Below are 144,179 nucleotides of genomic sequence, written 5' to 3'. Positions count from 1 at the left end.
TGTATTTAGAATTTAGCTCCTTTGCCTAATTCTTGATTAATCCAAATTTAGTTTTTTCAATATAATTTCTTTAGAAAGATCTTTGTTTCTTGATATGCTTATTTATCACCTATTTCAAATACTTTTCTCTATCTTCCCAGTATACTAACCTTTTCCACTATGTGTTTCCAGAATCACATTGCTAGATTACAACTTAAATTGGATTTGATTTGTTATAGGTTTTTTTTTTTTGGTCCCCTTTATTATTTCTCGGATATAGGAGGCATTTCTAATTCAACATCTATTTCTGTCAGCTTTTTAAAACAGCATTACTGGGCTTCCCTGGTGGCGCAGTGGTTGAGAGTCTGCCTGCCCATGCAGGGGACATGGGTTCGTGCCCCAGTCCGGGAGGATCCCGCATGCCGCGGAGCGGCTGGGCCCGTGAGCCATGGCCGCTGGGTATGCACGTCCGGAGCCTGTGCTCCGCACGGGAGAAGACACAACAGTGAGAGGCCCGCGTACCGCAAAAAAAAGAAAAACAGCATTACAATTCAGGATTGTTATTGTTGGTTTCCTTTTTAAAAGATATTTCCTGAAATTGCATAACAATATTATATTCCTCTGTCATTTCCTGAATATATGCAAATATAATGAAATCATAAATAGATCCATAGATCCTAGCAGACCTCTTATGACAAAAGCATTAAAGGGAGTTGAAAATGATATAATAAGGATTTGATCAGTTTCTCATTTTTGAGGAAAAGGAATATTACTAAACTTTGGTAAGCTTCAATTTTCCTCAGAGGGGTCAATAATACCTGGTCTGCCCACCTCACATGGCCATTATGAGGCTCAAAGGAGATTAAAATAGATGGAATTACTTTGGAAACTCAACTCCACATATAAATGTAAGATAACGCAGTGATTATTGTTATTATTTGCCACCCTCTTGTTATATGGCCCTAAGAACTGGGCCAGTGGAGCACATCAGTGTAGGAAGTGTCTGCCCCCACACAAATGAGAGCCCACTGTGAACTTCCTCCCTCCTTCCCTTAGTTTTTCTGACTGACAATCAGAGGCTTTACTTGAAGAAACCCTATATGCTCACTTTGGAGTGACTGAAGGCATTTAGATCTTTTTATTGCTAGGTGTTGTGTTTGCAGAGTTATTTACACCACCTAGCAACCTGGCCCAAGGCAAACAGTTCATGTTAGCTACACAGTGACTTGCTATACCTGTCATTACTCTGTTAATGTAACAGCAAACATTTGCTGTACCTAGATGGTGTTCCCCTCCTCCACTTAATTTCATTCTCTGGTTGTTTTATGGTCTCTAGAACTAATTTGTAAAATGACAGAATCTTCCAGTTGAAAGACATAGGAGAGGTCATTTGGTTCAATCCTCTGTACCAAAGCAGGAATATTATAATTTCTCTGATACATCTAGCATTTCCAGAGATGGGGAGAGCAAATCAGTTTTGAGATATCCTTTTCCATTGTTGGATTGTTCTGATTCCTTACATTCACAGAATACTTTTTCAGTTGCTAAAAGAGACCTTAGAGACCATTCTAGTCCAGTTCCTTCAATTTGCAGATGAGGAAATTGAGACCTAGAGAGGTTTGGTGACTTGCCCAAGGGCAAGCAGTTAATTTAGGACACAGCTGGGACTCCTGACTCCTGGTAGCTTCTTTCCAAATCATTAAACTGCAAAATTACTGAAGTCATAAATGCTGAGTAGTATTAAATGCTATTATGCAGTGTGTAAATGCTTTAGATGCAGCATATTTTAGCATAGCAAATGTTTGTGTTATACTATAGACAAACTTATTTTAGAGAAAATCTAAATCTTTCCTTTTAATTATGTATAAATATCTCCTTAAACTTTATAAGAAACTCCCTGCTTTAAACAGGACTTTTTTTTTTTTTTTGCTTTCCTTTTTAGAGGAGGGAAAAAGAAGTCATCAGTCTGGTTCTTCTATCTAAGTCATATGACCAAAAAGACACAAAAAACACATTTTTCTGCCTGACATGAGGGTTGTAGAGTGGACTGGAGCCAGGGGCTTTTTTATATTCCTGTCAGGCTTTGGTCCCAGGCCTGTCAGTGGCAATGTGGATGACACGGAGTAGAGCCTGCCCATATGCCAGGGGGACTTTGAAAGGTTGCCTGGCCTTTCCCTGCCTTCTGGAAGGACTGCACTTAAAGGGAATCTGCAACCTTTTTGTCCTGTGAAATTATACGCTGGAAGCTTTAGGATCACCCCTTGGCCTGTGTGTGGGGTGGGGGAAGGGTGGTAGTGAAGGGAAGGACTGAACACTGATTGGCTATGATGAGAGAGGCTGATAGATTCTGAGAGGGTTTTGAGGTACAATGCGCACACACTGGAGGGGAAGGAGCATTGGAAATGGTGTGGTGTAAAGCCCTGACAAGCAATGCTATCTGTTCCAAAAAATAACCAAGAGCCTTAGAAAGAGGACCAGCGGGGGGCTTCCCTGGTGGCACAGTGGTTAAGAATTCGCCTGCCAATGCAGGGGACACGGGTTCGAGCCCTGGTCCGGGAAGATCCCACATGCCGCAGAGCAACTAAGCCCGTGAACCACAACTACTGAGCCTGCCCTCTAGAGCCCACAAGTCACAACTACTGAGCCCACGCGCCACAACTCCTGAAGCCTGTGTGCCTAGAGCCCCATGCTCCACAACAAGAGAAGCCACCGCAACGAAGAGTAGCCCCCGCTCGCTGCAACTAGAGAAAGCCCTCTCGCAGCAACGAAGACCCAATGCAGCCAAAAATAAATTATTTGAAATAAATAAATTAAAATAAAATAAAAATTAGAGGACCTGGCAGCAGCTTTGGGCCTGTGATCCAATGGGCTAGCCTTAGTGTCTTTCCAGTTGTAGATTTAAAAATATTTCTTTAAGGCTTATCAGATGTATCAGTGAGAAAGATGCATATTCTTCCCAATTTTCAAACTTTTGGTCTCATATCCTTATAAAGATAGATGACCTGACTCTTGTTCCTCAAAAGCAGATTAATCTATTATTTATTATCTCATGGTACTTTGTACCCCTATTATAAGCATGTATCATGGCCTGCCTTCATTTGTGTTTGTGCCGTCTTCCCTACTGGACTTGAGTTCCGAAGGGAAGGGACCATTTTTTAAAAATTATGAAATATGTAAGGCATGCCAAAAAATAAAGAGGATGCCCTCTTTACACCTTCATATCCTCATATGGCTTCTAAGAAGCACAGTACAGCACCTAGCATGCACCTGGCACTCATGAAAGGTTTGTAGAATTGCAGTACTAACTTCCTTCTTACACTTGCACAATCGCCCTTTCTGCCTCTTGAAGATTATGCAGAATCAGAATCATTTTCCCCGGGGGCCTAAGTTCTGAGCGTCAATGCAAAATCTACTCTGATATTCATGAAAATAGTAGCTTTTCCAAAAGGCCTTAGAACAATGTTGCCCACATTAGACAGTCCTAATTTTTGATGATGATTAGAACTCAGAAGTAGTGTCCTATTCAGATGACTTAAAGTTTAAATAAAGGAATGAAACAATAAAGGTATAAATAGCTAATGGGAATATGGATTTGGCATTAAATGAAAGAAGTAGTGTGTTATCTGTGTTCAGTTACATCCTTTAGCCATCACCGATTTTTTTGAGGAGGGCTCAGAAGTGGCTCATGGAAGACACAGGGTTTTGAAGGAAGGAACATGCTTGGGTTGAGGGAAGGACAGGAGATTATTCATGTGTGGTGTGGGGGGAAGGTAAGGAGCTAGATTCAGGTAAGGTAGATTCAGGAGGAACATGAAAGAGACAAAGGACAATGATAAAATAACCCTTGAGAAAAGGCTAATACTCATCAACAAACTAAGGATAAAGTTTAGTCCATGAAATTTATAACTCTCCTGACCTGACTATAATAATTATATAACTTTTCCATCGTATTTGTCTCTCCGACAATATTTGTAGCCCTTTGACCCAGTTTCAGTTTAGCTACTTCCTTATTCCATTTCCAACTGCCTTGCCTGGTAGAGTTTGTGAAATATAAACCCTAGCTTGTTACCTCATCACTGCAGGTCCCTGGCTGGCACTTTTCTGCCTGATCAATGGTAGCATCTAGCCTGCCCTACTGGAGAACCCTCTTTCACTGTCACATCCAGCAGTCACTATATCCTGTCAATTCTGTCTTCTAGATACCTCTCAGATGCTTTCCATTCTCTCTGTAGTAGCTTTTTCCCATCCTCCATCCATCCGTCTTCCACCCTTAAACAGAATCATCTTTCAAATCTAATCATGTCACTTCCCTTCACTTCTCCATATTTCTCTGCCCATAGGGGAAAAAAAAATCTCTAATCTATTTTTTCCAGCCCTATTTTCTACATCTCTCATCACTTCCCACCAGCCCTGCTGACATTTTCCCCTCTCCGCAAATAGCAGCATGATTTCTTTCACACCTCCATGCCTTTGTGCATGCCTATTCCTCTGACTCATATACCCCTTCCTTATTCTTCCTGGACAGCAATTTTCCCTTCTTTGTACTTCAAAAATTTGTATCCATCTCCTTCAGAGAGCTTCTGATACTACATATTAATCATTTATTCGTATGTTTCTCCTCTGTTAGACTGTAAGCTTCTCCAGAGCCAGGATCACTGTCTAGTTCATCTTTGTATTGTCTTTACTGCTTAACACAGACGCAGCACCCTGAGTGATTAACAAAGTATTTGTTGATTCAGTGAATGAGCTGAGTAGAAAATATCTAAGTGACCACCTTCCTCACAGAAATGGGAGTTTTTAGGTGTAGGTTTGTGATTTTGCAAATCTAATGAGTGCCTTTCTCAGATCCTTGTTGCAAGAACTGATGTGAGAATGTCTGTAAAAGTCCTTGAATATCTTGGAAGATGTGACAGGTCTAAGCTTTAGGTGTTTAAGCAGCATACCAAAAAACCCAGTTGCTTTAGCACTTCTAGCTTGTATTCTCTTTCTAAGAATGATCTCAGGTGCCCTTTAAGGCTTAATGTAAGGCCTCAGAACGTATCCTAACTGTACATTTCTCTTTCGACTTGTAATTTTCTGATTATTTTTATAAACTTGACTTTCTGCACTGTTTTCCTTCTTATTAGGATTATTCCTGTCTTCTCTCTTCTTTTCACCTGCTTATACCATCTTTGAAATTGTTGTATTTGGAGTAAATAGTCCAAAGCAGCTAAGCCCTTAGTTTGCAGTAAGAGGCAGAAGACACTAATCAGCCGCCAGGGCGCCAGGTCTGGGGGCTGTGCAAGTTTATACAAGCACATGTGTGCACAATCTCATAGCTTCTTCTTGCTAGGTTAATGTCTCAGTTCTCATTCTGTGGTAAATAATGTCACCTTTTTCTTTTTGAAACATTTGTAAGTTCATTAAAAATAGATGAAGCAGCTCTGAACCTCTTGTTTGTTCTCTCTCACTTGAGGACATTTTTTGGCCAGAGCTTCTTGAATCCTAAATTCCCCTCTAATTGCCAGTATTTAAAGTGTAAGAATTTTCTCTATAATTTTCTTATTTCAGAAACTTGGTATGGCATTGGGGCTGGGGGTGTCTGAGAGGTGCTTTTGAAAATCTGACTGCGCTGTATCCTTCCGCTGTAGCCCTTGTCTGGCCTCGGAGCTGCCCTGTCCCTGAGTCCCTTGTCTAGATGTCTGCGCTGATAGACGGCTTCTCCTGGGGGAGCTTCATGGATCAGCCCTCTGCCCGTTACCGTGTAGCACGATTATAATTTATAGCCCCAGATGGTGACTCACAACCATCAGAAGAGGTATTAACTATTAAATTGCTTCCCTCTTTTTAAAATAGTTGATGCTATTTGCAGAGGGTTCTGTAAAAAAATAGTTATAAAAATATTGAGAAAAGTACAGTTTCATCAGAATGAGAAGAACATTATAATAAAAAAATAAACCACTGCACGGTCAGGTTTTTCTTTGTTTTTTTGGCCCACCTCCAGGTGGAAATGAGGTTTTGAGGCATAAATTCTGGTCATATTCCTGAATTTTCATAGGAAGATATCAGCTTTTTCTCCTTCTTGGTTGATTCCTAAAGCTTATGGGTCTACCCCTTACATGAAAACCCAGAATGTTTGCATTCCAGGTTCTTGCCAGAGAATAGAACCTGCAATTCTTGCTACTCAATTTTTTGGAAAGCTTGAGTGTGATCAATAATGATCAGGGAAAGATTTCCTGAAGGAGATGTAGTCCATCCCTTTCTGCATTAAATCAGAATTTCAGCTATTTCCTTGGAATCTCTTACTGTAAGTATTGCTTTTCTGGAATACTTGGGAAACTTACCTTGAATGGAGAGGTGCTCTAAAAACTGTCCAAGAAATGCTGCTGTATTTGCTATGAGGGTATTGTTGAGGCTGTTTTATCATTTTGTACGGATCAGTAGAAGAAAAGCCTCTTGGGCCTTAGTATTGTAAAAACTGCTCTTGGACAATTGGTATGGTTTTCTCTTACTTGAACAATTGTGTCTTTCTCCTTACTTTGATCTACAGAAAGCTCTGGTCCAAATTTGTGAACCATCTTTACAGTTGCTAGCATACAAATTATTTTTGCCTACTGTTTTTTTCCTTGGTGGTTTTTTCTTTTTTTTTTTACATTTTATTCTAATTTTCCCTTCACCTGTTTACCTATTGTACTGTGTGCATTTTTGTCAGTAGCCTCAAGTCCTTTTTAGAACAAAGTCCATGTGTCTGTTTTCTAATATGTATTTGTTTAAGTCAATTTAAGAAGTCAAGCTTACTATATTCAGTCTCAAATAATATTGTAATATATTATCACTTTTAATATCATCATAATGTTTTCACTTTTGAATTTTAGGATGTAGCTGTATATGTTTTTGAACTCTTACGATCTTTAACAGCTCCACAATGTGAACCATGGACAGCATTTATTAGACAGGATGTAGAGGCCAGATGACGCCTGGTAGTCTTACTGTGTAATTTAATCCTGGGTGCTGTGTTGTTTGGCTTCACTAGACTCCGAGTGTGCATATATAATTATGTGCGCATGTGTAAAAAGCCCAGCCCTGATAGGAAAGAGAGGGAGGAACATCATTAGCAAAGATTAGGTTTGTCTCTCCAGCTGGGCAATGTGCCTCTGAATTCCAAGGGCTTTCCCCAGTGTAAATTATTAGACTGACTCAGCTGCTGTTCAGCTCCCCTCTGGCTGAGCTGCATTTGCTAATGCTGTTAAGCTGTGGCTCAGGAGGCACAGTGTCCTGAGGTACTAAGTAGACCTTCTGCACAGAAAAAGAAAAACCTCCCTCCTTCTCATAGTCACAAGATGGGGGTATATGGTCTTCTCAAACCAAAGATAAAAAGACAAAAATGGAGAAAAAGGTAAACTGTATGCCGAACTTCAGCTACATATACAGGGTTTTGGAAATTATTAGTAGACTGAAATCATTCCAATCTAGCGAAAGCAAATAGGAGTAATCTAATCCAAAGAGTTTAATTCGAATCAGTTGAGAGCCTCTGACTTTAGATTTGCTGCTGTTCTAAAATTGGCGAAGTTTAAACAAATTAACCCCACTCAGACGGCACTGAACCAAATTCAGGTTAAGAGCCACAGGAGGGTCTTGTCTGAAGTTCTTCAATGATAATAGTACACTCATAATATGAAAACATGCACCTTTTTAATGTAGCACAAAGCACAAGGCTCAGCATAATATACATATCAACTGGTTGAGTAGAATTCACAGCTACAGTAAACGACCTGTTTCAATTTTTTCTATTGACAGCTAAGGCTATGTGTATTGTACGAATGCAATTCAAAAAAACATGGTGTCTTCTCTGATTTTATTGCCTAAGATAGCCAACTTATTGATTATAGATAAAGCTAATGGTCAGTTTATCCACTGAATGTCAGGGAGAATAAACGAAATGCGCGGATAATATAGGAGCTGTAATTAAGTTGTTGTTTCAAATCTTTTTTTGAGTCATTAACAGTTTTTTCTTACCAACCCTATTAACAAGTAGCAAAATTGTCTGACCCAAGTGATTATTTTCCCTCTCCTTCCTCTGTTTTTTCTTTGGGGCAAGTGTTAATATGCTGGGGAATAGGACTAAACTATAAAGAACAAGGAAATCAGATAGCAACAGGATCATCCACTGATGAATTTTCAGGACAGTAAGTGCCCAGCACCGTACCTAGGCACTCAACCACATCATCAGTATTAGCAGCATCAGTGACAGCTATACTTAAACTCTGCATAAATAGTAGCCTAAACAGTGCATCAGTTAAGATTAAATACTGAATGTGGTTGAGAACTTATTACCTTACCTCCTATTAGTGAAGACTTTATGAAGAAGGGAAATTTTCAACACAAGTGATTAAGAACAGAAAGCCTGAGTTTTCAGTGAGCAGAAGAACGGCATTATAAGATCAAGTGAAGGAGTTAGCACATCTCTAAGAAGGGCTTTCTTGTAGTCACCACTGCCAGGGAAGGTGGAGAGGAAAACACGTTGGTGGGGATGGGATAAATTCGGGGGTGGGGGGCTGTAAATTGGTGTCAAAAATTCACACTTGAATATGAGAGCTGTTATACACATATCAGGCTGTGGAAACTAACTGGATTATCATTAAAAGTTAGAGTTGGAAGTCAGGCCAGCTTCACAGGTGTGTAATGGGGGCACTTGCATAGGGCCCTGCTCTTGGTTTAATGCTCTGCTGTCTCTAGATTGAAATTCTTACTAGTTCTTGAACAGGGGGTCTTGCTTTTTCGTTTTGCTCTAGCCCTGAAAATTTTGTAGCCAGTTCTATTAGCATGTATAAAATTGTCAGAAGCCCTTAGATGATGATCTCAGTGCATCTCAGTACGTTGATTTCCTGTGACATGCCCCTTTTTGCTCAAAGGTCAGCACTTTTATTCCTTCCTGTCTACTATCAGATTTCTAGAAGTGGCTCTGAAAAATGTGTTTGTGCCAGAGTGACTTAAGGAAAACTCTGCCTCAATTTTATGCCCCCAAACAATGCTTTTAATATACACATTATTTAATGTGATAGCATGATTTCAAAAGCTATATATTTTCCTGATTTTAATTCCTGTGGTTTTTGCCTAGGAAGTTTTCTGATCATTACACAAGTAATGAGTAACGGTTTTTAAGAAGCCAAATTATTCTGATGAGAGAAAAAAGACTTGTTAGCCCAGCCTTCAAAATCTTTCATGATGTGACACCACTCTATAGTTATAGCTGTGCTGATCACGTGCCCTCCATGTACCTTTTGCTCCAACTATTCCAAACTGCTTGCTATTCCTGGAAAATGCCATTTATTTTCTTGCCTTCCATTCTTTTCTTTATGAAATTCTCTTTGATAAGAATGTATGCCTTCTTCCAAGTAGCACTTCTGCCTCCCCCATCCCTCACCCTTTTCCCACTGGTATGACTCTTACTCTTCCTTTAGGGTCCCACTTTGTTACATGAGTGTCTCTTCCTTATGAAGCTTTCCTCTGATAGTCTCAGTCAGAGTTAGTCATCGCACCCACTGCCGTGTCATGGCACATACAGCTCTTGAAGCCTTTCTTAATTCCGCCTTGCTTTCTAGTTACTTGTTTACTTGCCTATCTGACACAATAGGTTGTATATTCCTTGAGGGCAGGACTGTCTAAAACTGTCTTTATTCCATCATCCATGGCATGGTAACACATTGTCTGGCACATGCTCAGTGCATGTTTACTGAGTGAGTGTCTTAATCTGTACCAGCTGCTATAGCAAAATACTACAGACTGGGTACCTTTTAACAACAGAAATTCATTTCTCACAATTCTGGAGGCTGGAAGTCTGAGATCAGGTGTCAGCATTGTTGGATGAGGACCCTCTTCTGGGTGGCAGACTTCTCATTTTATTCTCACATGGTGGAAGGGGCTAGGGAGCTCTCTGGAGCCTCTTTTATAAGGGCACTAATCTCATTCATGAGGACTCCACCCTCATGACCTGAGTACCTTCCAGAGGCTCCACCTACTAATACCATAATGTTTGGGGGTTAGGATTTCAGCATATGAATTTTGGGGGGACATAGGCCATAGCAGTGAGTGAATTAGAAAGATAACTCAAGTTCCCTTACAGTATTTTCTTGTGTGTTGTTGCCCCAAAGCACTTAGTTGGGACTTCCCTGGTGGTTCAGTGGTTAAGTGCATTGGTGGTCCAGTGCAGGGGGCACAGGTTCGATCCCTGATCGGGGAAGATCCTGCATGCTGCATGGCGTGGCCAAAAAAAAAGCACTTGGTTCTAATTCCCTAAAGTGAAATAATCAGTTGATCTTATTAGAAATAGTTTCTACTTTAAGAAACATTTGTGGGAAGAGAGAAATAATAAAAATAGGGCTGTCATTGGGGATGAAGCCCCTTAGAATTGTATAATGTAGTGACCCTAGGTGAAAAAGTAGTGAGAGTCCAGTAGTGGAAAAGTTAAAAAGACTAGAGGGACCCAGAGTAGTTAGGAAAAATTACCTAAAACGTTTTGAAGTCAGAAAAACAGGAAGCCTAGGGTACCACTTGACTCTCAATTTAGCCATTCCTAGCCTACAATTTAGTTCTCAACTTTTCTTTTCGTAGCGCCTTCCCTTAATTAAATTATACTGCCGTGTCAAGAAAAGACTTGAAATAAAGCCAGTATAATGGCAGGCCTATTTAGGAGTACACTAAATACATTTTTTTAAGCCCAGGTAAAGCAGTGGTTGTATTTAATTCGATTGAAACATGTACAAAAGAATAAAGACAATCTCTTTGAGCTGATATAGAGTGATTTTAAGGATATATTCTTTTTTCATTTACTTTTTATTGAAGTATAGTTGATTTACAACATTGTGTTAGTTTCAGGTATACAGCAAAGTGATTCAAAAATATATATATATATGTTTCAAAATATATATATATTTTTCAGATTCTTTTCCATTATAGATTATTATAAAATACTGAGTATAGTCCCTGTGCTATAGAGTAAATCCTTATTGTTTATCTATTTCGTATATGTTGGTATGTATATGTTAATCCCATACTCCTAATTTTTCCTTCCTCCTCCCATAATACATTTTTATTCTACCACTTTGACTCTTAAACTAAATCCTAGCTATTGTGAAATTTGAATCTTTTCTCTTGATTCTGCCTAGTTGTAAGTAAGGAGAGAGATAAAAAGAAAATAAGTCAGAATCAGAACCTGAATCTACTGGGGTTAAAAAATAAGGGACTTCCCTGGTGGTGCAGTGCTTGAGAGTCCGCCTGCCGATGCAGGGGACACGGGTTCGTGCCCCGGTCCGGGAAGATCCCACATGCCGCGGAGTGGCTGGGCCCGTGGGCCATGGCTGCTGAGCCTGCGCGTCCGGAGCCTGTGCTCCGCAATGGGAGAGGCCACAACAGTGAGAGGCCCGTGTACCACAAAAAAAAATAATAATAAAAAATAATCAGACTCTTCTTTGAGTTTCTCTGTGACCACAGCCAATCATGTCTTTACTTTTGTCCCATGGGTAGGCTAATAGAATATATCATTAATCCCAAAACCTGAATTGTCCAAGGCATTGTAAATGGGTTAATTTCCAAGGTACTGGTATAATTGGTGGACCATCCTCACCCTCTTGTCATTTCAGTGATTATGAGAAGAAGGCCATTTAGTTGACTAGGTATAAGGACTCTGTGATTCCTCATAGGTAGTTAGTTATTTATTTGTTTTCATATTTTAAATTTTCATGCTCAATTTATTTCAGTCTATTGAGGTTGAATTGATGCCCCATTGCAAAATCCATTCTTCTAATGAAACTTCTTGTCTTTATGGGCTCTGTGGAAAAATTCTTCAAGTGAAAGTCATAAACTATACAGTGGAGTGGGATCATCCCAGAGGAGATGTGGGGTATATTCACACAAAATTTTTATCCAGTAAAATAAAGTTTAAAAATTAGTATAGAAAGCATGCCTAGAAAGGGAAGAAAATCACGAAAGGACGTTAGAAACCCTAAAGATTTAATCAGAAGGACACTTTGATTTGCCTCAGTAAGTGAGGGAAAGGATACAGGAGGTGATTATGTGTTTGTCTGTGAACCCTCAGGCTATAACTAACGTCTCCTTCCTTAACCATTTTCTGTCACCTCACCCTAGACCTTCACCTCAACCTTCAGTCAACACTGATTCTGGCGTAGGAAACTCCAGGAATGGCTTTTAGATTCTAAGGACAAGTAACCTTGACTGTGCTAAACTCTTGCTCATTTTATTCTGTAGACTCATGTTTATTAACTTACATTTAGAAACACCCAGAGGTACATCTATCACAAAGGATGTTAAAGGATTCTAAATATAAAATTAATTCTAATATACACATGAATGGAAATTTATAAATCTAAAGCAATGTGGTTGCATTTTAACAAAGCTTACCACAACTTACACAACTAACTGGACTTTGTCCGAGGCATCCTAGTAAAAGTGTCAGGAAAAGTATCAGTGTCCTTAGAACACCGATAGTTTCTAAGGAGCCTGTCAGAAGGCTATTGATGTATTCTGGTGATTCTGCCGTTGCTCAGGACAGCTTGGGGACTTTGCCTTCAGAATGCCTTTTGCAGATCTCAGTACTGGAATTAAAGGGAAGAAAAGCTCAAGTAGGTCCCCTCTCAACCCTTTCCCTGTTAACCACTTTTCTGTTTTCTGTATGGTTATGTCTTTTCTATAAATGTATTTCATATAAATGGACTCATAGAAAACTTTTTAGGAACACGTGATTGAAAATGTACACTTGTAATGAGTTCAAATTTTAATTTCTGAAGGGAGGCAGCTAAATATGTCTAAATTCTATCCTCTGTAATATTAATGTTTGTATTGAGGCACTACATACTGACTGTATACTCTCACAAATGGTTGATTATTCTGCATTTATTTTTCTTTCCATTAGAACTGTCTTGTACATTTTTTAACACTTAGGAAAAATATTTAATATTTATTGATATTTATCCTCATCAAGGATCCTTTAGTAGTTTTCAAATTTGAGCTATATATTTGGAGTAGAAATGGAAACTACACCAATGAATAATTAAATGATGGGTTTAGATTACTCTCTAGCACAAAGTCAAATTCACATTCCAAAATAGTGACAGGAGACAGGTGAAAAATGATTGATTTTTGCCAGTGTCAAACTTCTATTCTTGGTAAAGCTCAAAATGTCCTATCATACATTTTCTAGAATATCATCTTGATTGAATCATTACTTTAAAAAATTAAAACTGCTGTGCTTCTGTGAGCAAAAACAATATTAAGGAGAAATGTAAAAGTCTAAAGCAATAGGATCTTTCACTAATATGGTTTTAATTACTTCTCTATTAAAATTGGATATTGGATCCAGAGTCTAGAGTTCCTTGTTCCCCCTGGAGTCTTTATCCTGGTTATCTGTACAGTTTTCTCTGAGAAGTGACAAGAGCTGTTGGTGATTTGGTAGAAACTTCTGGTCCTGTTCAGCCTTCCCTCCATTAGCCCTCCCCTAGTTTTTCTGCCTTTCACCTACACTAGTCCTATGATTAGGAACTTTAAGGAATGGTAATTATGAGAAAAATAGCAATCCAATTTCAGTTTTAAAATTCTCCACAAATGACTGTTGAAACTACTTAGGTATTTGAAAATGAATCCTTTGGCTCTTCTAATGATTTTAGACAACTGACTATGGTCCCTTGGAAAATCCTTTTTAAAAATCTCTGCTTTAATTTGATCCTGATGAACCATCATTAGAATGAACTGTACTTAAATCACCTTATTCACAGGCATTACTAGAATTTGGTAACAAACCTGTTATTTTAAAGGAGCTAATGGAGTTCTATGCATTTATCAAATTCCCATGTACAAAGGGAAGCAGTAATCTTTATTAATTCTCACAGCAAACAAATCTGTTAATATGAATGAGTCTTATGGAGAACTGCTGTCCAACTGAACCTTTTGTGATGATGGAAATGTTCTATTTTGTATTAGCCAGTATGGTTGCCATTACTCACATGTGGCTACTAAGCACTTGAAATGGACTACTGCACCTGAGAAACTGAATTTTTATTTCATTTAATTTTTAATTAATTTTAGGTTAAGTATCCTCATATGCCTAGAAGCTACCATATTGGACAGTGCAAGTATGGGGGTTTAATATTAAAACAGAATGGAGTAAACCCTGTAGAAAGTGGGCATATTTTAGAATTTTCCACTTGTCTTTATTTGTTGCTAGGAATTTTTACCTTTTATCCTAAATATAGAACTTAACCTAGAGGTAAGATGTGAGTCTAGTCCATATTTTTCTTAGACCTTTCTTTTTTTTTTTTAACTTTTGATGATTAGCATTTATTATTATTATATGTATTTTTATTTTTTTACATCTTTATTGGAGTATAATTGCTTTACAATGGTGTGTTAGTTTCTGCTTTATAACAAAGTGAATCAGTTATACATATACATACGTTCCCATATCTCTTCCCTCTTGCGTCTCCCTCCCTCCCACCCTCCCTATCCCACCCCTCTAGGTGGTCACAAAGCACCGAGCTGATCTCCCTGTGCTATGTGGCTGCTTCCCACTAGCTATCTGTTTTACGTTTGGTAGTGTATATATGTCCATACCACTCTCTCACTTTGTCACAGCTTACCCTTCCCCCTCCCCATATCCTCAAGTCCATTCTCTAGTAGGTCTGTGTCTTTATTCCTGTCTTACCCCTAGGTTCTTCATGACATTTTTTTTTCTTAAATTCCATATATATGTGTTAGCATACGGTATTTGTCTTTCTCTTTCTGACTTACTTCACTCTGTATGACAGACTCTAGGTCCATCCACCTCATTACAAATAGCTCAATATCATTTCTTTTTATGGCTGAGTAATATTCCATTGTATATATGTGCCACATCTTCTTTATCCATTCATCTGATGATGGACACTTAGGTTGTTTCCATCTCCTAGCTATTGTAAATAGAGCTGCAATGAACATTTTGGTACATGACTGTTTTTGAATTATGGTTTTCTCAGGGTATATGCCCAGTAGTGGGATTGCTGGATCATATGGTAGTTCTATTTGTAGTTTTTTAAGGAACCTCCATACTGTTCTCCATAGTGGCTGTACCAATTCACATTTCCACCAGCAGTGCAAGAGTGTTCCCTTTTCTCCACACCCTCTCCAGCATTTATTGTTTCTAGATTTCTTGATGATGGCCATTCTGACTGGTGTGAGATGATATCTCATTGTAGTTTTGATTTGCATTTCTCTAATGATTAATGATGTTGAGCATTCTTTCATGTGTTTGTTGGCAATTGTATATCTTCTTTGGAGAAATGTCTATTTAGGTCTTCTGCCCATTTTTGGATTGGGTTGTTTGTTTTTTTGTTATTGAGCTGCATGAGCTGCTTGTAAATTTTGGAGATTAATCCTTTTTCAGTTGCTTCATTTGCAAATATTTTCTCCCATTCTGAGGGTTGTCTCTTGGTCTTGTTTATGGTTTCCTTTGCTGTGCGACCTTCCTTAATTAAATAGAAGCCCATTATAATATTGACAGTAGGACGTTGTGACTAACATCATGGGCTTGGACTCAACTCGGGCTCAGGCTCTGGAATTGGAGTGGAACTGGGTTCAACCCCTGCCTTTACCACTTAGTAGCTGTTGGTGAGTTATTTAAACACTCTATACCCCAACTGCTTTGACAACTATAGGAGTAATTGTAGTACTTTTCTCAAAGGGTTTTTGTGAGGATTAAAGTTAATATAGGGAAAGTGTTTTGAGCAGTGTTTGGCAATAATCTCAGCAAATTTTAGCTATTGTTATTAATGTATTATTTATCAGATTGCTCTGCGTGTGTGTGTGTATGTATGTGTGTGTGTGTGTGTGTGTGTGTGTGTGTGTGAAGTTCTCTCATCCAAAAAGTAAACTGCATCATCTTACACAGGTCCTGTACTAGGTGCTGAGGCTAGGTAGGGAGGAAAAGAAGAGGGACAAGGTACAGAGATAAATAATACTTGGATTCTACCCCTAGCAAATTTACAAACTAATTCGGATGAGTTGTTTCTCTTTAAAAATAGAAATTATCACCCACTCACTGCTCCCTCCAATTCTAACAATCTCTGTTTCTATCATTCCTAAGCAAGACCTGAAAAAGCAATGCAAAGATGGCAGAAGGACCCTTGACAACTTCTTGCCTGCCGGGAACAAACAGGACTTGCCCAGGAACAGTTTGTAGGATCTGCAGCTTTGTGGGAAATTCCACATATATCATTGGAAGTCTGTTACTGATGCTTTTCAGTAACTCTATTATACTAAGCTGGCAATGAATTATTTCATTTTCATGTTATATAGTATAAAACAAGTGTGTAATGTGTTATATTCATAGCTCTACTTCAGTTATATTTCACTGTCCAACTAAACAGTCCAAACACTAACAGTAAATTTAATGGGAAAAGAGAACTTTCATAATATAACTTCAAAATATAAAATCAAAAAGATTTTCCTTCCACTCTCACCTGCTTAGAGCCCTGAGCAGTAGCTCCTGACAACAATTCTTACTAAACCATACAGTATCCATCATTTCCCTATGGCTGCCATATATTTTAATAGTGACAGCATCAGGATACTACTGCATAGCTTGAAAAGCACTTTCATGTACTTTACCTCATTTAATACTCACATAAACCACACGAGGAAGCCCATTTTTTCAGAACCCCTGTGTAGCAAGCTGCCTCCACTCTAAGTATTTAATCACAATGTGGATATCATTTAGTTTTCATTGATGAGATGCTTTTTTTGGAACATAGTACATGGTAGTAAGACTCGTAGATGACCTGAATATAATAAATAGTATTTTATATATTTAGAGGGGAAAATATTCCCCATACTTCAGCCCAGGCAGAAAGAACAGATTGTCCAGTGGTACCCAACTGCTATAGAGCCCATAACTGACACCGAAGTTCAAGTTTTCCCACCAAACTGAAAGATCCAGAAGCCAGAGGGAGACCTCTTACTAGCAGGGGCTTAGCTCTGCTCATTGCATTTCCAGGTTTGGCCATTATGTCTCTGCCTTTAGCAGGAGGATCTGCACTGGTCTGGTGCTTAGAATCAGATCCATTTTCAGTCCTTCTCAGAGTACTCTGTTCTGTGCCTCTGAAGGCTGCATTAATGGACTTCCTTGCCTTCTTGTTTTCTATTGGGTTCAACCAATGTGAAGCACCTGCAGGGTCTCAGAGAGCCAGAGGAGCGTGAGGTTGGGGTTCAATATTAATTCCCCTGGCTCCCTCCCTATCAGGTCATTAAACTTTGGTTGCATCCCTCTCCCAAAGCCACAGCTCTTGTTGGATGACTTTCTTCTATAGTTATGCTTTCCAGGTTCTGGCAATAATTTTTTCCCCTACTCAGTTAACAGCCTTTTGAATGTTACTAGCTTTGGGGAATGGCACCATCCCTGTTGCTTTTCCTGCCCCCACCTTTGTAAGTAGTCTCATAAATTCTTGTCATTTGCCCCATTTGAGTGTGGCATCTCTTTCTTGCCAGGGTCTGGGCTAATACAGGGTCCTGCACCAACTTCAGTGTTAGTGCCTGCTTCTGCTGCTCGCTCATCATACAGACTTCAAAAAACCTTAATTCAGAAAAATGATTATTACAGCCTAAAAAAGCTTCCTTCAGTTCAACCCCTAGTACATTTGGAATATGAATTAACCTCTAATTAGATTCTGCTTATTTTTTTCTTTAGAATCATGCCCAGTCTACAAAGGAAGATATATATGACATAATAAACAAATGTTAACATTAATATTTATTAATATGTTGCTATCACGATGTTATTGAGTATCTTTTTATTCTCAACATCAAGTTAATTACTCGTGCTACTTGTACTCTCTCCTAGTTAGGGGTTTATTAATCTCTCAACATCTATAATTCTTCAAATTACATCCAAAAAAACCTTTTTTTTGCAAACTAGACAAAGCATGGCGACTTATGAGAGTGGGTCAAAGTGGTCTTAGGACCTGGGGTCAATGAATAGTGGTGTCAAATCCCTCAGGCTGGGGCCATTGCTTATTTCTGGGCTAAGCTGCTCTGCTTAACTCCTTGGAAATAAATGGTCTTTTCATTATAAAATGAAAATAGCCATCCTCTGGGACAACTTTAAGTTTCCCTTTTTCTATGGTTATATCCCTGGAATGAGCAAGGACAAAACTGTTGGAAAATATATGTACTCATTTGATCTTACTCCTTTAACAATATGGATATTATTATTAATAAAGAATACACTCTTATTTTAGAATGTTTATTAATTTAAAGTATAAATAGCAAAACCTTGTTAAGTGCTTACTTTGTACCAGGTTATATGTTAAGCACTCTGCAAGTATTATCTTATTTAGTCCTCATTACAACCCTATGAGGTAGATACACTTATTATCCAAGTTTTTGACTGCAAAAACTGAGACACAAAAAGATAAGGAACTTCCCCATGGACAGGATCAGTATTCAAACCAGAGAGTTTGAATTTAGAGCACACATTTTACTACAATGTTCAATTTATCACTTAAGGACTATTTTTTATGATTTTTCTAAGCTTGTGGGAAGTTGCTATTGTACAAAGTTCTCTAGGCCTAGAGCCACAACAAACTTTTTAGACTTTGCCCTAAGGATGAGGTCTTCATAAAGAAAGTGAAGGCAAGCTGCCTGAAAAATATAATGTTTCTAGGAAGGTGGGTGAGACAAGAGTAGAATTAAGCAGTTCCTGAAAGACAGAATGTCTTCATGTGTACATAACGTGATGTAGAAACATGTCGATCTCTAGGCAAGAAAATTCCATACTCTCCTTTGGGAACACAGTTCTGCAGTGGTTCTCCTGTGTTCTAATTGCTCTTCTGTTAAAACATAAGCAGTCTTTTCCCAGAGATATTTTCTTGAATCAATAAAATTATCTCCTAATTTAATATAGCAATGTTAAAACCATGGGAATTACATACTTTTTTCTCCCAAATATTAGAACTACATAGTATTAATATTCTCCCAAGTATTATAGCTACATAGAGCCTTCCCTTTTTCTTTCAATTTAATTGAAACCTGGAATGTAAAAATAACTGCTGTAATTAAAGACAAAGGAAATTAAATATGAAAAAGAAGTTGCATACGTTTGGGATTTTCCTCTCTTGTTTTCCATCTTCCTTTTGCCCTTTTGACCCAGTATCTCTGTTTATTGATTCTTTTTGCTTTCATTTATAATTTCAAATGAACGTTACAAGCTAAATGTGCCTCAATTCCTATGTATATTGATCTATCTCTCTCTTATCCCACTTTTGTCATTTTCCCACTTTCTTTAAGAAAACTCACTTGTCTTCTTTTTGCCCTTCCTTTCATGCCCCTTGATCTCACATATATATTGAGCATATTGACATATATCTTTTCATTCTAGTTTTTCTAGTTAAAGATTTGGATAGCTAACAAGTCTTGAGGATTTGCTGTGTGCTAGATAAGTGCATTATATATGCATTATCTCATATAATCACCTAATCTCTTCTATGAGTTGGATTCTGTTGTTATCACCACTTATAGATAACGAAATTGAGGCTTAGAGAGAAAGATCAAGTTAATGATTAGTATTTGAATCCAGGTCTATCTTCGTCCAGTGGTTCCCCTCTTAGCCCCTCACAGTGTTGCTCTCTATATGATGAAGTGCATAGAAGGTTCTGAATTGGTTGATTGGGAAACAATATGAAAGTGTGCATTATAGCCCAAATTGTAAAACATAATTTAAATTTTAAATAGTAATTTTAAATAATTTCAATGGTCATTTCAACTGTTCTCCTGAACTATTTATCTTAAGGAGAGTCATAGATTTCCCAAAAAAAGAGGGGAAAGGCACAAAATAACAGGAAAGGAAAAGAAGAAAAGGGACTAGCTTTTATTGAGTGCTTACTGTATACTTGGTGCTGTTATCAGGGACCAGCTCAAGTTCACAGTTCTATCTATATATTCTATAATCCTCCTTTATTTTTTTAATTAGTTTCTGCTTTATAACAAAGTGAATCAGTCATACATATACATCTGTTCCCACATCCCTTCCCTCTTGCGTCTCCCTCCCTCCCACCCTCCCTATCCCACCCCTCCAGCCGGTCACAAAGCACTGAGCTGATCTCCCTGTGCTATGCGGCTGCTTCCCACTATCTATCTACCTTACGTTTGGTAGTGTATATATGTCCATGCCTCTCTTTCGCTTTGTCACAGCTTACCCTTCCCGCTCCCCATATCCTCAAGTCCATTCTCAAGTAGGTCTGTGTCTTTATTCCTGTTTTACCCCCAGGTTCTTCATGACATTTTTTTTTCTTAAATTCCATATATATGTGTCAGCATACAGTATTTGTCTTTCTCTTTCTGACTTACTTCACTCTGTATGACAGACTCTAGGTCCATCCACCTCACTACAAATAGCTCAATTTCGTTTCTTTTTATGGCTGAGTAATATTCCATTGTATATATGTGCCACATCTTCTTTATCCATTCATCTGTTGATGGACACTTAGGTTGCTTCCATGTCCTGGCTATTGTAAATAGAGCTGCAGTGAACGTTTGGGTACATGACTGTTTTTGAATTATGGTTTTCTCAGGGTATATGCCCAGTAGTGGGATTGCTGGGTCATACAGTAGTCCTATTTGTAGTTTTTTAAGGAACCTCCATACTGTTCTCCATAGTGGCTGTATCAATTTACATTCCCACCAGCAGTACAAGAGTGTTCCCTTTTCTCCACATCCTCTCCAGCATTTATTGTTTCTAGATTTTTTGATGATGGCCATTCTGACTGGTGTGAGATGATATCTCATTGTAGTTTTGATTTGCATTTCTCTGATGATTAATGATGTTGAGCATTCTTTCATGTGTTTGTTGGCAATCTGTATATCTTCTTTGGAGAAATGTCTATTTAGGTCTTCTGCCCATTTTTGGATTGGGTTGTTTGTTTTTTTGTTATTGAGCTGCATGAGCTGCTTGTAAATTTTGGAGATTAATCCTTTGTCAGTTGCTTTAAAACCTACATTATAAAGTTATTTTAACTTTAGTCATAGTTGTATTTATAGGTAGTAATATTCATTAAGTAATCTGTCAACATGGAGGTTGCCTGGTTGTAATTTTTATTTTTTGCTGGCTCCAGCATACTTTAATATTATGAAACGTTCATAATCTTAACCAAAAATATAGATACATGGTAGACACTGAATCAATATTTCTGAATGCATGATTATTGGATGAAATGTTATAAAGAAGATGGGACAAGGTAGGTCGGTGGATTTGGTTGATGTGAGGTTATTATTGTCCTTTCAAATAGGGATTTCAGTAGAGGGTTCACAGTTAGGAGAGCAAGTTAGGGGTAAAGGCGCAATTGTAGGCCACTATTCTGATCTGATTAATTTTGCAATTCCATTAGAAAAAGCAATCTAATTTTTTTTTAAATTTCAAATCAAGATCTCCGTGATAGACCTCTATCCTAGAAAGATCATTTTTTATGTGATTACTATGAAAAAGTAAATTAATCCCAGTTTTAAAATGGGAATGATGCCCTAACAGCAGAAATCTCACTTGTGCTCTAAATACTGCTATGTGAATTTTAGAGAAATAACCAGAAAGTTAGGATAGCAGCATTGTGTTCATTTTAAGGCAAGAAAATGCCGAGTAATGATAAGACAGCTTTGGAAGAGGTGAGCATCAATCAAGAAATCTCAGCAATAAGGCTTACTTTCAAGTTTTATTCAATTTTAGTCATACTGAAAACTTTGTGAGGCAAAATTTTCCAAAATCTTTGATTTATTCATATTTATGATGTAAAACTCAAAATCTGATCTATTATAGAATTATCCTCTATTAGCAACTTGGGGAAATTGAATTATATAATAAAAACACAAGAACTCAAGGGCCATTTGGCCACATGACCTCTTCCACTCGTCTTTTTCTGTGCCGAACCCATCTTGGCATGAAGCCAAGGTAATTTCCAGAAATTGGCAGTGTGCTGGCAAATGCACATCTGCTGCTGTCTCCAGCCCTTGCCTACTAATTTTTCACAAACCACTTCCTCCTTTTGAGGGCAAGGGAAGTGTTCCCAAAGGGCAGAGACGGAAGCACTACCTTGTGCTCCTGGCAGATTCAGGAGCCCTTGTAAGGGAAGCAGCAGCATCACCTCACCTGCAGCCTTGCCCATAGAGCTTCCTACTGATAAGGGTGACACGCCAACCTTGCCCTTTAGCCCCTCTGCTCTTCCTTATCTTTTTCCATTTGACTCTCAGTGTTTAAAATTCTTGCCTCGTTTCCTTTCTATCCCCTTCTAATGAATTCTAGCTTTGACTTCTCATGAATTAAAATATCCAAACAGTCAGTTCCCAAAAGGGTACCTGAACCAAATCTGGACAGAGAGGGAGGAACTGAGAGGACAAAGACAGAGGCAGAGATGGTGGGGCTGCTTGTGTTCCCTTAGGTTCCACCTACCAGCTCCTTCACTGTGCAGTGGCAGTGCGTGGGTGTACGTACAAACACAGGTAAAATTTAGATATTTTTATCCTCCTACACTTACATGTAGAGTCAGCTCTGATCATGTTTGAATATAGCCATGGTGATGATTTCTTTCCCTTTGTTCTTGTGCTTCTCCATTTCTCTGCATTTGTTGGTTGTGATTGGTCTTGATATTCTTGGTGAGCAGAGGAAAGCCTCTCTGACTACATATCTTTATGCACACCTTGAGGTTTCCATCACCTCTGCCCGCTCTCAGAGCCACTGAATCACCAATAGCTGAGTGCCCTTCACTCCTCTGTTAACAGGTGCAGGGCCACCCCTCTAAATGGGTGCTTGTGCTTCTTTGGGTGTAGTTTTAGTGCACCTAGAATAGCACGGTGAATTATTATCGTTTTTGTCATCAGTGGTCATGCTATCATGGCTATTTGTTTCTGTTTGTCTGAATAAACAACCAGACTAGAGGAGGATCATAGGTTGAAGAAAGAGGACTCATTCTGTCTCTGACACTAATTAGTCGTATTGAGCGAGTCAGCAATCTCTCTGGGATTTGATTCTCATATGTAAAACAGGTGGGTTGGACTATATTCCTTGAAGGTCCTGTTATTCCTTGATGTCTTAAATATCAAACTGAATGTGATGACCATGCTGAAGTTCTCTTCTTTAGACTCATTCCCAGTGCCTGTGTGAACAGGTCTACTTCATGTATACCATTAACCTCTTAGAAATGTGAAGAGATGGGAGTTCCCTGGTGGTCTAGTGGTTAGGATTCCGTGCTTTCACTTTCATGGCCCGGGTTCAACCCCTGGCTAGGGGACTGAGATCTGAGGCGTGGCCAAAAAAAAAAAAAAAAGAAAGAAAAAAGAAATGGGAAGAGATTACAAAACAAACACATGTTTTTCTCACTTTTTGTATATGAGCTCATTTCAATATGAGGTCATCAGGGAGAAGAAACTCAGAATAAAAATGGACAAAATGCAGATTTACCAGGAATTAATATAAAATCCTGTAGTTGGGTTCAAAGAACAAATTGCACAAATAGGTGTTTGGCTGACATTCACATATACATTTGGGTATTTGCATTATCAAGTCTGATGTGAGCCAACAGCATAATATATGCCCTGTGCTGTAAAGGATCCCAACGGCAAAGACAGACTGGAAGCAACTTGGCTAAGGCAGTGGCCAAGTCTGAATATATGAAGTCAGCAGTCTTGAAAGAGATCAGGCAGAGCAAGGTCAGAGAGGCCAAAGGCAAGAGACAGCTCAAGGTTGTGGCAGGAGGTCAGCAAGAAAGCAAAATGAGGGGATCAGTAACGTCAGAGCTTAGAGATGAGTAAAAAGGAAGGAAGTGGAGAGGATTGGGGTGGGGAATGGCGGTCAACTCAGCAAACAGCTGTTGCTGTAGCGAAGGGTTCCAGCTTTTCTTTTTCTTTCTTTCTTTCTTTTCCCCAACATTAGAGTCCCAGGCAGCTTCCCAGCCCCTAAATTTCTCCATGCCCTAGAATTTAAGTCCCTCTGAACCTAACCTCAAGCAGTTAAAGTTTTCTGATTTGTTTAAAGGGAAGAATTATCTGCATTATTTCATGAGCTTTCAGAGCCCTTATGTGAAGGAGCTACCTTTTTTGCACACTACTCTCCAACCTTAGCTGGCTCTTTCGTTATTTCCAGGTGATCAGCCCTCCCACACATGCCCTCATCGTTTTTTCCCTGCCTCTGCTAATGCTCTTGTTCTTTCCTGACTTTCTTTCCTCTGTCAGTTTCAAACACATCTTCCTTGCAAAGGTTCGCCTCAAGTCCAGTCAGCCCAGTCTACCTTCTCCTGCCCCATCTTGTTCCCCTTCTCCCACAGCCTGTAGAACAGAATATGGCTCGTATGTCATGGGGGTGGGAGTGGGCAGGAGGTAATTCCCTCGGTGTAATTATTAACTCTTTAAGTAGTGTATAAGCTTTGAAAAGAAGAAACTATGTCTTACAGAGACCACATGGTATAGGAGAGAGTTTGGAATTAGGAAAAAAAAAATGGTATTCAGTCCTGGCTCTGTGACCTTTGGCATATACCTCTCTCTAGGCCTCCGTGTCCTTCTGGGAAAAACAGGGATAGCCATTCCATGCTCTGGCTTCCTTAAACAGGCAGTCAGGTGTTTAGGTCAAGGTCACAGGAAAAGTACTCTAAGAAAGTGAAGGGTTATCATAAGAGGTGCCTTGTCATAAAAAAAAGGCAAGGGAATTTGAGAATCTGAATTCTGAGTTAGATTTTAATTCCTGCTCTACCGCTTACTCAATATGTTGCCTTAGAAGTTTCTTACTTCTCTCAAATGAAAATGACACTCTCACAAAGATTATGGTGTTGGTGCTGGTTTATATGCCACTTTCTAAGAGCCAGCTGTCAAATATTTAGTAACTTTGCAAGCAGGTTGTTAAGCTGTTGTTATTAGCTTAAAATCTGCCTTGGTGGGAGTATTTATACCAGGGAAATTGGCAAACACTACAAATCGGATTGTTGGTTTTTTTATTCTGGAGAGTAATCACATCGCTGATTATGTAAACAGGGCTCTGTAAATTGTAAAGCCCTTTGTCTTCCTTACCATTAAAAGTAGTAATGGTAATAGTAATGTCCTGTACCCATAGAACCTAGCCTAGTGCGTGGTTCTAGCATTTATTTAATAAAAACATTTTTAATTTAACTTGGTACTGCTCCTAGCATGCATTTAATAAAAATGTTTTTAATTTAACTTGGGTTCACCTTTGTATTATTTTGATACTTCTATCCCTGAGCTAAAGAAGCTCCCATGTATAACTCTCTTTAAATTCCCCTCTATAAAGTGTCTTTTTATTTTTATTGTTTTTCCTTTTTGACCACACCACGCGGCATATAGGATCTTAGTTCCCTGACTAGGGGTGGAACCGGTTCCCCCTGCAGTGGAAGCTCACAGTCTTAACCACTGGACCGCCAGGGAAGTCCCTAAAGTGTCTTTAAAATCAGATAGGGCTTCCCTGGTGGCGCAGTGGCTGAGAGTCTGCCTGCCAATGCATGGGACACGGGTTCGTGCCCCGGTCCAGGAAGATCCCACATGCCGCGGAGCGGCTGGGCCCGTGAGCCATGGCCACTGAGCCTGCACGTCCGGAGCCTGTGCTCCGCAACGGGAGAGGCCACAACAGTGAGAGGCCCGCGTACCACAAAAAGAAAAAAAATAAATAAAAAAATAAATAAAATCAGATAACATAAATAAAAATCTGGTTCAGTGCATGAAACACACAGTAGGCGTTAAACTGTCTGCATTTATGAGCTAATTATCTTCTTTCTAAAACTTCATCTCTTCTGATATTTCATATCTCAGTTAATGACATTGTCCATCTATCCATTATCCCAAGTAAGTTATCTGAAAGTATTCCTCTCCTGTCCTTTTCCTCACCCACCCCCATGTTTTATCAATCACCAGATCTTACCAGTTTTACCTCTTAAACCTGTCCCCTCCTCTTCATTGCCATTGCTACTGCCTTGGTTCGGGTCCTCATCATTTCTTACTTGGTCTCTTCCTCCTAACTGATATCTTGACCTTCAGTCATTCTCCTTCAATCCAACCTCTACTGCTATGGGTATGATTTTAAATTACAAATCTGACCAAATCACTCCCTTGCTTAAAATTCCTTGATGACTCTCTGTTGTCTTGAGGATAAAATCTAAAAGCTTTAGCTTGCCATACAGGTCCACCGTATTCTGACCTTGGCCCACCTTTTACAAGAGTTATCTCCTGCTGCTCCCCATTACTACCTGGAACGCCTAGTCTCACTTCCCTAGCAATCCCTGGTCTCAGTAATGAAGATGAGAAATTAATAACATAAGAATGGTCTATTTTTATTTGTAACCCCCAATATAGGATACTGTGGCTCCCCATCACCTTCAGAATAAAATCCAAATCTCTTAGCCTAGCATACTTACAATCTAGCCCCTGACTCTCTCCAATTCTTATCTTTCTCTGTATATATACATATAACCTACATTCCAGCCACTAAGATATCTCATCTGTTCCATATTTTCATCCCTTCATGCCCTCGTTCACACTTTCTCCAAACCTGTAGTACCCTCTTCCTCTTCTTTCACTCACTCCTTTCCTGCCTGCCTGGTGAATTTCTACACTTCCTTCAAAACAGATCAATAGTTACCACCTTTGGGCAGCTATCCCTGAAACTATCCCCCCTCTTCTGTGCTCCCAGAGCACTTGGTTAAGCAGTGTACAGTCAATCTTTGTTGGTCTGTCTTTTGCCCCTTCTGCGAGATCATCTTTATCCCCTGGCCTCTAGCACATCCTTGATGCTTAATACAAAGTGAAAGAAGGAAGGACTATTATATAGGGATTTGCAAAGAAAGTAAATTTCTGATAAGAGACATACATTGAATAAGTTTAAGATTGATTTTGCATGATCTGGTGAATCTAGAACAATTCCATGTCTTTATTTTCAGGGGGTAGGTGGCTCTGAGAAATTGGTGCTAATGGACAGATCAGAAGCAAATAATAAGTTTAAAGAGCTGCAGTTTGGTCACATTGCTCCAGATTTGGTGCAGTACAGTAAAACAAAATTTACATCTTAGGAATTTATCTGTCACATACACAAGACATTTATCTACATGCCTTAATGAATGCCTTAGAAAGTAAAGAAAGGTGCCAGTGGACAAGACACTAAAGCAAACAGAAGATATCAGCAGTGACTTATAATAACACAGAATGTAGTTTCTAACAAAAATATATTTATACCTTTGGGAAGGGAAACAACTTTTTTCTGATTATAAAAATAATATATATGTCTTAGTCTGTTCAGGCTGCTATAACAAAAATACCACAGACTAGATGGCTCAGACAACAAACATTTTTACTTCTGACAGTTTTTTGGAGGCTGAGCTGAGATATCCAAGATCAAAGCACTCACAGATTTGATAATCTGGTGAGGGCCTGCTTCCTGGTTCATAGACAGCCATCTTCTCACTGTGTCCTCATATGGAAGAAGAGGGAAGGGAGTTCTCCGGGGTCTTTTTTATAAGGCACTAATCCCATTCATGAAGGCTCCACCATCATGACCTAATCACATCCCAAAGGCCCCCACCTCCAAACAGCATCACAAATGAGTTTCAACATGTAAATTTTGGGGGGACACAACCATTCAGTCTATAGAAACATATTAATGCAAAATGCTTAGAATATCTCGAAAAACACAACAACATAAATCCCTCCCAAATCTAACCACCTAGAATTAACTGTTGTTAATTCTTTGGATGTATCCTTCCAGTCGTTTTTTCTTGTATATGTGTTTGTGTATCCTTTTAAATAATAAAAAATTTAAATGGCTTACACTGTATATATTTTTCTAACCTACTTTTTATATTAATATGTCATGAACATTTTCTCATGTTAGTAAATACTCTTCTACAACATGATTTTTAACTGCTGCACAGTATTCCTTCATGGGGATGAACACCACTGTTTAATCAATCCCCCTTGTTTCAATGTTTTTATTATTATAAATGGAAGTGTAGTGGTGTGGATGACTAAAGAAAGGGTGATCTCACGACCTCCTCCTGTTTTCCCCAGGTTCTGAAGCCCCCTCTTACATCAGAACTCTTTTCTAATGATCCTCTGAGTGTCATCTCAGGACCCTGGGCACACTCATGGCACGATGGCCAACCCTCAGGAGCACCTGAGCTGCTCCTCTTCCCCACACTTGCCTTTGAGTGAAAACAAAACCTTCAATGGACTACAAGATGACATTGCACCTATGCGAAGCCACCCTTCACCCAAGCTTCTTAAGGACCAGCAGGAAAAGGGGGTGGTGCAAACAGAGCTAACTGAGGGCATGAACAGCCCCATCACCACAACAGTGTTGACAAGCGTAAGTGAGGATTCCAGGGACCAGTTTGAGAACAGCGTTCTTCAGCTAAGGGAACAAGATGAATCAGAGATGGCCATGTCTCACGGGAACAGCAACACTGTGGATGGAGAGGGCACGAGTGGAACTGAAGACATCAAGATTCAGTTCAGCAGGTCGGGCAGCGGCAGTGGTGGGTTTCTTGAAGGACTATTTGGATGCTTAAGGCCTGTATGGAATATCATTGGGAAGGCATATTCCACTGATTACAAATTGCAGCAACAAGGTAAGCTAGAGTACGGACCTGGAAGATATTTCCTGTGTAAACACACTACCACCATTAACTGGATAACCTTTGATAAATTAAAGACCTAGTGCCAGAAGAATACCCCATATCAATTTCCTATAGACCTTCTGAATGGAATAGATTGACATATGGTTGGTCTTTTTTGGTCAAAGCCCACCTTTTGTGGTTGTACAGTCCAGTGGTGTCCAGAGTAGAGTACATATAAGACAATCCATGACGTTGTGAGGAAGAAGATGTTAGAGCTTCTGTTACTTTTATCTCATCATTTTAAATTTCTATATTCATGCATGTTTTCATATATATTTGGTATTTTAATAAAGTTTTACAGGTATATAATTTATAAATAAGTCACATAATGAGTGCATATTCAAAAATTTTATTGACAGTTCTTACAGTCAAAAAGTCTGATGGTCACTGGACTAATTCAAAACCAGACAGAAGCCACATGGTACTTCCCCTGAAGATTGCAGGCCTGCCTTAGGTAGTAGTAAAAAGGAATTTTTTTATCTTACAGTCAGGCACAGAAAGCTCACATTTTGAGGAAAGAACAAAATATCTAACCATTCTTGAGAAACATTATTATTTCGAGACCCCACAGATTTTTTTTTTTTTTTTTGTGGTATGCGGGCCTCTCACTGTTGTGGCCTCTCCCGTTGCGGAGCACAGGCTCCGGACACGCAGGCCCAGCAGCCATGGCTCATGGGCCCAGCCGCTCCGTGGCACGTGGGACCCTCCCGGACCGGGGCACAAACCTGCGTCCCCTGCATCGGCCGGCGGACTCCCAACCACTGCGCCACCAGGGAAGCCCCTCCCACAGCTTTTTAAAAAGTAAAATTTTAACTCCCATCATTGTGTAGTATGTATATTCATATACTCCAACTCAAGCCTTATGCTTTTGAAGTAAAGAGAACACATGGCACTAGTGTCCTTTATAACTTCATTTATATTGTTGAAACAATTTTTTCCTGAGAACAAAAGTAATATATATAGAAATTTTGGAACATACAAGTAAGTTCCCCCCCAAAAATTAAAATAATCTATGATCCCCAATCTCGTGACAATAACCACCATTAGTGTTTTTGGTATATATTATGTTAGTCTATACATGTGTGTATGTGTGCTTAAAAAAAGTCATGCTGGGCCTCCCTGGTGGCGCAGTGGTTGAGAGTCCGCCTGCCGATGCAGGGGATACGGGTTCGTGCCCCGGTCTGGGAGGATCCCATATGCCGCGGAGCGGCTGGGCCCGTGAGCCATGGCTGCTGAGCCTGCGCATCCGGAGCCTGTGCTCCGCAACGGGAGAGGCCACAACAGTGAGAGGCCCGCGTACCACAAAAAAAAAAAAAAAAAAAAAAAAAAAAAAAAAAAAAAAAAAAGTCATGCTGTTCTGTAATACTTTTTTACTTTATACTGTGAACATTTCCTGTATCATGAAATATACTTTTTCAGCATCATTTTTAATGGCTGCATAATATTAAATTGTATTAACATACACAGTTTAAGTAATTGTAATTAAGTAATCCTCTGTTTTTTTCCTTGTGATGAGGACTCTTAGGGTTTACTGTCTTAACAACTTTCATGCATTAACATAAACAGTGTTCATTATATTTATCAAGTTGTACACCACATCCCTAGTACTTACTTATCTTACAACTGGAAATTTGTACCTTCTGACTGCCTTCACCCAATTCCCCCTCCCCCGCTCGCCACCTCTGGTAACCACAAATCTGATCTCTTTTCTTGTGAGTTTGTTTTTGAAGTATAATTGACCTACAACACTATATTAGTTCCTGGTACACAACATAGTGATTTGACATTTCTGTACATTTCAAAATGATCACCATGATTAGTCACTGTCTGTCACCATACAAAGATGTTACATAATTATTGACTATATTCCCCACACTGTATATTTCATACCCTTGACTCATTTATTTTGTACTAAAAGTTTGTACCTCTTAATCTCCCTCACCTATTTCTCCCCTCCCCCCCTCCTTCCCTCTGATAACCACCTGTTTGTTCCCTGTATCTATGACTCTGTTTCTGTTTTATTGTGTTTGTCCATTTGTTTTGTTTTTTAGATTACACATTTAAGTGAAATCATATAGTATTTGTCTTTCTCCATCTGACTTATTTCACTTAGCTTAGTGTCCTCTAGGTCTGTCCATGCTGTCACAAATGGCAAGATTTCATTCTTTTTTATGGCTAATATTCCATTGCGTGTGTGTGTGTGTGTGTGTGTGTGTGTGTGTGTACACCACACCTTTTTTGTCCATTCAGCTACCGACGGGTACTTAGATTGCTTCCATATCTTGGCTATTATAAATAATGCTGCAGTTAATGTAAGTGTGCAGATATCTTTTCCAAAGAGTGGTTTTTTTTAAAAATTTTTTATTTTTTATACAATTTTTAAAGATTGCTTTCCATTTACAGTTATTACAGAATATTGGTCATATTCCCCATGTTGTACATTACATCCTTGAGCCTATCTTACACCGAATAGTTTGTACCTCCCACTCTCCCACCCCTCCCTCTCTCCCCACTGGTAACCACTGGTTTGTTCTCTATATCTGTGAGTCTGCTTTTTTGTTATATTCACTAGTTTGTTGTATTTTTTAAATTCCACATATAAGTGATATTCTACAGTATTTGTCTTTCTCTAACTTATTCACTAGCATAATGCCCTCCATATCCATCCATTTGCTGCAGATGGCAAAATTTCGTTCTTTTTTATGGCTGAGTAGTATTCCGTTTTGTGTGTGTGTGTGTGTGTGTGTGTGTATCCAATCTTGTCCACTCATCTGTTGATGGACACTTAGGTTGTTTCCATATCTTGGCAATTGTAAATAATGCTGCTATGAACATTGGGGTGCATGTATCTTTTCAAATTAGTGTTTTTGGTTTTTTCTGATATATACACAGGAGTGGAATTGCTCAGTCATATGGTAGTTCTATTTTTAGTTTTTTGAGACACCTCCATACTGTTTTCCACAGTGGCTGCACCAGTTTACATTCCCACTAACAGTGAACAAGGGTTCCCTTTTTTTCACATCCTCGCCAACATTTGTTGTGTTCTTTTTGATGATAGCCATTCTTTCTGACAGGTGTGAAGTGATATGTCATTGTGGCTTTGATTTTCATTTCCCTGTTAATTACTGATGTTGAGCATCTTTTCATATGCCTGTTGGCCATTTTCTTTTCCTCTTTGGAAAATGTCTGTTCAGTTCTTCTCCCCATTTTTATATCTGGTTGTTTGTTTTTTTGATGTTGTGTTGTATGAGCTATTTATATATGTTGGATATTAATCCCTTATCAGTCATATTATTTGCAAATATTTTCTCCCATTCAGTGGGTTATCTTTTTGTCTTGTCAGTGGTTTCCTTTGCTGTGTGAAAGCTTTTAAGTTTAATTAGGTCCCACTTGTTTATTTTTGTTTTCATTTCCTTTCCTTTAGGAGACAGATCAAAAAGAAATATTGCTGCAGTTTATGTCAAAGAGTGTTCTGCATATTTTCCTTTAGGAGTTTCATAGTATCTGGTCTTACATTTAGGTCTCTAAAGACTGTTTTTGTTTTCTTTAGATAAATACCCGGGAGTGGAGTTTCTGAGTCATATGGTAGTTCTATATATAGGTCTATTTTTAGTTTTTTGAGGTATCTCCATACTGTTTTCCACAGTGGCTGCACCAATTTGCATTCCCATCAACAGTACCCAAGGGTTCCCGTTTCCCTACATCCTGGCCAACACTTGTTATTTGTTGTTTTTTTGATAATAGCCATTCTAGCAGGTGTGAAGTGATATCTCACTGTGGTTTTCATTTGCATTTTCCTAATAATTAGTGATATTGAGCATCTTTTCATGTGCCTGATAGCCATTTGTATGTCTTCCTTGGATAAATGTCTATTCAGATCCTCTACCCATTTTTTAATCAGGTTGTTTGTTTGATGTTGAGCTATATGAGTTATTTGTATATTTTGGATATTAACCCTTTATCAGATATAGCATTTATAGATATCATCTCCCATTCAGTAAGCTGCCTTTTCATTTCATTGATAGTTTCCTTCACTGTGCAAAAGCTTTTTAGTTTGATGTAGTCCCATTTGTTTATTTTTGCTTTTGATGCCCTTGCCTGTGGAGACATATCCAAAAAATATTGCTAAGACTGATGTCAAAGACCATACTGCCTATTTTTTCTTCCAGAAGTTTTATGGTTTCAGGTCTTACATTTAAGTCTTTAATCCATTTTGAATTTATTTTTGTATATGGTGTAGTCCAGTTTGATTCTTTTGCATGTAGCTGTCCAGTTTTCCCAACACCATTTATTGAAGAGGCTGTCTTTTCCCCATTGTATATTCTTGCCTCCTTTGTCATAGATTAATTGCCCATGTAATTATGGGTTCATTTCTGGGCTCACTATTCTGTTCCATTGATCTATGTGCCAGTACCATACTGCTTTGATTACTGTAGCTTTGCAGTATAGTTTGAAATGAGGGAGCATGATACCGCCAGCTTTGTTCTTCTTTCTCAAGATAGTTTTGGCTCTTTGGGGTATTTTGTGTTTCCATACAAATTTTAGAATTATTTGTTCTACTTCTATGAAGAATGCCATGGGTATTTTGACAGGGATTGCATTGAATTCCTAGATTGCCTTGGGTAGTATGGTCATTTTAACAGTATTATTTCTTCCAATCCATGAACACGGTATATCTTTCCATCTGTTTGTGTTGTCTTCAGTTTCTTTCATCAGTGTCTTATAGTCTTCGGAGTACAGGTCCTTTACCTCCTTAGATTTATTCCTACTATTTTATTCATTTTGATGCAATTGTAAATGGGATTATTTTCTTAATTTCCTTTTCTGATTGTTAGTTGTTAGTGTATAGAAATTAACATATTTCTGTATATTGATTTTGTATCCTGCAACTTTACCAAATTCATTGATAACTTCTAGTGCAATCTTCTATTGCTTAACAATTTGTTTACTATTTTCAGTGATTATAAGCCACACTGCAGTGAACATGTGTCCGTTCCTTAATTTTCGCACATATCTTGATTACTCCTTAGGATAAATTACTAGAAGAGGTATGCTGGGTTCAAAGGATTTTTTGCTTTAAAGCTTTTGATACATATCTTTGCAGCCTTATGTAAATGATCAGTTGTTATGAGTTCTTTCATCAAGAAATTTTGTAAAGGAATAATATGGACCAGAAATGATATTCTGTTTTATTTATTTTATAACTGAATATTGGATTCTGTGACCCTCCCTTAAAAATGTATTCATATATTTTAGTCAAGACTGTTGACAGCTTTTCCACAACTACCAGTTGACATTAGTCACCATTAGCCATTTTTTCCAAGCATTCAATTTTTTCTTTTTCTGAAATACTTTTTCTTTTTTTGATATTTTATTTTAAGGTATTATTTTATTTTATTTTCATTTTATTTTTTAACACGATTTTTAAAGGTTATACTCCATTTACAGTTATTACAAAATGTTAGCTATCTTCCCCGTGTTGTACAATACATCCTTGTGGCCTATCTTACAGCCAGTAGTTTCTACCTCCCACTCCCCCACCCCCATATTGCCCCTTCCCCCTCTCCCCACTAGTAACCACTAGTTTATTCTCCTTATCAGTGAGTCTGCTTCTTTTTTTTTTAATATTCACTAGTTTGTTGTATTTTTTAGATTCCACATATAAGTGACATCATACAGTATTTGTCTTTCTCCATCTGACTTATTTCACTTAGCATAATGCCCTCCAAGTCCATCCATATTGCTGCAGATGGCAAAATTTCATTCTCTTTTATGGCTGAGTAGTATTCCAGTGTGTGTGTGTGTGTGTGTGTGTGTGTGTGTGTGTGTGTAGATATATATATACCACATTGTCTTTCTCCACTCATCTATTGATATGAAATACTTTCTTATAGAAATGCAAATCAGAACTACAATGAGGTACCACCTCACACCGGTCAGAATGGCTGTCATCAAAAAGTCTACCAATTACAAATGTTGGGAAGGGTGTGGAGAAAAGGGAAGCCTCCTGCACTGTTGGTGTAACCACTGTGGAAAACAATATGGAGGTTCCTCAAAAAACTAAAAATAGAATTACCATATGACCCAGCAATCCTATTCCTGGGCATATATGCAGACAAAACTATAATTCAAAAAGATACATGCACCCCTATGTTCATAGCGGTACTATTCACAGTAGCCAAGACATGGAAACAACCTAAGTGTCCACTGACAGAAGAATGGATAAAGAAGATGTGGTACATATATGATGGAATACTACTCAGCCATAAAACAGAATGAGATAATGCCATTTGCAGCAACATGGATACAACTAGAAATTATCATACTAAGTGAAGTAAGTCAAAATGAGAAAGACAAATACCATATGATATCACCTTTATGTGGAACCTAAACTATGGCACAAATGAGTCTATTTATGAGACAAAAACAGACTCACAGACATAGAGTACAGACTTGTGGTTGCCAAGGGAGAGGGGGTGTGGGGGAGGGATAGACTAGGAGTTAGGGGTTAGTAGATGCAAACTATGACATATAGAATGGATAAACAGTACTGTCCTACTATATAGCATGGGGAATTATATTCAATATCCTGGGATAAACCATAATGGAAAAGAATATGAAAAAGATTGTATATATATATGTATAACTAAATCACTTTGCTGTACAGCAGAAATCAACACAACATTGTAAATCAGCTATACTTCAATTTTTAAAAAATTGACTCTGAAATACTTTCTCTTAAACCAATACCAGACTCCCCATCTATACCCCTTCTCCATAAGTATATTGGGATTTACCTGTAAATCGGTCCACTCCAGGTATACTTTCCAGGATTTGTCAACCACAGCATTCTTTCTCAATCCCTAGGTTTTGTCTGTCTGTTTTCTCTCCATACCCTGCACATTCTACCTTCTTTTTCCCTCTATGATCTTAAGGTTTCAGGGAAATTAAAGAGTTGTTCCTTGTCACACAGCAGTTGGGGACTCCTATGTTAAACAGTTTTATTATTTTAAAAATTGGGAATAAAGACAAATCCAAAGAGGAAAATAAAAATCACTTGTCATTCCATAACCACCCAGCCTTAATTTATTATTTTTTAGAAGTTCCTTCTTCTCTGCTTAGACACAAAACCTACTAATATCTGCTTATGTGATACACTCATTTGGTTTTGGGGGTCTTAACTTGTCCAGTCTAATAATTATTTTGGTGGCAATTTGGAGGTCTCAGGATCCAAACTCAGAGGTTCAGACTCATAAAGAAGACTAACAGACACATCCTATGTCTGTTAAAAGAAGTCTTTAAAATTCTTTATTGTTCTGTAACCTTGTATTTAATTTGTGTTCCGATTGATTATGTGACCTTCAGAAAGGCTTATTTCAGGAACAAATAAGACACATCCTTGGTCAGTTTAAGCTTACAAGGGTAGGCAGCTGCCCAGCTCTTCAGCAAATGACAGGATATCCTACCGTGAGCAGGTGTTGCCGTGGGCTGTAGAAGAGATTCACTAGCCTGAAACTAAGTGTAGTTTTTTTCTTGTCAGCTCTGGGATCATGGAGCTAATCTTTAATCCTGGATTACAGTCAACCAAAGGATAGTACATATAACAGATGTGTCCCTGCATTTGGTATTATGAGGAAATTTCACTTGATTAAAATTTTTTAATGACATCTTCATCTCCCATTTAGTATGTTGGTAGTGAAGCGTAAGTAAGGTAATATGTGAAATCTTTTATTGCCAACTAGTTCCCAGTCTCAAAGCAAGTATTGTCATAGATTTGTCTGAATAAACAAAGGAGAACTTATGTGTTAAAGTGAGTGGGCATGTGGCTTTTTCTCAGTCCTAGGGATCATGGTGGATATTGGAATTAAGATAGTAGTCATAGTGATGAATCAGAGAGAAGATAAAAGCTGGGGAAGAGTACCAATGGGACAGCTGTAAAAGCAGCAGAAAGTCTGGGACTAACCCTGGAGGGAGCACAGCCAGTTTCCATCATTATAAGGTTTGTTATCTTGCTCCTCAGTGATCTAGGCCCCCAATTTGTATATCCTTATTGCTAACGTTCTTTTTGCTGCCATTTTCTTGTTCCTTGACTCCCTACTAGATATCGATCAGGACATTGGAAATGGACAGAGAGGACTAAATCACATGAATCAATTTTACTTCTGGTAGTCAGTTCTAGTAAAAAAAAAATTGATGGAAAGGTGGTTGAAGTATTACTTTACACTCTGTGTTCTTGAATTACCAATTCCGGCCCCTTTATTTTTCCATGGACAATTAAGATTTGGTTGAACATAGATGAATTAACACAGGTGTGAGCTACTGTTGGTCAAGGAAATTTTTGTTATTTATTATAATATCAACCTTTGGTATTTGAGTGCCAAATATATTTATAATTTGTATTTTATTTATTTTTAATTGAAGTATAGTTGATTTACAATATTATATTAATTTCAGGTGTACAACGTAGTGATTCAACATTTTTATAGATTATACTCCATTTAAAGTTATTATAGGGACTTCCCTGGCGGTCCAGTGGTTAAGACTTTGTCTTCCAATGCAGGGGGTGCAGGTTCAATCCCTGGTCGGAGAACTAAGATCCCACATGCCTCGCGGCCAAAAAAGCAAAGTATAAAACAGAAGCAATATTGTAACAAATTCCATAAAGACTTCAAAAATGGTCCACATCAAAAAAACATCTTTAAAAAAAGCAGAATAAAAAAATGTTATTATATAATATTGGCTACATTCCTTGTGCCGTACAATATATCCTTGTAGCTTATTTATTTTATACATAGTAGTTTGTGCCTCTTAATCCCCTACCCCTATCTTGTCCCTCCATCCTATCATTTGTATTTTAATACTTCATTTATTTCTCATTTTATAAAAATACTAAATAATAGGAATTATTTATAAAATATACAGTAAATTACAATATAAACATTATAAAATGATGTAAAAAGAAAGGATTATTTAACAAATTGTTTTTTGAATCACTAAATAGCACTACAAAAAAAGTTAATTTGCATCAGTTCTCATACCATACAACAAAATAAACTTCAGATGTAAAGGTTAAACTTTTAAAAAATCAACTGTAGATCACTCTTAGAAGATAGATTAGGCAGTAGAAGAAATTGCAAAGGAAATGACAAGCAACTATAAAAATATTTCGTTCAAAACATAGTAAAATTAAAAGAAAAATGCTTTTGTAAAAAGCCTCTTCGTATGTACCAAAGAAATAGAAAGCTCCTTTGAGCTTATGAGAACTGCAAGACCCTAATAAATAAATGGACAAGGGATAAATTTGATAATTCATACAAAGAAGATGTATTAAACAAATGTGGAGAAAATATCCTATATCACTGGCAATTAAAGTAGTGCGAACTTATAAAACACTATTTTATACCTAATTAAATTAGCACCAAAAAATAATCGGCAACATTCATTGCTGGCAAAGTTGTAGTAAAAGACACTTGCTCATACTTTGCTACTGTCAGCAAAAACTAGAAAAATCCTTTTGGATAGCAACTTGGAATGTATACCAAGAACCAGGAAACTATACTCTTTAATCTCAGGATTGAACATGAGGAAGTAATATAAAGAAAGAAAAAAGTATCAAATTTAACTTAGCAAACAAAAATGTGGAAACACAAGTACATAAAAAGGTAAGAGGGTACAGTAAGTAACTATTAAGCTTATAATAAAAACTGTAAATACATGGGGAATACATAATATGAAAAAAGTAGAAAAAATTATACATCACATACAACTCTGACATAGCTGTATACATATAAACAAAGACTAAAAGAGAAGATGCAAACTGAATATGTGCTGGGATTTCAGATAAAATATGTGCTTTTCTGCTTTTTCTAGTATTTTCTAATGTTTTCTAGTACTTAACAGTAAATAAAGATTGCGTAAATAGGAAAAAAAGACGGCTAAAGACTGTCTAATTTTAGTAATTATGTATTAAAAATTGGACTTTTATAGAGTTATTTGGAGAAATATTGCCCAGTTATGTTCTTGCTCAGAATCCAGTGCTGGTACTTTATTCAGCCCCCAGAATGGTCAAAATGACACTGTGTTTAATTCTTCACTGGACCCCTAATGAGTAAAACTAAGTGTGCCATCAATACCTGTGTCCTATGTGTGCCACATGAATAAGCCTATAGGGATGAAAGTCATTAGATGCTGTAAAGATACTAAAAGCAGTCGTCTGTAACTTACTGTTTCCACCCAAATTTGTTTCTTTGGTGATTTCATATTTGTGAGCTATTTGTATTGTAGAGAGATTTGTTTTTGTATAGCATCTATTCAATTTCAGTAGAGCAGAAACCTTTAATACTGCTCATACCAGAAGAATGGGACAAGTGCCCATGCTATTAATCACCCTCACTATAATTTTTTCTGCTCTATGTATTTATATTTTGAAGGTCATGTTTTAACCTTTGTAATGAGAAACCACATTTTATTAAGCATCTACGGAATTTCTTTTCTGTTAAAGAAAATTAGAAAAGAGGGAAATGTAGTTCCCTTCTACTCTTTCTGCTCTTGCTTCATTGACTTAGTAGTGAGTTGATTTGCTTTCAAGACCAGAATATCTTCAAAGCTGATTCAACACTACTTTGTTCAGTGTTCTGCAAACAGTGGCCTTTAAGTGATTGGTGATCTGACAAGAATCTCTCATAACCTTTAGCATTGTCATCATCTTCTCCTCACTCCATGGGGCTCTTAGCTCTTTGATGTTCATTTCTGACCAGTGCAGTGATAATGCACTGGCAAAAAGGATAATCAATGGATTATAGTCGTCTTTTTAAGTTGCATGAGATTAAAGCACATATTGATTGAATTTTTGATCTATTTTAAATAACATTTTATTCATTTTAAATGTAATATAGGCTGAAACTAATACAATATTGTAAATCAACTATACTTCAATTAAAAATAAAAATAAAAGTAATATAGGTTTATGATTTAAAATTTTTAATACAGAAAAGGATAAATGACATAACATGAATCATCAATAATGCCACCATTTAGAAATGACCCCTATCACATTTTTGGTGCAAAAAGAAATTAAACTTTAAGAAAAACAGAAACTTGAAAATACTGCATCTATATGAGTAAACATATCATGACTAATGACCCTCTCTCCCAAATACTTCATGAGAGATAATGTGGTATAATAGAGAAAACACTGTCCCTGGACTCAAGCCATTTCTGGAGTCCTGGGCCCTGTTTTGCCACTTACCAATTATGTGACCTTGATTAAGTTACTTAAGGCATGGTTACCCTATGGCTTAGTTTTCTCATTTTTAAATAACCATAATAAGGCCAGACTTATAGGATTGTTGTAAGGATTAAACACGTGACAGATCTAAAGCACTATGCTAGTGTCTGGCATATAGTAAGTGCTAAATAAAAGGTAAATACTAATTTAATTATTATACATCATTAGATCTTTAGGAGAGTATCACTGAAAATTCATTCAGCAAGTATTAATTGAGAACCTGAACTAGAAATTCAAAGAGGAATAAAGCAACACATAATGGGTGATGGGGCAGGGATGGTGATGTAGAGACAGATAGGTGAACTGACTGAACATGCAAGCTTCAAGTGAGGAGGTGGGGCTGTGGGAGTGTCAGGATGTGTTTTGTTCAGAGATGATTATATTGGAGGAGATCTCTGATCTGCTGAATTTCACTGGTTAAAAATTGATACAAACTAATACATGTGAATATCTTATCTATGGTATCAAGACCCATAGAAAGGTTATATCTTTTGGAGAGTTACCGGGTGAGAGACAAAAGATAGAGGTCATTTTGGGTGATGGTGAAGTTGGTCCCTTCAGAGTGGCCTTGTAGAATGGCCCCTGAGCATTCTACAAGGGGCCACTGAGATCTCTTTAAGCTTGTTTCTCACTTGTGTGCCTAGATACTTGGGAAGTGCCATTTGAGGAGATCTCAGAGCTGCAGTGGCTGGGTAGTGGAGCCCAGGGAGCTGTCTTCTTGGGCAAGTTCCGAGCGGAGGAGGTGGCCATCAAGAAAGTAAGAGAGCAGAATGAGACGGATATCAAGCATTTGAGGAAGTTGAAGCACCCTAACATCATCGCTTTCAAGTAGGTCAAGGCTTTTTTTTTTTTTAAAGAAATAGAGAGATTTTCTTTCCCCCAGTATATACATTTAAGTTCCTGCTTTGAAAGACATGTTAAGAACACTCTACAGACTTAGCACTGTGCTAGGTGCTTTGGGAGGGTACCAAAGAACTATTATATTAGAATCATGTCTTTAAGGATTTTATAGTCTTTAATAGTTGTTTTTGCCAGAGCACATATTTCTTGGAAGGGATGTACGTGGGACAGAGAGGGAGAAGGTGGATTCCTGCCAAGCAGTCAGATCTGCTGAATCAATGTCATTATCAGTAGGATAACAGAGGCTACTTCAAGATAACCTGAACATCCTAAAATTCAGTTAAGAAAACAAAGCTAACATCTGAAGTGATCAGAGAACAATTAGTTCCTTGTAAATAGAGATGTATTTTCTTACTAGTTTCTATTAGTGTCCGTTCTTAAATATTAACTTGTAATAACAGGTACCTTCAGAGTATTTCTCCCTGCCTCAGGTTTTGCCAGATCCATTTTCAAGGAATGCCAAACACTCAGCTTTCTAAATCTAATAATAGTAGAATTAGTGATGATAGTAAGTTAAATGCTATATTTATTTCACAAAGTGGTTGTTTTCAAGAGTATGTGAACGTATCTTTCTAGTTTAGTCCCTTATTTTCATAATATTAACAGGGATCCCTAGCAAAATGGAAAGATTCAGAGGTAAATTTGTAGAAGGCACCAAACTTGGCAGTGCTGAGCTCTGAATATGTATAATCTCTTCTCCCTGTACTTTTCCCTTGAGTTCCTTCTCTTACCAGCCTTGAAATTTTGCCCTAGGCTTGAACAAATGAATAATGAGTGGCTTAAGAGGAAGAAAGGTGAAGAACAGGAAAGAAAGCCTTTAGGAAGGAGGAAAGATTAGAAATTAGAGATTCTTGGTATATTTTTATATAATATATATTGAATTTGTATATATTTCAATTCTGGAAAATAGTATGACCAATAAGCCTATAGCTAAAAGTAGAATAAATTATAAATTCCCTTTTCCTAACCTAGGAGGGACTTCCTCCAGCCCCCAAGAGGAATCCTTTCCTCAATAAAACTCTCATTATAAAGCTAAACATGTCATGCAGTAATTTCTAATTGGAAATATATCCCCAAAGTAAGGAATAGAAATCATGGGTACAAGTTTTGTAGAATGGGTTTAAATGTGTATTGAGGTTGAGTTTTGATTCCCAAACAAGACCCCTTACGGAAAGGGAAAGAAGTGTGAAAAGAAGAGAAGCATTCAACTGGGATACTAAATGAAGTCCTTGGATTCATTTCCTTGTGGAAGGAACATCCCTGCAGAGGACATGGGAGAGAACTTCAGTTACTGTAGTGATTCTATTATTGGTTGCCCTAGGAGGGCCAGGAGGATGTGAAACTAAAACAAAATGCTATCGAGACCAATTATAATCCTTCCCAAGATGATAAATTTCTCAAGACAATAGGAGGATTATTTTTAAGCAGACAAGTCTGTCAGAGGCTCACTTCTTTCATTCATTTTACTTCACTGAGAGGATCATCATTACAGTATGGTTACCCTCGTAAATGGAAGGAAGAGCCTTTTATTTAACTAAACTTTAAGCTTAAATCACTGGTATGCTAGGTTTGAGACGCTGAATGTTCTATAGATGAGCATGGCTTATTGGCCTCCCGAAGTGAACTAGGCTATGAATCTCAGGTAAGAGGGCTTTCTAGCAGGATGTTGTGGGTTACTGAAGGTAGAAATGTGTCCTCAGAGAATGAGTGCAAGAAGCTTGATTTTTCCTTCCTTTCTTTTGTTTCTTCCTTCTTCCTCTGAGTCTTTTCCCTGCTTTACCCTCTGACCCTCTTACCTGCATATACAGTTTTCAGCATTATGGATAAGTATTGCTCTGTTGGTGTCCAACTCTTTAGGCTGAAGATGCTTGAATTGTCTTTACCTCTACATGGAAGACAATAGTGAGACTGTGTCCCTGGCCCATTACACCATGCTCTTGAGGCATTGTGCAGTGTTATGTTTGCAGCCATCTGTGCCATGTGTTGCTTGGCCAATGAATCATTCAGAACCGTCTGGAAGATATGAAGGCATGATTAGATTTTAGTACATCTCTCGGGATACTGATTGCTGTGCTTTCAGCTTCTTTTGAAGTTAGTAAGAACCATGTACAGAAGGGAAGTGCAAGAAAGGAATACTATATTCTCTTTTTCTTCCAATTTTTAAGCAATCTTTTAAGAAAACCCAACCTGCCTGTTCCTAATGAAATTGAGTGCCAAAGGAAAGAAAAGGTAGCAATTAGAAATGATTATAGAGCTGTTATTTATAGCTACTAAGAAGCCTTGTCATAGTACAGGACTGATGGAATGATTGCTTCTCATTTGTCAGTCAAGAAAGATGAAAAGTGTATAACATATCGCTGTTAGGCCCTTTATGTGTCAATGTTTGTTTGACAAGTTAAAACATACTTGAGTAAGATGCTGAGTAGTTTCAAACAAATATTTGTTTTGATATTCTTAAGCACATTACATTATTTCTGCCCTTATTCATTATTTCTCTGTAGTAAAAATTAAATTGTCTGTTGCTGTATACTTGTGCTCCACTGAGGTTTCCTGAAAGTCAAGTAACAGAAACTTAAAAAAATTTTTTCTTTAAAAATCAAGATGAGAATTCTGGGGAGCTTAGAAAATGATAGGAGAGTAATAGAAATAGCTTTGTGGCATTTGACAGGCACATCAAGGCAGGGAAAATAAAAACTAATTATACTTATTCATAATCTGCCATTGTTATAAGACTTTCACATGATCACAAGTCACAACCTCTAAATTCTTTCAGCACTTACGGCAGCCTAAGAGATAGGACATAAATTGGTAGCTAGCTGAGGACTTTAGCTGGGAGTCTTGTAGGTAGAATAACGATATTCTTTTGGAGGAAGTCATACCTATCATTAAGAAATAAGACACAGAGAATTGCTCATGGTAATTTTTCTTCTCTTTTCTGATTCTCAAACAAAACTGTGAAGTAGAGCTAATATGATTTTCCCACTTTTATAGGATAACAGTATTAATATAGGAATCCCCAGTATGCTTGTCTATACAAACTTTTAAAAGCTGGAAGGGAGGCAGTGTAGCGTAGTTAAGTGGAAAGAGCATGGGCTTTGAAGTAGACAGACTGGATTCGAATCCCAGCTCTGTCATGTATTAGTTGTATGATCCTAGGACAAGTCAGTTTTCCTCGCTGAGCTTTACCTGTAGAAATGGAAAAGATAATATCTATCATACAATGGTTTGGGGCAGATTAAATAAGACAATTAACTAACATGTAAACATGCCTGACAAATAGAGGATGTTCTTTCGTGTTAGTATCCTTCCTCCTACCCCTTGCCTCTGTACTTGTTTGTTCAAAGGCCTTATCAGCAAAGAACGTTCAGGTGAAGTTAAAAAATATTTGTCAAGGACTTGCTGTGAACTTCTAAGCTATGTGGTAGAAAGAAAAGAACTTGAAGACCTTTTCCTTTAAGGAACCGATAATCTGTACAGGGAGAGAAAAATTGCATATAAAAAACAAATATGTAGCATAGGAAATTAGAGAAGAGACAGATTTTTTTTTTAGACTGGAATAATCAGGAAAGGCTTCATAGAAGATGTAGGAATTGATGAAAATAGAGGCTGCATAGGTGTATAATACATTGTGTAACATTATTTTTGTTCTAAACAGAAATGTTTTTCAGCTACTCTATAACATAGAAAATTGATTCTTTTGGTCCTCAGTCTAGTTATCTTAAGTTTGAGTAATTTGAAATTCAACAAATAGTTAAAATAGCAATATTTTATTTGAATTCTCTCTGTACACTGTATATAAAAGTTTCCATTTAATTTTTAAAGGAAGATATTTAAATTATTCTTAACAATCTAAAATATCCAACCTACACAAGTCTCAGAGAAAGGTGCTCTTTGTCCTAGAATGGAATGGTCCCACAGGAAAAGCACCAATATAACATAGCATATGGATATCTAAAGTGAACAAAACAAACTAAAATTGTCTATGTGCATAACAAAGAAACATGTAGACTAGAGGGATTTAAATGGTAATTTAAGGATCAGGAAAGATTATATGCATTTTTAAAATAATTTGGACAGAGAACTGGTCTTAATTATTAAATTTATTAAATATTCTTAAAATATAAATATGTATACATAAATGTTTATATGTATGTGTGTACTCATGTACATGTCTGTGTTTTCTTGAAAGGGGTGTTTGTACTCAGGCCCCATGTTACTGTATCATCATGGAATACTGTGCCCATGGACAACTTTATGAGGTTTTGCGAGCTGGCAGGAAGATCACACCTCGATTGCTAGTAGATTGGTCCACAGGAATTGCAAGTGGAATGAATTATTTACACCTCCATAAAATTATTCATCGTGATCTCAAATCACCTAAGTGAGTTCTGGAGCTAATTTTTCAGCCATTTTGTTTTATTGTTTTGAAATATGGAATTTTATCAACCATAGTTGAAGCTTTTGGACATCATATTTTCAGTTCAGTTTAAATTAGCACAGTGGATAACTCTACTTGCATGTTTGGGGGATTATTGTTAACCTACTTACCTATATGGCAGATATGTCCAGGCACCGACAGTAGTTTTCCCTTTTTGTTGCCTTTTAATTGTACAACTATGAAACAAAATATATTAACTAAAGTATTCACTTTCCATCATCTCAGATAATTAATGCCAGACTTTCCCACTGGAAGGCTTGACTTATTGTTTTCCTAGTGTGTTCCCCCCAAAAAAACCAATTTTAAAAAAACTGAGTTTCAGAAATATATACAACAGGATAAAAGTGGATAAGAAACAGAGGCAAAGAGAAAATAAAAACGTTAACTAAAGCTTGTTCACAAAATGTATGCCATAAGATTCTGTACAGTTGTTACAGGTGGCTTATGAATTTGGCTTTGAGCTTCCTAGAGTCTAAGCAAAGAAGGAAACGAGTAGTAATGAGGCTCACAGTGCCCACTAAATAATATAAATTGGTTATTTAAGAGAAGCAGAGCTGTTTCTAGTAACCTGTTTTCAAAGTGATTCTTCAGCTACCAATAACCACTTCAAGAGGAATGTTTATTCAGTTCCCCAAAATGCATGAAGGAAGAAAAGGAATTGATTAAATAGTATATTTCAGTGTAGCTCCTATTTTTAAACATTATTTTCATTATTTCCCACCACATTTTTGTTTAGAGAAGCAGAGAAGAATTAATCTTTTTCCAAAAACATATTTGCATAGTGCTTTCATGGTTTACAACATTTAAAAATATCCATGATCACATCTGCTTTGATCTTAGCAAAAATGTATGGAATAGATGTAACAAATATCATTTTATAAAGAAAATCTAGAACTCAGAGCCCAAAGTCATGGAGCTAGGACTTGAACCCAGAACTTAGACCACAGACCACTGCATTCTCCCTCATGATGTGAAGATGAGGGATTCACAATTAATCCTGCCTCTTCTCCATGGAAGATACAAATCTGTCCTTGATTATCAACTTCAAAGCAGCTCTTATTTATCACCATAGTTCTCAACAATGTTTATTATAGTAGTTAGCTCGCTGAACAACCTTCTCCTTGCTTTACTTGCAAATAAACTTTATTATGGTGTTCATTCCTTCTGGTCACATTTTTCACACAATCTGTTGCTTTTGTCATCCACTGCATACACGTGAAGTACACAAAATACTTGCCGAAGACCTCTTTGAATGGCCTCCTTCTTAACCACCTTGTTCTCCTTAAGAATTAATTTTAGGAAATTCCCTGGCAGTCCAGTGGCTGCCCAGGTTCAATCCCTGGTCAGGGAGCTAAGATCCTGCAAGCCAGGCAGAGTGGCCAAAAAAAAAAAAAAAAATTAATTTTAGAGGAAGAATGCAGGAAATTTTAGGATATGTAAATCACATGCTACTCTCTTTAACTCTTGTCATTTAAAAATTAGAGCAGGCACTTCCTTGGTGGTCCAGTGGTAAAGAATCCGCCTTACAATGCAAGGGATGCGGGTTCGATCCCTGGTCAGGGAACTAAGATCCCACACGCCACAGGGCAACTAAGCCCACGTGCCACAACTACTGAGCTCATGCACCTCAGCTAGAGAGCCTGCATGCCGCAAACTAGAGACCACATGCCCTGGAGCCTGCGCGGCACAGCTAGAGAGAGAAAACCCAGACTCCACAACTAGAGAGAAGCCCACACGCCGCAACGAAAGATCCCACATGCCTCAATGAAGATCCAAGTGCTGCAACTAAGACCTGATGCAGTCTAAAATAAATAAATAAAATAAATAATAAAATAAATCTTTTTAAAAAATAAAATAAAAAATAAAAATTAGAGCAATAAGTTTGTTATCCAGTAAGTCTTTCCCTCTGCTATCAGTACCATCCCGAACCTCCAGCAGCCTTGGCCTCTTTGGGTTCCAAGCTGACACTGAGAAGACAAAGGTCAATCTGCTGTAAAGAGAGATTTCATTACCTACATTAAATCTTTAGGCTGTTTGACCCCAACTTTGTCTCAGAAGACTTCACAAAAGTCCCAATGTTGTATCTTTTCTAGTCTATTCCCTCTTGTCATACTAACAGGTCCCATAATGAGCAGAACAAAAGAGACAAAAGAGGAAGCTTCTAGTGTTTTTCTTACTAGGAGCTTATCAACTTTTTTTATTTTCAGTGTATATGATACCATCAATTCTCCAGTTATCTCAGATATCCCATGATATTTTAATCCTTACGCATTTTCACCAAGACTAACATGATTAAATAAAAATTCCTAAATTATGTAAATTTTATATGTCACGTACAAAACCAGCGTTAAGATATGGATGAAGGTATTCTAAAGCAATCATAAGCAATGAACTGTTTGGTAGAGAGCCATCTGACATTGGCAGGGAGGGGGACAAATGTCAAGTTCCTGGTTCACATAGAGGAGGAAGGAGATAGATTGAGAAGTTTTCTGTTTTCTAGCCGCCTCGATTCTGATACTATTTGAGTATTAAGACTTCTTGTTAAAATTAAGTCTCTATATCATTAAGCCTCTGAAACCCTAACTCATTAACATTCTAAAGTTCTAAACAGGTTATTTCAAGTGAACTCAGTCTAGTGTGTGTGGATGCTAATTCTCTGGATTTGACTGGTACTAGATTTCATTCACTTTAAGGCTAGCAAAAGAAGTTTGCCCCAAGTCACAACCCAGATCACTACTGTAACAAGTATAACATGACTTGTGTGGAATCTACCTAGGCTTAAATTTATTCCTGCTTTTCCTTATCAACATTAATGGAATCCCAGCATACTTATTAGCCTTTTATAATAATGAATCCCTTGTGTCATGGTCCCATGCATGACTTTAGTTGGCCATCATTTAAACAGTGTTTTAAAAGAAGTGTTTTTCCTGTTGAGTTGTCTGAGACCAGCAAGGATGAAAACCAATGTTTATTGAGATGGGTGCTTTACATATATTACCTCATTTAGTTCAAATGAAAATTCTATGAGACCATTATTACAGACCCATAATCCCTCATCCAAAGCTCTTGGAGTCAGATGATTTCAGAAATGTAACATAGGGCATTATCTTACACCCCCAGCGAAGTCTGGGGCCACATCCTATGATCAGCCACATTCATAAATCTGCAGCAAAACCTTTGACAGTCGCACAAAGTGGGATAAACTGAGTTTGCTTTATATATATGAAAAAATATTTATAAAGAATTTTTGGAGATTTTTGAATTGTGGATAAGATACTGTGACTTGAATTGTCTCCATCTTACAGATGAGAAAACTGGCTTAGAAGAATTAAGTAATTGGCAAAGGTCACACAGTTAGCAGTGGTGGAGGCAGGATAAAACCAGATGTAGAAAGCCCACTATGCTATGCTACCTCACAAGTATGAATGATGCTGTTTGTGGTGTGTAGCTAATGCCCCAGTAGTACTGGAACTCGAGAGCTGAATTCTGCAAGGTAGGAGGCAGCAAATAAAATCTTCAGTTGCCAGTTAGTCGTGATTTTCATTAATACTAACGATTTGGATATTTTCTTTATTTCTTTTTAAAGTGTTTTAGTGACTCACACAGATGCAGTAAAAATTTCAGATTTTGGTACATCTAAGGAACTTAGTGATAAAAGTACCAAGATGTCCTTCGCTGGCACAGTAGCATGGATGGCGCCAGAGGTGATACGGAATGAACCTGTCTCTGAAAAAGTCGATATATGGTGAGTGGTGCCATCTGTGCCAACCAGAAACCCTGTTCCCACTTTCACCCTGTTAGCGCTTTCCTCTTTCAACACGTCTACTTTCCCAAAATATTCTTTAGTATTACTCACTTCTGGTTGATTTCAGTCTCATATAATCTGAGGTACTACCCAGCATGATCCTCACACCTGGTAAGAAGGATTGGGGGAGAAGGAATTAGGATGAATATCCATTCAGTAAGTCATCAGTTTGGGGGACTCCCAGAGAATATGCTGAACTTTCTGGAAAACTAAAAGTTCACTTCATATAGCCATTTAGTATAAAAGTCTTTCTGAAATATACTACATAATTTTCACCTTCTTGAATAAAATATGTTAAACAAAGTTTACCTATTCTTGGTGACTCAGACCATCATTGAGTATATCAGTGATGTACTTTGCTGTGATACAGTTATATGATTTAGACCTATTTGAGGTGTATGGGGCTGTTTGCCCTTTTATTAAACAGCCCTGATGGGCTATGCTTTTTTGGAGGGGGAGTTAATCTTCATTAACTTTTCCTCTGAGGTTACAAATCTCTGCTATTAACAGTATATCTCCCTTGGGACTTCCCTGGAGGTCCAGTGGTTAAGACTCCACACTTCCACTATGGGGGTCACGGGTTCAATCCCTGGTCAGGGAACTAAGATCCTCCATGCTGCGTGGCCTGGCAGAAAAAAAACAAAAACAAACAAACAAAAAAACTGGTATATTTCCCTATAGTTGCTTTTCTTCCATTCTTAAAATTGGCTACTAGTAACTTTTAGACTTAAAACCAACAAAATAGCATATGTTAAAATTGCATGTAATTTTAGAGTAAATAAGATAAAATAGAAATGTGGGATCATTTGTAATTTGGGTAATTATTACCAAAGTGTCCTCATTAGGGATTATACCAATTTATGTTCCCAAAAGAAATGTGTAAGAGTGTTTTTTCAGTCTCAGCAATAAAATGTGTTAAGCTTTGGGATTTTTTTGCCAACCATATAGGTAAAAAAACAGTGTCTTAGCTGCAGTTTTAATTTGCATTCCTCTTCTAATATTATAAATAAGGTTGTACATTTTTTCATATATTTGTGAACCATTTGTAATTTCTTATTTGTGAACTACTCTAATCCTTTACTAAGCTTTCTGATCTTTTAGTCTTATCAATTTACAGGAGTATTTTATATATTAAGGAGATTATCCTTTTGTGTATATAAATTATAGGTACTTTTCACTTTTGTTGTTTTTCTTATGGTGGAGGGATTTTTCCACATCAAGATTTTCTTTTAAGCAGTTTGATTTATCAATCTCTCCTGTTATGGCTTCTGGATTTCTTAATTAGAAAAAACTTCAACATTCTAAGATTCTTTTTTTTTAATTTCCATGTGTTCTTTGATGATTTTTATGATTTCATTTCTCACATTTAAATCTTTGATACATTTAGAATTTACCTTGATGTAAGATGAAGTGTAAATTTAATTTTTTCCCCAATTCTCCCAACAGCATTTATTGAATAATCAATATTTTCCCCACTGGTGTGAGATGTCACTTCTCTCATATACTCAATTCCTATATGTTTTGGGTCTATTTCTAGATTTCTATTCCATTCCAATATTCTGGCTGACTATTCATCACCAGTGTTAATTATTGAAGCCTTATAGTATGTCTTAATATCTGATAGTGTTGGTTACCCCCTCATTAATTTTCTTTTTCAGAGTTTTCCTGGCTGTTTCTATTTTTCCTATAGCAATATTAGAATTTTAAAACTGGGTGTATATTCGATTGAAAATTAATAAATGAATAACTAAAATACAAGTCAGTCTTTCTGAAATGTCTTTTATACTTGTTCCCGGTACTACTGTAGGTCTTTTGGAGTGGTGCTTTGGGAGCTGCTGACAGGAGAGATCCCGTACAAAGATGTAGACTCTTCAGCCATTATTTGGGGTGTTGGAAGCAATAGCCTACACCTTCCAGTTCCTTCCACTTGCCCTGATGGATTCAAAATCCTTATGAAGCAGACATGGTAAGAAATATGTTTCTCCCAATATTCTCTTTTACCTTCTTCCTCAAAACCATATTTAAAACTCTCTAAACTATATTTAAAACTGCAAGGAAGTCTCTAACATGTATTTGGAGTGAATAACCTTACTTTGTGTAAAGTCTAGGAGACTTGGAATTTGAGAACTTTGGATTCAAATACTTGCTCTGCCCTTTTTTATCTGTGTAATTTTGGGTATGTCATCCAAGTATCAGTTTTCTCATCTGTAAAATGGGGGTAACACCTACTCATAGAGTTGTTGTGTTATGATTAATTAAAAATTATAAATAAAGAATTTGGTGTGATATCTTAAAATAATAGGCCTTAGTAAATGATAGCTATCATTACTTTACCAGTCCTAAGGGATAATTATTATAAAACAGATCCTAGAGATTTCCAGTTCATCATTAGAGGTATCTCATAATTACATTTTCCTTTTGCTCTTCAGTACATCAAAACTGCCTGAGACATAACCACACATGGAGTCAAAAATATTTTTTATAAAGAGTAAAATCTTTATCCTCCTGGACACAACTTCTCAAATGCACAAGTTTTTTTTTTTTTTTTTTTTTTTAACTTTTAGGCAGAGTAAACCTCGCAATCGACCTTCTTTTCGGCAGACACTCATGCATTTAGACATCGCATCTGCGGATGTACTTGCCACCCCACAAGAAACTTACTTCAAGTCTCAGGTAAGTCTGGAAACTGTTCCAGGTGCTGCTAAACAGACAGGAAACTCTCAGTGAGAAGGAGTAAGGGTATTCTGATTCTGATAGCAATTATATAACTCTATTCATTGTGAAACAATAATGATGATACCTCACACATATGACATTTTTGGAGTTTTTTAAGCCCTTAACATATATTATTCTCTTATTTGAAGATAGCATGTATTAAAATATCATCTTCCTAGTGGGTTCTGGTGAAGTTGTTGGAGAGAAAAGAGGAAAAGAGGATATGAAAACTGTATGTACATACATTTGAATTAGAATTACTGCTGACCTTCATAAAAATATTGCTTTCCTTAAAGTTAGATAAGCTAAAGTACAGAGGAGGAAAGTTAAATCCCAGAGAGAGCCCATTGATTCAATTAGGCTTTTCACTAACTTTAAGTGTGTCACTTAGTAGCACCAAATAAAATATAATTTAATGTATCTGTTAGCCTTTACTGCATTACTGTCCCAAAACTTATGGCTTAAAACAATAAGCTGTTGTTTAGCTCATGATTCTGTGGGTTTGTAATCTATGCTGGGCGGTTCTTCATTTGGCTTTGACTTGGGCTCACTCACGTGTCTGCAGTCAGTTGCCAGGTTGACTGGGAGGCTGGCTGGTTCCAGATGGTCTCATTCACAAGTCCGGCGATTAGCTGGCTATTAGCTAGAACACCTCTGTTCTCCTCCACGTGGCTTCTTATCCTTCAGCAGGCTAACTTGGACTTGTTCACATGGTCTTCTCAGGGTACCAAATGCAGCAAGAGAGCAAGCCCCAGCACACACGTGACTCTCCAGCCTGTGTGTGCATTGTGGCTGCTAATGTCTCATTGGCCAGTGCAAGTCATGGGCTAACCCAGATTGAGAAATAGATTTCACCTCTTGACAAGAGAATCTGCCATCACATGTTGTAAGGCATGGGTGCATTACTGATAAATTTGTGACCATTAAATAAAAATGCTGTAAATGGCATAAGGATCAGTGGTCTAACCACTGTCAATATGGATAGGGAGTTGTGAGGAATCAGTATACATGAGGTCCTTACTTACCCCTACCACACCCAGGCAATAGCAAAAGGAGTAAAATGGGATGAAACTATGGCTTTTGAAATAATTGTGATGATCTTAAATTATAGCTTTATGCTTATAGAATTTTAAATATAGTATTACCTAATTTCTTCTCATACAGAAGAAATTTCTTCTCACTTTCCAAAATGAATTTTTGCAAGATGAATTCCATCTCTGCATTGACTTCCAGTATGATTTCAAAGATTCACTCTCAGAGAATTTCTTCTCAGAGAAGAAATATTATTAACAATTAGTGTCTCAGTCTACTTCTAATAGCCCTCAACTCCAATGGGTGATGAGTTTACCTACCAGGAAAGTATGCATTGAAAGCAAACTGGACTGGGAGGGGCATCATCCCTGGGAGTTAAACAAGTCCTCCAATATGCTTTATTACCTGGCCCAACCAGAGGCTTGGAGTACTTGCTTCTCTGGTGTCTGATAAACAGAGAGATATTCCGCCCATTAGATATTGGGGAATATCTTAATTAAGGAACAAGGTTTTTTCAGTTTCTAAGGAATAATAAATCAGAGACCTTTCCTCTATTGCCTGAAGTTCTAACACGCTATGACCCACAAACTTAGCTCTCCCCACACTGTGTCTTTGAATAGTCTGGCTTGCCCCTATAGTTTTTTAGTGTTTCTGGGGGATTCTTATGTAAGTAAAGTGTTTGATTTTAGAGAAAATAAGAGGATAACTTCATGACATTTCCTATGTTCTTTGATATGCATTCAGGTAAATTCCCTTTGAACTATTAAAACTATTGCCTATCTATACAAATACATGTAGGTATTGGTTGCTGGATTAGAAATCTTTCATATATTTTCTTTTGTTAAGAAGAAGACTTAAGTCCTCTTGTGAAATGAAAGAGAATAATAGTGAGTACTCTCTAGGAAATTTTTCAGACTTTAAGATATGGTTACAATCACAGCGTTGCTTCCTTTACAAGAAAACTATACGTACCACAATTTTGAAAAGCAATTTTTGGTGAGAATACTAAGCCACAAGCCATTGAGAGTATAACTGTACATACTTGGAAGACATCAAATTCTAAACAGATTCTACTTGTGTGCTCCCAGAATATCACTTCTGAAGCCAGTGCCACACTTTCTGAATACCCACCATATATATAAAACACTGTGTAGTACAATTAAGTTCCCACAGTTGGTATCCTTACTTGTGTAAATTCACTTTTATTAATCTATGCAGCATTAAGATTAAACTCAGAGAAGGTTCTCTGAGAGCAAGAGTATGAAAAGGAGAGGAAGGGGAGGAGAAGGAATGGAAGGGAAAAACAGTGCATTGGACATCTTTTAATATTCATAAATTCTACCACATTTTTCTCCCAGCATAAAATTTTACCTCTCCTTAAATAGTTCAAAATACCCTTGCTAGTTCCTAGAATCTTTCGGGCATTTACAAGCTGATTTGTTTCTGGGTCTGAAATTCAGACTATCTCTGGCTAATGATAATAAAGTATTGGGTTGTCCAAAAAGTTCGTTTGGGTTTTTCTCGAATGAAAACCCATCTTACGGAAAAACCCGAATGAAATTTTTGGCCAACCCAATATTTATGGACTAATGAGGGAGGTACTGGGAAAAGTAACAGATTTTGAGCCTAAACCCCTGTCCTGTGACCTTGGATAAGTCACTAAATTTCCCTAAACCTCAGCTTACTCATCTAAACAATGAGGATAGCCATATCTTCCCTTCCTTGTGGAGTTTTGGTGAGGATCAAATAAGATAATAAACATGAAAGTGCATTATAAACTGTAAAGAACTGTTTTATTGTTAAGATATTATTATTCACCTCCCACAAAGCTATAAATATTAAGCCTCCTTGGAGGTGTTACATTCTGGATACTTTTTCTTTCTTTTTTTAAGACCCATTTATCCTTGTTTTTATTATTAGAAATGGGAAAATGGTTATTTACTGGTTGCTAATTATAAAGAAGATGGGTTTCTATTTGAGGAATGGTATTTAATATATGTGAGAAGCAATGGTCTTTGAGTCTGGGGACCTGGATTCTGGTCACCATTACACCATTAATGTGGATGAGTAATTGGATGCCACTGGGCCTCTATTTTCCCACATATAAAATAGATGTAGCAGTGTCTGCCATATATCTCAGACATGTTATAAAAATCTAATAACTAAAGTCCTTGGTATTTGCTGCTACTATAAAAAGGAAAAAGTTACATAGGAAGCTAGAAATAAAATTACCTAGGACATCTCAAACTCTAATTGGGAATTTAAGATTGAAGGTTTTTTTAAGTCACGTTATTCTGTATAATCTACCAACATAAAATACATCCTTTTTTACTTGTAGAGTTTGATGTGTTTTGGCAAATATATACACCACAAACAAGACACAGAACATTTTCATCATTCCAATTTTCTCCACGTCCTTTTCTATCCAGTCCCTTCCTCCCAGCCCCAGTCCTTGCTAAAAAGATATCTGTCTTCTATTCCTATGGTTTTGTATTTTCCAGAATGTCATATAAATGGAATAATATGTAGGCTTTTGTGCCTGTCTTCGTTCACTTAGCATAATGCATTTGAGATTTGTCTATGTGGTGGTACATATCAATAGTTCATTCCTTTTATTGCTGAGTATATGCCACTGTAGAGATTCTGGGTACTTTTTCTGATGAACTCCTGAGATGGATAAGATGGCAGCTAGGGAGCTCCATCCACAATTAAATTCCTATTTAAATTAAATTCCTATTTAATTCCATAATTAAATAGGAATTAATTGTGTTTTGACTTTATCCTCCCCCAGTGGGCAAGAACTAGTTTTTTAGCACATAGTTTTGCTTTTTGATAGCACTTTTATACCTGCAGCCTCGCCTCCTGCCTGCTGACAAAACCCTTTCCTCATCAGTCATCCATCAATGGTTATTAGCTGCTGGTCTCCACCTTCCCCCAGAACTGTCAGTCAAGAGTGCTGACAAGAGCCCAGCTGACTCCTTCCTGAGAGAAAATGCTTCATCTGTTACTCATCAACAGCACATGTATAAGGAAGCAGCATATATAGAACAGATGAACAAAGCAACCAATTTCAGTACAATATTAGATTCTGCCAAAGCTATTGCTTCATTCCTAGACAATAACCCATTTCTCCAAGTAGGCAATTATTGCTCCTGGTATTCAATTACATTTGGTATGAGTCTTTAGAAAATATTTTAGCCTGGTCCCAGATCCCAGCTGCTAGGTACGTCACGTGCCCTGCTTCTGAGCTCTTCCACAACCCTCTGTCTTTGCACCATTCTAGTTTCCTTTTGAGTGCTACCACCCAGAAATTCAGGGGCTGGGAGTTGCAGAGACAGATAGCTCATTATAGGGACAGACTCTTCTACATTAAGAGTAATTTCGGGCTTCCCTGGTGGCGCAGGGCTTCCCTGGTGGCGCAGTGGTTGAGAGTCCGCCTGCCAATGCAGGGGACACGGGTTCGTGCCCCGGTCCAGGAAGATCCCACATGCCGTGGAGTGGCTGGGCCCGTGAGCCATGGCCGCTGAGCCTGCGCATCGGGAGCCTGTGCTCCACAACGGGAGAGGCCACAACAGTGAGAGGATCGCATACCGCAAAAAAAAAAAAAAAAAAAAAAAGAGTAATTTCATCGGGGGCTTCCCTGGTGGCGCAGTGGTTGAGAATCTGCCTGCCAATGCAGGGAACATGGGTTCAAGCCCTGGTCTGGGAAGATCCCACATGCCGCGGAGCAACTAGGCCCATGAGCCACAACTACTGAGCCTGAGTGTCTGGAGCCTGTGCTCCGCAACAAGAGAGGCCACGATAGTGAGAGGCCCACACACCGCGATGAAGAGTGGCCCCCACTCGCCGCAGCTAGAGAAAGCCCTCGCACAGAAACGAAGACCCAACACAGCCAAAAATAAAAATAAATTAAATAAATTTTTAAAAAAATAGTTAATTTCATCATGAGCAAGTAGGCGCTTAGGCACAAGCTGGCCACTTATGTGGGGAGACAGTAAAGAGGACTCGTGCCAATCAAGATTTGGACTTGACAACCTCTAAGACCTTTCTGACTCAGAATCTATGTTTTCCCACTACTTAGCCTGTCAACATCCTGCTTCTCTATTCCTCAAGCTAGGCTGGAGCTGGCTCAACTTCTTTTTTTACTTTGTAAAAATTGTGGTAAAATATATATAAAATTTGCCATTTTAACCATTTTTAAATATACAGTTCAGTGGCATAAATTACATTCACAATGTTATAAAACTGTCACCATTATCTATTTTCAAAAATTTCTCACTACCTCATTAAGCAATAACTTCCCATTCTGTCTTCCCCACAGACCCTGGTAATCTCTGTTCTACTTTCTATCTCTATGAATTTGCCTATTCTAGATAGTTCATGGAAGTAGAATCATACAATAGTTGTCTTTTTGTGTCAGGTTGGTTTCATTTAGCATGTTTTCAAGGTTTATCTATGTTGTAGCATATGTCACAACTTCATTCCTTTTTATGACTGAATAATATTCTACTTATGGATATACCCTATTTTATTTATCCATTGATATATTAATTCAGCTTCATTTTGACACTTATATTATGAGAGAGAAGAGAAGCAAGGTTTGGGTACAAGAGCTTCAGTCTACTGATTGAATAACTGAAAGACTGGAGAAGACAAAAACCTTCTAGATGTTACAGCCTTTCCCAGGCCTTATCTGGGATATAAAGAGGATTCCATTCATGACAAGAACCCAACTGTCACTGTATTTTTCCCTTACCTGCTTACACAGGACTTAAGTACCTTGTGAAGCACTCCGTACTCCCTCCCTCCACCCTACATGCAGTTTGGGGGAATCCCCAGTAACGAGTCAGGGGGATCTCAAACAGCCTCATATTAATGTCTGCCCTACTTTCCAGTGACTCTGGCTGGAACAGCACTCTTCCACCAAGCATCTGCTGGGTATTACTTTATTGGTTAGTACTGTTTTCTGCTGAAAGGCTGCAGTCCCCAGCTGGCATCCAGTGGATGCTGCCTTATCCTTAAGGCACTGCCATCACCCACCAGTAGCTGCTATTTTTTGCAGTTACTGAAGCTCTGGACTTCTCCATATTCCAAAGTTGCACATTGTTCTGTTTATGCAATGAATTGTTCCTTTCCCTGTTGAGTTACATTTTGTTAAAGGTCACAGAATAGTGCTGATTATGGCCCAAATTTTTACAGGTATTAGTGGAACAAATGGGAAATGCCTCTCCACTCCTATGTTGATGGCTTTGTTATAGGTCAAGATCACACAGGATTCCTTCTTCCCTTATGTTTTCTTTCAGAGTCTCCTTAATCTCTGTGCAAATTGGCTTCACCTCCCATGCCCACCTCCATTTCTTAGTTATGCCCAGAAATGTCTAAATTGCACATTAAGTGCAAATTGGAACATTAAGTGCAAATTGGAACTCCTATTACATAAAGATTCTCCTATTACATTCTCCTATTACATAAAGATTCTAAGTATAGTGATGGAACTCCAAAATTACCATCTACCTGTAACACAGGTAGATGTGTTACAGGGAAATCTTCTTTTGGGAAATCTACTTTCTTAATAAGTTTCAATCTTGAGAAGGTTTTCTTTAATTTTCACATTCCCATAAGCTAGATGTCAGGAGGTTTATTTCCTCTAGAATTTAAAAAAATCCGATCTGTGATATCTGATTCCTCACTGCCAGAGGGAGGTATTCCTTTTCCTGGTCCCTTCTTTAAGTGTTGGAGTAGAATCTACTGACAAAAGAGGATCCTTTAAGGCCCACATATGGCCCTCTCCCTTATCCTTCTTAGGTCCAACAACTCTTGATTTTCATCTTTGGCCTCTTAAAGCTCAAATGCTCTTCCTACTTCATGACTTTGATCTGATGGCTGAGAGAACAGCATTACCTGGGGCTCAGCCAAACCTGCATTTACTGCTTAGATACAGTCAAAGACTGTTACCAAACAATGGACAGTGTGTTCTAGATCTCAGCTCTTTGATGACGTTGTCTGTCAGGTTTGATGCCCGAAAGTCAACTGACTAACAGAAATATCTCCCCAATGGTCAGTCAACATATATATATGTGAAGATCTAATGTATTATAAACAGAGAAGTAGGATGACCACTTTCTAAATAATTGCAATATAATTTCCTCTATAAAAATAAACGAAGGACTTCCCTGGCGGTCCAGTGGTTGAGACTTTGCCTTCCAGTGCAGGGGATGTGGGTTTGATCCCTGGTTGGGGAGTAAGATCCCACATGCCTCGTGGCCAAAAAAACAAAATGTAAAACAGAAGCAATATTGTAGCAAATTCAATCAAGACTTTTTTTAAAAATGAGAAACAGCAAATTTGGGGAGAAATTTCTGTAACTTCACAACTACTTAAGCATAACTTCTTCCATGATCTAGAGAGGTCATTTTTAACATGAATCTAAAAGTAATAGAATAGCTCTAGAAGAAGATGATACAATTAGAAACATTTGGTTACATATCTAGCCTTCACTAGAAATTATTTTAGATAATCTCATTAGCTTCTTGGGATAGTAGTGTGTACATAATTTGAGGAAGTGTCTCCTTTAGCTGCTTTTCCAGAAATGGTCTGTAGACGATATTCCTGCAGAGATGTTCCTACCTCCTAAAATTTAGATAAAATTGGTCTGAAATTCCATGCCCTATGGAAAGTCCAATGTCCTTTTTAATACTTCTGTGAATTCCTGGGAGATTTCTAATTTCATGGACACTTTGACTCTGTTTGCTTGGGCCCCCATTCCTGCCATCTTTTGGTTGTTCCTTTATCTTTTTCCTGTCTTTGACCTAAGCATGAAGTTCAGCACCTTTCCTTGATTTAAAAAAACAAAACAAAACAAATAAAAACACTCATCCAAAGTCAAGGTGAATGTCAGAGGCTTTACTAAAGGTTTAGGAAATTGGAAGAGGCTTACATTTTGAAGAACTTAAATCACACATTAGATATCCAACCCTCTCCTAAAATTTTTGTCAGACTACTAAAATGTTTGGCCATGCTCTTTCTCCTCCTCCCCCTTCTCTCTTTTCGTTCCCCCACCTCCAAATTCTCATATAATTCCCCATATTTTTATCCCCATCTCCTGCTGTTCATGCCCCTTGGATCTTATATTCCAAATATTTTCTTAAGATATTTTCATAGACAAAGACTACGAGGAATTCTGGGCCAAATGTAAAGATGATCATATTGTCACTGACACATGCTTGTAGCATATGGTTATCAGAGCTGTTCTTTCTAGCCAGGCTCTCTCAGCCACCATCCTGACTTAAAATTGAGCTCTTTTGTTCCAGAGATGATGGCTAGCGTGCCAGCTGTGATGTTTCTTATGGCTAGTACTGAAAGAAAATTAGAAAAGACAGCACTGAGTACTGGACTAAATACAGAAAATGGGGTGAGGAGTGGGGTGGGGTGTGCAGATACACTAGCATGAGATATTTTGCTATCAAATAACATTTATTGAACATCTATTCTATAAGGCTCTTTAGTAGAAGCATACAGGGGGCAAAATCTTGTACATGATCCTATGGTTATATCAGGGATTAAAACTCCTGGACTATTAACAAAATCTAATTTGTCCTTGCCTAGGCTGAATGGAGAGAAGAAGTAAAAAAACACTTTGAGAAGATCAAAAGTGAAGGAACTTGTATCCACCGATTAGATGAAGAACTGATTCGAAGGCGCAGAGAAGAGCTCAGGTCAGCTGATGTCTCCTACTTCACCTCTTCTCATTCCCAGGTCTTCAGATGTTAGCAGGAACCCTTGTTGTAAATCATTTCATTTTCTACACACCTTGCACTTCTGCTGGTTATTGTTATTCTCTTTAAAAGTTGGTCCTCCTTTATATCACTTTTTTATCGTCTCCCCCCCCACCTCTGTTATCCTCCTTTATTATATCTCTGCAACAAAGATTCCTGGAGCAATGCTATTTGTTTATTCAGCCGCTGTCCTAGGTAACATGAAAGGTCAGAAGTTTATAAGATGTAGTCCCTGGCCTCAAGATGCTTTTAATCGGGCTTCCCTGGTGGCGCAGTGGTTGAGGGTCCGCCTGCCAATGCAGGGGATGCGGGTTCGTGCCCCGGTCCGGGAAGATCCTACATGCCGCGGAGCAGCTGGGCCTGTGAGCCATGGCTGCTGAGCCTGCGTGTCCGGAGCCTGTGCTCCGCAACGGGAGAGGCCACAACAGTGAGAGGCCCGCGTACTGGGAAAAAAAAAAAAAAATGCTTATAGTCTATCAAGGGATAGAACACATGTTCTCAGATAACCACTAGATTAGACAGGATCTGTAGTGTAGATAAGTATAAATGAGTGATGAGTGATCGTGCTTTAACTGCATATTTCCCTTAACATATATTATACTGTATTCTTATTAAGATATTGCCAATACTGCATAGACAAAGGCTGTAAATTATACATAAATTGCATTCAGTTTTATCTGTAGCCCTCATGGCTATCCTATATGGCTGGATATGACCCTTAACAATCAACTAAGTGGAAAACTTGCATTTCCCATCTCCCGCTCACTCTTGTCTGAGTCTTTGCATCGGACAAGGGAGTCTTAAATTTGGAGGGCCATTGGGCAAATGCTTTTGGGATAAACCATCCTGTTCTTGTTTCATTAGAGCTGACCTTAGCTCTCCCTCACATTCATCAGCTTCACTGCTTCCGTGTTTTCTTTGATAGGCATGCTTTGGATATTCGTGAGCACTATGAGAGAAAACTTGAGCGGGCTAATAATTTATACATGGAGTTGAGTGCCATCATGCTGCAGCTAGAAATGCGGGAGAAGGAGCTAATCAAGTATGTATCCAGACCACTGTGTCCTGACTGATTTGGGTCTATCCACTGGCTAAAATGTACTACTCTTCCAGGTTGCTGCTACTCAGAACTGGCAGCTATTTTATTTGTCCACCCAGCATTCCTTAGGGCATGTGCCGGGCACAGGTCCCCGCCCCGGTGAGGCTTACAGCTGAGTGGAGTTGCCACAGAGCTGGTTCTAGGGGACTATGCGCTTGACAAGCCTTTGCAGCTTCAACCTGCCGAATGGCTCAGGAAAGGGGTCCTCATTTCAAGAAGAGCTTGGTGTGGATGCATGGGAGCTTACTGCCCCCTGGGGAAGTAAGGCAGCTGCTGCAAGTGGTTCAGGGTATTCCTGAGAATGGTGAGAAACCCTGGGGTCCTGACTAAAACAGCAGCTGCTGAAAATAAGTAGGACTTCAGCCACTGCTTTGTGTCTCATGAGGCATGTTGGGGACAGGAAGGTTGGCCTCCAAGTCCTTCTGCGACCTGAAGAAAAAAATGAAGTCAGGTTAGTTTGAATTATTATTTTTTTTTCCTTTTTAACCTGAAGAGCCTCCTTGCTATTCTTCAGATAGCCTTTATCTGTTAAGTGTGGCCAGAATCTCTGGGTGGAGTTAACCTGTGAAAACATTCTGCCCATCTTTTCTGTCTGCGGTGACTGAGATGTAGCTTTTTCTGTCATTCTTCAGGCGTGAGCAAGCAGTGGAGAAGAAGTATCCTGGGACCTACAAACGACATCCTGTCCATCCAATAATCCACCCTAATGCCATGGAGAAACTCATGAAGAGGAAAGGTGTGCCTCACAGACCTGGGATGCAGGCCAAGCGGTGAGCACCTGTACTGACCTGATATTCAGATGAATGGGGAAACATGCCCCTAAAATACATGATCAGATAATGGTGGGTGTGGCCACACGGTACCACGTCGTCAGCGCACTTGCCTCTGGATATGGCCTAGGCAGGTGGGAGAGAGTGTGTCATGGACTCCAGGAATCTAGTTTTTACTGTCTGAGGCATTGATTTTTATTACCTTAGCATGGAATAGTGAAAAGAGAAATGAACTGGGGGCCAAACAGACCTGGATTCAAATCCTGGCTCTGCCTATTAGAAGCTGTGTGATTTGGATCATGTCACTTGACCACTCTCAACCCCATGAGTAAAACGGTGTAACTATAGTACGTGAGATTTCTTTTTCTTTTTTTGACCCCTGGTGCACAGAATTGAGTTCACCATAATTCTTGATTTATGCAACATTGGTCCATGCATGTCCCACTTTTATTTATTCATTTAGTTAGTTCTTTTTAATAATGTAATAAGCGCCTGTAAATCCACCACCAAAAACAAAAGCAGGCACTTTGATAATTATCTGTGTCTAACTATATAGCTCCCCTCATCCCACTCCTGTGTGGAACTTTCGTGAGGTTTAAATAAGACAACGTGTGAAATCACCTAGGAAATCATAGTTGCTCAAAAAAAAATGGGTTTTTTAATTGCTTTAAAAGATGCCCTTTCCCCTAATTATAACACATTTTCCTTATATTAGTTTAATTTTAGAATGCTCTTCCAGTCAGTTTTTATTACCAGACTCTGCTAGAGCCTCATTCCTCCCAAGGAATGGAGAGTTGACCCTATCCTAAATTAAAGCAAAAGAAGGAAATATCCCTTAACCTGGGTTGTAGACCCAGCAGTGAGACTTGAGCTAAATGCAGTAAGAATAAAGACAGTGAGAAAATGCAAACCAAGCGTGTGTTTTAAGGCTTTCAGAACAGTGACCATTCCAGCACAGCATGACTAACGTAAATCTAAACTACTGAGGGATAACTACATGGATTAATTCCAGTTTTGCTTTTACTTACCATGCCTGACCATCTTCTGGTCAAGCTCTGAGAAGTTGTTTTCAGTTGGCACCTGGCAAAACCTTCCAGGAATCCCAGCACCTCTCTTCTTTTAGTGTACAAACGAGAATATGGAGAAGATTGGAATGGAGGAAGAACTATTGCTTGGTGTCCAAAAACTTGGCTTCAAGTTGTGAGTTTTGCCATTTACTAGCTTTGTGAGAGACACAAGCCAGCTAACCTCTCTGATCCCTCAGTGCCCTCATCTGTAAAATGGATATTGTAATGGCAGGAAACTTGTGTTTTATATATTGTAAATTGCTTTGTCAACTGTGAAGTGCTGTCTCAGCGTTATTCTTTGATTTTTGCACGGCCAGGTTCAATAAACACAGCCTTTACTTGACTTAGTGGCACTTTCACCATAGCTTTCTTTTAGATCCCGCCATAGCCAGTACTGTGTAAGTATTGATAGATGCCCTAACTGGGCCTTGGAGGGCTCTCTTTCCTCAATAAAAAGCCCCAGGACCTCCTCGATCCAGATGCCTTCTGTTCCACAAGTTGGCCAGCTGACCACAAAGCTGTGAATCCGAGACAGGAAGATGCTGACAGCAGCACAGTACCCTACCCGCCTCATCATAAACCAATTATACCTGGAACTTCTGTGCTAAGACAAGCCTTTAACTGAACTTCTCCTGAAAGAGAAGAAAAACCCATCTCCTATTGCCTGATGCCTACTGATTTCCTGTGAGGCTCTTCAAAATGTAGTCCTTAGTTCAGCATCATCTGAGAGCGTGGCTGCTAAATGCAGGCTCTTAGGCCCCATCCCAGACCCATGCAGTCATTTCAACAAGCTCCCAAGTGATTTGTACGCACCTTCAAGCTGTATTCTGTCTGTCCAACAAGCCAGACTGTCAAGTAGGAGAGACTTCTTGTCTGGATTCTAATAATACTGAGCTGTGAGACCAGGAGGCACTTTGGCTGGAGTTTGGGTTCTTCACCACATAGGATGAAGGCATCTGTGGTTTCCTTACAAGGTCTGGGACCCCCTAGGGCCTGAACAGAGGTGTCTCTGAGGCCACTGCGGGGGTAAAGAGGACAAGGAGGGGGAGCCCCACGGGGAGGGGCTTCTGCTCTCCCTCCTCTCATCAGCTGTTCTACTATATCTGGGTTTGGGTTTTTTAAGATATAATTGACATATAACATTATATTAATTTCAGGTGTACAGCATAATGATTCAACATATGTGTATATTACAGAATGATCACCACAATAAGTTTGGTTAACATCTATCACCGCACATAGTTACAAATTTTTTTTCCTTGTGACGAGAACTTTTAAGATGTACTCTCTTAGCAAATTTCAAATATACAATACAGTATTATTAACTGTAGTTACCATGCTGTACATTACATCCCATGACTTATTTATATCATAATTGGAAGTTTGTACCTTTGACCTCCTTCACGTGTATCGCCCACCCCCTATTCCCACCCCCACCTCTGGCAGCCACTAATCTGTTCTCTTACTGTATCTATTTTATGTATTGGGTTTCTCATAATACATTTGAGTAAAGGATTCTGTTTTTTTTTTTTTAAAAAAAAAAAAAAAGAGTTTGGGCCCTCCAGCTCTGAAATCTCCAGCTGATTTGTGTCTGTCTGGTCCAAAAGAAGGGTGGGGCTACTCTTTGGGGGGAAGGAGGTAGCGATACTACCTGGCATCCTAGAGTCTCTGCCCTGAATCAGTTCTTCAGTTCAGAAATCATTTATTGGTTGCCTGTGTGCCTTGGTGTTGGTGTGTGTAAGGTTTACCTGCAGGCTCTGGGTTCCTCCTGCACGTGAGCCACGTGACTAGCCCAGTGGGCTGAGAGAGGCCCTCCTCCCTTTAGGAACACGGTAGAATACCAGGGTCGTTCCACATGAGCCCTTCTCTTACTGGCTCTACGCAGCCTCCTGGGCTCTCTGTTAATTCCCCCTCCTCTACTGCCACCCCCTTCGGCCCCTTCCTGAAACATTTACTGAGTACCTATTGTGAGCAAGACTCCTTGCTAGTGTCCTCCACATGCAAAGGTGGATATGACTTAGTAGCAGCCCTCAAAGGGACCATGTCTAGACGAAACTCCCTGAATTTAGCCTCTTGTCTAATTAACTGAGGTTTCCTTCTCTGGTCCCCGACCTCTGTCCTTTGTGATCCCTTGTGGGATCCATCACCAGACAGATTTCTGATTGTAAGCAAACACCCATGCCTGTGCCTTGGCATATTGGCACCAAGCTGAGAGCTGATACTATGAGGAAGAGGTCAAGAAGCCTGTAGGGTAAAATTAGAATTTAAAGGAGATTGAGTACTCAGCTAGTGAAGTACAGAATAAAATCCAGAAGGAATAAAGGGAATCCTCTGTAAGTGGACATCAGGTTGTTTCTAGCTTTCTGCTATTTTAAACAATGCTTTAACATAACATCTTCCAACGTACATCTTTGTGCACATCCGTTATCTCCACTGGATAAATCCCTGTGTATGTAACTGCTGATTCAAAGATTTTGTGTATTTTAAGGCCTGGGATACATTTCCCCAAACTTGAATGTGTCTTCATGTGTTTAAAACCAAACCTGTTCTTTTCTACCAGGCCAGATCTGTTGAGATCTGAAGGTATCCCCAGTGTGGAAGTGGCTCCCACTGCATCCCCTTTGTCCGGAAGTCCTAAAATGTCCACCTCCAGCAGCAAGAGCCGATATCGGAGCAAACCACGCCACCGCCGCGGGAGTAGCCGAGGCAGCCATAGTGACTTTGCGGCGATCTTAAAAAGCCAGCCAGCCCGGGAAAATTCACCCCATCCCACTTACCTGCACCAGGCTCAATCCGAATACCCTTCTCCGCATCATCATAGTCCTCTGCAGCAGCAACACCAGCAACCTCCTCCTGCCACGTCTCAGAGTCACCGTCCCAGACTCGATATGCACGGACAGGACGTTGCAACCTGCGCCAACAACCTGAGGTATTTTGGCCCCGCGGCGGCCCTGCGGAGCCCACTCAGCAGCCATGCTCAAAGACAGATGCCTGGCTCCAGCCCTGACCTCATCTCCACGGCCGTGGCAGCAGATTGCTGGAAAAGTTCTGAGCCCGACAAGGGCCAGGCTGGCCCCTGGGGCTGTTGTCAGGCTGACCCCTATGACCCCTGCCTCCAGCGCAGGCCAGAACAGCATGGGTCCTTAGACGTCCCGTCTGCCGAGCCCATGGGGAGGAACCCCAACCTTTTCAAGCCACCAGCACACAATCCCCTCTCGGAAAATGCCCAAGGTTCTGAGAAAATGGAAGAAAAGGAATTCAGCGGCTGTGGGTCTGCATCATCCCTCAACACCTCTCATCACATCACCCCCCCAGCGCTACCTCGAAAAACAAGGCCCCTTCAGAAGGTAAGGTGTGATGACAGCCACGGTGTGTGTCACTGCCTTCAAGGAATGTCAGAGCCTGTCATATTCTATGCAGTATAAAACATACATAAAAAATATGCATTTTGTAAAAGGATGAGATAACAAAAGCATAAATAACAGTTTATTTACTTTTAATACTTTCCACACTGCTTAAGTGATGGACTAAGGAATACACTTTGGAAACTCCTGAATCAGGGGACTGATTCAAATGTAGATAATTTATCAATAGAAAAATAGCCATATGTTAGCAACATGTCATCAAAATAGTTTGGAATCTGCTACTCTAGCCCAGTCCTAAGGGATGTAGCAAGAAGGAAGGCTCCCGTTCTAAAACATGTTTGGGAAACAGTATTCTCTGTCCCCTCTTGGAGCTTCCTAAGCTCACATTAACAAATCCTAGGCTTTGAGAAATCATGCAATAACCTTGTTTAATCCAGCACTTCCCTCACCTATTTGACCATATTGCCTTTTTAAAATAACATCTATTAATCCCCCATGGAACTAGCTTTCTTCACAGTATCGCCTTAATTAATAACCGTCATGATCCAGCCGGTTCTCAGTCACTGAAACCTGTTCCTCTCCTCCTCGCCCACTGGCTGCCTGTGGTTTATTAGCTGGGAGGCGGGCTACCTCTCCTACCTTGTGGGTAAGAGCCCAAACTTGGGAGTCAGACCTGAGTTCAAAGCCAGGCTCTTCCACTTATTACCTTTATGAACATCGGTTTCTAATCTATGAAATGGGGCTAATAGTGGACTCTGTCTCATTGGTCGATGTGAAGATTAAATGAGTTAATACATATAAAGCATTTAGAACAGGACCTGGCACGTAGCAACCTTCCAAAAATGTGAGCTCATCTCGCTAATGTGTTAAAAATAACACTATGTATGAAAAGTATTTAGCACAGAGAAAACACCCACTCAATTTTAACTATTGTTTCATATCATCATCGTTCATCAGAAGTTCAGTTGAAGGAATGAAAATGTCTAAAATGTAAATGAGTATGTTTTGGTCAACTAGACATTTACTAGAAAAGAAGTTGAAGCTGAAGGCCACTGTCTCAGAACTATATTTCTTCCTCCACATACAGTGCTGCTATTGACTGAGGTTTCCCAGAAATAAATTGTGTTTCAGGTAGTGCAGTGGATTTGGCCTAAGTCAGTCTCTGCTCCTCTGACCCCTAAAGCCAATAACATAATTTTTTGGTAAAAACTTTATTGAGATACAATTCACATACCACACAGTTCTCCCATTTAAAGTGTATAACTGAATTCTTTCTCTCAAGTTGTGCAGCCATCACCACAACTAATTTTAGAATATTTCCATCACCCCAAAAAGAAACCCTGCACCCTTTAGCAATCACCCCATTCCCCTGTCCCCTCCCAAGTAACATGTATCTCTGAACCATCCTGATGCCATTTTGAGGCATCTGTGGGTCTGCAGGCCACAGAACACACCTCTTCTACTTTTGGCCTCACTAAAACCACACTCCCACAGAGCAGCTCAACTTCTCTCTGCTGAGATACACTCCCACGGGTCTTCTAGGGGGAAGTGCTCATCCCCACAGTCAAGATAACTCCATCCCTGTCTTTCCTACTCAAAAAAGCACATCAGAATACAAATGGGTAAAAGTGATGGACTGTCAGAACTGACTTTAAAGGTAAGTTATCCTCAATTTTTGGTACAGTTATTTGGACCCACTTACCCGCCTCACAAGGGATTGTAGTAATCCCATGCATTAATGACAGTTGATCTGAAGTGGGGCTGTTCCTATGCCCTGGAAGGGAAATGGAATCTTCCCTCACAGGGAAGATCATGTTCTCAGATGGGACACTTACCCACCCTTCCAGATCAACCACAGAGCCCCAGCAATGATGAGGCCTCAGATGTCCCAACCAGAGTTCTCTTATCTGTGCCCACATGCTGACTCAGTCGTGTGCTAAGCACCTACCTTGTATGCAGTGTTGTATTAATGGTGGAGGAGGAATACAGTACAACGAGATGGGGTCTGACCCTAAATAATGTATGTCTTAGTAGTAGAGATGATGTAAGCATGATAAGTATAATCTTAGTGAAAAGGTGATTGGTACATAAAAGGGGAAAAAAAGTAGTTGTTGGGCTTTGAAGAACTGAAAGATCACCTCTTATTGGAGTCTCTGTATCAGAACCTAGAACCACAAGTGACAATGGTTACAAGAGACCACCCCAAAATCCAAGACCTCTTCTCCGGTTTCCTCTCTTCAAGTTCAGGGCCTTTCATCATGGACACCCAGGGAAAGTTGCTAAATGAATAAAGAGATATATGTTTAAAAATGACAGCAAGCTACCACTCAATGCCTTTGATGAAAATTAAATCTTTTACAGGGACTGTGTGCGTGCGTGTGTGTGTGTGTGTGTGTAAGAGAGAGAGAGAAAGAGAAATAAGACTCTTCCCTCCTTGTTCTCCTCAGAGTGGAGATGACTCCTCTGAAGAGGAAGAAGGGGAAGTAGATAGTGAAGTTGAATTTCCACGAAGACAGAGGTAAAACCAATAAACAAATGTGATTGCCTTCAGTGTAATCAGGGAAAATCCTGAGTTTGCCCTCCGGTTCGATCACAGGCCGCTTTCTAACAGCCAGCTTATAGGGAAGTTGGAACCTACCATTGCCCATTTTGGCAGCTGGCTATGCAGAGCAGATTCTAGTTTACCCAAATTCACTAGATAGGAACTGCAAGATGGGGAAAGTAAATATGGATTCAAGGTTATAATTGACAATATAGTGGGCAGTTTATGAGAGATGGCTGTGCTGTTTTATGGGTAATTTTACTGATTTCTAGTGTACCTCCCTATATTAGTCTGCTCAGGCTGCCATAACAAAATACCACAGACTGGGTGGCTTAAACAATGGAAATTTACCTCTCCCACTTCTGGAGGCTGGGAAGTCCAAGTCCAAGGTTCCTGGTGAGAACTCTCTTCCTGGCTTACAGACAGCAGCCTTCTTGCTGTGTCCTCACATGGTGGGGGAGAGAGAGAGAGATCTTCATCTTATAAGGCCACAGTCCTGTCAGATTAGGGCCCCACCCATATGACCTCATTTAACCTTAATTACCTCTTAAAGACCCTCTCTCCAGATTCAGTCACGTTGTAGGTAAGGCTTCAACATATGAATTTTGGGAGGTTGCAATTAAATCCACAGCACTCTCCATGCCTTGGATTTTATACCTCAAATTAAGTATAATAAAATGAGTCGAGTCCTCCTTCAACCCATCCTTAGAAATAGCTTCCTGCCTAGCCAGCAATAATAACTTTGCTTATAGGACTAAAGAAGGACCACACCCCTCATTTCTAGAATTAAGAGCTGCCCTTTTGTAGAAGTATGGAAGGTAGTTTTCCTCCCAGGAGGCCTTTTCTGCTACTAGGCATCTGTTTTTGAAGAGGAAGCCATTAAGAATCCCCCAGGAAGGTTTGTGTACCTACCCAGAACCAGGAATTTCCTAAAACCAAGGGACTTCTAGTACTTTGGTAAATTGTACTCTGGGTCCCTATGCTGTACACAAAATTGAAATCTGTTCTCATCCCCTGAGCTATTCCTACCACATTGCCATTGCTGTCTTGTTTCCTTGGACGCTGTGTTTTCTCCTATGCAGGGACATTGAGCCCGAATAAAATGTCTTTTCATCCTCTGACCTCATTCTACAGGCATCACAATTATGTTACTTCCAGCTTTTGTTCCTATGACCACCATTAATTCAGCCCACCTAATGGCTTCCCACCTTTCTTTCTTGCTATGATGCAAAATTTTGGTTTTACCTCACGGTTTTGCTTTTAATATTATAACATTCTTCTCTCTGTCTCCCTTCTGCATTACCAGACTTTCTTTCTTTCTCTCTTTCTCTCTTCGTTGGATCTTCATTGCTGCACGTGGGCTTTCTCTAGTTGCGGTGCGCAGGCTTCTCATTGCAGTGGCTTGTTGCGGAACACAGGCTCTAGGCGCGCAGGCTCAGTAGTTGTGGTGCATGGGCTTAGTTGCTCCGCGGCATGTGGGATCTTCCCGGACCAGGGCTCAAACCTGTGTCCCCTGCATTGGCAGGTGGATTCTCAACCACTGCACCACCAGGGAAGCCCCTGGATTACCAGCCTTGAGAAGGTGTGAATCCTACTTTAACTTCCGTTTCCCACATGGGCTTCCTCCATCTGGCCTCTTTTCATGTGTCCTTGATGCCACCCCTGCCCCCAGCCCATCACCTGGCCTGCCCATCAACCAAACTCAGATCATATGCCATCAAAATCCCTTTGTACTAAGAAATACAGAAAGATCAGACAATGACAGAGGGAAAGGGCAGTCTTCTTTTTTCTTATTTGTTTTGTTTGTTAAATCAGCGTAAGCTAACAGTATTCTTATTTACTAGGCTTCTTGCAAACAATGGAAAAGAAATGAGGAACTTTTGTAAATCCCCTCCCCCCACCCCAGGAGCTTTGCCTCATCAGAGCTAAACCCAGATGTTACCTGGAATGAGCCAGCAACTGGCTGGGCAGTGCCCACAGCCACAGAGTGAATGTTCCTTCCAAGCACATTTCTGTTGGGGGTCAGCCTTCCGGGCCACTCTGCCCCATGAGAAATGCCCCACCATGCCCAGGCAGGTAGAGATGGACATGGCGGCACGTGAGCAGACCTGGCCCGAGCCCAGCTCTGCTGTGTGGCCTTGAACAAGTCACTTCCCTTCTCTGCCTCCAGTTTTCTGCTCTGGGAGAGGAGTCAGACCAGAGACTCTCCAAAGTCTCTTTCACCCTTGAGAACCTAGGTGGTTGATTCTCTGTGTATAAGAAGCATACTCTCAATGTGAACATTTCCATACCACACAGGTGTACACAGTGTCATTAGACCAGCTGATTTTCTCAAAGACCAGCGGTAGCCATCAGTTTTGGAGCGTTGTGTGGAGCCACATAAACATATAAAACAAACAAAGCTCAGATTTCTCTCTCTGTTGCTTTAAACAGTTTCTACCTTTTGGGATTTGACTCTCCCTCAGGGGCAGGAAAAAAAACTAGATCACCTCCCACCAAGGCTGTGACTGACAGACAAGGAAAGGAAAGTAAGGACTTCCCTGGCGATCCAGTGGTTAAGATTCCACGCTTCCACTGCAGGGGGCGTGGGTTCGATCCCTGGTCAGGGAACTAAGATCCCGGGGCATGCCAAAAAAAAAAAAAGGAAAGTAGCCGTTCCCGGGACTAAGTTCCTCTGGTTCTTTGTGGTTCTAGGCCCCATCGCTGTATCAGCAGCTGCCAGTCGTATTCAACCTTTAGCTCTGAGAATTTCTCTGTGTCTGACGGAGAGGAAGGAAATACCAGTGACCACTCAAACAGCCCTGAGGAGTTAGTGGATAAACTTGAAGACCGCCTGGCAGAGAAGCTAGATGACCTGCTGTCCCAGACGCCAGAGATCCCCATTGAGATATCCTCGCATTCAGACGGGCTGTCTGACAAGGAGTGTGCTGTGCGCCGTGTGAAGACGCAGATGTCTCTGGGCAAGCTGTGTACGGAGGACCGTGGCTATGAGGTGGGGGCTTCTCCTCCCTTCTCCTCTCATCACTCTTCCCTTCCTGGAGCTCTTTGGGTTAGAATATGCTCAAGTCCCTAGGGCCTTTACAATCATCGTCTAGTATATAAGATAAAACAACTGCCTCCATGAAGTCAGTAGAAGTACAGAGATAACAGAGCCCCCCAAAATGGGGGCAGTTCTTCCAAAGGAAGCACAAACACGGAACTGCTGAGGAACCCTTCATTCCAAGATTTCACTCAAGCATCACTTCCGACCCCATCTCCCAACCTGGTTAAGGGTGTGAGCCTCCCTCCTCTGTGTCCCCACCAGCCCCTACATGCTATCAGAGCACATGTAACACTTTAGTTCACAGACTGTACTGTCTTCTGAGAGGCACAATAGCATAGTGGTTGGAAGTGTAGACCCTGAAATCTGACTGCCTAGATGCAAATCTCAGCCTTTCCACTAACTCACTGTGTGACGTTGGGTAAGCCACTTAACCTCGCTGTAGGTCAATTCCCTTATCTGTAAAATGGGTATGATAACAGCCTCTATTTCATAGGGTTGTTGTGAGGATTGAGTGGATTAATAGATGTTAAAGCACTTACAGCAGTGCCTGGAATGTAGTAAACAATATATGTAGGGCTTTGGGGGCACTGTTATCACTGTCCTCACCTTCGTCATAATTGCCATCATCATCTTTATATGTCTTCTTTCTCTGTAAACCCCATAAGGACAGGACCTGATCTCCTTTATCTTAGCGAGCAACCCAGCACAGCGCCTGTCACATGAGAGGTGCTCAAAATACGTTTACTGAGTGACTGCAGAAAGGAATTAAGGTCTTATGTTGTCTTGACTTTGCAGAATCCTATGCAGTTTGAAGAATCGGACTGTGACTCTTCAGATGGGGAGCGTTCTGATGCCACAGTTAGGACCAATAAACACTACAGCTCTGCTACTTGGTAATGAAAGAATACCTACCCTGAAGATCTCATGACTATACTGGCATTTCACATCCATCCCACCCCCAGACTCTTCCCACTCTCTCCCTGCTTTTTTGTCTGGGAAGAGAGCTGCCCCATCTTTCTCACCCCTAGACATGAGCTGCAATAACAGGAACATGAGACTTCACAAATCTCTGGAAAAAAATATCCAAATGAAATTAAGTCTCACTGAACATTTCAATCAAGAATGGCAGGGATCTATTTTATTGAATATTCTAGCTACTGTAACACTGATATTTATTTTTGTTTGACATTTTAACACTTTGTACTGTAAAGAGTGAACTATATATGATAGAGAGAAAGACAATAATTTCTTGCAAAAAAAAAGAGAGAGAGAGAGAAAGAAAGGAGGAAAGAACAGAAGTGGAATTCAGGAGCAACATCCTTGGGAATCTGTGGAGCCAGGAGGTATTACTGCTGCTTGAACAGGGGACCAGTTCCTCTGGCCATAAGTGACTGAAGAAGAGCCAGAGCAAGACATACTGAACATTTTAGAAAACAAAAACAGCAAAAGAAAAGCAATTCCAGGTAATCTGTGAACAGACCACATTAAATTCACCCAGCTTGTCCAGATGGGTGATGGAAAGACCTAGACAATTTTGGAGACCAGAGACTTGCACCCAAGGCCTTTGAGGGCATGTGCTTCCTCTAGGAGGAAAAAGAAAACTGCGCGTGTCAAAGCTGATCTCATTTTTAAAATGCTGAGCAGCGTTGGTAGTGAGACTTACAGACAGTGTCCAACCTTGTCCTTGAAAAATTTTCTGCTTTTTATGCTGTCAATGTCACTACCTTGGCAAATGCATTACCTTGACCAATGTGTTGATTTTTCAGACTCAAGTGCCAGTTTCCTGCGGCCTATTTCCTTTCCACCTGTTGGCCGCTTCTTTTAGGGAAAAAGGGGGCAGGGGAGGGAGAGCCTGAGGAGGAGAGAAGGAGAAGACAAAAAGAGAATGTCCAACAGTGTTGGAAAAGCAAATGTGGAATTTGTAAAAGGACGTTCTCAGAATGTCTCAGTTCAACTACGTGCAGAAGATGGGATCACCCCGCCCTGGAACCAGGTTGCTTGTCTACTAGAGTTTTATTGATTTAAACAGAACAGTCCTTGAAGACAGCTAGGAGGTGTGTCAGTCTTCCCGACATCCAATCCCAAACCATCCCCCATGTTTTTATTTGTTAACTCATTCTATCCCAGAAGCTGTAGTGACTGGCTACCACTATCAGAAGAAAGGCAAAATAAGCAACTTGCAAAGGGCAACCCCTCCCCTATCACGATAGCATTTTTGTTAAATGCTACTTGTAACATGTATTTGGATCAGTGTAGTTTTGAATAATTGGATTTGGAAATTCGTAGAAAGAACAACTGATGCAAAGCAGAGATTGGAAAAATATTGTCCAAGGCATGAGGTCCTTCCTGTCTCTAGGGTCATGGGCTCTGAGAAACATCCCAAGGTACCTCATGGTGCCTTGGCTTTAAGGAAATTTTTATCTAGAATTTTATATAAAAACAGATGTTGGCCTAGTTCCTGTCTCTGTCTCCAAAATCCGTTAATGCCAAACAACCTCGAAGCTCAAGACCTGGAGAGTGTGGCTAGACGCTCTGATATTGCATCGGACTGGACTTCAGGAAGGACTGACATACACAGGTATTAAACCATTTCCAGTGCAAATGAAAACATCACCCTCCTCTGGGTGTCACTGATTGCATCGGCCAAAAAGGAAAAGCAGGAGGGAATATAGAGCAGTTCCTTTTGCTTGTTTTGATCCCTCCATTTGTTTACACTTTATGTTGAGACATTGATTTAAAATTTAGTGTCTGTAATTTGTAGCTCTTAGGTAGGCTGAAGGAAAATATTTAACTTATACAGAGAGCAGTATTGTTTCATTAAATTATTCCATTTTGTATAAATTCTGTAGCTGGACTACATGAAAGATCTTAAGTTATGGTATTATTATCATTGTTATTTTATTTTATAATTATCTTTCTCATTTTCTGTCGATCAGAAAGTGTGGTTTATGGTGTAGCACAATGATTGTGTTTATTGCTAACCATGAATTATGATGGATTTTTATGAAGGAATGAAAATGGAACTGCCATTTGGGAGCTCCCTGGTATTTGTCTTAGCTGTATTCCCTCATTTTCTGTGTACAACAACAATCATCTGAGGATGCGTGTACCACCCTGAGGTCCAGTGGATACGTTGTGATTTTGACTTGATCGCAAAAGCTCCTAGGTGGGCATCAGGTGACTGAATGGTGGACAAAGAGTTCAAAAGCTGTACATTTTCTCGAGTTTCTTAAGAAATAAAATCATGGGACTACATTAGAAGCACAAACAGAATTATTTAATGCCCTGAGAGGAACAGGCCTACAGGGAATCTGCATGGGGCCTGTGGGGTAGATAGTTTCAAGAACTGGCAGCATAGTTTGTAATCTCCTTCCTAATAAATCCCATAAAACCGACATTTTTCTCCTAGTTGGGAGACTATAAAAAGGAAATAAAGAGATGGCATGACGAAAAAATGCCTGTGATGTCATCTCATAGCAAGACAAGAGAAGTTCTAGAATGAGGCTTAGTCTCTTAGTCACAGAGCTGGAAAAGTACCTTGAAAGCCCATATTTTTCATCCTCTGACTTCAGACCACACCATACTGTGAATCTCTCTGGTTCATTACTTCTGAGAACAGAGAGGCTACAACTCTGTGTCCTCTTTATTTATTTATTTTTTTTGATGTGGACCATTTATAAAGCCTTTATTGAATTTGTTACAATATTGCTTCTGTTCTATGTCTTGGTTTTTTGGCCACGAAGTATGTGGGATCTTAGGTCCCCAACCAGGGATCAAACCCGCATCCCCTGCATTGGAAGGTGAAGTCTTAACCACTGGACCGCCAGGGAAGTCCCTCTGTGTCCTCTTTCTGTCCAACATAAAACACTGACCCTTCAGCGTGTCCAGGTCTTGCCCACCTGTCGTGGCCAAAGAGGAACATGAAGCTTAACGTGTCTTAACCCTTTCAGTGATGGTCTTCCTGGAAAACCCACCCCAATACCTCATAATTTTGATAACTTTTTCGAATTCCCATCTTGACTGTCTGTCATGGTAATGCCATATACCTGTCTGGATTGACTGTTATGAGCAAGTTAGCATAGCAGACAGTATTGAATCTTCAAGTCATTCACTCTATTGTCAAGAGTTGAATAGGGCTTCCCTGGTGGTGCAGTGCTTGAGAGTCCGCCTGCCAATGCAGGGGACACAGGTTTGAGCCCTGGTCAGGGAAGATCCCACATGTCATGGAGCAACTAAGCCCGTGCGCCACAACTACTGAGCCTGCGCTCTACAGCCCGCGAGCCACAACTACTGAGCCCATAAGCCACAACTACTGAAGCCTGCACGCCTAGAGCCTGAGCTCCACAACAAGAGAAGCCACCGCAATGAGAAGCCCGCACACCACAACGAAGAGTAGTCCCCGCTCGCCGCAACTAGAGAAAGCCCGCACGCAGCAACAAAGACCCAACGCAGCCAAAAATAAATAAATAAATTTATTTAAAAAAAATAGTTGAATAAAGTTCCACATTGAACATTTTACTTATTTTTTAGTAGAAGTGACTAGAGGCTTCAGAGAACAGTGTCTTTAGGTTAAAAGAGAAATGCCTTCTGTATCCCAGGCTACCCTTCACTGCCTGCCTTGAAATAACCAGCACAATTTTGAATTAGTGTGTGTTTCTTTGAGAACAACTCCACAGTCATGTGAAGAGTAGAATGAAGAGCTCGGGGAATTTAAGAGCTAATTCTTCAGTCTGACAACTGGGTGGCAGTGCTTTAAGGAACTCACAGGACTATGATTTCAAGCTTCATTGTTGATCAAAAGTTTAACCCCCTTGAAGTGAATTCCACATTCATTTAGCATCTGGCTTTGACTGACTGCAAGATAATGAGTTTTTATTTGTTTTGCAGATGGGCATTTGGTTCTGATTCCTATCTATTTCTAGATCATGTCCTCTGAATAACAATTCCTCTTAAAATTGCTTGGCAGAGGGACTGAGAAGCCTGCATTCTCCTTTGAAGTTATAATAGACCTTACCACCACTAAAGTTTGGACCTGTTGGCGAGATTGTGGGGAGCACCTACCTAGGGAGGTGAAGGTGTTAACTGTGTTGTATGATGGTTTGGTATGACCAACTTGAAGTTCACATATTTTAAAACTTTAGTATCAACAAATCCATCCTTCTAGAATTAAGGATATTTTAGTAGGATTTAATAAGTACACTGGACTTCCACTTCAGGGCCTCATTGTACTACATTTTCCTCTTACCCTAAGTAATAATAGATTTGATGGTTTGGGGTTTTCCTGGTACAAACCCAATTTTAAACGCCCTCTCCCACTGTGGAGCATTGACGTTTTTCCAGTGTGAATGCATTCTTATCGATCAAAAGATTTACCCTTTTTTTCCATGCCCTTTTGTCTCAATCTGCCCCCCTTCCTTCAAATGTTTCTACTTGAACTTCCTGTGACTGAATTCTACAAATTCCAAGAAATTCCTACCCTGCTCTGCAGTATAGTGCGCTATGTTGTATTTTGTTTTTCTACCAAGCCAGAAACCAAAATACCACCTCATACCACCATCTACCATCTCCACCCTCGATACCCAAGACCATGTTATTTATTGACCACCATATTCTTTCCTACTGAGCCTGGACATGGCCTCAGAATCTCTCACAACACAGCATTTGGAGCCATAATTAGCACTTGATTGGAATTGGTGTGCAAGGGGAGATCTGTTTGCTGTCCCAGCTCTAACCTCATAATTAATTTCCTAAGGTGGTTTGAGATCTTGAGTTAGCCCTGATGGGAGAATGACAGGATATACCAGTGTACTCCTTATAGACCCCACCCTACGGCTATCAGGGGGCAGCACCAATGACAGGAAGAAGGCCACGTGCCTCCACCCACTGCCCTTTTGGAGTATGATTCCAATTGTATATTGAATTCCAAAATGTCTCCTCATTTACATCATCTCATTGTTAAATGAGCATGTTCCTCCACCACCTTCTATAAACAGAAAGTTAATACAAGTCCCAGTTACTTGCTTCTTCCTTAGACTCTATGAGACTGATGTACCAAAACAACGTGACATTCTTTTCAAGACTTTGACTTGTACTGTCAGTATGAATTTAGTGCCTTTCTAGGCAGCAAGAGTTTTCTTCATTGCTGATTTCATAGAATAAATGTCCTAATATACTCACATCGCCAATGTTAGCAGCCTCACAGACTAGCACATAAGAATCACATTAGTCTGCTTGTTTGCATGTTACAGCCAATACTGCAAGCACCTATTCAAACTGGAATGAACTAGACTGCCAAGTGGAGGACCCCTGTGGAGCCTGGAACACTTCTCAGGGACAGGTGGCAGAAGAGGGGAGCTCTGAAATCACTGTTCTGAGAAATAGGGTAACCCCAAAAGGGTTAGGTTAAGGCTTTTGTTAACTGTCACGTAACCAGAGCATGCTGGCAGGATTTCACACAGAGCCAAGCCCCCAAGCAGATGGTAAGGCCACTGTAAGAAAACTTCCGGCCAAATCCCAGGCCTACTCTCTAGAGCCACTTCACAGCACTCAGGGGCACACTGGCTCCTGGCCCCAGGCTGCTGCCCAGTGACCAGACATACAGGGTCCTCCCATGGTTGCAGGCCAGAGGGAACCCCACCAGAAGGTGCAGGCTAATAGGAAGATGTCCCTTATTGACCGCATCGCCTGGGTAGCTCACTACCTCGAGCGACCACTTCTCAGAGTCTGGAAGTGGGACGACCCACTTTGATTCTTGATTGCAATAATTTGACTTACTTTCAATTTGGAGCAAATTGACTTTTTTTGTAGTCAAGTCTCAGAATGATCTCCCTCATCTGTGTCCTCTGAGGTCTCCGGTACTGTTCCCCTGCTCCCTGTGTGGGTTCTGATGCCGGCTCCCTCTTTGTATTGAACAATTGTACAGCGATGGGAACAAGAGCGACTATCAAAGCAAACAAATGCATGGAATTAAACAAAAAGTGTACTTCACTGTTTTCTGTCCTGTCTTTTCCTTATAGGTACTGTTTGTGTCCTGAGAGCTGCCTTCACAAGTCTCAGTATTTGTCAGAACTTACGGGAAAGGAAGATTTTACATGACTGGGTTTCCCGCAGCCAGGAAAAATAGGTGATGGGAAAAGCTGGTTTCTGGGGCTCTTTCGTCAGACACATCCACAGAAGGAAGAGATGACCATGATTTTCTTTTGTTATCGTCTCTTCGTGATTATTCTGTCATATCCTAGACAGGCACTCTTCTTCCCTATGACTTTCCTGCTGCCCATCTTACAGCTACTTCTGTGGTATTAGTACCCTACTATAAAGTATGCATACGAGGGAAAAGGCAAAAATGAAAATCTGGCTTCCAGTGTATACAACTGGTAAGAGTAGAAAGCTAAGACACCACTTTGGATTGTCTGATTTTCAGCCAATCCCGATTCCCACTGGCAATGGGAATTGAAAGTTAGCAACATGTAGAAACACACACCACACAGAATATTTATATCCATTTATTTGGGAAATTGCTTTGCCTGTAAACTCACAACTGATAAGGCACATTGTTGCAAAATCACGGGCGAGATGGGAGAGAGACAAATCCAAGGATCTGGATAAAGGGCAAAGGGCCATACTTTCAATAGTGTAGAGAGCTTCCTTGTGTCTCCCCTTCCCTCCTCCTACTTCAGAATACAAAGAGCCACGGATTCCCAAGTCCAGTTGGCATTCTCCTCACTCCCACTCTTGTTATCAAGCTTCTTTTAAAGCAACACATCCTTAAAAATGAAGTCCTTGTTGTGTTTTTTGGATTATACCATGTCCAAAAAACACTGCTTGGAAATTCATTCTCTGTACTAAACAGAAGTATTCCCAAGAATTCATGTAGAACAATTGGTCTACATTAAAGCCTTGGCAAGATTCTTGGCCAAGCCAAATCAAAAACCCAGCAGATGGTGCCCAGGGACAACAGTTCTGATAAGAACTCCTGTAGGGTACAGGATCCCAGAGCTGGTCATTTTAGGTGCCAAGGCCCTTCTGTCCTTGGAAGCATGAACAGGTCTGTGCCAATTCAATACTGCAGCCATAGGAAGCCATGACAGCCACAGATCATTAAAATACAACACAACAAATTAATCCAAAACCAAATTTTCCCCTTAATTCACCTGAATTAAAAGATAAAATAGGGGCTTCCCCGGTGGCACAGTGGTTGAGAGTCCGCCTGCCGATGCAGGGGATACAGGTTCGTGCCCCGGTCCGGGAAGATCCCACATGCCGCAGAGTGGCTGGGCCCGTGAGCCATGGCCGCTGAGCCTGCGCGTCTGGAGCCTGTGCTCCACAACGGGAGAGGCCACAACAGTGAGAGGCCCGCGTACTGCAAAAAAATAAATAAATAAAAGATAAAATAGAATTATCCCTCAGTTATTCTCAGGAAATGACAAAATGAAAAAAAGCATTCAGAGGTATACTGGATGATATTGGAGTGTACTAAATCCATTGTCCCAGCAAGACAGAGGAGGGATTCCCACACAGAACAGACAGACTAGAAAATGTACTGACAGTCATTTGGTTCAAGTGATTCAAGGGTTCTGCCCATCCAGATGGGTAAGAACTTCTCCAGAATATATTCGTAACATACAGTTTGCTCCATTGATATTCAATAGTCTGTTTGCAATCAGCTGAATTGTCAGGACATGCAACCAAGAGGAGATGTGACATATGTGGTAACATCAGTGCATCTGAACACAAAGAGCAGCACAGCAATCACTGTGCTTTTGAGCTGTACATGGAAATTCTATACAGTTTGTCAGCTTGTTTCCTCTGATTTATGGAAGAGGTAGGTCATCAGCAAAACAGTGCAGAAGGATCACTCTTCAGGAGACTAACAAGATGAAGAGTGGTGTCAGTGATGTGGGTTCACATGTCATTATCTACACTAATCATGTCCACAAGGGACGTAAAAGGATAACACCTGTCACAACAGCTGATCACTGTGCAGAAGAGGCGCCCTGGACAAGGGCAATCAGCATCCTCTCCCGAAGCAGCTCAGGGCTTGGCCTGAGTTCCTTGTTATTCAGTAAAATATAAATAGGATTTGCTAGGAGGCCATCCGTTTTGCAGAGTGTCCTGCTAAATCAGGGCTGGTTTGAGAACCTGATATAATTCACCTTCTAGAGCACAGAGTGTCCTTCAGGACAAGACAGTGCACACAGAAGAATAGCGTCCAAATCACCTGTTGAGAATAATTTAAAAACAATGAGGGGCTTCAGAGGACCACGCCCATTACACAAATAAACAGTAGAGTCCAGGGATGCGGCAACCAAAGGATCCATATCAGGTGTCCTTTCTACTATTTAGATGATGAGCGTTGCTTGTTTCATTCAAATGTAGGTCCTTCTGACTAAATTTTTTAATGAGGGTTCCAGGAACTAAGGCCACCAGGGCAATGGCCAACAGCTTAAAGGCAGTTTCCCAGGAGAAAAGAGTATCCAGAGAAGTCAGGGTTGACAGGATGGAGCCCGTCTGCACACAGATGAAATTATATGGGATCAAACCTTGAAGGAGAAAAGGGAAAGAGCCTGTTACTGGGGAGCAGGAAAATGAAGAACAACAGTCCTTCAGAAATGTCACCAGGAATTCACAACAGTGACTCCAGTTTTGTACTGTTTTTGCCCAATTCCTGGCCTCTAAACATATTACCTCTTTCCCTTCTTTTCCACTCTTTCACCTCCTTTCCTCACTTCCCACATACATTTGTCTCATTCAGCAAAAGGACTTGAGATGGTTCACAAAATATATATACTACAGTAAGATTAGACATTTTTTTAAATAGGAAAAAACAAAATGAATGAAGAATAAAACAAAATGAGAGAAGAATAAACAAAGTACAGTTAGTACTTAAGCAAAAATGCATAAAGTTCACTCATTTGCTAGAGGTGTCCCCAAATTTGGTTCTGAGCGCCCAACAGCCAAAGTAAAGAGAAGCACCAGCATAATGAGATTTACAGTATGCCTGTGATAAAAACAGGTTTCTTAGAAGCAGTAGTACTATTCATGTTCTGTACTGTCTGTAAGAGGTCATCAAATCCACTGGATCCCACAAAGTCTGACTGGTAGCTAGAGAGGCTGGTTGTATAACAAACCCCTGGTGAAGTTGTTAAAAACACATCCTCAGGTAACACCCCAAGGATTCTGGTTACCTGGGTGTGGGGTAGAACCCAGGAACCTGCATTCTAACAGCCTCTCCTGACCCCCGCTCCCAAGATTCTGATTGGTTTGGGACCCCCTGATGATCCACTCCTCTAGTAGATGATACCTCAAGATCATAGACTCATGAAGGTCACACAGCTTTTCAGAAGGGTAACTAGAATCTCGGTCTCCGGAGTCTTTCCAAGCCTCGTGCCACCTGGGTGATTACAGGCTGCTAACAGAGGTGCTGAGGCATGCTGTCTAAAAGCCTGTCTGACAGAATTAGCTGTGGTAGATTCTGCTTCAATTTAAGATCTCAACTTCTCTCAGGAATTCCCTATTAATAGCAGCTGCTCAACCACAGATTTGTCATGTTTGACCTAGAGCTCTGAGTAGCCTTCCCTTCCATGTTCTAAAGAAGGGTTAAGAGAGGCGATCCTTGCCTTAGGCTTAGAGAGCGTGGTTTGCTTTCAGTGTGGAGAAAGTAATAGTCAGTGATTTTACAGGCTGTTAGCAATTTTACCATTCAGATGGAAGTGGTTCAAAGCTCATACTTAGAGAAACACTGCTCTAGTCCTAGCCCCTCATTTAGCTAAGTGGCCCATGAGGGTAAGGAGCTTGTTGAAGGTCATACAATTGTCAAAAGGCAAGAAGGAACCGCACTAGTACCAGCTCTTGCTAAGGCAGATCTTAATCAAAACAGGGGCCAAAGCCAAACAGGAAGCCCCTTGCTCTGACCCTTCCCCTGCCTCCACTTGCCTTCTGCCCACGTCCCCTCACTCCAACTCTGCTTTTACTGAGCCCTTACTATGAGCCAAGATGTGTGTGTTACACAGATTACTCTTCTAATCCCAGGGCCTGGCACAGTGCTTGGCACACAATAGGCATTAAATACAGTTACAGAATGAACAATCCCTATTTTTTCCAGAAGTATTTTTATGGGTTTTCATGTTCAAGCCCGAGTAGATCTGCAGTCAGGAACAATTACTTTAGATAAGGCCTTTCGATGCTCTTCATGAGCTTGTGCTCGCAGAGGCAGGCACATGCCCAGGACAACTGTGAGAGTCAAACTTACACACCACGTCTTACCTATAAGAACAGAGAAGAAAAACTGCACGATGGGGATGTTCAGAATTGGGGCCGAGAGGTTCAAGAACCAGTTTGGCGTCATGGGGAAAAGTCTCAAAAACAGTAAGAAAAAAAACAAGCTGTTTCTGTTCTCCTCCACCTGTAGCCAAAGAAGACAAGGCCATTAAGAAGCAGAAAGAGTCTCCAGGTATTGAAAATCTGTTGGTGCCAGGCACTGTTCTACATACTTTACATATTCTATAAATTCCAGGGCAGAGATTCTTTTCCTCATTTTTAAAATGGAGGTACCTGAGGCTCAGAAAAGTCAGGAACCTGCCCAAAGACACAGAGCTGGTAGTGATGGAGCTGGGATTTGAGCTCAGATCTGTGTCTCCTGGAGACACCAACAGGACCCCTGGGACATCCTGAGGCAGGACAGAGGACCACTGTGGGAGATCTCTGCCCCTACTCCCCTCAGGGCCACGTGGTAACTTTCTGGGGGCCCGGCACTTAGATGTACCCCCTCGCCTTACCTTCCTCTGCAGCAGGGCCACTCTGTCAGGAAAATAGGAGACCACCAGCTGTTTGCCAAAAACACTGGAGAGCAGGTAGCAGCACGTGGCACCCACCGAGGTCAGCACACAGCACAGCAGAAGCCCCAGCCATGGCCCAAACAAAGCACCAGCTAAAACATTCTGCAAAGAAAACAAATCCTCTGCCATGAGAACATCTGGCAGCTACCAGCCATCTTGTCCTGGAGCCCAAGAGTCCTAGGTTCCCTCCTCCTTCAGTGGTTTTCCTGGAGAAAACCTAACTCCCACTCTAAAGAGATGAATGAAAAGTGATGAAGGGGCTTCCCTGGTGGCACAGTGGTTAAGAATCCGCCTGCCAATGCAGGGGACATGGGTTCAAGCCCTGGTCCAGAAGATCCCACATGCCATGGAGCAACTAAGCCCATGTTCCACAACTACTGAGCCTGCGCTCTAGAGCCCGCGAGCCACAACTACTGAAGCCCACGTGCCACAACTACTGAAGCCTGCGCGCCTAGAGCCTGTGCTCCGCAACAAGAGAAGCCACCGCAATGAGAAGCCCGCACACCGCAATGAAGAGTAGCCCCTGCTCGCCGCAACTAGAGAAAGCCCATGTGCAGCAATGAAGACCCAACACAACCAAAAATAAATAATTTTTTTAAAGAAAAAAAGTGATGAAGGAGCTGGAAACTACAGCCCCGGCCTCGGTCTCCTCACCTTTGAAACTGGGAAGAAGATTAAAACCTCAGCGGGCAAGACAGAATTAAATGGGGAAATCTGTGTATACAGCCCCCAGCCTGCCACTTGGGCTGTGAAAGGCCCTGCCAGCCCTGGTGGCCTGGGAAGAGGCAGCAATGAAGCTCACAAGTTATTTCTGCTACTTTAAATAAACACAAACCATGAATTTTCCCTCAGTAAGACCTCATAAGCTTTAGAAAATGTCTCATGTCTTTCCTGCCTGCAGGAATTACTTCTCTGTAATGCTACCACTGGGGGTTCCATGTTGACCAGAGTTCTAGCTGACACTCAAAAAAGCCTTAGATTGACAAAAATGGAAAAGTGAACTAATACTTCCTAAGTGCAGTTTGGCTGGTAGACATCATCCTGCCAAACATGGGATCCAAAAGAGAAAGTAAAAGGGGAACCTGGAAGTGAGAAGGTAGGGATCTCCTCAGCACCTACTTTGTGCTTGACTACAGGTCTGATTTAATCCCCACTATGACCCTGTTTAGTATACCATCCTCACCCCTTCTATAGGTGCAAGATTAAGTATCGTGCCCAAAGTCACACAAGGCAGAGACAGGATTCACCTCCAGGTAGCAGCTGGCTCTTCGCCCTGAAGAGGGATCAGCTCAAGAGAGAAAGAGGTACAGGGGCAGCCCCAGGAGTCAGTCCCTGACCTCAAGCACCATACACACCCCCATCTCTCTTGGCAGAATGTGTTTGCTTTTCTTCCAGTTTCTAGCAAACTGCTTAGGCGGATCCAGCCTGAGCTGAATGTTGGGGCCGGAGGGAGAAGCAGGGCAGAAGGAAGCTTTCAAGTCTTCCTGCTCAGTCACCCAATCATTCAGCAAGTGCTGAGGGCTGTTGTGTGCCAGGCAGCGCACCATCACCGTGCCAGCCCCTCTGCACCCACTGTGTCATTTAATCCTCCCATGTAACAATCCTAGGGGGTTACATAGGAGAATGCCGGTTCTACAGATGAGGCAACAGTGTTAGAGAAGTTAAATGACTTGCTCAGGGTTACACAGCTGGGATTCAAACCTACCCAAAGCCATAACAGATATATACATTTATACCAACCAGCTTAAAATGCTGCTGGGAGGACAGCACAGATTCTTCTGTATCGTGGGAGATGGCAACTGATGAGAAGCATCCAAGAGCCCAAGCACAAGCCCAGGTCTAGCACTGTGGCTCCCGAGAGCCAGGGGGCCACCTGGAAAACCACAATGACTCGTCCTCTCCACACAGGGAGACTTCAAACATTTATGAAGGCACTACCCTGGGCCAGGCAAAGAAGCACATAGGCTGAGAATAAGGAACAGGTCCTGACCTCAAGGAACTCACAGACTAGTGGAGAAAACAGATTTTAAAAGAAACACCAACATGCGGAGGGGGAGAGGTCTCAAGGACAGTGCTCCACACCTATCAAATCCTTAGAAACAAAAGCAGCATACCTAAGAGGAAAGGCAGGCCCTGGAGCTGGGCGGATGTGGGTTCAGACCTCAGCCCAACCCCCTCCTCGCCTTGTCACCTGGACAGTTACTTAACTTCTCGCGATTCATTTCCTTATCTGTAAAATGTGGATAAAAGTGCCCATTGTTGGCTCTTAGGAGAATTAAATAAGGTCTTGCAGGTAAAGCAACTAGGACAGTGCCTGACACAGGGAAAGCTGTCAACAAATGGTAGCCACAGTCGTCTGTCCTCTGGACTGTAGGATCTGCAGCCTAAGGGCCCCTCTACAAAGACAGAAGGTGGATTCCCAGGAGGCAGGCACAGGAGGAGGGCAGGATACTGACCAGGAAGCTGGAGCCAGGGATGGCAAAGCCCTGTTTGTAGAGGTAGGCACTGCAGAAAAGCAGGAACACGTAGGCCTGATGCTCCTTCCGGTACTCTCGAAGGACCTCGGAGAGTTCCCGCAGCTCAGCCAGGTCCGAGGGGAACCACAGTGACCTGAGATTTGGAAAAGCAGATGGAAACAAGAGTCCAGATCAGCCTAATACCTAATAAAGTCACTTGTTGTGTCTTCTTTCCAAAGTAGGTTTATAAATGTGCCCATCATCTGGTCTGCTGGGAACACACACTTAATGGGAGGCCAGAAAAATGGATGACCTGATATAACACAGCAGAGGCAAGGAGAAGAGCCTTGGTTTGGAAGCAAGGGACCTGGCATAGCATCTCAACTCTGCTACTGTCCAGTTGTGTGATCTCAGGCTAGTCCCTGAGCCTCAGTTTCCTTATCGGAAAAATGAGGGGTTGAAGGTGGATAATCATTAAGTTCCCTCTTAGCTCTCAGGTTTTATGAACTATTCTTAAGAGGCAAATGGATTAATTTCTAGGCAAGTACTAAACGTCCTAAACTGCCTTTCTTTCTAGGAGTACCCCCTCCCCCTAAGCTTTAGGCCAAGGACAATTCAAACTTCACACTGCTCCGAAGGTACTAGGTAAAATGACTGCTTTATCAGTCACAAAAGAGCCAATTAAAGATTCCCTGGGAAAGTATATTTGTCCATACCATAAACATAATCTTCTTGGTAATATGTCAGGCTTGGAACCAACCCTTTCAAAGAGCTGCTTTTCACCCTGCCTCTCTATATGATCCTCAGTGCACTCTGAACCCTGTACAAGGGTTACAGTGTAAAGGCTACCTTGCCTTTGCCAGCTGAACAACTCTTAAATCCATCAATGATCAATTATAAGCAAACCCTCCTGGTTCTCATCAGAATATTTCTCTTAGTATGTCTAACACCCACAGCAGAGTCTTCCCAGCTAGAGTAAAAGAATACAGTCACTGAAAACAGCTGTCCTAATATTCAAACATCAGTAACATCCTTGACACACTTCCATTAACTTTATAAACAGTATGCTGGTTTATCACGACAAATCAGCCCGGTAGGTATTTGTACTGCCTCCTGCCTCAACCTGTCAGGGAGTAAAAGGAAAAGAGCAGAGACAGCCAAGAAAAGACAGCAGATAATTAATTAGTGAATAATTTAAAGTTGTCCATCAACGTTTCTCCTGAAGACCGGATGCCTTTTATAAAGCCCCAAGGGCAGACCTGACAGAAGTGTAGTGAAGTGAAGCGGGGAGGACGATAGAGTGAGGCTGAGAGCAGTCGTTACGAAGGGGCTGCGGGTCCACAAAGAGGCGAAGGTCGGATGCAAACGGGGATCAGGGCTGGGCCTGGGAAGGCGACGGGAACACCGCTCAAGAGGCGATCCAATGGCGGGAACAGAGGTGCTCCAGCAGGATCCGCCCAAGGTAAGGCGCCGCGTTTCCCTCCGCAAATCACCACCCCAAAGACACCAGACAGCACTCCCGCGCAGACGGCAGCACGCAGGTCCCAGACAGGGCCAGGCCCCGCTCTCGTCCACCCGGTCTGCCCAAGACCGTGTAGACGCGGCCCAATCTTAAGTCCCAGAACTGAGCCCCAAATCCAAGCCCCCGATCCAGGAACCCGAAAATCCGATTCCCAGACCCCATCCTCGACCTGGCTCCCTTCCTCTGACCCGAACCCCGGTCCCCGTCACCGCCGCCACGCACCTGTCTCCAGCCTCCTTGGCTGTGCCCAGTGTCGACCCGCGGGGCAGTCGCGTCGACAGCAAGTACAGGGCGAAGGTGCAGCCGGCGAAGACCAGGAGGAGGCCGAGCACGGGGCGCATCTCGGCGCCAGCACCCGGACCCGCCCCGCCGCAGAGGAGCCTGGAAGCAGCGCCAGGAACCTCGCTGCCAGCAGACTGCTACAGCGGAGCGCGTTAGTGGACGGACGGGGGCGGGGGTCCGCTCCAGGCCCCGCCCCCATATCCTGGCCCCACCCCCGGCTCGGATTGCGCTGGCAGTTGGCTCCAGAGTCCAGCAGAAAGCTGTCTGGCAGCCCTGTGCGCTTGCGTCTGCCCTCCTTCCGCCTGTATCCTCCTTCCGCCTGTATATCTTTTTCCTACGTTTGTCTCGTTCTCCACTTATTTGCAGGCTCTCTGCCAGGCGGTAGGTGGTCCAGGGTGAATCACCAGCCCTGCCCACAGCGAGCTTGCAGTCTAGTGGTCAAGACGGCCTTGTCGACCACCAGGTGTAACACAAAGCAAATGCAGCCCGCGTAGAACCAGCGGCTCCAATCCAGTGCGGTGGGATAGTCAAAGCGACCACGGAAATAAGGAGAATTTCCTTTTATTGAACGCCTACTATGTGCCCATTATCCTTAATCCTCACAACAATTCTGCAAGGTTGGTATTTTTGTCTTTATTTAACAGATGAAAAATCCAAGTCTCAGAAAGATTAAGTGACATTCCCCAAGAGAGTCACAATTAGAATCCAAGTCACCCTGGGTTCAAAACTAGTGGTCTTGCACTGAGTGGATTCATGGAAGAGGTGGGGTTTGAGTTTACCATAAAGGATGAGCAAGATTTCCACAACAGAGACAGGAGGGAGAAGGTGAGCTGGGGGCCCCAATAAGGCACTAGCATCCAGTTTCCGTGAAGCCTAAAGGTGTGTGAGAAATGAGTGAGAAGGTGGGAACAAACTGGAAAGCATGGAAAGGCAGCTAAGGAGTTGGATTTTTTTTATATATATATTGTACATGGGGAGACACCAATAGAGGCGTTTAAGCAAGAGAATGATGTAGTTCCCATTTTAGGATGTGTTGCCCTGGCAGGGGATTAGACTACATTCTGAGTTTGTAGCAGCAGCCGTCTTGGTGAGAAAGGAATCAGTCCTGAGCCAGGACCACAGCAGTGGGGAGGAAGGAAGACAGACTCGGAGGAGTTGAGTTCGTAGGATATAGCTGATTAAATGGAGAATGACAGGATTCCAAAATGTCACAAGCCTGGAAAACAGAAACCGTCCTTGTATCATTCCAAGCCCCTCCTGGGCCAAATAAAGAGCACCTGTCAGAAGTCAAAGTGCACAAAGTCCTAGCAATTCCACGTCCAGGAATTTAACCTATAGATATGCCTTGTAGGTAGACAAAGATGTATGTTCAAGGGTATTCTCTCAACTTTGTTTTGATATGAGGATATTGGGAACAGCCTAAATGCCCATCATTTGGGACTATTGAGGTTAATTATTGTATATTCACAAATGGAACACTAAGTAGCTTTCTGAAAGAAGGAGACAACTTTATGTATCCTGATACAGTACAGTAGCCAGATAGGTGGCTAGGATAAAAATCAAACAAGTTGCAGTGTTAGACTATACTATGACTCATTTGTAAGAAGAAAAAAAAAAGATATACTTTTCAAAATACTGAAGTATTTATGAATGAAATGACTCAATGTCTGACATTTGCATTAAAATAATGGGATGGGAGTGTAGTGAGTAGGGATATAAATAAAACAGGATTGGCCATTAAAGTGATAATTGCTGAAGCTGGATGATAAGCACATGGAGGTGGATTTTATACCATTTCTCCTATTTCTGTGTATGTGTAAAATTTTCCAGTTTACAATGTGGGTGGGGAAATGTTCTCAGCCTTCCAGTCTCATTTTCTGCCTTCAAGTCTCCCATTCCAGCTAAACATGCACAGTGTATGCACCATGTTCGTTTGTGCCTCTGACAACACTCTTCCCTGGGAAACTTCTCTGCCTGAAAATCCCTACTCTTTCAGCAACACCCAGGGCAGTTGTCACCTCCTCTGAGAAGGCTTCTTCAGCTCCTACAGTCAGAAAGGTTGTGCCTTCTCTGTGCTCGGGGCTGCCTGCGGAGTGTCTATATTCCTGTGATTGCAAATACTGTGCTCCAGTGTCATCATTCATCTCCTCAGGAGACAGTGAACACTTCTGTAAATGAGACAAGGTCTCACCATCCCATGTCTATCCACTCTTAGCCCTGTGCTTGGCTTATTATTGGCACTTAATAATAGTTTGTTAAAATAATGGACCGGGTCTGCAGAGGAAGTGGTTGGTTGTTTGGTGTGGAACGTGCTGATTTTGAGAAGTCAGAGGAGTACAGGAGGAGAGAAAGTGAATGAATAACGATATTGAGCTTGTGCTAGAAGTGTGCAGAGCAGAGAACAAGAAGAAAAGCTCCTGCTCTCAAGGACTTCACTTTGCCTTTGGTTGGGGGAGAGGATGGAGAGAGTTATAATTATAGAGCACGTTGGTGCCACAGAGGAAACAGACGTGGCTAAGCTTCCAGAGAAGCAAGTGTCATCATCCCTCTTATGGACGAGTGTCTGAGCAGGTGTTCAGATGGAGTCACTTTGAGGGCTGATGAAGCCCACAGCTGTGAGTGCTGAGCAGGACTGAGCCCTCATCGGCCCCTCCCGAGCCCATGCTCTTTGCTGTGCCCCACACTGCCTCTCAACAAGCAGGTGAAGATCCAGAGCTCGGGTTGAACATTCAGATTTAGAGGTCATCTGTCTAGAGGAGACAGTTGAAATGGGAGGAGGGAAGGGCTCTTAGGGAGACAGACCATGAGAGGGAACGTAACAGCAGCTGACATTCACTGAGTCTAGGCACACTCACCCCACAGGAAGACTTTTACACGCACGAATGCATTTATTATATAACAACCTTCATGAGGCAGGGGCTCCTAACAGCCCCCACTTTACAGTCCAGAGAATGGAAACTTAGGCAGAGTGAAGTCAGTCGACAGAGGTCACACCCCAGCAAACAGCAGAGCCTAACCACTTACCCTACACTGCCTTTTTCGGAGAGAAGACTGAGATCAGAAGCCTGGTAAGAAAATAGTGGAACTGGTGAAAGAGAACAAGATTTCATTCAGGGATGTTGGATGAGAGATAGGGTGGTGGGGGAAGAGTGCACTGGGGGCCCAAGAAAGACTGTTAGAAAGGAACCAGTGCACAGTGTCAGAGTCCATGGGAAAATCCAGCGAGGAGACCTGAGGGATTGTGGGACTCGGCCAACACCAGGTGACAAGGGACCTTTGACAGAGCTCTTCTGGGAGATGCAAACCTGATTGGCTACAGGCTCACTGCCCAAGCCCCTGCTTGCTGCTCCTGACTTACCCCCCTGGCCTCCTGTTCTGATTCCTCCTGCTCAACCTGTCTGTTTTGGGGAAGGGGCCCTGTTCCCCACTCTCAGCCCGCCTCTCCCCAACCCTCCTGACCCCCAACCCAGCACCTGCAGAGCCAGCTCTAACCAGCCGGTGTACCGCCTGCAGGCTGTACAGCTTCCCCTGAGGCCACTCACTTGCAGCACATGCCAGGCAGCTTGTAAAGGACAGCAGCAACCCTCACCAGAGACACATGCTGGACTGGGGAACAGATAGGGGCTAGTGGTTCAGGGGAGTGGGAGGAAAGAAAAGCCAAGAGGTTCTAGTGAGAGCAAATTAGCCAGCCACTCCCCATGGGTCTTTATCCTGGGGCTCAACCACGTTTCCTGGCTTAATTGGATCTGCACGGAGCAACTGAAAGGAGTAGCTCTGATCAGACCACATGGCTTTGTTTCCCGATCCCCGCTCCAATCACAACCAATGGGAACAGCATGGACACCTGCCCCAGGAGGAGGATCTGAGGGCTGGATCCTCTCCCTGAGCTTTGGGATTGGGCCACATAGTAAGTGAGTGGCCAAGGACCCAATGGTCCCAAGGACCCCAATGATCCACAGCTGCCCTGTGGAGGGAGCGGAGCTGAGTCAGAGAGATACATGGCAGAGCACGAGGGTTAGTAAAGGCCTATGGACTCTCATTGCTGAAGGTCCAGGGCATCCCCATCCCTGCCCTTCCTGAGGTCTGATGGCTCATCTCTCCCCGGGGTTCCACAAGTCCTCTGTCTAATAAAATCTGGGTAAATATGAGTGGATTTCTGTTGCTGGCATCCCAGGTCAGGAATGAGAACATGGGGCAGGGGTCTGAGGGTGGGCGGTTCTAAGTTTAGGTTTTGGGAATAAGTGTGTTGATGTCTAAAACAGAATGCAGGGGGCTCCCTCAAGTCTCTAAGGACAAATCCACTCCATTCTGTTCAACAGACAATCTATTGAGCACCTGCTTTGTGCCTGGCATTGTGTTAGGTGCCAGGGCAGCAGAGACAAATAAGCAGCAGCTGCTTTTGTGGTGCTCACAGTCTTGGAGGAGATACAGACGTGGAAACATATTACAGTATGGCTTAATACAAGCAGCGATGGTAGCACATACAGAGTGGGTGGTAGAAGGGAGTCATGGAAGAGCAAGCCTGGCTTGGAGTCACCCAGGAATGCCTGAGGGTCCTGGAGGGTTTTAGCTGAGGTGCAAAAACAGGAGCTGGGGAGAGCAAAATCTCCTAGGCTTCAGGACAGGTGGGCTTGCTAAAGGATGGTACTGGGACCACCTGGAAGTTGCGAAGAGGAGTGAAACAAGAGCCAAACTCTCTTTTTCCCAGGGAGCCTGGGAAGTGGGCAGTGGGCCTCCAGAGATAACAGAGACAAGAGTAACCAAGGTGCCTGGGAGAGAGGTCTAAGGCAGCGAAGGGTGGGCACCTCTAGGGAAATGGGCTGTGGCTGGGGGTGGAGGCCTGGTCTTTCCTCACAACCGAACATGGCTCCATAAGGCTCACAAGATAATGGGGAGTGTTCATTTAATCAGTATTTCCTGAGCACAGACTGCATTGTAGGCACCACACTAGGCACACGGCCTCTGCCTGGCAGAGCAGCCTAGTGGAGAAGACAGACAGACAGTAATCAAATAATCATACACATAAATGTAAAAAACCGCAGCTAAAACAGTGAACAGTGCTACGGAAGGACAGGTCCAGTGGGCTCTGTGGAGAAATGAGGGCCAGGAAGACTCCCCTGAGGAAGTGACCATCCAGCTAAGGTCCAAACATGGAGTGGGAAATATTGGTGAAGACAGGAGGGAACAGGGTAGGCTGCAGTTTCATTGCATCTTGGGTTGGGTATTTAGACAAATGCACTGACAAAAGGAAGGGAAGAGAGGCCAGGGTAACAAGAGACAGAGAGGAAAGTTCCAGGGGCCTTGGGAGAAAGATTGTGAGAAGAGAGTGGCCACACCTGTAACTGCCTTCATTTCACCTGATCACTGTTACATGAAACGCATTGAATTCACCTCCATTCCAGGCAACAAACTTCCTTCCTTTACTCCTTCATTTATCTATTTGTTCACCCACCCACCCACTCCCCAGTGAGCCGGGCACCGTGCTAGGAGACGCCAGCAGGAGAAGCTCAGAGACACCCACTGGCCTGAGGAGCTTCTACATTGATAGAAATGCTATTCCTGGCATTTTCTTGATGTTGTTTTGATCCCCTGCTTACCAAGGAAGGCAAAGAGCACAAAGAAGTGACTGTGCTAATCAAAATACAGGACCAATAAAACTCTAAAAAAGAAATCAGGACCTATCAGCACCGGGTTCTCTGTATCCACCACTGCTGAGGAAACATGGGAAGGAGGCTGGCTGAAAAGATGTGCAACTGGGCAGGAGCATCGCTGAGACTTACTCCTTTCAGAGTTCAGACATTCGCTGCAGGCATCCCTCACTTAAGTGGAATAGACTCTGGATTTGCTATATAGGTATAAATAAAGTGTGCCACACTGGATTACATTTACAGAGTTGCATCATTTATGAAACAGCGAGTCTGTTTCTTTAAAATACGGCTCTCCACACAGAAAGCAGTAGAAGAGCAGTCACTTGGATGGGGAGGAGGTTAGTGGACCTATGACTCAGGAATCCCAGGAACCTTCCTGCAGTGGCCACAGCTGGGGGATGGGTGGTGTCCACCCCTTTGGCTCTGTCTCCACCCTGGGCATCTGACCTCAAGTGGTTCTGACCTCTCTGACCTTGGCCCTTGGGAGGGCCTCTTGACTTGGCTGCTGTTGTCATTTCAGATTCATGGATCGCACCTCTTCCTAGGGAAGCCTGAGAATTCCTCAAACTGGAAGCTTCAGGTGCTCCAAGAGCAAACAGGTTAGTGCTTTGAATTCACATGTTGGCAAAACAAGTTATTTAGCATCGCTCCAAAAGGTTAACATTAATTACCTCTAACAGGTGGGATTATGGATAGCATATTTTCATTTTGCATCTGTGCATTTTTGAAATTTCCTTCAGTAAGTACAGATTACATTGGTAGTAAAGAAAAACAAGACATTGCTTAAGTATTGCTTAAAATGAGGGTTGCATGTAAAGTGATGCTTCTTCACCTTAAGTGAAAAACAAGCTCTGCTTTTTCTCTCCTGCCTCTCACTCTATCCCTTGTCCCTGTGAGCAAGGCTGCCCCACTGCTTCATCTGCTCTTCTTCCCTCATCCACTAGTCCCAGCAGCTGCCTTCTTGGCTGTTGGTCTGTCCCCACCTCCTCCTGCACCAGCCCCACTTTAAACAAGGCAGGAAGCCTTCCCTCTCTGTGCAGAGCCTGGAGGGATCTGGCACAGGGAACATGGGGTCGAGTCCAAAGTGATGTCTCCAGCCAGTCCTTCCCTTAAGATGCTTGGCTGGCCACTGTGATTGGCAGAAATGCCCAAGTGACAGGCAGCAGAATCGACAGTTCGGAACAAATGAGGCCCCAGGACACAGCCTAACAAGGTGCTGCGCCGTCAGGAGCCTGGCTATTTCTGACTTGCCCTATTTAGGGGCTCCCTTCCCAGGACTGTTTCATAATCCAGGGTCACTTGACATCTTGCAATATGACATCCGCAGGACATGACTGTAAAAAAACAAAACAAAAAAACCCCCTGGTTATTCCATACTTTTTATGCCTTGAGGAGAAGGCGAGGTGAAGCTTTAAAAATCCTGTAGTTGTAGTATTCTTGATGTTACTGGTACCCGGGTGTCCTGACAACAGTTACATTTGCAACTCTGGGCAAAGAATAGGTTGGAAGACTGTTTCAACATTTTCCATCAGTACAAGATCATACCGACACAACTGGGGCCTGTGAAAATAAGATGAAATACGCTTGTCAGTACAATAATAAAAATACCCCATTCTAGTAGAGTAAATTATATCATCTCTTTCAGATATAAAATTATTTAGCAATTATTTTTAATGTTCTAGGGAAATGCTTGTGCTAAATAAGCAAAGCCACATCAACAACAGCAAAAAAATCAGGGTGTAAAATTTTATTTACCATATAACTTCAACTAGGTTTAAAAACAAATAGAAAGGGACTTCCCTGGTGGCGCAGTGGTTAAGAATCCACCTGCCATCGCAGGGGACATGGGTTCAAGCCCTGGTCCGGGAAGATCCCACATGCTGCGGAGTAACTAAGCCCATGTGCCACTACTGAGCCTGCACTCTAGAGCCTGTGAGCCACAATGACTGAAGCCTGCACACCTAGAGCCCGTGCTCCACAAGAGAAGCCACCACAATGAGAAGCCTGCGCACCACAACAAAGAGTAGCCCCCGCTCACTGCAACTAGACAAAGCCCGCACGCAGCAACGAAGACCCAATGCAGCCAAAAATAAATAATTAAAAAGAAAAAGAAAAAAGATGTAATGACTATCCTCTTAGCAAAAAAAGAAAAAACTTGTATTATTACATGTTTTGAGGTATCCTAAACCTTCAGGAAAAAGGAATTTATAAAGTAGTAACTGCTCACATCATTTCCTGTCTCTGTCCACAGATTGAACACTAGGAATATATGTAGGAGTGGCATTACTCACAAAACACACACACCGTCACAGCTTTGTTCTTTCTCCCCCTCCTTGTCTCTGCCTGTCTCTCTTTCTACACACACACATGCAGTTTATTTTTTCTGGACCAATTGAGAATAGGTTGTTTACCCCTTAATACTTCAGTGTGTATTTCCTAAGAACAAGCACATTCTCAGTGCAGTTATCAAATTTAACATTGATATAGTAGTTGTATCCTGTATCAATAGAATAAAATATTCCAAATTTTCTGTACCTTTTTTAATGCTAGGCTGTGTTTTATCAATTGGCCAAATTATATGAGGGTTTCTTTTCTACAACAAATTATCAGTTTGCAAGCAGCGTGGGTAGAGTGATTAGGGAGGAATTGTGTAACTCTAAGCATATAACAACATTGTTTCTTTGGATTATTGGACCATTTGTCTTTAAGTGCATACCAGTAAATTTTTCTTGGATTACTGGGCAACTTATTTTTATCAAGTCTAGTTTTGGAAAACCCCTCACTTCTTTCATTATGATTGATGAAGTCCTGTTAAAACGTAAGACCAAGCAGATTGGACAGGAACCAATAACATCTTTGGAAAACAGGGGCTTGTCAGACGTTGCCTCAGCTCACCTCTCTGGATGGGCAAGTGACCTTAACTTCATTCGGAGAATCCTGAGCTTGTACCTTGGGCCTATTACAGAGCCTGTAGAGAACACCAAGGAAATGGCTGCCACTTTATCCAGATCTTGATTGAATCTTGCAAGCAGACTCACTTGGTGGTATTTCTGAAATGTTGTGGGTTCACTGGAAGGAAGAAATAATATATTTTTAAGTGGATGTGAATTACCAATGAAAGAAAACAGTTTTGAAGCCTACAAAATCACTCATCAGCAAGTAGCCACTTGACCCCATAGCCTGCAGTAGCCGACTTTCATGGGCAAAGTCCAATGGATTCCAAGGGACTGCATAAGTGAAGCTGCTGACCCCAGGACTGATGAGATGCTGTGACATTGGAAAGGTATGCGCTGCCTACTATAGGGCAGACAGCATCCTCATCTCTTGACACATTTCTCCAATCCCCTGAAAAATTCTGCAAGGTATTATTGTCTTCATTTTACAAACAAGGAAACAGATGCTTGCAAAGCTAAAGCTCACCCAGGTCACAGGACTTCTCTGTAGCAGTGCAGTGATTAAAACCCAGTTCTGGCTGAGTTCAAAGTTATGGTCTTTCCATTAAACTGCATTGCTAGAGGCACAGGTATATTTTTAGCCACACTAGATACTAACTTTTTTTTTAATGCAAGCAGCCCTATAAGTTCTTTTTTTATTTATTTTTAAATATTTATTTACTTATTTGGCTGTGCTGGGTCTTACTTGCGGCATGCAGGATCTTCGTTGCTGCACGCGGGCTCTTAGTTGCAGCATGTGGGATCTAGTTCCCTGACCAGGGTTTGAACCCGGGCCCCCTGCATTGGGAGCGTGGAGTCTTAACCACTGGACCACCAGGGAAGTCCCTAGATACTAATTTAGAAGTTGCGCTTAAGCATATATATTTTCAGTTCTGCCCTCAAGAGAAACCTTAAAACAGCTACAACCCAGGTTCCAATACTTTTTTTTCCAAGTGTGTGGAGATGTTTCCTACAATTGGAATCCCAAATTGAGCCTAAGGTGTATCCACTAGGGAGATTCACCTGGGTGCTGTCCCTCTGGGGAGCTGCAAGAATAGGCTGTGGAGAAATGATTTCTCTAGGAATGAATCCTTAGTTTGGAGCTCGGGATGGGGGTGAGGAGGTGCCTGTCACCCCAGCCTCACTGTGCAGAGCAGAAGTACCACAAGTAAAACTAATCCAAAAGGTTGCCCAAATTTTGGTTTCTAAATACCATCTCCACAAAATGGAACTAGGGCTGCCTGGAGAAATGGTTGATTCCAGGGCTAGGGCAGGGAAAGTACAAAGTGATCCTGGAACAACATGTGTGCCAAAAGTAAGCAAACACTCAAAGAGTGGTGGAGTTGTTCAAAAGAATATAGAATCACACCCATTAGGGTGGCTACTGTGAAAAAAACAAAAACAGAAAACAAGTGTAGACAAGGATATTGAAAAATTGGAAATGGTACCGCCACTATGGCAAACAGGATGAAGGCTCCTCAAAAAATTTAAAATTAAAAAAAAAAATTTAAAATAGAACCACATGATCCAGCAATTCTACTTCTAGGTATATACTCAAAAGTATTGAAAGCAGGGTCTCCAAAAGATATTTGAACACCCATGTTCATAGCAGTATTATTACAATAGACAAGAGGTGAAAGCAACCCAAATGTCCATCAATGGATGAACGGATTAAACAGATGTGATTTGTACCTACAATGGAATATTATTCAGCCTTAAAAAGAAAGGAAATCCTATCACATGCTACAACGTGGATGAGCCTTGAGGATATTATGCTAAATGAAATAAACCAGTCACAAAAAGATAAATATTGTTTGATTCCACTTATATGACATATCTAAAGTAGTCAAATTCATAGAAATAGAAAGTAGAATGGTGGTTGCCAGGGAGTGGGGGAAGGGAGAAATGGATGTTGTTACTTAATGGGTATAGAGTTTCAGTTTTGCAAGATGAAAAAGTTCTGGAAGGACTTCCCTGGTGGTCCAGTGGTTAAGACTCCACACTCCCAATGCAAGGGGCCTGGGTTCGATCCCTGGTCAGGGAACTAGATCCCACATGCCTCAACTAAAAAAAAGATCCCACATGCCACAGAGAAGATCCCGTGTGCTGCAACTAAGACCTGGTGCAGCCAAATAAATAAATATATTTCTTTTAAAGTTCTGGAGATCTGTTTCACAATAATGTGAATATACTTAACGCTACTGAATTATACACTTGAAAATGATTAAAATGGTAAATCTTATGTTTTTTTTACCACAATTAAAAATGCATTAAAAAAAGGCACTGGCCAGATTTGGGACAATTTGAATATCAAAATAAATAAATAATGATAGTAACTGATTATAATTCCCCATTGATAAAATATAAAAATCTGGGAGTCTGTATTGATATATTTGGACATGAAACAAATAAATGAATAAATAAATGAGAAAAAATGCCTTTCCTAAATGTTGAATTAGAAAAATCACCATATGGCAGCCATCAGAGTAATAATTCAACCACAAAACATTAAAACCAGTGGGTAAAAGTTTGAGGAGTAATAGACCATTTACATGGTCTCAAAGTACCTACTCACAAAATACTAGTTAATTACAAAGGGAAAAACAGTAACCTTAAAGTGGAGAAACTTGGCAGAAATCACTTTAATTACTTGATCCACATTAATGAAGCAATCGAAATTGTGAGCCTCCTAATAGGATGCACTGAGACAAACATTACGTCACCTTTGTGGTGTCTTTGCCAAAGATGCATGATTTGAATCTAATCGTGAGGAAACATCAGGCAAACCCAAACTGAAGACATGCTAAAAATAATTGACCTGTAATCTTCAAACGTGTCAAAGTCAAAAGAGTCGAGGAAAGGCAGAAGAACTGTTCCAAAGTGAAGACTAAAGAAGCAGGAAAACCAAATGCAGCCAGTGATCCTGAATTGAATCCCTTTGCTACAAAGGACATTATCAGGACAATTAGTAAAACTAGAATGGGGTCTCAGGATCAGACGGTAGTATCAATATTATCTCTCTTATTTTGATGGTCAATTGTAGTTATGTAGGAGAATATCCTTGTTTGTAGAAAATACACATTAAAATACTTAGGGTTGATGAGGCAGCATGTTGGAAATTACTGTAGAATGGTTCAGAAAAAGAAAAGTCTCTTAGTACTATTGCAACTTTTCTGTAAACTTTAATTTTCCACAATAAAGAGAAAAAAAAAAGCTAATAGGAAAGGTGTGGTTTAACCAAAAAGGGTTATAAGCAGCACCACTCTGGTCCTCTCTTGATCAGAGTGTAGCAAGAGAAAAAGGGATCCCTTCCCACTTCTCCAAGGGCAGCTATGGAATCAGGAAAGGGCAGGGACTCCAGGAGAAGGTGATGCCACCTGCAGATGGCAGAACCCAGTGGGGGTACTAGGAAGGCGAGAGAAGAAAAAGGAGATCGGGAGCTGATCAGGGTTGTCCATGAGTAGAGGTAAGATGCTCTCTTCCTCCTAGAAGGATGTCTGGAAATACATGGGGAGGCACTAACCAAGCGTTGGGTTCATACAAGAATAAATAGAGGGCTTCCCTGGTGGCTCAGTGGTTGAGAGTCCGCCTGCCGATGCAGGGGATGCGGGTTCGTGCCCCGGTTCGGGAAGATCCCACATGCCACGGAGCGGCTGGACCCGTGAGCCATGGCCGCTGAGCCTGTGCGTCCGGAGCCTGTGCTCCGCAACAGGAGAGGCCACAACAGTGAGAGGCCCGCGTACCACAAAAAATAAAATAAAATAAATAAATAAAGTCCGTTTAAAAGGAAAAGAAATGGCTAAGGGATGTGAATAGATATTTCTCCAAAAAGCTCTACAAATGGTCTACAAGTATATGAAAGATACTCAGCATCATTAATCATTAGGAAATTACAAATCAAAACCACAGTGAGATATCACGTAATGCCCACAAGAATGGCTGTAACAAAAGATAGACATGTATGAATGGATAATCAAAATGTGATATATAGACACAATGGAATATTATTCAGTCTTAAAAAGGAAAGAAATCCTGTCACATGCTATAACATGGACAAAACTTGAGGACATTATGCTAGGTGAAATAAGTCAATCACAAAAAGACAAATACTGTATGTTTCTACTCATATGATATATCTATAGTAGTCAAATTCATAAAAACAGTAGAATAGTGGTTGTTAGGGGATAGGGGGTGGGGGAAATGGGAATTGTTATTTAATAGATACAGAGTTTCAGATTTTGCAAGATGAAAAAGTTCTGGAGAGCTGTTTCACAACAATGTGAATATACTTACTAATGAACTTATACTTAAACATGATTAAGATGGTAAACTTTATGGGGTTTTTTATCATATGCTTCTTTATCATGATTAAAAAGAAAAAACAACTTTTAAAGACTGACAATAACAGTGTTGGCAAGGATGTGAAGAAACTGGAACTCTCATACATCGCTGGAGGGAATGTAAAATGGTGCAGTACTTTTGGAAAACAACTTGGCAGGGAGTTCCTTAAAAAGGTTAAACACAAAGTCCTCTATGATCCAGAAATTCCATTCCTAGGTATATACCCAAGAGAAATGAAAGCATATGTCCACACAAAAATGTGTACATATATGTTCATAGTAGCATTATTCATAATAGCCAAAAAGTGGAAAAAACCCAAATATCCATCAACTGGTGAATGGATATTTAAAATGTGGTATGTGTGAGCACAGTGGTGCATCTGGGCCAGAGGTAAGTGGATCAAAATACAATGTAGAATATTCACACGATGGAATATTATTCAGCCATAAAAAGGAACGAAGTACTGATGAATGCTACACATGGATGAATCTTGAAAACATGCAAATCAAAAAAAAAGCCAGACACAAGGGCTTCCCTGGTGGTGCAGTGGTTAAGAATCCACCTGCCAATGCAGGGGACACGGGTTTGATCCCTGGTCCAGGAAGATCCCACATGCCACAGAGCAACTAAGCCTGTGTGCCACAACTACTGAGCCTGCGCTCTAGAGCCCGTGAGCCACAACTACTGAGCCCACATGCCACAACTACTGAAGCCCGCGTGCCTAGAGCCTGTGCTCTGCAACAAGAGAAGCCACGACAGGGCTTCCCTGGTGGCACAGTGGTTGGGGGTCTGCCTGCCGATGCAGGGGACACGGGTTTGTGCCCCGGTCCGGGAAGATCCCACATGCCGCGGAGCGGCTGGGCCCATGAGCCATGGCTGCTGAGCCTGCGCGTCTGGAGCCTGTGCTCCGCAACAGGAGAGGCCACAACAGTGAGAGGCCCGCGTACCACAAAAAAAAAAAAGAGAGAAGCCATGACAATGAGAAGCCCGCGCACCTCAATGAAGAGTAGCCCCCGCTCGCTGCAACTAGAGAAAGCCCACGTGCAACAACGAAGACCCAACACAGCCATAAATAAATAAATAAAGAAAAATTTTAAAGAAAGCCAGACACAAAAGACCACATATTGTATAATTCCATTTAAATGACATGCCCAGAATAGGTACATCTATAGAGACAGAAAGCAAATTAGTGGTTGGCAGGGGCTGGACAGGAGGGAGGAATGGGGAATTACTACTAATAAGTATGGGGTTTCTTTTTGAGATGACGAAAATGTTCTGAAATTAGATAGTACTGATGGTTTCACATTTTGTAAATATACTAAAAACCCCTGAATTATAAACTTTAAAAAGGTGAATTTTATGGTATGTGAATTATATCTCAATTTTTTTAAGGTTAAAAAAAAGAAATATATCTAAAACACATATACAGGGAGAGTCAACAGGCAGATAATATCCTTGAATGTGACTTCATTTGTAACCCATAGACTGGTAAGACTGAATAAGCTCAGGGTACATATTCCAATATTATTATTTCCATTTTCTTAAATCATAAAAATACTAAATACTAAAATGTTAAAGTTTACCTGGCAAAAAAGAGAAAAGTATCCATAATCTTACCATGAAATAGAACAACTGTTTCCTTTTCTCCCATATATTCTCTGATCGGTGATGACTTTTTCACAAACATGACTAAAATAGGAATGACTAAACATGACTAAAATAAAGATGTTGGGCTTCCCTGGTGGCACAGTGGTTGAGAGTCCGCCTGCCGATGCAGGGGACACGGGTTCGTGCCCCGGTCCGGGAAGATCCCACATGCCGTGGAGCGGCTGGGCCCGTGAGCCATGGCCGCTGAGCCTGCGCGTCCGGAACCTGTGCTCCGCAACGGGAGAGGCCACAACAGTGAGAGGCCCGCGTACCACAAAATAAATAAATAAATAAATAAAGATGTTAAGGTCTCTATCTGAAACAAGAAACAAGCCTCCAACTTTAGGAATTCCTACTTGGGAGAAATTCGCTATATGAAATTCAAATTTCTAAGACATATGTAAAGCAAATATGTAACCAATTATTTGCACGAATACCCAAATTTGGCTTAGTGAGTGCTCCTCATATAACTGCACAATCTCCCCTGCTGTTTCTTGGACTCTCCAGATGAGGTCTCTGCCCACCTTCCTCATTGATGCCTATAAACTACCTGAGGCTGGTTTCTCAGGATGCGGCCCCTTAGTGGTTCCCTCCCTGAAAATGCTGCCCCACTATGGGTTTGGGGACATCGGCGCTGAAGGGAGTGTGATATTGGCCAAACCACTTGCCCTCTGTGAGCCTCAGTTTCCTCATTTATAAAATAGGGATGATAGGGGCCTCCCTGGTGGCGCAGTGGTTAAGAATCCGCCTGCCAATGCAGGGGACACGGGTTCGAGCCCTAGTCCAGGAAGATCCCACATGCCGCGGAGCAACTAAGCCCACGCACCACAACTACTGAGCCTGCGCTCTAGTGCCTGAGAGCCACAACTACTGAAGCCTGCGAGCCACAACTACTGAGCCCACACGCCTAGAGCCCGTGCTCCACAACAAGAGAAGCCATCGCAATGAGAAGCCCACGCACGGCAACAAAGACACAACACAGCCACAAATAAAAATAAATAAATAAATAAAAATAGGGATGGTAATACCACTTCACAGGGTTTTAGTGAGAATTACATTAACCAATGTCTGTAATGTGCTTGATTCAATAAACAAAGGCTGTTATTATTATGATCCAAGGATGCATTTTAAAAAGTCACTTCCAGGGAATTCCCTGGCGGTCCAGTGGTTAGGACTCTGCGCTTTCACTGCTGAGGGCCTGGGTTCAATCCCTGGTCAGGGAACTAAGATCCCACAAACCGTGCGGTGCAGCCAAAAAAAAAAAAAGTCACTTCCAAACCCCACACCCACACCTTCCCTATTTATCTACACAGTGAGCCCAGAAGGCGATTGCCAGTTTCAGATGACAATCTACATGGTACTCTATGGATGAGGCCAAGAGACAACCCAAGTGTCTAGTAGATAATAGGACCCAGGAAACATCTCCTAAGTAAATGAATGAAAGGAGCCTCAAATTCCTTTGCTTACACTAAAGGGTTTGCGTTTTTTCCCCCTTTTTCCTGATTATAGAAGTAACAGATTAAAAAAGTTATTCGTTATTTTAAAACTATATATATACAACAGCACAGCAAATTGAAAAGTAAAGAGAAAGTTTAAAAAGCACTCATATTCCTACCACCCAAGGGGCAATCTAACATATTTTGGCATGTTTCTTTTTCATTATTTTTACAGTGTTGAGCTAATTTTATACTTTATATAATTTTATATCCTGCATTTTTTCACTTAGTACATTATAAGCTTTTCATTTAATATGTTTTATAAATAACTTCAATGTTTGAATACTATTTTATTATAGGGGAACTAACAATTTCTCCATCAATGGATTTTTAGGGAGTTTCCAATTTTCTATTGCAAATTAGATTTTCTGAGTTTCAGAAGTATATATATATATGTTTTATGTATATATGTATATTATGAGCTCAGAAAAGAATAGGAACGTGTGTATGTGAGTGGGTGCCTTTGGGCATGGGATTGTTGGGATGGGGCAAGGTTTGTGCTTTTATGTTACATACTTCTTTACTGTTTAAATCATTTATAGCTAGCAGGGATGACTTTTGAAATTAAATGTTTACGCAAAGGAAGGAAGGAGGAGAGAGGAAAGGAGGGAGAGGGAGAAGGAAGGAAGGAAGGAAGGAAGGAAAGGAGGAAGGGAGGGAGGGAAGGAAAGAAAGAAGGAAAAAGATTCCTGTACCAATTCCATTTGTAAAGAGCCTGAAAGATCAAGAACCACAAGGAGTAACTAAGCAATATATCCCTTTATATATTTTATAGGACAAAGATGCATACAGACCTATAATTAAAAAGTAGATATGTTTGGGATTTAATTTTTCTGAGCAAAAAAAGAAATAGCAAGCTGCAAAGACTCCCAGCCCAACTTACTGATCGATTTTGGATTCTGTGGTGTTTCCAGCTTTGTCTCTCAATTTGATTGTAATGGATCCTCTTCTTGTGTTCTTGTTCCAAGTTATAATATCCACAAAGTAATGATATACTACAAAACAGGGAGAGAACATGGTAAGAGAAGAATATTACCAACTGCTTTCCTGAAGGTTCAATTCGTAAAAACCCAACCTCCCTAATAACTGAGTCTCCTCTTCTCTTCCTCTAGTTTTTCTGCAAAGATCCAGGGCAGAATTTTCTAATATTTTTTTCTATTCTCTTTGGTAAAGATGGCCTGAGTGATGGCAGAACTCAGTGGTATGCAGTTGCCATGTGTAGGCATCACTCTTGGATCAGTGTTTCCACCTTATCGACTGAAATCTCATGGCCTACTGCCAAGTATGATTGGTTCACTTCAATCCCTGCCCATTTTAGAATAAACCAAATAGGGGGCCATGTAGAGACCCTCCACAGCTGTCAAGGTCTTCCTCAATCTGGGCCATGTCCACCAGCCTACCCAGCCTCCCTCATCTCTTCCCCAGTCATGCCACACCACCTGCACTGCCATGCTCTCTCTTGCTTCTGGGCCTTTCCCCAACTTGGACGCTCTTACTTTGCCCCCTTTGCCAATTCATCCTTCAGGTTCCAGCTGAATGCATTCCCTCCAGAAGGGCTTCACTGACCCTCAGACTAAGTCAGGTCCCTCTCAGTGTTCTTATCATGCTCTGGTATTCTCTCATCATCAGTTAACACACTTTACTCTATTTACAAAATGCAAGAAAAATGATAACCAAAAAGTGGTAGACATATGTGTACATCTATACAAATATTGCCTGTATAATGTCTTGTGGGGTTTTAAAAAAAGCTAAAATATACTACAACGATAACTAGGAAGGGATGGTTATTCCTCTTTGTAATCCCAGCAGTAATCCTATGGATATTCATTAATTCCTACTGAATAAACAAGAGCACATAACGTATCCAGAGAACTATTCTTCCTCCCTACTCTATGCTCCCCAAGGTCAAGGCTGCTCTGGGAAGATGGGGATCCCACCATGATAGTCAGATTTGCCATCTCTTGGTCAGACTTGCAGAGAAGGGGAAAGAGGCTCAGGGAAATGACAGTCCCACTAGGGAATAAGGTCAGCCATGGGGTTGCCATTTCATGGCCCATTATTACTCAGGGGCTTGCCCCATTTGGATTGGGCAGACACCAAACCCTGGGCTGCCACTCATGCCTCCAGAGGAGGAGGGAAACCTGGTGATCTGCAACCTCTTTTATAAAGGTTGCTCCCAAGAAAAGTGAAAAGGGGGATAAGATTGTAAGATGTACATCTGCCCAGGAAAATTCCTACTTGCTTCCTGGGGCATCTGATCATCTGCTGCCCTATTTAGCTCCCATCTTGAATACCCAACCTCTCAATGTCTTTAGAAGGTCACTGTTTTAGTTTTGGAGCTGGAACTGGCCCATAGATGTGGCTGACACCTGATTTTTCCTAACCACAATTTCACGTCTCTTGGGGCTCAAGCAAATTTTCTGGAAGATCTTAGTGATTAGAATGGCCATCCAGTGAAGCTAACAACTATGATTTGTTGAGATTTTAATCCTTATAACTCAGAAGGTAGGCATGATTATCCCCCTTTTACCAAGCAGGATGTTGAGACTCAGAGAGGTTAAATGTCTTGGTCACACAGCTATTATGTAGGAGAGTCAGGATTCAACCTAGATCCTTCCAACTCCAAAGTCCATGCTTCACCATGGCCTTCATTTGCCAAGAAGTAGCCAGGAAGCTGAGACTCAGCCATTCCAAAAATAAAAGAGTTGGGCAACAGCAAGCAAGCACATTCACCACTCACTGCAGAAGGGTTTCTCCTCAGCTGTGTCAAAGAACGCTTTAGTCATAGGAGGATCCCGCTCCCTTAAATAGTCTTTCCAATTATCAGCATAGTAGCCTATAAAATAAGTCAGAAAAGTGTAACATTAACATGTATTATATAAATGTAAAAGCAATGGAGGAGATAGTGAGAACAGCAGGTTTGACTGCCACCATCATTGAGACAATCCCCCTCGTACCCACTTGCCAAAGGACCCTCCAGTGGCTTTTCCCCCTATCTATTGACATTACATCACCAGCCCTGGTCCTCAGTAGCAGGGGTGGGATTGTGGGGAGTGACACACACTGGGTAGACTAAAAATAGCACTGATATTTTCCAACAATTCATTTTCTAGATTATTTTAAACAGATTCAGGTTTATACCTAGAACAGCATCACTTTTGGAAAGCGATGTGCTTTCTTGAAGAACTGTGATTGGGCCCCTGAAGTGCAGAGAACTTGAAATTGCTGTGTTACTCTGTCAACAGGCAGGGAAACGTCCTCCTTCGTGACGTGCCTACAGGAATGAGGCTGTGGGCCATCCCTGGGGCCTCTCTCTCTCCTCTGTTCCCACTACTAGGGAGTGGCCTCCACATTCTGACTTAACTGATCTGGAGTGGAACCCAGGCATCAGTATTTTTTAAAAGCTCCATAGATGATTCAAATGCACAGTCAAGTCTGAGAACCCCTTGTCTATAGCATGCCCTGATGTTAACTTGAGTCTTTCCTTTGGGTACAATTAGAGAATTCTCATGACCATCCAGTTGCAAAGTCTCCACCACCCGGAATATTTCCACTAACCCTTAGCAAATATCCAAGCAGTCTCCACGGTGTCTGTTACCCCAGCCCACCCCGGTATGTGTCCATGCACACAGCACCAGAGTGTGGCATGAGGGCATTTACAGACACAATTTGTTAGAGGGGTTGCTTTGCCAACCCCCCCCACCCCACCGCCAGCAGAGAGGTTGTGTGCCTGGAGAGGGTGCTCCTGTCCCCACAGGAGCAGACTACATAAGGTGACTGTGCCTGGGTGAGCTTGGAAACTCTTCTGGAACCTTCTTTTTCTTGCTAGAATAAAGTGTCCAGGGAGGTGGCACTACCTTCTGGATGAAATCCCATATAGATTGCCTTTCTAACATTCTTTATTATTAGGAGACCCCAGAGTACTTCACAGAACAAATTGGCTAGAAAAAACTAAGTAAGTTTTTTAAAAGCACAGGATTTTCAGGCCCATTTTTAGATGGTAAAATGGTGCTAGGATTCTACCAGAAATTAGCTCTTTGTTAATCAGAGTGGGAAACTGCTTGCTGGACTTACCCAGAAGGGGGCAGGACTCCATCTGTGATATGCCACAGTTGACACACTTGCCGTTCCTATAATCCCGGTAGGAGTCACAGGGATACGCGGTGATGGTGCAGTTCTCTCTCAGCGAAGAAAGGTACAGATTCACGGACCTCTGGTGGTCACACTTAAAATACTGCATTCCTGGGTTGTAAAAGGAATGATCAAAGAGTAGAGCAGTTGTAGCATTTAGTAATAAATAGTGCCTTGCATATTGTTTATACACATAATTTATCATGTCTCCTACATACCAGGCACTGTGCTAACAGCTTCAAAGTACTTGATTCCATTTAATCCTTATAAAACCAATAGATCAGGATTCATGCTGACAAATGGTGGGAGACAAGAAGATAGGCATGATTACCCCCATTTTACCTAGCAGGACATTGAGACTCAGAGAGGTTAAAGGACTTGACTTTGTCCTTCCTTTGTCAGTGAAAGGAAGAGGAAATGTCAGTGGTAGTCAGAGATCCCCCGGAGGTTTTCAGCAGAAGGCAAGCACATTTAAACCAGTAAATACATGAGAGAAAGATGGCATTGGGGAGCAATTTGTAGAGGAAGATCCCCAATGAGGGCAAGTAGAGGAGATAGTTGTGAAAAAGGATGGGGGATGCTTCCACCTTGGGTCAGATGGGGAAATGAATGTAAAGACCAACTTTGTGATCTAAGGTTAGGATAGATAAAATGGCTCCTTCAGGTGGGACCTTGATCTAGGTACAAAAGTCAAATCTAGCTCACCTCTAAGAGGTGAGGGTTTATAGCTGGGGCGGTATTTGGAATAGAAACACGAGGAGTGACCATAGGGTGTCCGCAAGAGATGCGTATAAGGCTTTTCTGGCATTATTGGGGGCCATGGAGAAGTTAACAAGTTTGCCTGGACCTTGTACTTGATCAACAAGACTCCATGACTTCTCCAGAATGTGCCCAAGCAAAGATGGGGGCTGACATGGCAGAGACCTAAGGGCCTGGGGGTGCACAGGGCATTCATGAGAGCAGACAAGTGGCAGGGGCTCCATTTCTGCTCCAAAGGTGAAGGGTGACGTGAGAGGAGCTGAACAATAGGAGGTGGCACTGGAAGCTGTAAGTGGGCAAGAAGAGGTGAGACACAAGCCTCAAGTTAATTCTTGGTGGGTACCATGTGATGTGATGGTGAGAGAGGAGGCTGATGAGGCACAGAGGTGGCCATCAGAAGAGTTGGAGCTGACGAAGGACTACAGTACAAAACATCAGAGAGGTTCATCAGAAGGTTGATGGGTCAGACAATGAAGTCATTCAGAAACAGGAACTGGGTCCCAAAGATGGGTAATCGAAGGAGGTAAGGATCTCAATAGCAGACAGTGAACCCCATGGAAAGAAGAGTTGTGATTGTGAGCTAGTAGTTTGGAGAGGCACTGGGAGCTGGAGTCAGATCGATGTTTCTTCTTTCTCCGGAGTCCACATATGCCCATAGAAGAGATCAGTGGAGGACATAAAGAAATAAACTGGGTGACAGAGGAGAAGCATGGGGCCAAGCTGGACTGGAGTAAAATCTGACAAGACGACATTTAATTATTGTTCCTGGAACTTCCACTTGCAGAAACAATGAAGTTAATAATGCTACAGAGGATGTCCTTTGTAAGCAAAGCACATTATCTTTGGCTGCTCATGGATGTAGTTACATTACAGCACACAGGACGGGATTTGAATACACACCATTTATGGTACAATATGATTGGCCCTACTTATGCCATTTCATCTGGATCATTTTCAAACACTACATCATTCCCATGGAGCCATATACAGCTACCATTTTGTAACAAGATCATCTTTTTCTAGAATTATTTCCATGATAGTTTAATTTTCTCTAACAATGGTGAAATACAGATTCAGAGCACTTGGTGGAGGGGTTGTTTTTTGGGTTTTTTTAAATTTTTGGCTGCGTTGGGTTTTTGTTGCTGCACACGGGCTTTCTCTAGTTGCGGCGAGCGGGGGCTACTGTTTGTTGCGGTGTGCAGGCTTGTCACTGCAGTGGCTTCTCTTGTTGCGGAGCGCGGGCTCTAGGTGCACGGACCTAAGCAGTTGTGACACACAGGCTCAGTAGTTGTGGCTCACGGGCTTAGTTGCTCTGCAGCATGTGGGATCTTCCCGGACCAGGGCTCGAACCCGTGTCCCCTGCATTGGCAGGCGGATTCTTAACCACTGCGCCACCAGGGAAGCCCAGGGTGGGTTTTTTTAATTCTGTCCCCCACCACACTTTAATGTTGCCCTCCAACTACCCATTTTTGTTTTGTGAGTTTTTTCTCGTTATAAAACTAATACATGCTCATTTAGAAAATAAAAAAGAATAGCAAATTATAATGCAAAAATTACCTAGAAATCCAACATCCAGAGATCACCACTAATAATTATTTGGAGCACTTATGTTTAGTGTTTTTTCTACACTTACACATGTACAAATATACATTTAAAAAACAAATTGGGATTATACTGTATAATTTGTGTATTTTTCACTTAACATCATATTGTAAGCATTTTCATTAATCTGACAATATGGTTTTTGAGAATTACATTCCTTTGTGTAGGATGCACCATACTATTTAATAATTTTCCTACGTTGGACATTTAGATTATTTCTAAAAACTTAACTATTATAAACAAAGCCATGTTGAATATCTTCACTCTGATTTTTGTCTACATTTTCCATTATTTCTCTAGGAGAGATTTCCAAATGTGTAATTTCTAGGTGAAAGACACACCTTTTCAAGAGAGAGAAATAATTCAAAATCGCTTTTAATCATATGGTAATTTTTTAAGTAGTATATTTGAGTAATAATGTTTAATTTATAATTTATATTTATACCACCTCTATCTTCTCAGGAAATTTGTTTTTGATTAAAAACGATTTCACATAAAATATCAGATTTTTAAAATACGCCTTTTTTAAACCACTATTTTACAAAATATAAAGTATCTGCACTTACCTCCAAATATTGTTTGGGGGCAACCAGGTTGATCCAATCCTCCATTTGGGTAGAAGTCTATGTTTCCTAATGGTTCTCTGTAGCCCAGTGCTAAAAGACAATATACTATGCTTTTATACTGCTTTGAACTTTTCCCATCTTATAGCTCATTTGCCTGTTTAGGATATAGGCAGAGATTGTCTCATTCTTGTCTTTGCTGCTGTTGTTGTCGTTAAACCTATTTAAATATTTTGTCCAAAGTTAGCCAGATAGTTAGAAAGCAGTGATTTCCAAGTAGGAGACTATGAAGCTGGTAACAGAATTTATTTCCCATATTTCTGAAAATTTAAGAGAGTTTGGTCACTCATTCACTGCATGGCTGATAAAATGATATGTTTCATGTTTGTATTTGGCTGGAACACTCATTGCTAAGTGCTTCCTGAGCCTCTAATTACATTTGTGTAAGTCTTTAATGAATAAGAAACAGGAAAAAATGAACCTTTACTTAGTAGGAGAAACCTTTAAAATTTGGGGATCTAGGATGGTTAAAAGATTGGAAACTCTTCTAGAAAATGGGGACCTAGAAAATTATAGATTTAATAATTGCTTATTCTCCTTAACCTTGTAACTCCAAATTAATCAGTAAAATGCTTGATTAAAAGATTATACAAGGACTTCCCTGGTGGTCCAGTGGTTAAGGCTCCGCGCTTCCACTGCAGGGGGCATTGGTTCAATCCCTGGTCAGGGAACTAAAATCCCACATGCTGTGTAGTGTGGCCAAAAAAAAAAAGATTATACATATGTACGTATGTGTGTATATATATATATATATATATATATATATATATATATATATACACACACACATATATAGTGTATCATTGCAATCATGATAATAGCTATTATATGTTCAGGAAACTACATGTGTCTGTGGGTGTGACACTAGGGGTTTTACACAGATTTCTTCTAATTTTCACAATGTCTGAAAAGTAGCCATTGGTAACTTCAGATGAAGTAAGTTACAGATGAAGATTCTGGGGCTTGGAGGACTTATGGACCAAACATGATACCACCAGAAAGAACCAAACCTGGGATTTGAGTCCACCTCTGCCTTGACTGCAAAGCTTATATTTTTCCTTCAAAATTTGCCCTCTCCAAGAACAAAAAATAAATTACTCTATGCCGTCAAGCATTAATATAGCATTGAGGTACTGCACCTAAGTAAGGTAATACTTTGCAAACTGCATAGTAAGAACACAGCTACTTCACAGAGACACTTCTTCTAAGGCAAACAATTGCTGAATACCACACCAGAGTGCCCACAATAGGCAGTCAAGGGTGTTTCAGGTGGTTGTATCACAAAGGAGATGTACTATTAAATGTCCACTATGGTCTGTCCCCTCAGCCCTCCCCCAAGTTCCTACTCCAGCTCTTCTCCCAGACATCTGGATATAAAGACCCATCTGTAACATCAGCCCAACCCCCAAGCCATGTACCCAATCCCAGAAATGAAATCAGCACCATGAAAGATAGAAATAGCCAGGAAGATCCACAGAGAGCTAGAGACCTATAGGTGGTTCAGAAATGCTCTGTGTGGAGAGACACAACACTTAAACATATCTTTCAGCTTAAGGAAATAATGACAAAGAACCAACAAAAGCAGGGAATCATGCATCCAAACCCAGTTGTACTTATGGAAACATTTGTCCACATGGTGTGCAAATAAGCCTGTCCTTGACTGGTCAAGATGATCACTTTAAAAATAACAGGAGACAATGGGAAAGGCACCTCTGCTCCATCAGGAGATCCTGGGTGCCTGCATTAAAGCAGCTTCCCTTCAGTATTCTTGTGGATTTGGAAACTTGCCCGGTAGGAAAAGAGGGAATCTAGAGGAACCTGATCCATCCCTGCATGACAATCCCCCTAGGGGGAGACTCTTTGGGAGTCTGGGGGTGAGAGTGTGGGTGGTCACTGACCCACAAGGAATGTTACCATCAATGTCAGAATGGATGACGTCAACGAACTGTGCATCACCGGGATCTAATCTGTCCTCTGGAGGTCTCCCATTGAATAAAGGGCCTGCAGGGTCCAGACCTGGAAGGAAAACAGAGTCGGCTTGGCAGCCCCATGCCATGAGTCACCTGCAGCCGGGCTTTGGATCCCTCCCCACGAAGATGGCTCACAGGCTGCGGGGCATCCTCGGGTGGGCAAGCACTCACATTCCCATCCTGCTGTGTCAGGCTCCTTTCCACAGCCCTGTATAGCCTTTTCCCACACTAAAGGTAGTTACCCTCACAGCACCCCCTGAGAACTCATCCAGACTCCATCTGGAGGTGTACTATACCTTGTGCAGGGCTCCACAGCAGGGAGTGCACAGACATATGGGGACCAGGGATGGGGGATAAACTGGTTCCTCAGGAAAAAAGCATCTAAGGGTGCATATAAAAAGCAGACACTGTACTTATCTTTATCTCATTTTAAATAATCTAGAAACTTCACTCAACTTTTCTTTCTTGTTATTAAAAAAAACTCCTTTATTGTTTCCATTTTTATTCACATTTACCAGCTCACCTGGTCCGCATCACAAAGGAGGAAAGGTAGCTATTGTCATTCCCATTTTACAGATGAATGAACTGAGGTTCAGGGAGGTCAAGTGTCTTAGCCAGGGCCACAGCCTCACAATGCAACCACAGCCTCACAATGCAACCACCTCTCTCTGTTGAGCTTTTGGTTTCATTGAACTGGGTTTGGCAAACTGAGTGGGAAAGTGTGAGACTCACTGGTCTGGCCAGGTATTAGACTAGGTATGGAAGAGGGAAATTAAGTGGGTGCCAGTTCCTGCAGAATTAACCCACCCCATAAACGCCTGAACTGATTTCTTGCTCTTGGTCAATGTTAGCTGGACATTCCTCACCATTATTATGAAACATCTGCAAAAACAAGAGAGCAGCTCCTATGATGATGTAACCACAAACTAAAAACAAAACACCAGAGGATCCCAAAGACCTTGCTAACTAGAAACTTACCTGGAGTGAAAAAGGTTTCAAGGGATGTCTCCAAGTTTTTAATCTATGAAGGTCATTTTAAATGACATCCCCTATCCCGCCCCCCACCCGCCATGGTATAAAATCCAAGAGACAGCATCTTTGCCTCAGCAGTCCTGGTTCTAACCCCAATCTCTCCATTTCTCCCTGGCCAACACCCTTGCTTCCTTGAGGCATGTCTTTATCTGACCCCTTATTTTATCTCCCTCTGTTCCCCCCCCACCCCCCCACCCCCCAGCTTTTCTTCCTCTTCTGTCTGCTCCCAACTGAAACTGATGTGAGGAGGAGGTGGATCAACACCCAGGTACCCAAGTCCACAGGATATTCTCTGCACAGAATTAGAAACTCATAACCTTGGAAAGACCTTGCTGGGGAAGCCTCCCCCTCCTCACATGAAACAGCACCATTTCCAGTCTGAGAAAATGAACAGTGAGAGCCTCAGTTTATAGCAACCTCCAGATCCACAGCAGATATATTGGCTTACCATATAAAATCCAAACCAGGGCAATTTTGAAAGTGATAAGGCTGCTATTAATAATTATGCCAGAGAAGACCTCCAGAGGTCCAGCAGCAATAAGCAATGATCAGATGTGGCCATCTGTTTATGCTGGCACACTTCTCATCCAATTACCATGACTTTATTTGCCCTACCTACCATTACCTGCTCTCACTGAAATAGTAAATGTAAAAAGTAATGGCTCTTGTTTTCCTACCAAAGACTTAAATTCTGTGGCTTTATTATGCTGAAAAAATATCTTCTTTAAAATAATAGCTATCCATCATAACAAAAATAAATTTTTCTCGCCACTTTGAAAAAAAAAATAATAATAATAATAATTATGCCAGGACAGAAGACACAAATGAGGACTCTCACAGTAAACGTGGACATATGATCTCCTTAGAGATAAGTCATAGCAAATGATCAGCTTACACCGTCAGCCAAAAATCACAAACTGCCCTAAAAAAAGCTGCATATTCTGTGTGAGCAGAGACCACTGGAGTCAGATGGATGTGACATGGAACCCCAAACCTAGCATTAACCAGCTGTGTGATCTTAAGCAGGTTACTTTACTTCTCCGAACCTCAGTTTCCTTATCTGCAAAATAGAGGTAGAATTAATTGCTACTTCAGAAGACTTACCAAAGCACTCTGGGATCTGAATCCAGAATATTGAAATTATTATAGAATAGAAACAAAAATGACAAAATGGAGCTCTTTCTTGTTGCTCTGTGATCGCCAGAAAAGTGTCTAGCTAGTGATCCCTGGCTTTGATTACAAGATTAACCAGTTTGAGAATTTGCTAAAAGCTCTGGACCTCTCCCCAGGACAGATGTCACACATTTTGCATGCGTTTTCAGGGGCCTCTTACTCCCATCCCCAAGGTCACCATGAACTAACTCTCCAAGGCAGTGCTGTCCAATAGAAACATAATGTGAGCCACATATATAATTTAAAATTTTCTAGCAACCACTTTAAAAAAATAAAAAAAACAAGGAAAGTTGACTTTAATAATACATTTTATTTAACCCAGTGTAGCAGAAAATTATTTCAACATGTAGTCAATATAAAAAATTTGAAATTTTTTAATACCCTTCTTTTGTACGTAGTCTTCAAATTCCAGTGCGTGTTTTGCATTTACAACACATCTCGATTTGCATTAACAACATTTCAGGTGCTCAGTGGCACCTGTGGCTTGTGGCTCCTATATTGGACAACACAGCTTTGTGGTCATTTCTTAAAGTATGGTGTTCAGACCACCTGCATCTTCTGGTTAAAAGTACAGACCGCCGGGAATTCCCTGGTGGTCCAGTGGTTAGGACTCCACGCTTCCACTGCAGGGGGCATGGGTTTCATCCCTGGTTGGGGAACTAAGATCCCACATGCCTCGCAACGTGGCCAAAAAAAATAAATAAATAAAGGAAGTACAGACTCCTGGACACCAAGCCCAGAGATTCCAATTCAGCAAGTCAGCATTGTATCCAGCACCCCAAGGTGATTTCTGCAAGAATCAAATTTAATGTATTATCAAGTGATGTAGGTACTTGAAATGTTTTTAAACCCATTCATTTCTGCCATCTTCTGTTGAAGAAATTAATGAAAAGTAATACCAGGAGATGTGCCTGGAGAGCAAAAGGAGAAGCAAGAGCAGAAGAAAACAAGGGAAATGGAAGAGATGAAGCAGCCATTCTGGTCTAGATAATTAACAAGCAGAATCAGTGAATTCTTGGGAGTTGGGAGTGAATTATGGCCTTGGGTAACAGGCCAAATTCCCGCCCCTCAATCCAGTGATCCCACTCTGGCAGGGCAGTGGAAGGTGAGTGGAGAAGGGAAATGCTTTTCCCCTGAAACAGCTCTCAGTAACAGGTGAGATTGACTTTGCGGCTCAGAGAGGATGAGGAGTTGGGAGAACATGGGTCCGTCAGAGGAGACAGAAAATTGAGCTGCAGACCGTTGGCTGAGTCCAGGTCACAGAGCAGGGCCACGTGGGCCCAGGGTGGAAGGGAGGTTGGCTCAGGGAATTTCCATGGTCAGAGGCCAGGTTACACTGCCTTCCCATCCAAAGTAGTTGTGGGAACAGGTTCACTGGGCGGCTGAGGAGCAAAGTTAGGGGGTAGATAGAATAAGGCAGTGGTGGGCTAGAGCCCCCCAGCACCAGCACTGGAGAGCAGAGTTTGCTTATCTCTTCCCAAACTGTGTGGTCAGTGATGTCAGGTCAGTAGCTTGAAATCAGCCACAGTGGGAGTATTTACATCATGGAAATCAGCAAATGCTATAAATCTTTTTTTTCTTTTTTTTTTTTTTTTGAGAGCTGATCAGCTTCTAAACACACCACTGGGAAAAGTCCCAGCTCCCAGAGGAGAAGCTCCCAATAGACAAGGAAAACAAGCACACTTGAGCCATCTGTCCTTTGTAGCCATAAGGGAAAATGAATTCTTAAAAAGTAAAGGCATACTGCTTTCTAAAACATTATAGTAATAATTTTAAAAGATTGAAAAAGAGCTTTGCTTCCCTAGGAAAGCAAATAAATAAGATAAGGGCAACCTTGGCCTTTGGGGTGAAAGTGAGAAAAAAAAATAGCCAGGAAAAAGAATGTGACCTCAAGTACCAGAGTTAGAAGAGACACCGGCCAATGTGGGTGTGTGTGTGTGTATGTGAGAGGGACAGAGAGATTTAGGGCAGGGAGTGGTGGTGGGGACATGCCCAGGGCCACATGTCAAATTAAGTAGCACGTTCAGACCCGTGGCTCTAAAAGGTTACCTCCCAAATGTAGTTGGTTTGAATCATTTACCTCTCCTCTCCCTCCCTCTGTTCACATCTACCTTCCAGATTTCCTAGATTTGGAATGGCTATCTCAATGTAAGGATCGATTCTGGGAAAGGTATGGAAGCCTTGAGTCTCTGAAAGAGAAAGCCTCCCTCAGACCTTCATCTGTAGCTATGGAAAGTTACAGAACACTAGGCAAATGAACCCAGCAAGGGAATCTTTGTTTGGAGTTTCACCTGCTGTTGTTTCTGAGGGTTTTTATTCAGCTTTGGCCTGAAAGCCAATATTCACAGAGTAAGCTCCAGACAACGTAACTCCCATTTCATTTTCCTATCATGAGGCTCCAGCTATGCCTGGGGATATATTAAGTATATAGTTCAAACTATCTTGGATTAAATGAAAGGAAGAAGGCCATCTGCTTGGGGCAAAATCCCCATGGGATGTAGCTGTTTTTCTAGCCATAAGAGAAATAAAGTCACCACCAATCTTTTCTATGGCATATACAATTTACAAAGTGCTTTGCACCTATTTTATTAAATAATAAATTTAATATTGCTAAGGTCAATTACTACTATGGTCTTCCCTTTGCACAAGAGGACATTTGCTCAGAGAGGTTAAGTAATTGGAAGAGCTGGCTTTGAACCCAAGGACTAGGATTGCCTGCATCATGCTCCCCCAGGGAACACCCTGAGCAGTCTTGTTACCCTGTGCCCATGCACAGGAAGCCTTACCTGTAATTCTTCCCAGCTGGCCATTGTACATCTTTCCAACAAACCCAGCTACGTGGGCTCCTAGACTTACTCCAATCATGTAAATGTCATCCAGAGAAGCTCCTTCTGCCTGCAATTTCAAGAGGTCCATCGTTATGAATTGTGAGGGGCCAAGGAGTTGATAACATCTGGAGAAATTTCCTAACTGTTGACTTTGGAGAAACATTTCTAGGCACCTTATATCTATTATCTTATTGAAATGTCACAACACCCTGACAAACTAAATGCTATTCCTTTGATTATACTGATGAGGAGACTAAGCCCAGGGTTGAAGTCATCTGCCCAAGGTCAGGCAGGGAGGGCGCAGGGCAGAATTCAAACCGGTCTGTCCAACTCCACACTTATGCCTTCACCTTTATGCCGTGGTGTCTCCATTCATGCTTCTGCTAGAAACCAAGCTGAGACATCCTTAAAACCTTCCCAACTGAGAAGGGCAACCAAACATTTTGATGAACTCCTTTATGTCCATGCTGGCTCAGTTAATGAAGTCACCATGGAGAGGGAAGGAAGGAAAGAAAGGGGCAGGGCACACTGACCATAGTCCTGGGCCAGCCAGTCATGAGTCATTTGAATATTCACTTTCCCGAAGTCTGTGGCTTAAGTAGGAAGCTCATGTAAAATTTATGTCACCCCTGGTCACAGTGGCCACCAGGTGTGACTCTCTGAAGTAGTCCTGATGTCAAGTCACATTTTTTTTCATAAAAAGGACAGTTCATGAGATAGATTTAATTTAATTTAATTTAAGATTTATTTCATCTTTGTAAGTCTTCTGAAAACATAAATCATACACACAAATCATTCATCAGACCATGTGTATCAGTTTTGGTTTTGGATAATCTGGTCATTAAACTTTTGGCATTTCTAAGAAAAGGAAGAGCTATAGAAGTTGAGGAAACTCTAGGCATTGAAGCCAGGAAACCCCTAGACAGAACCTCTCATACCCATTAGACACCTTTATGTGAGTTAGAAAAAGCTGCCCCTTCCTCAGGACACTTTGCTGTCATTCACTAGAAAATTATCATGATAGACATATAAATCTACAATGTCTACAATGACAATGGTGCTCTCTTAGATGGGTGCCCTGTGCAGTGCACAACCAGCACAACCATACGCATGGGCGTTGCCTCGGGCCCTTCCCTTCACCTTCCCTGGGGCTTATTCAGATTTGCAAAACATTGCAAAAATAGTCCTTCTGGTCACTGTAGTTATCTCTTGGCTTTAAATATCCAGATATTGAGCCAGTTTCAATTTGGCCCTGAATCATCTAAGAGAATTTTCCCTTACCAGCATTTGGTCGATAAATTCCTTCAAGACTATTGCCACTTTTCTGGTCTTTCTAGAGGCATGGTTGTATATTACAGTTGTAGCTCCTTGATTCCAATCAACAACAACCACGTTCACGTCATCTACAGAGAGCAAACCCTCTACTAAGTCCTCCGTCCAAACTGGAGGAGAGCCTGTCGGCCTGAATCCATGGACAGTGAAGATGGTTTTCTTGTTCACGTTCAAGTTCCCCAAAACTGTGGAGTTGATGGCTTGTGCGCAGGTCGGGTTTCTCCTTGTGTAGAGCATCAACTTCACATTTAGTCCCGTTCCAACCACTGCACTGCGAAAGCTCAGTTTGGTAAATGAAGGACATGTTTCATCTGTGTCTGAAAATAAAAATTAGATGGCATTGTGACAGTTCTTTCCTTAGTTGGGCATCAAGCAAAAGTGCTGTCCTACACTCTTTGGAGTTCTTTCTATGTGCCTCACGGCACCTAGCAAGAGGCTGGATCTAGTTGAATGAAGTTGTAAAGTCAGACCTGATTCGGAGTTCATAAGTAGTAACTTCTTTTTCACTAATAAAACCATTTTTCCAAATCCTACCCTCTTTCAAGGTCTAACCCAAAAGCCACCTCAACAAAGCCTTCTCTGACTCTCCCAGCCATAATTACTGTCTGTCCTTCAACCCAGAACTCCCCAAACCCCTCTATGTGCCACACTGACAGCACAATGAAGACATTTTCAGGGATGTATTATGGGTATTTCTGTACGTATGTGTCTATCCCACTAGACCAGTCTCCCTGAAATGGTGTCTTGTAATCTTCTGTATCCCTCACAGTGCCCAGCACATGGTAGAGGACTCAATAACAGAATCTGTGGGGTCCAAGCATCTCTTTCCTTGTCTATAGCACCCACCTGGGACGGTGGTAGAGAACATGATGTGCCTTGCCCTGCACCTTTCAGAAGCATCTGAAACTGTTAACCATGGTGACCTTTCTTGGGCTCTCTCTCTCCTTCTTGGCTCAAGCGCCACCTTTAAGCATATGTCCTGCTGACCAGGCTCTAAGAATGGAAAGGCTGGGGATGTAATGGGAACAGCTTAAGATGAGCTGAAAGTAAGAGAATGTTTTATGGCAGAAAGAGAGTGTTTAAAAACATGTTATAGGGACACAGGAACCAGCTTGAAGGGGCTTCTGCTGGCCAGATCTGGGATAGCTTGAGGACAAAATAATTAAGGAGAGTAATGAATGAGAGGCCTTTGAAAGCCAGGAATCCATGATTCCATAACAACTAAATACATAAATAAACAAAGAAACAATACCTAAATGGAGAAGAGAGGAGGACTCTTACAATATAATGCTGAATGCAAACTGATAAATGTGGAATGCATGCTGGAGTTGAAATTCATCATTTTGCAGCCATCATAACAAAGATTGGTTAGGCAAGAATCATCAATGGATGCTAAACTGAGGTTGGGGTGGGGATGTGGATCTTGAGGAGGAGCATGATATTTGTACGGTTTTAAAGTGTCTCCCACAGGGACTTCCCTGGTGGTCCAGTGGGTAAGACTCTGTGCTCCCAATGCAGGGGACCCAGGTTCGATCCCTTGTCGGGGAACCAGATCCCACACGCATACCGCAATTAGGAAGTCCGCACACCACAACTAAAGATCCCACGTGCTGCAACTAAGACCCAGCACGACCAAAATAAATAAATAAATAAATATTAAAAAAAAAAATAAAGTGTCTCCCACAGATTGCTCATTAGAGATTAGGGAAGAAATAGTAACTGTAAGATCGAGAAAGTGAACAATACCTTGACAAGGTTATCAAACTTGACATCACCAATGAGGAGCAGATGGATATCATCTGCCTATAGCTGTAATGCACTGGGAAGGACACAGCTTCACCTGTGAAGTGTTCTAGTAGGGAATGCATAGCTGGAATCTAACCATGAGGAAAAATCAGACAAACATAAAATGAGGAATATTCTATTTTTTTAAAAAAGAACCTGTATTCTTAAAAAAAAAAGTCAATGTCATAAATGACTAAGAAAGAGTGGAAATATTCTACATTAAAGGAGACTAAGGCTTCCTTGGTGGTGCAGTGGTTAAGAATCTGCCTGCCAATGCAAGGGACACGGGTTCGAGCCCTGGCCCAGGAAGATCCCACATGCCGCAGGGCAGCTAAGCCCGCGAGCCACAACTACTGAACCTGCGCTCTAGAGCCCGCGCTGCAGCCACGGAAGCCCGCACGCCTAGAGCCCGTGCTCCACAACAAGAGAAGCCACCACAGTGAGAAGCCTGCCCACCGCAACAAAGAATAGCTTCCGCTCACCACAACTAGAGAAAGTCTGCGTGCAGCAACGAAGACCCAACGCAGCTAAAAATAAATGAAAAAAAAAAAAGTAAACCTCTGATCGACATTGGTATCCAGACACAATAATATGATGACTGAGAGGACTATTTTTTAAATTATAATAATTATTATTATTTATTATTATTACTATTATTGTGACCCCCCCCACACACATCCTGCTTGATTGAGAGAGAACAGCCAAGTACGAAGTGAACTGGAGCAGCAGACAATCCCTAGCTCCAAGCTGGAAGTGGCCTTTTAGGATTTTCAGGAGAGGGGGCAAGGCCCTAACCATGACCATTCTTCAGGAGAGGGAACAGACTGGGAAGACAGTTGACTTGCAACTGGCCCAAAAAAAGACAAGAGTGCCTTGGGAAACATCTGTTCTGACTTCTTCCAATAAGAATTTAGGAACCATTTGCCCTGGGCCCCTATTCTCAGTGAATCTGCACTTGCACACCCAGGAATTGCTCCTCCCTTATTCTGAGCCTCAGAGTGGCCTTCATCCTGGGGGCCCTACCTTTCCTTCACAACCTGGGTCCATTCATGGATACTTTTACTTGAAACTTCTTGCAAAGGCTCTGGTACTTAGGAGTGAGTGAACTTCCAAAATAGAATGAGCAAAAGAAGCTCAAATAGAAGGTTAGAAATTAAGGAGGCTTTGAAATGCCTCACCCTAGAAAAGATGTGGCTAAAAATTGAGGCCCAAAGTCATACATTCCTCCTTTTACTCTGTACTATCCAGTAGACCGTGCAGTAAAGCATGCTCCCAATGTAAATACTGTCTTTTTTTCCCCAGCTTTATTGAGATATAATTGACAAATAAATTGTGTAAGTTTAAGGGGTACAATGTGATGATTTAATATATATATTAAGAAATGATTACAACAATAAGGTTAGTTAACACATTCACCTCACGTAGTTAACTTGTGTGTGTGCGTGTGTGTGTCTATGTGTGTGAGAGGAGAACATTTAAGATCTACTGCCTTAGCAAATTTCAAATATACAATACAATATTGTTAACTATAGTCACCATGCTGTGCATTAGATGCCCAGGACTTATTCAGCTATGTAAATATTTTCTCCATCTGTTGGCCCCTTTCATTTTTCTCTTCCTGTAGATCACTTGCCCCAGGTGAACACGGACTGAAACTTATCTGGTGCTTGTAGAGCAAGTCCCAGAGTAAATAATTGACTGTTCAATTAGTCATTTTATTGGACAGGAAGAGTCGCACGGTAGGGCTGAGCCTCTAGGTCTTAGCCATCAGTAAAACTGGGTTTTGTTCCTGGTTGTGTGACTGACTCACCAGGTGGCCTGGGGAAATTATGTCATCTTTCACTTGCTACCTACCTGCCCAAGAAATTTATGCGGTGGAGATTAATTATGAATGAGGTCATACTGGAAAAGATAGAGATCCCTTTCCAAAGAAGGGGACTGCTTAATTACTAGGGTTTGTTCATTTTGAACCAATTGAGCAATATTATGTCAATGTGTCATAAACCATGTGTCTGAGTACTTGGAAGGCTCAGAGATGCATCCTGAAGTTTGGGGCCAGAGCTATTTTTCAGCAGAAACTGCCAACTTTAATGACTATGGAATGGTTCAACCAATCTTTTTGGCTTGCTGAGTCTTTACTAGAAGCCCTTAAAATTGAGTTACAGAAAGGCAAGAAGGGCAGAACAAATGGATTTTTATTTTTCATTTGATAGAACCACTGTGACTTCAAGTATTTCTAAATGTCTTAGTTATTTTTATAACAGCATTGTGCTCTGGAAAAGGCCATTGCTTTTGCTCTGCGGATTGCCCTGTCTCTCTTTGTTTTATTCCGTTTATCTTTTCTTTCTCATACTGGGATGTTTATAGCCTGCTTTAATTTTTCCTGGCATTGACCTTTATAACTTTATATGAAACACTTAAATCTCTATTTCATGGGATGTCAATGTGTAGCCTGTAGGTCAGAAATAGACTACATGCAGAACTGCTCCAGACTTAGCAATATTTATTCAGATTTATTTAACCTCCAACGTGAACTCCTGGCAAAGAGTTTTGGGCACCTGGAAACTGTATTTCAGACTGTTGTAGGGCATATTTTTAACTTCTGCCATGTGTCCTGCTGCTGACCTTTGTCAGAACAGTTGTCTTTCCTTATTCTGCTCTAGTCGTTGCTTTAGTAACTCGAGACAGCATCTAATGACCCTCTGTTATAAATGATGAGGGCATTAGCACACTCAATACTTCTCCCCTCTACCTCCTGATTTTTATTAGTTATAAAATTACTTTTAGTTCATCTGGTGATTCCTTTTTTAGTTTAAAAATAAAATTTAAGCCTCTATTTCCTAGTGTATCAATCACAGAGAGCTTCTATTCTATTTACTGTATCTATTCTAGCTCCTCATTCCCTACCAAGGAAGATAAGAAAGTCACTGCACTTGTATTGCCTCCTGTATTGTATATCCTCCTTGACCTCTTCTTCAGAACACACACATACACACACACTCACACAAACGCTGTCAAAATACAGTCAATCCTCTTTGTTCGTGAATTTCATACTTGTGAATTCACCTACTCGTTAAAATTTATTTGTAACACCCCAAAACAAGAAGTTGTCACCCCTGCTCGGCATCCCGGTAGTTTGGGTGTGCCTCATCCAAGGGATATCCACTCCACTCCCCAGGAAGGAGGGCTGCCCCCTCTCTCCTTTTCCCTTCAGTGGTTTCTCTCCCTCCTCTTCCTCCCTGGTGGCAGGTACACCCTGCCACTTGGGGAGAGGTCAGCAGGGGACCTCTGGTTTGCATTAGGAGGAGAAAACGATTTGACCTCCACTTTTCTCAAATCCAACTATGCCAACAATAAAGCTGATACTTTTAGCCCTGGGTCAATTTCTCAATTGGTTGAAACCCAGACGGAAGAGGAGTGTGATTGCCACTCAGACCTCAGCAGCAGACTGGGAGCCCTTGAGGGCCAAACGTTTCTTACTTTTAATAAATAAAAAGATTACATAATATTTAATACGTTAAAAGAAGAATGCAGAGTATCTGTGATAAAGCACAGCAATAAACACTCTACCTAAGAACTAAAATAAAGCCCAAATGTATTTGTAACCCCCAAAATCAATACTTGAGGGGCTTTTGCAGTTATTCACGGCTAGGTGCTGAGTGGCAAAAAATCTGAGTTGCCCCACACCTCACTCTCAGCTGAGGTCAAACACGGCAACACTCTGCCTTCTTGTGTCAGCTCTCATAGCAAATGTCCTCTACCTGGCCTCTTACTGCCATGTTTTTTGCTTCTTGTGCTTTTTCTTGGTGATTTCACTGTTTAAAATCCCCCAGACATAGTCCTCAAGTGCTGGCTGGCATTTCTAAACTCATGAAGGCTGTGATGTAACTTACAGAGAAAATGTGAGTGTGAGATAAGCTTTGTTCAGGTATGAGTTATAGTGCTGGCCATGAGTTCAATGTTAGCAAATCAACACTATACATTGGGACTTTCCTGGTGGTCCAGTGGGTAGGACTCCACACTCCCAGTGCAGGGGGCCCTGGTTTGATCCCTGGTCAGGGAACGAGATCCCGCATGCATGCCGCAACTAAGAGTTCGCATGCCACAACTAAGGGCCCACATGCTGCAGCAAAGATCCCGTGAGCCGCAACTAAGACCCGGAACAGCCAAAATAAATAAAGTAGATAAATGAATAAATAAATAAATAAATATTAAAAAACCAAAAACTATATATATATATATATAGTTTTGTGTTTTTTTTTTTTGCGGTACACGGGCCTCTCACCGTTGTGGCCTCTCTCGTTGCGGAGCACAGGCTCCGGACGCGCAGGCTCAGCGGCCATGGCTCATGGGCCCAGCCGCTCTGCGGCATGTGGGATCCTCCCAGACTGGGGCACGAACCCGTGGCCCCTGCATTGGCAGGCAGACTCTCAACCACTGCGCCACCAGGGAAGCCCAACAATATATATTAAATAAGGTATCTTTAAACAGAAACACACATAAAATAAGATTATGTATTGATCGGTCAACTAAAATGTCATAAGCAGAGGCTCACAGGAACCTAACCCTATATTCCCTCTAAGAGCAATGGTTCAGTAACTGCTACTTCAGTGCTTGTAGCGCCTTTACAGAACATGAACTACTGTGAATAAAGATGAAGTGTATATAAAAATTATCTTCTGGGACCATATTTCCCTGGCTATGTAGTTTTAGTTCTATAATATACGAGATTATTGCTCACAGTGAGTCCTTTTCCTAGCCTTCTCCATTCACCCCTGGGTGACTGGCTCTTGTTGTCTTTTCAAGACAGGCTAGTGGATGGTCCTTCACCCATCCCCAACTCTGCTCATGGGATGAGAAACTTGAGTGGGGGACAGAACCAGCCTCAGAATGAGCTGCTCTTGGCTTAACCCAGCTCTGGGGCTGGTAGAAACTCTTGCTTTCTTCAATAGGACAATTTTATCGTTTTTCTTTTGTTCGATTGTTTGGAGATATTCCTGGATGCAGTTTGGTTAGTTATAATTAAAGTTGACTCTTTTTTTTTAATTAAAAAAAAGTGGCTAGTGGGTAATATAGTTCCTAAGTTTATTCATATCTGTAAATGAATTCCTTGGCCTAAATGATGCTCTGGCTTTAAATAATATGCTTTCCTACTTCCTTCTTGTGTTGAATTCCACTCCAGAGAACTTTTCCCCTTAAATGTTACTTGTCTTTTTCCTACCACAAACTTGAAGCATTCTTTCCTTTTCTGAAATAACTTCCCCCACTAGCACAGAAGCTCCAAGATGACTGATCTATTTGTCCATTTATCCATTCTTATGTTCCCAGTGCCAAGAACAGGACCTGGCTTGGAGTTGGCTTCAATAAATGTTTCCTGAATAAATGAATATCAACCTGTTAACACATTATTCAGCCATTCAGAATGAGCCTTATAAATACTATAAGGAGTGTATGATGTAATGTTTATAAAATAAATGAAGTATGAAATGGCACATGCATTATGTCTGAAACTATGTAAAAATATATCTGTAGGTGACAGGCCTGGAAAATCATATGCAAACAACAATGGGTCATGCACTCCACTTCCAATGTTCTTTGTTTAAAATTGCCTCAGGTTATTAACCCTTTTCCTCTCAGAATTAATAACATTTTAAAAAGAAAACATTACACTTATCTTATCTTGGACCATGTTACAAATTAGTTTAAGCTCCTCTGAGGGCAGGCACTGTATTGTTTTTAGTCTAGTATTGCGTCCCCAGCACCAAGCTCAGGAACTTGTCTTGTCTTTGGGCCTGAAATTCTCAGGCAATTTGGAGAACATGCAAGGACTAGATATATGTGAATAGCAAATTTGTTAAATTGCTTCACCCTCATAAATATAGTTCTTTACATTTTACTTTATGTTGGTATTACTAAAATGATTAACTACTATGTATGCCTTCAGAAAACAAACCTCTTGTTGGTTATTTTGTTGTTTTGTTACAAAGTCAAGTTTGCTTAGAGGTAGTTTTAACAGCCCAATCAAGAATCACAGAACGTGTTAAACTGGTTTCTAAACCTTAACCTCTTCTACTAGAGTTTATTTGAAACAGGAGAAACTCTGCCTTTCTTCTTCAGACTACTTTGAAATTCAGTCCCTCTGAAATGCTGTTTCCTGTTGACAACTGGAAAATTACAATTGGATGGGTGATGTCTGCCATCCAGTGATGAATTCAGACCCCTATGTAGGGCAGGCCTGATTATCATTTACTGTCTTCCCTCTGTTAAATTAAAAGAAACATATTCAAGTAGGATGTCAGGGAAATCTGGCTATAGCATCTTCAGATATAACATATTTGTGCCTGAGATATTTTCTTATAATCCAATGCATGACTGCCCACAGGCCAAATCCAGCCATGCTCATTAGCGTACTGCCTATAGCTGTTTTCCTGCTATAAGGCAAAGATGAGTAGTTTAACAGTGACCACTGGTCCACAAACCTGAAAATATTTACTATCCGGCTCTCTACAGAAGAAGTTTGCCAACCCTGGTCTAATGTCTTAAACAAAAACACAACACAATTTTGGAAAGAGCTTGGGTTTTGGAGACAGACCTAGGTTTGTGGTTCAATTCCATTGCCTACTAGCTATGTGACCTCTGGTAATTAATTACCCAACCTCTCTAGGTCTCAGTTTTGCATGTGTAAAATGATCATAATAGTGCCAATCTGTCAGGCAGTGCTTTGCAGAGCCATATTGAGCCCAAGGCAAAAGAAAAACCACACCATATAAATATACATATTTATATAAATATATATTTATCAAAATATCCTCCCATATTTTGAAACAAGTGAAAAATAGACCTTCATTATTTAATCTGTTCATACACCATTGTCAACCCTTATAAACTGCCTAGCAACGAAGTGAGTTGTCATGGACCCAGGAATTCCAGCCAAGTGGAGATGATTTCTCCTGTTGTACAATAACACAGACATGTAAAACAATCAATAGTATATCTTATTAAAATTTTTGACATTTTGTTCATCATATATTTGCAATGATTTTTGATCTTTTAAAAATATTGCATTAAAATATCATCTATGCATTATAATATGCATTATTAATGATATGCAGATTATTGTTTGCATTAAACATTAAATGGTAGTAAATATTATTTATATATTAAAATATCACTTAAATGTTGCATTAAAATATCACAAAAATAAATTTTTTTTTTTTTTTTTTTTTTTTTTTTTTTTTTTTTTTTTGTGGTACGCGGGCCTCTCACTGCTGTGGCCTCTCCCGCTGCGGAGCACAGGCTCCGGATGCACAGGCCCAGCAGCCATGGCTCACGGGCCCAGCCGCTCCGCGGCACACGGGATCCTCCCAGACCGGGGCACGAACCCGCATCCCCTGCATCGGCAGGCGGACTCTCAACCACTGCGCCACCAGGGAGGCCCAATAAAATATTTTTATTGCATTAAAAAGTCATAAATATGACTGATCTTGATGACTATTTTGGTGTCCCTTCCACCCTTAAATTTTGCACCTAGTGAGTGCCTCACTTGCCTCACTGTAATCCCAGCCCTGCCATCAGGACTGATGTGAGAATGAGAGAAAATGCCTATGAAGTATCTAAAGCATTACATGATGCATAATAGATGCCAAAAAACTAGTAATTGATGATGATGATGTTGACGATAAGTTAATAGTATCGATCTTTTAGGGTTCTTATGAAGACTAAATAAAATAAGTAAATCACAGTGTGGGATTTGATATAAAATAAGTGCTCAATAAATTCCTTCCTTCCATCTTTTTTTTTGAGGGGGGGCGCTGTGTTGGGTCTTTGTTGCTGCGTGCGGGCTTTCTCTAGTTGCAGAGAGCAGGAGTTACTCTTTGCTGCAGTGCACGAGCTTCTCATTGTGGTGGCTTCTCTTGTTGCGAAGCACGGGCTCTAGGCGCGTGGGCTTCAGCAGTTGTGGCTCGTGGACTCTAGAGCGCAGGCTCAGTAGTTGTGGCACATGGGCTTAACTGCTCTGCGGCATGTGGGATCTTCCCGGACCAGGGCCCGAACCCATGTTCCCTGCATTGGCAGGTGGATTCTTAACCGCTGTGCCACCAGGGAAATCCCCCTTCCATCATTTTAGTTTCCTTAATCCAACCAAGGATTTGGAAAAGGGAAGCTTTATTAGCCAGTATACAGGTGACAGTGCTTCTCCCTGGTCAAAGAACTGTGTTTGTTTCTGGCTGTGTCATTAACAAGGTAAAATAAACAACCTATTTGGGTCATCAGTTTTCTCATATTAAAATGAGGTGTTGGTTCCTCATTCCTTAGCCATTAGCTAACTCTAGCATTCCTTTTAGAAAGGAAATTCTAAGATCTGCAAACTAACTTATTTGAAAGGATGCCTCTTGCATCTACTTAAGAAAACAAATTTCCAGGACTTTCTTACAAACCAAAGACAACCCTAATCTAAAAAAATTAATATATCAAGAAATTTCCTTTTTCTTAAATTTTAATTAAAAGACCTGAAAGTAACCATACTTTACTCTTGTAATTAGAATGTTGGTCAGATAGGTGTTTTCTCACCTTTATATCAAGCAGGGTGTTTTTGCTATTAAATACCTGTTAGTTAACAAACATAGTTCCACATGCTACAATAAGGATGAGTCTTGAAAACAATACAATAAGTGAAAGATGCCAGTCACAAAAGACCACATATTATATGACTCTATTCATATGAAATGTCCAGCATAGGGAAATCTATAGAGACAGAAAGTAGATTAGGGCTACTTAGGGCTGGGGGATGAGGGGAGATGGAGAGATGGGGTGCAATAGTTAAAGGGTACTGGGTTCCTTTTTGGAGTCATGAAAGTGTTCTAAAATTGACTGGTGACAGTTGCACATATCTGTGAATATATTAAAAAACACTTTAAGTGGGTGAACTGTATGGTATGTGTATTATATCTCAATAAAACTGTTTCTTAAAAATGGCTCCTGTAATTTCATGCTTTCATGGAAAGAGTGAAAAAAAAAGACGAAAAGTCTTTTGGAGGTGACTGGGCAGAAGTTTCCCTTTTTCTGTCGCAATCAAATCAGGCTCCCAGTTTTCCAATTTGTTTTCTTTCCCCTTGGAAACTGAGGTTGATAGACCTTCATTTTCTACCACTGCAGGCTAAATAAAGCACCCCTGCCCCTCCGGCACCCACTCTGGTCAGTCTGTTGGCTGTGAGGGAGGGACTGTAGCTGTTCCTGTGCAAAACAAATCACTCTTATTCTCAGACTTAGGGATTAATATAGCTGTTATTTTGTTTTACCTTTACCACATAAAATTGGGTTGGTTAGACAAAATGCCCTCTTGGTTGGAAAGATTATCCCTAGCTTTTATCCACCAGCTATGTTTCTTTAGGCTACAGCCAAGAAAACAGGGAGACATTTGTTTCCCTAGATTGACTTATTTTATATGAGTCCCAGTTGGATAGAAAAGTGTGAGTCCCTCAGACTGATCGCTGACAACCTCGCTTCCTTTCTGATGAAACTTCCAAGGGATCCTTTGGCTCTGTATTCGCAAGACACACTGCCCTGCAGCTAAATAAAGCTGCCCATGCTATCTCAGAGTCATGCTCAGTTCTGGCTTTTTAGCTTCTACCTGCCTTTGGAGGAACTGATTTCAGCTCCCACACCTCTGATTGGGGGAAAACTCCTGCAGAAAGAGGAAACTCCTCATTCATATCCAAAGAGGTGTCTGTGAAGAGAGAAGATGGAATTGTAGATAGAAATAAGCCACCAATGAAGCAATTGTGAGTGGGGCGAGAAGAGAGATGGTTCTGAGATTCTATGAGAGTCAATGAGCAAAACCTCTCAATATGGCTGAGTCAGTTTATTAAAAATGAAATTATCGGGCTTCCCTGGTGACGCAGTGGTTGGGAGTCTGCCTGCCGATGCAGTGGACACGGGTTCGTGCCCCGGTCCGGGAGGATTCCGCATGCTGCGGAGCGGCTAGGCCCGTGAGCCATGGCTGCTGGGCCTGCGCGTCCGGAGCCTGTGCTCCGCGACGGGAGAGGCTGCGGCGGTGAGAGGCCCGTGTACCGCAAAAAAAAAAAAACCAAAAAGAAATTATCAGTTTCTCTCAGACCCATGGTTGGTGAAGTTTAGTCTACTAACCTCCAACCCCCAGTGACAGTGGTGAAATTCCACCTAATTTCACCTTGCTGCCTCATATCCAGTCAGGAAGTAAAACAGGCAGGGCCCTGACTCACACTTCTTTCATGTCAAGTTTTGGGCTCCGAGGCGGGCTCAAGCTCTCATTATCCCCACCTCCAAACACGACACAAATGTGTATGAATAACTTCTTTAGAACAGAGGTCCACAGACAGGTATATTGACTCCATGCAGCCTGAAAATATTTACTGAGATTCAGACCTAGATTAAGGGATACACTGTTGAGTATTTTGCCTGCCGGGTGGTGGATGCCAGTCAGTGTCCAGGACACACAGCTCACCACATGTTAACTGATGGAGTTAGGAGCTTTCCAGAAACTCACGTTTGAGCACACTCTTAGGCTTGCCTGAAAACACTGTTCTGCAGGAACTTCAAAAAGTCTCAGAAATAAACATCTCTTTAGCCCAGAAACTTTGACTTGGAGAGATTAGAAAATGAGCTGGACTCCTACTTTGAAGAGAGAAGGAGAAGGGGGAGGTGACATGTCCCTACAATGAAATTCTATTGATTTTTTTTTTAATCTTAAAAGTTTATTTTTTTAATGCAGAGAACCACACTGAATTTGGCACTAAAAATCCATCCTGAGCCAGATTGTGACGGGTTCACAGTTGGCCAGAGCCCAAACTGCTGGAATATCTTTGTTTCTCTTTTACTCAAGGCAAAGACAGGCAAGAAGCGTACGGGCCAAATGCCCTCTTGGTTGGAAGGACATCTTTACGTTTAACTACCAGCTTGTATTTCTTTAGGATATAACCCAGAAAACAAATGAGATGCCTGATTTCCTCACTCTCATCTCTTAATCATGTGCATAAATATGCACATTCACACTCCACCCCCTCACTCACCGTTGTCTCCTCTGTGTTGGAGAAGGATGAATCACACACACACACACACAGAGTTATAAATCAATCTGAAGAGAGCTTCCAATATCCGAGGAAACAATTCTCTCTCTAATTTTGGCACTGAGCTATTTTCTCTAGGAAAATATCTACCTAGTTTTACACAAGTTGCCACAGGACAAAATATCGATGGCAGAGTAACTTTTAAAAATACTTGTGACAGGGACTACTCTGGTGATGCAGTGGTTAAGAATTTGCCTGCCAATGCAGGGGACACCAGTTCAAGCCTCAGAGCAACTAAGTCCGTGCACCACAACTACTGAGCCTGCGCTCTAGAGCCCACAAGCCACAGCTACTGAGCCCGCATGCCTAGAGCCCGTGCTCCGCAACAGGAGAAGCCACCGCAATGAGAAGCCCACACACTGCAACGAAGAATAGCCCCCGCTGGCTGCAACTAGAGGAAGCCCGCCCACAGCAAGGAAGACCCAATGCAGCCCAAAATAAATAAATAAATAAATTTTAAATAAATAAATAAAATACTTATGACAAGCAGCCTTAATTTAGAAGAATACTTATCAGCCTGTGTTCCTTGAACCACCTACAAACTGAAACACCTCGCGAGTTTGTTTGAAGTGCAGATTCCAGGACCTCACCCCAGACCCAGAGTTTGGATCTCTGGAGATAGGGTCTCTGCATTTTTAGCAAATTCCCCAAATGATTACAGTGCACACTAGAGTTTGCTAGCCATTGCTTTGTACTCTAGTAAGAGTACGGCAAACATTCCTATCATGATTTCACAAAGGTTAGAACAACAAAATAAAAATCTCTGAAAGTAAGTGACTTGTATTCTTGGGATTTCAGAGTCACATCTTAATCACTTGCTAATTTTTGGACTGCAAGCCAAGGAAGGGAAAAACAAAAAGTCAATGTATTTGTGATCGATACTTTCTGCATATTATTCAACACCCTCCCCCAAGAAAGTTCTCAGTTCACGGTTTTGCAGATACTGAGAAGTACGGATTTAGCTTACAGCTATAATTATGTTTTTTATATTTTTTCTTTCTAGCTATGGAAGTTTATTGTGATGTATATCTATCTGCTTAGATTCTATCATGCAGCAGTGGGTCTTATGGAATGACTTAAAACAAGACTTTACTGATGAGATAACATTAAGTAAAAAGGCAGGTCAATGGTTACCAGGGGAAAGGTTGGGGAGGGATAAATTGGGAATTTGAGATTAACTGATACACACTACTATATATAAAATGGATAAACAAGGACCTATTGTATAGCACAGGGAACTATATTCAGTATCTTGTAATAACCTACAATGGAAAAGAGTCTGAAAAAGAATATGTATATATACATATATATATGTATATATATATATGAACTGAATCACTTTGCTGTACACCTGAATCATTGTAAATCAACTATACTTCAAATTTTAAAATTAATTTAAAAATACATTTTTTTAAAAAGGCGGGTCACAAAAAATTAAGTTCCAGCTTTGTAAACTGAGATATATAATGGGAGACTGGAAGAAAGTACTCACAAATTACCATCAGGTTTTTGTGTTAAGGTTAGTTCCCACTCCCCTTAAGCTATCTCTAAATTTATTTTATTTTTTTTAATTTTAGGGACTTCTCTGACAGTCCAGTAGTTAAGACTCTGTGCTTCCACTGCAGGGGACAAGGGTTCTATCCCTGGTCCCCTCAGGGGCCGGGAATACCCCATGCCTCGCGAACAAAAAAAAATTTTTTTTTAAGTGATAATACACACAAACTTTAAAACATTGAATTCTCAATTTAAAATATCATCACTAGTTTAATTTTAACTTACTATTAAATCAACTTCAAAAGCACAAATTAAGAAAAAGTTATTTATAAGCCTGAAATCCTTATACAACTATATCAATTTTCCATTTCCCTTCTAAACTTTATTTACAGGCATACACACATGGTTTTTGCATAGTTGTAATCTTAGTTTATCTACAAAATTGAGTTCTGCTTTTTTGACTTTGCATTATGTCATAAACATGTTTGCACATTTCTGCACAGCTTCAGAATTATTTTAAAGGCTACATATTTTTTAAAGTTGTTACATTGTACTTTATCCATTCCTGTATGTAGGAACATTTCTGCTGTATCTAGTTTTAACTTATTATAAATAACAGAGTTAGAATCATTCTTTGTATATAGGTTCTTTGTTTTTCTTTTACAAGATATTTCTTTAGAACAAATTCCCAGCAATGGTTTTACTAGTTTCAAAGGGCATGAACATTTTTATGGGTCCTAATATATAACATAGTTCCCTTCAGAAAAATTGTACCAGTCTTCATTACAATAAACTACGTGAAAAAGTACTGGATTCCTAAAAAGCGGAGAAGTGTTGAGCTTTTCTTTAAAAAAAAAAAAAAGGATTTCACTTTATTTTTATTACCTTGCTGTGTACATTACTGTTTTAATTTTTATTCCATTATGATTAACAATTTTAAGTAATCAATATGCCAGGCACCATTCCAAGAGGTTTACACATATAAAATCATGGTTTTTTTAATAAAAATAATTTAAATAAACACGATGCATGAAAGCTGTAAAAACCTGTCCTCTCTGTATTAGATATTATAGTAAAATCAAATTTAAAATTCTCAGAAAATAAATGATCTTATTTCATAGAAGTGGAAAGGCACAGAAAAATGAACTATGAAAGAAAAAATACTAGATTTTTCAGCATATTTAAGTTTTGTACATCAGAAGAACAGGCTAATTCAAAGGAATAATAGTTTCTTTTACTACTGAGGAAAAATAAAGTTTTTTCAGAATTCAAAATTTCACTTAATCCATATCTTCTTTCCTGAAAAATCGCTGTGTGAAACTTAAAAAGTCCAGTGAAGGAACTGGGATGATAAAATGACAGTTATACTAAATACTTTTTAAATAATTAAGAAAACCATTCAATATATGACCAACCTGATCTCACCAAGCACATCAAACTGATGAGGAAGTATAATCTCAGCATATGGAAACTGGAGAGAGTGTGTGTCGCATTCACAAGAAGAATGATTTCCTTCCCAGAGTCTCAGACTTTCCCCTCAGAGAGAGCTCAGATAACTAACCCAGAGGTGTGGTGACAACAGGAAGTTCCCAAGAGACTGCAGGCGGGTCCCAACCCTTTCAGGATATGTGACTCCTCCCCTTTTCAATAAAAGATCAGGTACATTTCTGCTTACACAATTTTATGCATATCTTGATATTATGTATGTGCAGAATGATGAGTTCAAAATAGTTTCATTCTTTGTGGGCAGTTTATTAGCCGTTTGGCTTGGTGTGTTGAAATCAAGTGTGATTTGAGACATTTTCCCCTCTTGTTTTTGTGAATGAAACAAATCCAGTTAGTCTTCTGTTGACCTGTGTATACAAAACTACTCTTTGTGTTCATTTACACACTTATTTCTCAGAGGGCAGTCTTCAGATTTTATTAAGAACATTATAAGTCTAATCAAGTACCTATATTTGTAAAAATATGCTTCAAATTAAAGGCAACTTTTTTTTTTTTAATAGCTTTTTTTTTTTTTTTTTTTTTTTTGGCTGTATGTGGGCCTCTCACTGTTGTGGCCTCTCGAGTTGCGGAGCACAGGCTCCGGACGCGCAGGCTCAGCGGCCATGGCTCACGGGCCCAGCCGCTCCACGGCATGTGGGATCTTCCCGGACCGGGGCACGAACCCATGTCCCCTGCATCGGCAGGCGGACCCCCAACCACTGCGCCACCAGGGAAGCCCTAAAGGCAACTTTTAAAATGGTACTATACATCTTTATTTTTTCCCATCTCTCTCTTAGTTCTTCTTCTTCCTTCTTCTTCCTCCTCCCCCTCCCCTTTCTCCCCCTCCCCCTTCCCTCTCCCTCCCCTCCCTTCTTCCTCCTCCCCTTCTTCTCCTTCTCCTTCTTCTTCTTCTTCTTCTTCAAGGAAAAATAGATGAAAAAGCTTTAAATAGAGAACAAGACCAGAATCCATCCACCTCAAATTTGGAAGTAACTAAATTTGTGCTCCATAGCTACACAGTAATTTAATTCTCTCTCTGGTAGAAGTACTTGCAACACTTACTCAGGCTTGTGATGGTGGTCTGAAGAACTGAAAAATAGATGAATAAATGCAGAAACAACTTAATACATTTTCATCCAAAGCATAGGCAAAATTCACTAGTCATTTAGCATTGTTTATGAAGTGACAGCATCTCTCATAAGTTTATCAGTTTTCTCATATAAGTTTGAGAAATTATATGAGAAATTATATGAGAAATTAAACTCATATAATTCTCTGCACCTGCACCCCATTCCTTGTAGGAAGTAGATTCTAGCAATGCTCTCCAAGTAATCAATACATCAGAATCACTGGGGGAACTTTTAAAAGTATCGTATATGGATTTCTATGTCACACCTCAGACCTAATGAATGCCAAGATTCCCTACCAGTGGTCCACTGACCTGGGTTCAAATCCCATGTCTTCTACTCACTAGTTGAGTGGCCTTAACCAAAACATTTAAGTTCTCTAACTCTTCATTTTCTCCACTGTAGAATGAAGATGATAAAACTACACATCTCACCACGTTGTTATATGGATTAAATGAGATATTGTATGTCAAGTTCTTGGCACTGTGCCTACTACCAAGGGTAAGTGCACTCACCACTTGGTAACTATTGTTATTACCTAACTGGTCACACAGTCTGCACCTTTTCCTCCCCTCAGAAGGTGAGCCACACAGTACTAAGAAGGATTAGGTGGACAAGCTTTGTGGGAATGTAGGAATGAAGAGGACCTTTTAGCAGTGATGTTTCAGGTGAATAATTTTAGCCAGCACTTGTCTGTTTGATATTTTGTCTCCTGCTTGGAGAACTAAATTAAGGATACATAAATAAGAAAACCAAATAGGTGGCCTGTTAGTTTTTTTTTTTTTTTTTTTTTTTTCCATTTGCAGTGAGCTTTACTAATTTGAAAACTGCCCTCTGGAACAAATGGAGAATTGTTTCACATTCTGTTAGGAACGTGTTATGGAATGCATTGCCCCTGTTGGCTCAGTGTACTTGCCTGATAAAATTTGTTGAATTCCTATCAGTTTTAGTACCATGCCAAGTGTTTATCTAGACAGAGCCAATGTACATTTTTCTGGAAACTAGCCAATTATAGGAATAAGAATCATTTCCGTTGGGAGGCCTCTTTGTGTTACTATTAATGATTGTCCTGCTGGGGGCACAGAAAGTCCCCTAACTTCCTAGCTGTGTGCTCCCTTCTACTTCCAGCATTCAGGACAGCACAAGAATCAGTGGGAGAACTCATCCCCTCTTTTTTGGGTAGTGAAAAATATCAAATATAAAAAAACATAAAACATTCTAAAGGATTGGGGAAGGAGTGAGGAAGGGCTGAACAGAAAATGGGTGATAAAGGGGTAGCACAAGGAGTCTTTGAGAGGTGGATTATTTCCTTCCCTTGATTGTGGTGGTGATTACAGGAATCTACACGTGTGATAAGGTTGCTTAGAACCCCTCCCCCCCAATACGCACACACAAATGAGTGCATATAAAAGTGGTGAGCCTGGAGGGGTGGGATAGGGAGGGTGGGAGGGAGACGCAAGAGGGAGGGGATATGGGAACATATGTATATGTATAACTGATTCATTTTGTTATAAAGCAGAAACTAACACACCATTGTTAAGCAAAAAAATAAATAACTAAAAGTGGTGAAATCTAAGTAAGGTCTATGAATTGTACCAAAGTCGATTTTCTGGCTTTGATAGTGCAATTTCTGATAGTTTTTTGATAGTTTGATTTTCTGGTTTTGTAACATATAAGATGTTACAATTGTGGGAAACTGGGTGAGTGTACAAGGGACATCCCTGTACTATTTTTCAACTTCCTATGAACTGATAATTATTTCCAAATAAAAGGTTTTAAAAATTCCAAATGATCTGCCAACTCTTAACCATATGAATGATAACATTTATTCAAAGTTATTCTAAGGAAAACCATTTCTTCATTTCTCATCAGCTAGATAAGGATGAATAATGGTCAGTTTTCTCAGTACTATGACCCTGATAAATGACAACTCAAGAACATTAGAATTTTCCTCATTTCCAGTTTAGTATTATGTACTGGCTTTTTTTTTTTTTTTTAACCTAGAAATCACTTGCTACAGAGAGCAGAGTAGAAAGAGGCAGGCAAGTTTCCAAACGGAGGGACAGGAAAAACAGGTATGGAAGTGTAATGGAACTGAGGGGAGGTGGTTTTATAACTCTCCTTGACTTCAACAGTCAGAAAAGTTAAACTGTGTCCCCTCCCGCCCTGGTCTAGGGCTCCGAGCTGGTATATGACTCACTATAATGTCCTTTTGTCTTTTCATTGGCATCAGTGGCCCTGCCATTTCTCACTTGAGGTCCAGGTTTGGAAAGATAAGTCTGTTTCCTTGAGCCATATTCTATAAGGAGATCAGGGTAACTTTCTCCAAATCTATGTATTTGTTTCATTTCATTTAAAAAATATATATTTATTTGCTTATTTATTTGGCTGCACTGAGTCTTAGTTGCGGCATGCAGGATTTTCGTTGTGGATGTGGGATCCAGTTTCCTGACCAGGGATCAAACCCGGGCCCCCAGCATTGAGAGCATGGAGTCTTAAACGCTGGACCACCAGGGAAGTCCCCATTTCATTTCTTCATTCCTTCGTTTACTGAACGTTTCTTGAGCTTCCATTAAAAATATAATAAGGAAAAAGTAGAAGATGGCTCCTTCCCTCAAGGAGACAGACACAGTACTACCACTACTACTAATTCTACTGCTATTACTACTACTGATGCTGCTGCTGCTACTACTACTACAATGCAATATAATATAGAGATTTGGGTACACACTCCATAGGGGAACTGAGAAGAAAGCAGTGAGGTGCTAGGAATCCCAGGGAGGAGCCATTGGAAAAGCTTCACACAGGAAGAGTCTTTTGAGCTGGGTTTCAAAGACTAGGCAGCAGTTTACGAGGTGAAGAAGGAGGAAGCAAGGCATTACAGGCAGAGGGAATGAACTTGGAAGCATGAAAGAAGTGTGGATTGAGAGTTCGGTGTGTATGAATAGGAACTGATAAAGTAATTTGAAGACAGGTTGTGACGAACTTTATGTCATGCTTAGGATATTGGCTTTTTATCTTCAAGACAATGGGAGCTAGATTTTTTTCTTGTTCACCTATTTATATGTTAATGTATTACTATTACATAATAATACAAATATAAATATATGATCATATATAATAAATGTAATAAATAATATAAATATAAAATAATATATTTATGCTAACTTATTAACATTATTATGTGAATAATTTTTTTGGTAGTTCATTACAAAACAAGAAAGAAAATGTCCACATACTATTTTTCTACCCTAAGAAGTATTTTTTCATTGAATAGAGTTACTTTGTTTTAGAAAGCATGACTTCCTTACAAACAATGTATTGAACAAAATCAGTGCAAGTCCACTGCTCTCAGTAACTGCTTGTTTTTGGAGTGCTGCTCAGAACATTTCAAAGAGAGACTGCTCTAGCAAGGCCTTGCACAATGGCAAGACAGGCAAAATGCTTTTTACTCACTAAAATTTCATTAAAAAAAAAAGATCAACAAAAATTTCAGGGGAATGTTTAATAGTTAAAGTCCATTGGTACCATGTTTTTTAGATTTACTTGTACCTTAAACTGTTGTTTTAAAATACTGATATTAGAGTCAGGTTTTTACTTTTATTTAGCTGGCTTCCCAAGCATTCGTCATGAGAATCCTGCACCTTCATTGGACAATTATTCCCTGGAGCATGCACACAAAGTTGTCTGTGCAAGACTCTATGGAAGAGTCCACCCCTGGCATTTGGAAGGTCTATCCTTGTGACTTTTGGCTTGGGCATCCATTTGGAACCATTGTGAACCATTTGAGGGTCTCATGCTGTCTAAATTAGGAGAGTATTTCTTACCAGGTGGCTTCCTCCTCTTCTGCCTGCACCTCAGTTTCAGCTGCTCCCAGAGATACCTGTCTCTCTTTTTGAGGTTCTCCCTAGGGCCATCCAAAGTAAACTTTAGCGTTGCCACATATTTTAAATCAAACTTACTCCAAACAAACCTCCCAAATTTGGTGAAAATCAACCAAACCATTTTTAGTGATTCAGTAACAGAAAACTAGAAATGTAACTTATAAATTACTTTCCTTAATAAATACGAACAACAGGGCTTCCCTGGTGGCACAGTGGTTAGGAATCTGCCTGCCAATGCAGGGGACATGGGTTCGAGCCCTGGTCCAGGAAGATCCCACATGCCGTGGAGCAGCTAAGCCTGTGAGCCACAACTACTGAGCCTGTGCTCTAGAGCCCGTGAGCCACAACTACTGAGCCTGCATGCCACAACTACTGAAGCCCACACGCCTAGAGCCTATGCTCCACAACAAGAGAAGCCACTGCAATGAGAAGCCCACGCACCACCAACGAAGAGTAGCCCCCGCTCACCAAAACTAGAGAAAGCCCATGGGGCAGCAACGAAGACCCAACGCAGTCATAAATAAATAAATAAATAAACAAACAAACAAATAAATAAATAAAATAGACAAAAAAAATTTTAAAACAATAATAATATAAATTTACCTTCCTTAACAACAACAACAAAAGGCAACAAAAGAACAACAATGACAACAAAAACAAGACAGAAAAAAAGAGATCCTGAAAATACATAGAAGGACAGGGTAGAAGAAGAGGCAGCTATTGCAATGGTGTGAGAAATGATCAGGCCCTGAAAGACAGTGATTTTGATGGGTTTGTGTTACTGAGTTGGTCTAATTGATCTCGGAGAGACAGCAGTGAGCAGTCCTGAAGAGAGATCTTAGTTCCCTGCCCAGGAATTGGACCTGGGTAGCCTGGATGAAAACCAGAAATCCTAGCCGCTAGACCACCAGGGACTAGAGGCTAGAAACAAAGTGGCCCTGGCCCTTTCCCCCAGTTGAAAGCAAGAATGTTTCAAGGAGGCAAAAACTGTAAAAAAAGGTAAAAAGTTTATTATTAACGACACAGTACAAGGTATGGGAGAACACACAGAGCATAAACAGTTCGTTTATTTAAGACAGAAACTAGGCAGAAATACATACCCAGAGAGAAAGCTTATGGGCGTCCTGAACAAAGAATGCAGTAACAAGGTGATTTAAATTAATATTTAAATAGGACAGTCCTTCCAGGCCTTTGTTTACCTTTGGCTAATCATCTTTTTTCTTTTTTCACACCTGACTGCTCCCAGGACCCTCCCCAACATGTGTGCGCAACTTTAAAAAAAATTATTTATTATTTTTTTTGTATAGAAATGTTTTATTTTTTGAGTTTTATTTTATTTTTATTTTTTTATACAGCAAGTTCTTATTAGTCATCCATTTTATACATATTATTGTATACATGTCAATCCCAATCTCCCAATTCATCCCACAACCACCCCCACCCCGCCACTTTCCCTCCTTGGCATACATATGTTTGTTCTCTACATCTGTGTCTCTATTTCTTGCAAACTGGTTCATCTGTACCATTTTTCTAGATTCCGCATATATGCGTTAATATACAATATTTGTTTTTCTCTTTCTGACTTACTTCACTCTGTATGACAGTCTCTAGGTCCATCCATGTCTCTACAAATGACCCAGTTTCATTCCTTTTTATGGCTGAATAATATTCCATTGTATATATGAACCACATCTTCTTTATCCATTCGTCTGTCGATGGGCATTTAGGTTGCTTCCATGACCTGGCTATTGTAAATAGTGCTGCAATGAACACTGGGGTGCATGTGTCTTTTTGAATTATGGTTTTCTCTGGGTATATGCCCAGTAGTGGGATTGCTGGGTCATATGGTAATTCTACTTTTAGTTTTTTAAGGAACCTCCATACTGTTCTTCATAGTGGATGTATCAATTTACATTGCCACCAACAGTGCAAGAGGGTTCCCTTTTCTCTACACCCTCTCCAGCATTTCTTGTTTATAGATTTTCTGATGATGCCCATTCTAACCAGTGTGAGGTGATACCTCATTGTAGTTTTGATTTGCATTTCTCTAATAATTAGTGATGGTGAGCAGCTTTTCATGTGTCTCTTGGCCATCTGTATGTCTTCTTTGGAGAAATGTCTATTTAGGTCTTCTGCCTATTTTTGGATTGGGTTGTTTGTTTTTTTCATATTGAGCTGCATGAGCTGTTTGTATATTTTGGAGATTAATCCTTTGTCAGTTGCTTCGTTTGTAAATAATTTTCTCCCATCCTGAGGGTTGTCCTTTCATCTTGTTTACTGTTTCCTTTGCTGTGCAAAAGCTTTTAAGTTTCATTAGGTCCCATTGGTTTATTTTTGTTTTTTATTTCCATTACTCTAGAAGATGGGTCAAAAAAGATGTTGCTGTGATTTATGTCAAAGAGTGTTCTTCCTATGTATTCCTCTAAGAGTTTTGTTGTTGTGCTTGTTGTGGTTGTAAAGAGATATTTACTGGGACTCTTTTGTATAGAAAGGACAAGCTCAAGAAGGAACATGGCAGAACTACAAGATTATGAAAGCCACGGTCAAGGAAAACCTGGACCAAGGAAGCACTCTTTAAAAATCTTGAGTATGGTAGTACTTTGTATAGCACATAATAAATTTATAGAACTTACTATTTGAGGATGGTAGTAGAAATACCTCTTTTTTTTAAATGGTACAGTTAATACTTTGAATGTGAGAGACACACAAAGCTATTAACAAAGTTGAAATATATCTAATCGAATCCTGGAACAGATGGAGTATCTGAGCATCCATATCCCTAAGATCAAGGCAAAAGCTTTAAACAGTTATCCAACAATTCAGTGTAAACCAACTCATTTTTTTAATATCCTGAAAGCAGAGTTTCTTACCTTCATGAATGATTACACCTGGGAAATTGCACCGGCCTTAATAGTCTGCTTCATCCACTTTATTTCGGGTTGACTTTGCCTTACACAAAGCAACCATTAAAGTTTCTTTTCCCTTGCCAAAGATTTAAAAAATAGTCAAGCATTATATACAAATACAGAAAGGCCTATGCCAAGTTAACAAATGAAAATTATAACTCAAAATGAGATATGCACACTGACAGTAAGTGCATTGGTATACTCTATACAAAATGATGCTGGAGAGTTTACAAACAATTGGTGATGTAAAACAGTGGTTTCCCGGGAACTTACTTAATCAGACCTTTAGAGGGCCCTAGCAAA

The 144,179-nt window shown here is 40.8% G+C and overlaps 3 protein-coding genes across 4 annotated transcripts; 1 reads left to right on the top strand and 2 right to left on the bottom strand.

Annotated features, from left to right (window-relative positions):
* Nucleotides 1-28,114: 28,114 nt before the first annotated feature.
* MAP3K13 (mitogen-activated protein kinase kinase kinase 13) lies at nt 28,115-73,381 on the top strand (the record flags this gene model as incomplete). The annotated part of the gene is made up of 13 exons (XM_079704366.1): nt 28,115-28,598; nt 40,578-40,761; nt 45,023-45,214; nt 48,858-49,016; nt 50,884-51,042; nt 51,641-51,749; nt 60,429-60,538; nt 61,524-61,640; nt 62,330-62,467; nt 66,095-66,881; nt 69,347-69,417; nt 72,136-72,433; nt 73,280-73,381. The coding sequence occupies exons 1-13, from the start codon at nt 28,124-28,126 to the stop codon at nt 73,379-73,381; spliced, it is 2,901 nt and encodes a 966-aa protein (XP_079560492.1). The 5' UTR covers nt 28,115-28,123.
* Nucleotides 73,382-81,802: 8,421 nt separating this feature from the next.
* Nucleotides 81,803-88,640, bottom strand: TMEM41A (transmembrane protein 41A; the record flags this gene model as incomplete). The annotated part of the gene is made up of 5 exons (XM_079704285.1): nt 88,519-88,640; nt 86,775-86,928; nt 84,259-84,420; nt 83,747-83,885; nt 81,803-82,023 (listed from the first exon to the last, which is right to left on the bottom strand). The coding sequence occupies exons 1-5, from the start codon at nt 88,635-88,637 to the stop codon at nt 81,803-81,805; spliced, it is 795 nt and encodes a 264-aa protein (XP_079560411.1). The 5' UTR covers nt 88,638-88,640.
* A 7,058-nt stretch (nt 88,641-95,698) lies between these two features.
* On the bottom strand, nt 95,699-135,947 carry LIPH (lipase H; the record flags this gene model as incomplete). 2 transcript variants are annotated; one of them, XM_079704267.1, is made up of 10 exons in its annotated part: nt 95,699-95,786; nt 97,122-97,295; nt 105,527-105,638; nt 107,384-107,479; nt 108,718-108,885; nt 111,702-111,791; nt 113,673-113,774; nt 118,720-118,828; nt 120,043-120,410; nt 135,890-135,947. In XM_079704267.1, 10 exons carry the CDS (start codon nt 135,936-135,938, stop codon nt 95,699-95,701), a joined length of 1,356 nt encoding a protein of 451 aa, XP_079560393.1. The 2 variants fall into 2 exon arrangements, with proteins under 2 accessions (XP_079560393.1, XP_079560392.1); XM_079704266.1 differs by lacking the exon at nt 111,702-111,791 and having other exon boundaries at nt 135,890-135,938.
* Between the last annotated feature and the right edge of the window lie 8,232 nt (nt 135,948-144,179).

Source organism: Hyperoodon ampullatus (assembly GCF_949752795.1).
Source record: "Hyperoodon ampullatus genome assembly, chromosome: 5".
NCBI lineage: Eukaryota > Metazoa > Chordata > Mammalia > Artiodactyla > Ziphiidae > Hyperoodon > Hyperoodon ampullatus.
This window is presented reverse-complemented; position numbering and strand designations above follow the sequence as displayed.